This window comes from Corvus kubaryi, unplaced genomic scaffold (assembly GCF_017639235.1).
Source record: "Corvus kubaryi isolate FWS band 111438036 unplaced genomic scaffold, C.kubaryi_AGA036_p1.0 78, whole genome shotgun sequence".
Classification (NCBI taxonomy): domain Eukaryota; kingdom Metazoa; phylum Chordata; class Aves; order Passeriformes; family Corvidae; genus Corvus; species Corvus kubaryi.
Window position 1 is genome coordinate 5,497,564 of NW_024582065.1, and position 138,150 is coordinate 5,635,713.

At 54.2% G+C, this 138,150-nt stretch overlaps 2 protein-coding genes and 2 long non-coding RNA genes across 14 annotated transcripts; 2 read left to right on the top strand and 2 right to left on the bottom strand.

Moving 5' to 3' along the window:
* Positions 1–27,306: 27,306 nt before the first annotated feature.
* On the bottom strand, positions 27,307–32,917 carry LOC121676068. The gene is made up of 2 exons (XR_006020356.1): positions 32,830–32,917; positions 27,307–30,240 (listed from the first exon to the last, which is right to left on the bottom strand). It is a non-coding gene; the product is annotated as an uncharacterized LOC121676068 (long non-coding RNA).
* A 110-nt stretch (positions 32,918–33,027) lies between these two features.
* LOC121676067 lies at positions 33,028–117,913 on the top strand. 7 transcript variants are annotated; one of them, XR_006020353.1, is made up of 8 exons: positions 33,028–33,113; positions 38,032–38,162; positions 38,276–38,450; positions 95,335–95,554; positions 97,424–97,475; positions 99,660–100,496; positions 111,785–114,186; positions 117,737–117,913. It is a non-coding gene; the product is annotated as an uncharacterized LOC121676067 (long non-coding RNA). The 7 variants fall into 7 exon arrangements; XR_006020350.1 differs by having other exon boundaries at positions 117,740–117,913; XR_006020352.1 differs by lacking the exon at positions 117,737–117,913 and having other exon boundaries at positions 99,660–100,013; positions 100,373–100,496; positions 111,785–114,375.
* Positions 117,914–126,322: 8,409 nt separating this feature from the next.
* Positions 126,323–129,710, top strand: NTMT1 (N-terminal Xaa-Pro-Lys N-methyltransferase 1). Of its 4 annotated transcripts, none has more exons than XM_042052009.1 (5): positions 126,323–126,399; positions 127,421–127,480; positions 128,246–128,448; positions 128,668–128,920; positions 129,320–129,710. In XM_042052009.1, exons 3-5 carry the CDS (start codon positions 128,287–128,289, stop codon positions 129,574–129,576), a joined length of 672 nt encoding a protein of 223 aa, XP_041907943.1. In that variant the 5' UTR covers positions 126,323–126,399; positions 127,421–127,480; positions 128,246–128,286; the 3' UTR covers positions 129,577–129,710. The 4 variants fall into 4 exon arrangements, with proteins under 4 accessions (XP_041907943.1, XP_041907941.1, XP_041907944.1 ...); XM_042052010.1 differs by lacking the exon at positions 126,323–126,399 and adding an exon at positions 126,461–126,481; XM_042052008.1 differs by lacking the exon at positions 126,323–126,399 and adding an exon at positions 126,536–126,558.
* A 731-nt stretch (positions 129,711–130,441) lies between these two features.
* On the bottom strand, positions 130,442–135,773 carry ASB6 (ankyrin repeat and SOCS box containing 6). 2 transcript variants are annotated; one of them, XM_042052005.1, is made up of 7 exons: positions 135,711–135,773; positions 134,579–134,784; positions 133,948–134,129; positions 133,469–133,575; positions 133,089–133,197; positions 132,518–132,604; positions 130,442–132,339 (listed from the first exon to the last, which is right to left on the bottom strand). In XM_042052005.1, the coding sequence occupies exons 2-7, from the start codon at positions 134,689–134,691 to the stop codon at positions 131,660–131,662; spliced, it is 1,278 nt and encodes a 425-aa protein (XP_041907939.1). In that variant the 5' UTR covers positions 134,692–134,784; positions 135,711–135,773; the 3' UTR covers positions 130,442–131,659. The 2 variants fall into 2 exon arrangements, with proteins under 2 accessions (XP_041907939.1, XP_041907940.1); XM_042052006.1 differs by having other exon boundaries at positions 134,579–134,814; positions 135,711–135,758.
* Positions 135,774–138,150: the final 2,377 nt, after the last annotated feature.

The following is a 138,150-nucleotide window of genomic DNA, read 5'->3' on the forward strand; positions in this document are numbered from 1 at the left end:
CACTGAACGCCCGCCCGCCCGGCCCCCGCCTTTTATACCGCTGCGCCGGCCCCTGGGCCCCGCCCCCCGGGGCCGGCGCCACCAATGGAAAGGCGGCGGGCGGCTTGACGGGCGGACGGCGCCGCCAATAGGAGCGAGGCGGGCCCCTCGTGCCGTTCAAATGGTGTCAGGCGCGACGCGGCCCGTGAGGGCGGCGGGGGCTCGGCCGAGCCGGGCGGGGGCACCGGGGGCACCGGGAGTCCTGTCCGAGCGGCGGCGGGGCCGGGGCGCAGCCTCCCTGCGCCGCTCTCCTCGCACAGGTGAGCGAGGGGCGGTGCCGGCGCCGGTGGGCGGTCCCGAGCAGCCGCGGGGGCGGGGGCGCGTCACGCCCCGCCCCGTCCCGCCCTGTGACACCCCCGGGCACGGCGTATTCTCAGCAGGACCCTTGGTGGTCCCGGCACTCTCTGTGGATTTCATCTCAGGCGGTGCGGGGGGAATGCCCCGCTCCGCTTTGGGCTGTCCTAGTCCCGGGAGTTCCCGGTTCGGTGCTGGCGGCATGCCAGCACTGCCGGCTCCCCCCGCGCCCCGACAGCCCTCGGCACGGACACCCCTTGTCTTGCCTGGAGAGCTCCGGCCATCACCCCGCGTTTGGAGGGGAGTCAGGGCTTTCCCCCGATGTGGGGGCAGGACCGTGTATCAGTCACTTCTCACAAAGTGCCCCAATCACACCTGGTTTTCCCCCAAAGTGAAAGCAGGACCGCGCTCGGGTTAATTATGGGCTAATTAGGGCCTCCCGTCCCGCCTCGGGACACACAGCAGTGTTGGCTTTGCAGGGCAGCGCGGCCCCTGCTCTTCCTCACAGAAGGGTGTGAGGGGAGGGGTCTGGGTTGGTCCCTATGGGGTTAGGGACTACAGGGGCTCGGGGGTGGGTTTAGGGGATGCAGAGACTCAGGGGTGTCCCCACATTTTTTGCTTAAAAGCCACAGTCACCCAGTCACCCAACCACCGCGCCTGGGGAGCAGCAGCACCCGCGGAAGCTGGTGACACTGTAGAGCAGCAGCCCTTGTTCACCAGGTAAGAGCTGGGGAGCTCAGGGCAGAAGGCTGCAGGGAGAAGGGGCTGTGAGCTGCCAGGAAGGGGCTGCAGTGCTGGGGCAATGGGAGCTGCTTCTGAAACGGCATCTTCTGTAGAAAGCAGAAGGTAGGGAAGAGATGAGGGGGTTTCCCCACTGACTGCAGAGGGCCTCCAGGCTAGGTGCCTGCCTTGGGGTCACCCTGGCATGCATACCTTAGCAGCAGCTATGGGCAGCCTCATGCCTGTGTGTTGTGGGGAGCCCACTGGAAAGAAAGCCCCTGAAGCCCTTGCTCCTGCTGTGCAGCCCAAATGCCAAACCACAGGGGCAGTGACACAAGGTGATCACTGGGGTCATCAGCTCACTGCGAAAAACCTGGGCTCTATGGGGGGTTTTGAGGGGGATGCTTGGAGGCTTTTCTTGTTTCCTGGCCTGGCTGTATTCTGCTGGGCCAGCTTGACCATGTTCTCCACTCAAGGGAATGGGAGCAGGCCCAGCATCACCGAGGATTTTGTTCCTGTGGAAGGGTGGTTGGGGCAGCAGCTGGGCTGGGGCAGCTCATTTCTCCCTGAGGAGCAGCTGGCTAAGTCCTGCATGCTCATGGAACAACCTTCTCCACAATCTGCCTTCAGCCACGCAAACTGGGGTGAACGACACTCTGTGCATTCCCGAGCTCTGGTAGGATGCTCTTGTTCCTTGTTCATAATGCAAAAAGTGATCATTAACACCCTCCAAAGGGATGGCTGTAGCTCAAGGCAGTGGGTACAGGCAGCATTGGAGATGGGGGGGTTATGCTGTGTCCGTCCTCTCCTCCACCAGTCTCTCTCACTTGCAGTTCTCCCTGGCTGCAAGTTGGCTTTTCCAGGGCTGTGGCTGCACAGCAGCTGGGGTTCCAGGAGGTGATAACTGGAGCTGGTCTGTGCAGATACTATGGGGTGCAGCAGGGCTGGGGTTTGGGCACATTGCATAGAGCAGTGCTGAGCTTTGGGTGCTTTGGTGGCTTGAGCCAGATCTTGCTGCTGCTCAGTGAGATCAAAGGCTCTGCCATCATGGGCTGTTGGGGTTGGTGCTTGTGGACTGAGCCCCAGCTGCAGCTCTGCAGCATTTTCTCTGTCCTCATGGGCACTGGGGAACCAGGGCAGCGAGCGCTGCTGCTGCCGCCAACCTGTGCCACATCCTCCACCCAGCGCAGGCAGTGATTTCTTCTCCTGCTCAGCTGGCGTTTGCTGCTCTCTGGCCCATCTCCAGCTGTAGAACTCCAGCCTAGGTGGTCCAGGCTAAGAGCTTGAATTGCCCATTGGCTGACTGTGATGGGGTGGCTTGGGCAGTGTGGATGGTGCCAGGCACAAAGCATTGCCCTGGCAGACACACTCTGCCTCGAGCTCCTGCTCACCTTCCTGCCTACAACTCAAGCATGGGCTCAGGACACTGCCCAGCGCTGGCCCTCTGCTTTTTAATCATCGAGTGGCCCTGCTGGCCTTGAGTTGGGGATTTCAGTGAAGGGTCAGATAGATTTTGCAGAACTCTGCTTGCAGCAGTGCTGGCTTTAGGGAGGTGCAGAGGGTGGTGTATCCTCAGGGCTGGTCGGGCATCGTGGGGCAGGCCTGGATGCAGGAGCTGCTGCTGTCTCTGGCTGTCAGAGAAGTGCCCTCTGCTGTAACTGCCTGAGAAGCTTCGTGGCACCAGGAAAACCCGAGAGCACAGCAGGAGCCTCTAGGAGATGAAGATGGAATTAAAACTTTAATCTTATTTAGACTCTGGGTAATTAATATAAAGGCTATAAAACGTGGGCCTGATCCTTGTGCTGACTGCCGGACACCGTGCTGCGGCCGACGGGGCCGTGGCAGCTGCAGGCTGGCTCTCCTCCCTGGCTGGCTCTCCTGGCAGGTGCCAATGTTTTGTTTGCAGACACGGTGGCTTTAATCCTGGAGCTGGGATGGGCTGTGCACTGCGAGAGCCACACTGCTTCAGTTTGGCCTGTGAACTCCAAAATCTCCCAGAGACAGGAATCTGGCTGATACCTGTTTTGGCACATGATTGCAAGTTCTGCTTTTCTAAAGAGGATAATGAGTTCTGTCCATTTTCTGGCTCTGCAGCAGCAAGGTGGGGCAGGATGGGTTTGGTGCTTGCCTTTCTCAGGAAAACCTGTGTGTCCTGTCTAGCATCCCTATTCCCTGGTGTTGGGGTTTGGGTGCCCTTTCCATGGGCAAGGGCCCTAAGAACCTTACTGCTGTAGCGGACAGTTCATGTAAAACCATCTTGGTTAAATGTAATTCCAGCTTTTACCTGGCTGGTTTTTATATGGTGAGAATCATTATTTCCCCAAAGAAGAAGAGGATGGGCCCAGGATTTGCTCTCTGAAGGGCTAAGCTACACATTTCCTGGTGTAGATGATGCTGGTCCTGGGGACTGCCTGTGATGTGGGCACTGTGGGGCTGCTCCTGGGCTGGGGATGGTGCAGCAGTACCACACCTGGTCCAGCCCTGCTGATGTCCTGGTGCCAGGGCCGGTTTCGCAGCCATCGATCCTGCAGTGGGCTCCAGCAGCAAAACCTGGCGGTCCGCTGCTCTCAGCTGCAGAGTAAACAAGCTGGCAAGAGAAACCATTTTGCTTCAGCTAGTAGGAGAAACCCTTTTTAGGTAGCACTTCCAACTGGCAATGCTCTCCTTCATTAACCCCCTCCTTCCCTTTCCAATGAAACGTGAATTTGCAGCGATTGGAGATCAGGCGCTTGCCAGTGCAGCTTTGCCACCCAGAGCAACGAACACAGACGTGAATTTACTGCTTGATCTCATAATTTCAGTGCAATTAGACTGGCTGCTATAAAGCAATTTCCCCTTGAGCCTCGGAGTCCTGGGCCTGGGTACTGCCCAGCTTTTCTCAGACAGGGAAAGGGAGGCCTTTGGGTATTGGCTGAAACACAAGGTTTTTTGGGTGCACCTGGAACTTGACTCCCTGGAGACGCGTCTATGAGCTGGAGCTGCGGGTGCCTGGCATGTCTGAAAAGGAGCCTGCTTTTCAGGCTTACTTATTACAAGTCAGGCACCCAAAGCTAGTGGGAAAACAAGCCAGAACAAGGTTTTCAGGCTGAGCTCTTGGAGCAGGGCTGGCCTCTGCCACCTTCTCCTCTGTGCTGGGCAGGCTTAATGTTGCCTGGCTCCCCAAGATGCTCCCCATCTTGGGGGGACTTGTAGGGCAGACCCACAGGTTCTGCTGCAGCGTGTGGGGAATGGGCCATGTCGGCTCTCAAAGCCAGCAGCCCTTGGAGAAGCGTAACCACCTGTATTGATTGAGCGGGCTGTGGGTAGGGCTGTCACCTTGCTGTTGTAGCTGTTAGCTCTTTCTCACAGCTTTGGTATCATAATCAAATACTTTGTATAAAATCCTGGAGAAAAAGGGCTAGAAACCATACTGAAAAAGCATCCATATAGTTATTTTTTCTCCATGCTCTTAGGCAGGGAGCTGTATAATGCCTCCCAAGCACGACAGTGGCACTGGGCATGGATGGCATGCTCAGTATTTTGATTTGGTCTCCTCCTACCTAAATTCACCAACTCATTTCCTGTGTTCCTGGTACCCTGGGAACTGCTGTGCAGGGTATGGGTGCTTCCATAAGCTTCCCTGCCATTGGTTCATTGCCTCTTACTGCTGGGTGGCCAAGCACCTGTGCCCGACATGGTGCTTACAAACTCTTCCTGGTGCCTTCTGTGCTCCTACCATAGTGTTGGGAGGTCCCTTGGATGGGAATTGTATGATTCTTCTTTTGACTTATCCTGGAAGGGTGGAATTGAGGAGGTGATTGCTACCAGCTGATCCTCTCCACAATGGGCTCTGCTTATCCTGCTGCAAGGGGGCAAATGCTGGCTGTGTTGGCCAGCTGGTGTTGTGACCCAAAAGAGAAGGGGGTTTCTGTCTGTGCTGATGTGTTTTAGCCCATTGATGTCTTGCTGTGCCCACAGGTCAATCGGCAGTAGCAGATCTGTTCCTTGCTAGAGCTGAGGAGGGGAATGAGCTGCTGATGGTGTAAGCAGAGCTGTGGGTGTTCATGGAGAGGCTGCAGTGTCCTGGTTGGTCTTGGTGTGAGTTGCGTGGCTCACCTCATGCCCAGAGCTGCTTGTGTGATGCTCTGCATTGTAAAGCTCCTGGCACAGGCACTTCCCCATGTCTCTAACAAATCTGTCCAGCTGTGCTGATTGCTGTTGGTGCCTTGTCTGCTTATTTCTGGCATTTGAAGGCCATTGATTTCCTGCAAAACCACTGCAGAATGCTACAGCTGCTCAGGGCAAGCTGAGGAGCTGCCCTTTTTGGAAGAGGGGGTGAAGTTGGGGTCCACTCCTTCCAGTGAGCATTTCACACCTTGGACTGGGTGGTCCCCTGGGCCCTGCCAGCCAAGGAGCTCATTAAACCTCCCTGACAGACACAGCGCTCACCCTTCTTCTGGGGCCATGTGGGATCCTGGGAGTTCCTCTGACACTGTGGGGGAGAAAACAAGTCTGTGCTGGGGGACTCCCTTGACAGCTGGTGGTTCTCTGCAGCTGCTGTGGGGTCTCGCTGCTGTTGCCCCAAAGCATCACTTTTAGGAGCCGTGAGGTGCCCTGGGCAACCAGTGCTGTTTGCTGGGATGTGGTATCTGATAGAGACCTTATTTTAATTGCTAGGTCAGTTATCCTGCAGTCTTTATTTGTGTAGCCAAGGGTTGATCCCTGGACTTGGTCTGACCCCGAGTTACAGCTGTAAATGTGGCTGTGCTGGAGCAGAGTCCTTACCCAAACTGGGAAGTCTGTCTCCAACACCAGCATGAATGAGGGATGTTACCTGCAAATCCTGTTCCCGTCTGTCCTAGGTGGAGCAGGACAGGACTTGCTGGGGACTGAGTGGGATTTGTAATCGTGCTCCCTGCTGGCGATGGGAGCAGCAGGAGAAGGCTGGGCATCAGCTGCTATAGGGTTCTGGGAGGGGTGGAGACCAGGCACCTGTGATCTAGGGTTAATCCTGCCTCTGTTTCCCCTTCCATCTCCCCTGTCCAGTGGTTTCTAGATATTCATCAGAGCAGGGCAGAGCCCATCTTATCGCACAGGCAGTGTCTGGTGCGGGGGACCCTTGGATGTTGGGCATTGCTCATCTCCAGTGACACCACCTGCCCAGGGCTTGGGGTGCCAGGTGACGCTTGGCATTGATGGCAACCAAACCAAACTCTGCTCCCTGTTCTTGCCAAATCTGTAGGGAGGGCAGCTGGGGTAAAAACTGTAGTAAAGTTGGAGCTGTGGCTTGCCTGGGGAATGAACGCTGGGGTAGTGAATGGGAGTTTGGCCCCGGGCACGGTGGGGTCCCAGTGGGGAACTTCTTCCCCGCTAAAGTGACTCCAGGAGTGCTGCCAGCGGGCACGGGGCTCCGAAGGGGTTAATGGCTGCTCGTCTGTCATGGAACCTGCAGCCTTTCCCGAGCAGAGCCCCTCCGGCCGGGAGCAGCGTGGCCTTACGGTGCCCTGCGGATGGACGGACAGACGGCGGCAGAACTACAATCCCCGGCAGGGAGCAAACCCCCGGGGTGTGCCGGGACTGGTAGTCCGGGGGCTGGCGTGGGGGGTCCCCGCTGCCACTCGTGGCTGGGGCGCGGGGACCCGGAGGGAATGTGCCGGCTCGGGGAGGAGCCAGCGTGTTCACCCACTTTGTTGTTATATACCTTAAAGGAGCAGTGGCTGTGCCCGAGCGAGCTCCCTAGCGGAGCCGCGCAACCCGGGCTGTGGGCTTTTTAAAGATAAAAATCACTCGCGTGGCCTCCCTTATTAACGACATCTCCCGCTCTCAGTAACTCCTTCGGCGCCTGGGCATCGCCAGCCGGCGCGGTGCTGGGCCCGCCCGCCGCGGGGCTGCTGCGCTGCGCTGGACCGCTCTGGTCCTGCATCCCCGCCAGAGCATCCTCCTGCCAGCACTCTCTGTCTGGGAGCCCGGAGCTGTCGGGGTGTGGGTGCCGAACCCCCCAGCGCTCTTCATACCACGGAAAATCTGTTTCCTTGCAGGGAAGACGTCCCTGCTCATGGTCGCCGTAGATAAAGAGCTCTGGAGAGAAGTGTGGAGTAGCGACAACGTGGGCAGCGCGGCAGATTTCTCATGCCACTGTGGCACAGCCGTGACCTGGAGATTTCTTCCTCCCTCCGGCATAATTCAGTCTAGCACCCGGTGCCTCCAGCTAAACACCCTGGCCCGGCCCTGGCATGTGCCCAGCAGACACCCACATCAAAGCCACCGCGGCTTGCCTGGCTCCTTGCCAGCAGCTACCTCTAGACAGCTTGTGCAAACCTGGAGGCAGATGACTGCGGAGCATCCAGCCCTCAGCAGCTCCCGTCTGCTGTGGGGCAGCCGGAGCTGGCTTGGGTGTGTGGTGGGAGCCACAGCTGGGTGGGCGACCCTGTACGGGGATTGTGATCGGGGTGCCTGTGAAACATTTGTCCCAGCGAAGCTGGGCAGCTGCAGGCTGGCACTGGCTGCTTTCAACTGCTTTGTCCCTGCTTCCCTGTGCTGGTGGTCATTGCCTCCATGCCCCTCTGAGCCTCGGCAGAGGGGGATGAAATCTCTGTGGCAGGTGAATGTGCTGGAGAGGGGCTGGTGGAGCGCAGTACGGGAACCTTGCTGACTGGAAAAGCAGGAATAACCACCCAAACGCAACTGGGGTGTGTGTGTGTGGGGGCTGTGGTGCTGCAGGGAGCTGGCAGCTGAGCTGGCTGATGCTGGGTGACGCTCTGGGGCAGATGGCCCAGGCCTGCCTTTGCTTCCTAGGGTCACACACTGTGGTTCACCCATGGGTTATCACCAGCATGAAGGCAAGGGGAGGGCTTGGGTGGCAGAGATGAACCCAGTGCTCTTGGCTGAGCCTTTTGCTCCTGGGCTTTTGGGTGCAGCTCAGCCTCCTCACAGCCTGGATGTTTGCCTGCTGAGGGGCTGTACATGATCCTTTTTCCTTCATGGGTGTGGGTGTTGGAGAGAGCATTAGGAACACGTGCTCCTGCCTGGAACTGGGCTCTGACTGGTCCATGCTATGAGTTCAGGATGGTGTCCAAAATGCTTCCAGCCTGATGCCTGGTCTGGCGTGGCTGGCAGTGGGCAGAGCTGCTGGTCTTGTTCAGTTTTGCAGTTATCTGGGTGAAATTCATACCCAGAGCAGAGGAACTCTTCCCTGGGGTGCAGAAAGTACCTGGGGCCTGAGTGACATGGTGGGAGCAGAAGGGCTGAAGCTCATCAGAGCTTGTATCTGGAGAGACCTGCTGTGCCTGGCCCTGGCTGCCCTGTGTGCAGGGACTCATGTGGTTGGGTGCTGGAGCACAACCCATGCAGCTGTGACCTCTTGGACACATCGAGGGCAGCAGAAAGACCCTTCTGGGCTACAGCAGAGTCTGTATCACATCCTTTTCTGTGCAAAAGGAAACAGTGGAGTGGGACAGGCTGCCTGTGGGGAGTCCTGGCTGCTGCATCCCACAAGGAACCTGGGCTGCAGGGAGCCCATGATGTTACTGTGCTGTGGATGCAGCCAGCCTGCTGCCTCGGATGCTGAGACAAGCAGACTAAGGGGTCCTGCCCTGGCTGTGGCCAGTTCACAGCAGTCTGTGTAAGCACCACTACTACCTTTATAGTGAACTGTGAACAGTGAGGATCCTGTGGGATGCAGGGAAGATGTTAGGGGCTCAGTCTAACATGCTGTGCTGTGCCTGGCTGCTCTCCAGTCTGTTCAGGGGCTACGTGAGGTGGTGGGTGCTGTATACTGGGCTGTACCTTGGTCTGGTCACTCACTCCCTGTACTCCCTGTGCTCCTTGCTGCTGCAATGCTGACCAGTTGTTGTCTTGCAAACAGCTCCTGTACATGTGTGTGCTGTGCCTGGCCCAGCGGGGACCTGCCTCCAAGACTGTGTGAACACTGATACAGCATTTGGGGGGGAATCATGGGCTCCACAGAGACCTGGTGAAGCTCTCTGGTGGAGAAGGGCACAGGAAAGCTCTCCTACAGGCTTGTCTTAGCTCTGTTGCTTATTCCTTTTCGCTTTTCATCCCTTGCCTGCCATTTGGGAGCCTCGTACCAGCAGCCTCACAGCTGCCTAACACATTGTGAGGGTTGTGTTGCAGCAGGTGCCTCTAAGGAGCCCTGCACTGAGGCTGCTGAGGTGTGCACCCCTCCACACACCCCAGGCTGATTGCTTCTGACACAGTCCTGCTCAGACTAAGGTGGAGCCCGGACCCTTCCTGTCTGATGTTGGAACAGAAGCCCCAAAGGATGAAATGCAGCTGCTGGAGGAGGCAGCAGGGACGGTGGGTTGGGGGTCTTGAAGGTGAAGCTGTTTGCAAACAGCTCCTGGGTGCAGTGGCCCTTTTTACAGTGTGACTTTCCCGTGTGCACAGGCATCCCCAAGGCTGAGGGGAACTTTGACTCTGGCAAGGGTAGAAATGAAACATGGATAGCATTGCTAGGCTAGCGTTGCTAGAGGAATTAAGAACCAAGCAACTGCATCCATAGGAACCTCAGTTCTTCCCTTATCCCCTTGCACATCGAAGTTAATTGCATTTCCAACTGACACATCAAGCTGTCCTGCCACGGTCGTCTGCGGCAAAGTCAGCACATCGTGGTTGCTCTGGGATATAAACCTCACCTCTGGTGTCTCGCTCTCTTGGGGGATAACGTCTTTCCCAGGGCTGTTTTTGCTATGGTCAGATCTTAGGAGCCCAGGGCTCAAGCTGAGTTGTCTTGTCAGGTCTTTACGGGTATCTCTTGAAGGTGAGACTTGTCAGGCTTAAGCAATGGATGAAATTTTTTTAATGGGTGTTCAGCAGCCACTGTGGAGATGCTTAAGGGCATAAATTTTTTAAGAGCATAATGGATGTTAAGCTCTCAAAAATAAATCCTAAGTCTCTCTAGCCTGTGTTTCCTAAGGTATCGGCGGCTAGCTTAAAATGAGAGAGCAAGTGAAATGAGATAAAAGGCTTTTAGATGGTGCAGATCACCAGTGTGGAGCTTCTGGTTTCTTCGTGTGTCTGAGTTAGCACTTTGGGATGCTGAGGGCCAGGACAGAGAAGTCTTAATCCCTGGTGAGTGCTTTGGGGACTCAGACTGGAGAGCAGAGTTAAAGGGTTTTCCCCACACCAGAAGATTGGTAGGGCAGGGTGGGCAATGCTGAGTGCTGAAACCTCTGGCCCAGAAGACTTACTGATGACAACCAGAGAGTCTGGTCCAAAACTTCATGGAGGTTCTCTTATGAAGCAGAGCCAACAAAGTCTGGGTGTGGGAGATGGGCTGGTACCTTCCTTCTTCTAGCAATGGGCAGGAAGACCTGGACAGTGCAGGTCTGTGCAAACAATTCCAGGGAGATGACAATGAAGCTGTGAGGTGCCAGGGCTTCCTCTTCCACCCTGCACAGATGAGCTTTTCCCATGGAAGTGACGGCCCTGTGCAGGGGTTTCCCCCAGTCCTTGTTGCACCAGGAGCTGGGACAACAGGAAGGAGATGTGCCCTGCTGGCTGGTGCAGTGCCCCAGGGCTGGGAAATGGGGAGGAACTGGCTTCATCCTTCCCCAGCCACTGCTACCCCCAGGCTGGGAAGCAGAGCCATTCCTTCTCTCTCTACAGCCACAGCAATGGGAAGGAGGTGGAAAAATCCCGTGCTGGCACGGGCAACACTGCCGAGGGTGCCAGGAAGCAACAGCCCAAAACTTGTTTGATGTTGTTTTCTTCTCCCACCATTAGAGAAGGGAGAAGCTCCTGCAGCTCCAGGAGCATGGAGCTCGTGCTTGTCTCTTCCTGCCCAGTGGGGCTGGCTCAGGAAAAGTGGGAGCAGCCCTGATCCCGTGCACAACCCTGGGAGGTGGCGTGAATGTGAATGCTGGCATCCTGCAGCGCTGCACCCTTGTGTTGTTCATGCCAGCTTCCCTCCCAAATCTGGTTGGAAGCACTCCTGCATTCCCTGTGAGGTCACCTCTGCTGTGGCTCTGCTCACTGAGGTCAGCTTGTACCTGGTGAGGGCTTGGCCCCATTTTATAGAGCTTTTCCATGAGGTGTACCCTGGGAATGCCCTCCCCTGGGCTGTGGTGACAGTGCTTGGAGATGTTACCTGCTACTTTTCTAGTTCAGCCTAACCCTGTTCCTCAGTTCTGGTAGTGATTGGTGTGTAATAATGGGAATAAGAAAAACATGTATTTCTGATGTGGACTGGGTCTGCTCAAAGGGCTGTTGTTTATGAAGTCTGACTGCCTTCCTTCATCCCAAAAGCACCTCTGGACTCTCTGTCCCATCACAGCTAAGCCAAGGGACAAAAGGCTCTATCTTCCCCTCTTCCCTGACAGCTGTGAGGGTCAGGGCTCTTGCTGCTCCTCAAAAACAAAAGGTGTGTCTGCACCAAGAGCCTCTGGCAGGAGGCTGGCATGCCTCCTTGCTCTGTTTTGCACATTCAGATTTTCTTTCCTGCTTCTCCAGTCCTCTCCAAGCACCACTCATCCCTGCTCGGTCTGGGAGAGCATTTCTGGGTGATTGCTGCTAGAGCGATTGGAGGTGGGAGAACACCCTCCCACCCAGCACGAGTTTGCAAGCTCTCTGAGCTCCCAGCTGCTCTGGCTGCTGCTGCTGCCTCTTGGGGGAGGACAGAAGGGACAGAGCAGGGGGTCTCTTCTCCTCGGTACAGCTGCACTGGGGCTCTCTGCGGCTCCCAGGAACAAGGCATGGCAGCTCTTCCCCAGGTGGAGGATGGGACCCTGGGGGTATTGACCGTCTGCTGCTTTGCTGCCCCAAAAAAGCCTGAAGGCTGTTTTGTGCTGCTGCTCTGCTGTTATGCATTGAATTGCACCAAACCCCATGCTACCCTCTGTTATCCCAGAAGATGGATGCAGATGACTCCCCTCCTGACATGTGCCTGATCTGTGCGCGCTTGGCTCTCCTCTCTTCCTGGGCAGCTGGCAGGTTATTTTTGGTTCTGGGGCGGCCCAGATCTGGTTTCTGCTGGGGTGAGTCCCTGCCCAGCACACCTCTTGCATCCCCCGGGCTTGTGGGAGGTGAGGAGCACTGTCTTCTCTTGCCCACATGTCAGCTGGAGTCAGCAGGGATGCTCCAGTACTCCCCTGCTGAAGGGCTGGTCTGGCATCTCTGTGGAATGGCTGAGAGAAGGGGACATTGGCCTGATCTACAGGGACTCACCTGGATATGGCAGCCCAGGAAACCTGATCTGTGGGCCTCTTTGGGAGGAGAGGGATGGGCAGGAGCAGCTGGTGCTGTCGCAGGGCTTGGAAATCCAAGCCAACACCTCGTCACGTGCATCTCTCTTGGCTCACAGGCTGGAGGAACAGCAGCCCCCTTCCCTCAGCTCCTGGCCTCCTGCCAGTGTCCTGCAGGGAAAGCCCCTTTAGAAGGGCATTGGGGGTGCTGAAGGGTTTGCTGGGGACAGCCCCGGGGAGATGCTAGGGACCTCCTGCCTTGTCTCTCCTTGGAAAGGCCTCGCAGTGAGAAATATGGATACTGCCATGTAGCTACCTCACTTGCAAAGCTGTTCCTTTTCTCAAGCCCCCCGAAACTTCAGCACTTTCGTAAAATCAAGGTTTGTCCCAGCAATCCTGGAGCAGGGGTTTATTCCACTGCAACAGGGTGCTGCTCAAAGCATCCTCTCCACATCTGCATGGTGGGACTTTTGGAGGTCCCTGCTTACCTGGAGGGGGACAGAGGGCAAATGCAATCAAAGAAATGGTTTTCACATGTTAGACATAGGTTGAATATTTGCTGGGCACCGTGGGCTGTGTGGGAAAGTGAGGCTGCTTATTTCTCTGTGCCCAGGCTGGTGGGGCTGAGCCACCTTGCTGGAGGTGAACATCTTGGTGGAACTGAGCCTACAGGAGGTATTTTGAGAGCAGGTATCCACAGTGGATGTATGTCCCCAACTGCATTACTGTCACTGTGTTCAGAAATCATTATTCAAGGCTTTTAGTAGGCTGCTGTCCTGTTTATTCCAGTATTTGGTTCTGTGTTCTGTATGGGAGAGCCTGTGTGCCTGGCAGGGGAGGTGGATAAGAGCCCCTTCCCAGGCAGTGCTGGCTCATGGCTAAGGACACTGCATCCAAACAATGCTGAGGAGAGCGGGACTAAAATCATGGTGCATGTACTTGTAAGGTGGTGGCTGGCAGAGGTGGGTTGCCAGGGATTCTGCAGGTCAACCTGGGTGTCAGAGCTGCCCTGATGTATCCTGGGCATCAGGGGAGGCTGCAGCACTCCCTGTCCAGTGCTTTCCATCCTCAATGGCACAGCTTTTTCTCACTGAAGACTGTGCCCTTTCCTCTGGGGAGGGAGCATCAACACATCCTCCCACGCTCCTGCTCACCCCCTTTCAACAAAATGCTGCTCTGATGTTTCTCTCTGCTCCTGGCAGGGAGTGAAGCTGTTTGCAGTCCCTGACTGGGGCTCGTGGTGTAGGCACACAGGTCTGGGCTCTTGTGCTCGGAGCATCCTCCTTTTCTGCTCTGTGTGGGGTTTCAGACTCACCTCTCGGGACCAGCCTGGCTCCTAATTCTGCAAGGCTGGCTCCTGCCAGCTCTTCTGTGGGAGAGCTCATCTCCCCATGCAGCCTGAGGGTCTCATGCCACCAAAAACAGAACCAAATCAACTGTGAATAGGCTTTAACTTACTATTCAGGAATACAATAGAAAATCAAAGAGATGCTACATCTCCTTCGACTGTCTGTGTGCCTGGTTTCCTTTGTTGCAGGTGACTGAAGGAAAGAAAATAGGTTTGTTATGAAAGCACGAGGTCCAAACTGCCCTGCTCTGGCAATCTGGAAACCAGGAGAGGTGGAGGTGCTGGCTTGTGTGGACCAGGGCTGCTGTGGGTGGGAGTAACACAAGGCTGAGGCTGGTGGCTCTGTTGCCCCAAGTTGGCTCTGCAGGGTGCAAAGAGCACCTGAGCTTTGCACAGCACAGCAGGTTTGGTGTGGGGGACTTTGTCCAGCCTTCATCCCTTCATCCAAGCCCTTGCAGAGGACAAGCTGCCTCCTTGTGCCTCCTTCTTTTCGGCTATACAACATGGAGCCCATCTTCTGCCCCTGTGCTGCTGGTCTGTGATCTGTTTCTTCCTTGGTCTGGCCACTCCGTTGGTGGGCACAGCCTTTGGCAAAAATCAACCAGACCAAGAGTGGAATTCAAATGCACGAAGCAAAATATTTGGTGTGAGGAATCCTAGGGCTGTTCCGGGACACCGAGATGTCTCACGGGATGTGTGGTAGGGCCACAAAGCTGCTGTCAGGGGTGTGGTGCTGAGCAGGGAGAAGGTAAGGGGTTCTCTCTCCTTCCTACAGAGATGAATTCCAAGAACTCTGCTTTCAGGGTGGGCTTTTTGGCAGAGGGCTGAATCCCAGCCCTGAGACCCCCGTGAGCAGCGCTCCACGTCCAAACCCTCCTCTCATTTCTGCCTTAGCTGGTGCACAAGCCATGGACAGCAAAGCAGACGTCCCCTGCTGCACCGTGCTCGGGAGGGGAGGCAGCAGCCTGGTCGCATCCTTTGCGAGTGCCGGACTCCTCGGGCCGCACGAGAGCTCCTGCCAGCCCCGGGTGTGGGTGCGGGCAGCAGGCTGTGGTTAGGCAGCGCATTGGACCTGAATGCGATGTGAACTCAGGCTTCCCTTTTGAAGTTTGACACCCGGGATTTTCCCCACCCACCAGGAGGACTGAAGACAAAAAGGAGTAGAAAAGAAAAAGGGGGTGGAGGAGGGAAACCCTCTTTAAACTGCTGGTGAGGGCATGTCAAAGAGGCTGAAGCTGAAGGGGCTGTGGGGGAGGGCTTGGTGAGTGTCTATCTGGCTGGCCAGCTCTGACTCACCAACATGTGCAGGTACAGCCCTGCAGCAGCCAGGTTTTGGGTTGAACCTCGCTTACCCGGCGATACCGAGAGGGCTTTGCAGAGGGAAGCAGAGAAAGGGAAGAGCTATTGCAATTTGCCGGTGTGTGATGGCCCTGAATTGTGTCCCCTCGCTTGGCCCTTGCAGTCATCCCCCCTTCCCAGCTGCATCCCAGCCTCGGAGGAATCAAGAAGGGTCCATCCAAACCTGGGAGAATCAAGAGCGTTGGGATCTGGCCCCACTGATGTAAAGGTTGCAGGATTAGGCTGCCTTAAACAACAAAGGCCTTGCTCCGCCTGTCAGACAGATACCCCAGGGGCAGACTGGAAGGGTGTGGAGTGGAGGCTCCTCTTTGCAGAGGTAGGATGGGAATGTTTTCTGGTCCTACCTGTCTGGTTTAACACTCCCAGCTGGGGCTTGGATGATCCAAAAGGGAGCTTGATCTGAGATGCAAGGCTACGACTTATTATTATTTAAAACTTCTAAAGCTTGAAGCTGCAAAGCTGTGACCTGGGCCCAGATTCACCTGATAGACTCAATCTGCCAGGGATGGAGTAGTGGACAAAGGTTGGATATGATGCCTGTTTGTGGAGGGTTGTGTTCATTTGGTGCAGCTCCAAATGAGACCTGCAAAAGCAGCATCAGGATCCCACCCCATCCCTCATCTCCACCCAGCTGTATGCCTCAGCTTTTGGTTTGAAGTCAAAGCTTTAGGAGGTTGAATGTGGCTGCCTTTGGCATTCCCAAACCCAAGCTTGTCTCACGTGGTGTGTGGTCATCTCTCTGGAGAGAAATGGATGTTTTGTGAATCTGAGTGTGACCAGATGGGTCCTGGAGGATCTGCTGGACCTCACTGGGGCCCTGAGCAGTGCCTGCACCTGTGTGAAGTGACACTTGGTCCAGCTTGTACTTCAGCACCATGAAAAGAGACAAGTAAAATTCTGGTCCCCAACACCATACTTTACCTCATCCTGAGGTGGGAGGGGAAGGTGCTCTTGCCAGACCTGCTTTCACCAGGAATGACCCCATGCCAGCAGCAAGTGGAAGAGGGGGCTTATGACCACATGATGTGAGATGTCCCAGTGGGAGCTTGCAGCGGCTCAGAATAGCCATCCTTTCTGTGACTGCCCCATAAGGTTAAGCTCAGAGAAGTTTCATGGGAAATACCTGCAGCTCCTAGAGCTGCAAGGAGCTGCTGATGTATTCTATGTCTCAGGAGGACAAGTAGCTGGGGCATTGCCTGTGACAATGGTGTCAGGACCATGCCAAGCTTTGTAGAAGGTCTCTACTTGATGAGGTGAGCCCCCCCATCCATGGCAGGAGGAGAAGGGCTTTGTAGTCTTGAGGCAGCTGGGGCTTGACTGTACTGTCACCCCAAAAGCCTGGGTCCCATCTTCTTCCCTTCTTCCTGGCCCATGCCCTCTTGTTGGAGACTCTGGGGCTTAGCCTTATGATTTTAGCCCACCAAATGTCATGGTCCACTTCTCCTCTGGGAGCTTGGAACCTGCTGCACAACAGAACAACCGCCTGGCTCTGCCTGAAGGTGTCCTGCCCTTGGCACCATAGCCATGCCAGATGCCAAAGTCTGGAGAGCAGCACTGAAATCACTATTTCAGCTGGAGCCACTTGCTCCTACCCTCATGGGAGGGATGCCGTGTACCAGTTGCTGGCTGCAAGAGCTGTGTGAGCACAGCCAAAGGAGAGAGCTGCCGGGATGCCTGCTAGAGGGGAACAGCAATTCCCCTCTCTCAGTTCTGGGGCTGTGAACCACACAGTGAGGGAGGGAGGTGGCCATTCTACCAACAGGTTAAAATAAATGTGCCAGGATCCAGCTGCCTTCTGTAGCTGGGGTAGGGGAGGGAGGAAGCTGTTTGTGCAGTTGTTCATAAAAATCAAATGTGAAAGGAGTGGGAATGCTGCGGCACAGCAGAGGGCATCTTAGAGGGGAACCTGTGTGCCACCTGCATGAGGTCCATCAGCCTCCTCCTGGTTCAGATGCTGAGCTCAGCACTGCTGAGACACAGGGAGTGGTGTCCCTTGAAACCCCCTCCCTCTCCCCACACAGTGTGGCTGACGGTTTGCAGCAAACCCGAAAAATGCCTCGTCCTAGAACTGTGCCTTCTGCCAACTTCTCTTATCAGACCCTGTGCGTTTGCCTAAAGCCAGTTGCTGTGGGGCTGGGGAACAGCCTGCTCTTACACTGCTCTCTCGCCTGCAGCCTGTTTGCATTCATGATTGCATCCGTGCATTAAAGTGCTTTGAGCTCCTCGTTACCAAAGTGCAGAGTCTGAGTTTTAACGAGCCACCCGTGGGAGCTGGGACTGGGAGAGACGAGCCGCCGTCCTGCTGAACCGCGGCAGAGCTTGACAACAGGCACCGCTGCCTGGAAACGGTGGGCAAAGGCTTTATTGACCACTGGAGGTCACTTTTTCAATAATGCAGTACAATCCAACTTTATTTTGTCAGTACCTTTCACGCAGGCTGCTTCCGAGCTGCTCAGCAGATCCAGTGCAAAGGCAGGGAGAGGAAAGACTTCTGGAGCTGGGGAGGTGGAGGCTGCTCAGCAGCGCGGGGTGCAGAAAAGGCTCTCGTGCCTCAGCGAAGAGCCAGAGGAGGAGGAGGAGAACTGAAAGTGAAGCAGCCTGAATGCTGCTTCCCTGAGCTGTAGGTGCACCTTCAGGCTCTTCATAAGTGAAGGAGTGTGTTTGGTGCTGGGCGGCTGGAGGAGGGGTGGGCGTTGCAGGAGGGTGCCGGGGGGGTGGCAGGTCGGTGCAGGTGGGGCTGGGTGCTGTGCAGGGAAGGTCATCCAGCATTTCTCAGCCCAAGACAGGCAGTTGTTGGGAAATGAAGGCCCTACAGCAGCGTGGTCAGGAATCCAGCTTGCTGCAGCTGTTTGGTCTCCTAGAGTGAAGGAGCTTCAAAAACCCTGTTATTTCAGCTTACAAAAGAGGCTGGACGTGGGCAGGCTCAGGCCAGTTCTGAGCCAGAAATTGTGCCTGAATCATGTTCCTTTGCTCCCTGCGTGGTGCTGAGCTGTTCCTGGGAGGGGATTGTGATGTCTTTCCTGCACTGGCTGCTCCAGGCATCAAGGAGACATTCCTGTCCAGGCTGAAACCCCACAAGGGCTTGGAGCAGGCACCTGCTCCCAGCCCTGAATGCTGTCCTTGGACAGGAAGAGCTGTGGGGGACTGTGAGAGACTGCCTTTGGTCACCCCAAAATCCCATGCAGGATTGAGAAAGGCCATCCTGGGACTCTGTGAAGCTGGCAGCTGCTGCTTTTGTGAAAGCACTGGGAGGGTCCCTATGCTGGGGGGAGCAGAGTCCATGAGCATGGAAAGGGATGGAGACTGGAGGTGGAAAACCCAGCCAAAAGCCTTTGCTAAGGAGTCATGTTTCTTTTAGCCATGTAGAAAGTTGGTTGGGAAGCTGATTGTGCCAGATCTGCCATGTGGGAACCACTTTTCCCTGCTGCTCTTTGGTGTTCAGGCTCACCCAGGACCAGGAGTGGGCCTGGAGGGTCTTTATGTCCAGGCTGCAAACCCCTAGAACAGGTAACAGGATTGCCTCTTGTGATGATGTTTGTTCAATTTGCCACCCCCCAACTCTTTTTTCTGGACTAGCTGGATTAGAAGGTGATGCTTCCATTATCACCAAAATGAGCACATCTGGAGATTTCAGCTAACTTGATGTTACCGTTTCTCTATGAGGGCTGGGAGAGGAGTAACTATTTTTCACATCTGTTTCTTCTACAGTTCAGGTAGGAAGGGGCTGGGTTTGCATGGAAATGTCAGCGTTGCACTTGGAGACCCTGGGTCTGGGCTGGGAATCGCTGCTGTCGCTCTCCCTAAGTTGCTCCAGGACCTGGACACATGCGAGAACTGTGAGCATTTAAGCACCACAGCAGATGGGACTCAAGACACATCAGAGCAAATATTTAAAGATCTATTTTTATAAAGCCACTTTTTGGCCTATAAACCACCCTCCCCACAGCTCCCAGTGCCCATTGCTGTGAACTCCACTGTTTGCTGCTCCTGCTGCTCAGCCCCGCTGCCAACTGGCAGGGCCCAGAAACGTGCTGTCTTGGTTTAGCACTGGATTTTTCTCCTTTCCCCCAAACCCAGGATTTTATTTTGTTTGTTTGTTTTATTTATGGAAGGGATTTTCCTGCTCTTGGCAGAGTGGAACGGGAAGTGATTGCTCTAACGAGGGAGGGTGTATCCTGCTTGCTGCCCAGCCCCATCCCTCTCTCCTTGTTCATGCAACAATTTTTACTGTCTTGGCTGTTGCTGGAACAGCACATGGTGAATCTCTTGTGCTGGAGGCAAGCACACTCCTTCCCTGAGCTGTTTCCCAGCCCCTGTTCTAGGACATTTTAGAAGATGGGGACAGGGTAATGTTGTTGGAGGGGAGCTCTGAGTCTCCCTTTTCTACCCTGTTACCACCTTTTGGGGTTTCTGGGATCAGACAGACTCCAAGGCTCAGTGACATGTAGCCATATACTGGTGGATGTCTTCCTGCTGCCTCAAATTTGTTTTGCGAAACACTGAACTGAGGAACATGTCTCCAGGGGGTGGCATGGCTGGGACCTTGTGTCCCCTTTTGCTCTGGAATATATCAGGGACAGGTGCCAGGTTCCCAGAAATGATCCCTGACTTGTTTACACAGTGTGGAGCACTTTCCAGTTTGCTCTTCCCTTTGCTGCTTTGTCTTTTAGCCTGGGCCCTGAGGAGCCAAGAACTGATGTGGCTGCTAACACAGGCAGCTCTGCTTCTGAATGAGCAAAAGAAAAATAAATAGCATCTCAAATTGCAGCTTGTGTGCAACAGGCCAGATTCCTGCTCTCTTTCCAGCCCTGCGACTTGGGGTAGTTACTTCTGACTTGCTTCTGCTGTGAAAGTAAGATGGTAACTGAGCCCAGGGACATTTTGGGATAGAACCAATTTAATCTCCCGGTGCTTCCATTTCTGCCTTGTGTTAAAAGCTGCTCAAACTCTCCTAGGAGAGCTGCTAACATAACTCGCTGTTGTCTCTGCAGTGCTTGGAGATCCTCAGATGTGAGTGGTTAATGGTTGGACTTGATGATCTTACAGGTCTTTTCCAACCTAAATGATTGTATGATTCTATGGTTACAGAAGCTTTTAATAGCACTTAACTCCTCTGGAACGAAGTCCAAAGCAAGGGGAAATTCACAGCTGATAAGAAAAGCCATGTTGGTGCACTGGGTTAAACCCAGCATTGTGCACTCTAATTATGCAGTGGTGGCCTGGGCTTCTGGAGTAACCGGGGAAGACGGGATGGTTGTGCTTGGCTGGAGGGAGCCAGGGCTTGATTTAGTGCCTGTTGAGATCAAGGGCCTTTGATTTCAATGGGTATTGAATCAGGCACTGCAATATCAAACAGGCAAATCAGATAATAACTTCAGATTGTCTGACATAGATTTGTGTCCCTGAGTTTGGGCAGGCAGAGTAAATTGGGCAGCCAGCTGGACAAGGCTGTGAGCCATGGGCTGACAGCTCGTCCCTAATGAATGGGATGTCCAGTAATGGACTGGTGGCAAAGATGGCCTGGTAGCTGGGATGGGATATTGGTCAGGCACTGTCCCTCCAGGCCAGAGATCCAGCACAGACCTGTGCCCCTCTCCCACCTAACTCCTGGGTGGGAGTTATTGCAGGGCTGGTGTGCAGGATAATGGCTACAGAAGCTAAAGAAGGAGAGAAATTTGGGGTGATCTTGCATTGTTAAGCCCCCATTTCCAGGCTTCTGCATGTTCCCTGCAAGAAAGGATTTCTTTTTTTTTGCAGCCCTTGGTATATCAAGCAGGCAGCTGGAATTGTTTCTGGTCTAAGTGGGGAGATTGGGCACCGGAAGAGGCAGAATGTAATGGGATGGTGATGCTTGTGGTGGGTTGACCCTGTCTGGATGCCAGGTGCCCACCAAAGCCACTCTGTCACTCCCATCCTGAGCTGGATAGGGTGGAGAAAATACAACTTAAGGCTCATGGGGTGAGATAAGGTCAGGGAGAGATCACTCACCAGTTACTGTCGTGGGTAAAACAGACTCAATTTTGGAAAATTAGTTTAATTTATCACCAATCAAATCAGAGTAGGATAATGAGAAATAAAAACTAAATCTTATAACACTTTCCCCCCACCCCTCCCTTTTTCCTGGGCTTAACTTCACTCCCAAATTATTCACCTCTTCCTCCCCAGCAGTGCAGGGGGACAGGGAAAGGGGACTGCAGTCAGTGCATCACATGCTGTCTCTGTCTCTGCTTCCTCCTCAGAGGGAGAACTTCTTACGCTCTTCTCCTGCTCAGATGTGGGGTCTTCCCACAGGAGACAGTCCTCCATGAACTGCTCCAAAGTGAGTCCTCCCTGTGGGCTGCAGTTCTTAATGAACTGCTGCAGTGTGGGTCCCTTCCATGGGGTCACAAGTCCTGCCATCAAATCTGTTCTCTCATAGGCTCCTCTCTCCATGGACCTGCAGCTCCTGCCATGAGCCTGCTCCAGCATGGACTTCCCATGGGGTCACAGCCTCCTTCAGGCATCTCCCTGCTCTGGCATGGAGCTCTCCATGCGCTGCAGGTGGATCTCTGAACCCCTGTGGACCTTTATGAGCTGCAGAGGCACAGCTGCCTCACCATGGTCTGTACCACAGGCTGCAGGGGAATCTCTGCTCTGGTGTCTGGAGTGTCTCCTCCTGCTCCTTCACTGACCCTGGGGTCTGCAGAGCTGTTTCTCTCCCATATTCTCATTCTTCTTTTTGGCAGCAGTTGCTCTGGGTTTTTGTTGGATTTTTTTCCCCCATTTCTTAAGTATGTTATCCCAGTGGTGCTGCGTTGTGGGCCTGTCTAGGAGCCGTCTGGCACTGGCTTTGTTGGAGATAGGTGAAACTTCCAGCAGCTTCTCAGAGAAGCCACCCCTCACCATGCAAACCCAATACAGTGCTCCTCAGGGATGTTAAATCTCCAGGATGCTGGTTTGTGGGGTGGTTGTCCTGACACTTGAGCTTTTTCATGCTGAATCTGCCTATGCTGGTAGGAAACCTGTTCTGTAGCATGGGTACGATTCCTTTCCCAAGATGCCCAGGGAATTGTGCCCTGCCCTTGAAGGAACGTGAGATGTTTGCAACTTCCCTGGTCTCTCATTTGCTGCACCTGTGGCTCGTTCACTGGGGTTCTTGGTTGTTTTTCACTTGGTAGCTCCTGGAGAGGTGTGTGGTGGGGAACAGGATGGGGTGAGGTACTCTGGGTGTGGGGTATGTATCTACAGTGATTGTAGCATCATCTCTACTACCAGTGCACAGTTGCTTTGCTGGGAGAGGGGTGGCTGCTGCAATGTGGCCGGCTCAGAAACAGCCCCTCCAGCAGTCTCCTGAAGCCTGGGGTCTCACCTCGCTTCTGGCCTTGTAGATGAAAGCCTTTGGATGTGCTGCTTTGCAGGCGTTGGAGCCTGCGAAGCCCAATCCCTCTGGCTTTGTCTAGCAGCTGGGTTTTAAATCACAAAGTCTAATTCTGAAGCCTGTTCTGTTTTGTTTCCCTGCGGTTGGGGAAAAAAAACCTGTAGTATCCCACTCTGTGTGTGTTACGTGATGTCAAAGCCGAGTTTGAGCCCCAGCCCATCCCACCATTGCTCTCTGTGGATGCAGGAATGTTATCTCTGAGGTCTGCACCTGCCTTGATAGACTTGGCTGGAAGTGGGTCAGTAGGTTTAAAAGTTCTGGGAAGATATGTTGTGATCGTATCAGCATCGTGCCATAAAAGAAACAGACTTGAAGTCAAATTCAAGGCAACAACGAAAACTTGGAGAGGAACGGAGAGAAGAGGCAGTGCATCAGCAGATGCAGAAATCCCTCTGGGTCATATCAAGTGTTTTGCCAGTGTTAAATGCTGAGTAAAATACAGTGTCTGAGAGATCAGATCACTGGGTATTCCCTCCGGATGGGGAGATCCTGGGTTGAATATCTCTTTGGTGAATCATCTTCTGGAGCTGTCGGAGCAGAGATCTGGCATGGGGTTATCGCTGGGTCCAACTGGCTGCTGGAGGTGACGTTGCTTCCAGGCTATTTGGGCAATCCTACTTGAAGAAGACACATAAATAGCATCATCCTGCTCTCTGCTACTAAAGCTCTGTTTCCTGAATGCTTGGATTCAGCAACAGCAAATGAAACCCTTCTGGAATGGCCTGAGAGGGCGTTTACAGGGGAAGGGGCAACCAGAGGAGTTTTGGCAGGAGCATGCTCTGCTGCCTTTGTCTCCAGCAGGGCTTGGGGAAGGAAAGCCCACAAAACTACTTTAACAGAAGCATCTCAGGAATTTGCAAGACCCATTGAAGGGCTCTTCCAGGTCTTCAGCAGCATCTGGCTGTTTTGCTAGATCTTCCTCTGTGAGCCGAGAGGTGGGCAGCCAAAAACATATGAGATCAATACAGAGGAAAGAAGCAATTGCTAAATGACCTTCGTGAAAGATTCTGAAGGGCCTGTGTGGCACAAGGAGGTATCAGGCCAATGTGAGAGAAATCCTACAAAGAAAGTCTGTGAAAGAGATGGTCCAGTTGGATTTTTTTACTTGGCTTTTTCCTTTAATCCCTCACTGTGACTCTTACAAAGTGGGGTTTGGATGTGAAAAGACTGTCTTGTGTTGCATGAAGAACATGGTGGGAGGGAGAGGACTGCAGCCTTCATGGTGCCGTGGTGATGGGTTGTCTTCTCCAAGTCTGTTCTGGGGACATGCTGTGAGGAAGTTTACTACTGCCCTTCTCCCTTGTTTTGGGGAGCCATGTGTCAGCTGTAGCTAATCTTGGGGACTGCTTGTCTACATTCTTCATTTGGGATCCTTTGAGGCAGTCCACATGGACGGCACGAGAGTTGCAGATACTCCATTTGAAAAGCTGTAGAATTACTGGGAGAGGGAATGGATTTAAATTGTATCTCCTGCAATAAATCAGCACAGGCTGGACCTCCCTGCCCCGCTGGGGGCATGTGTTTGAAGGAGAATCCCGACCTCCCTTTGCTTTACTGGTCCCTGCTCAGATCTGCCCAGCCTTGCACCAGGACAGCTGCTCTTTAAACACCAGGAGCGTTGTCTGAAGCAGTCAGCAATGCTGGGCTCGCCTGTGCTGGGCTGCTCTGCGACTTCACTGCTCCGAGTACAGACAGCAAGCTGTTCCTGCGCGTGGGCTACCGGCGCTGCCAGGAAAGCTATTCTCATTCAGGAGAGAGAAATGAGCTGTGCAAAAAGAAGGCACGTCTTGTATCGATAGGCATCGCCTGCCAGTTCAACCAGTACGTGGTGGTACTGCTGCATGGAGCTGGCTCGGGAGGTTTGATGGGGATGTGTTGGATGCAGGCGACCCTTTGGGCTGTGCTGGTATCGATAAGGGATCCTCCTGGCTCCTGTGGTTAAACTGATATGGCTGGCCCTGGGTGGGATTCTGCAGGATTCCTTGCAACAGGGACAGAGTGATAGACTATGATGTGACACAGTAGAGGACACAGTCCCTTGTGTGTTATGTGGGTGTTAAAAGCAATGTCCCACTGCTGCTCCCAAGGCATTTTCACTCCTTCTGGCCCAGAAAGAACATGGGTGCAGAAATGCCTGGGGCTGCTTTTTGGGCTTCTGTAGTCTCTTTAACATTTTGTCTTGGGTAGTGTTTGAAGCTTGCTGAGGATGCTGCCCTTACACTGCACAAGGAAGGGTTTTATTTCAGCCCTATGCTTGCATCTTTCAGGAGGAAACTGCTGGGAGTTTTAAAAGAAATGTTGACACAATCCTTTCTTTTGGAAAATTTCAGCTTCTGGTGGAGGTGTCTGTGTGTCAAACGGAGTCCTCAAAGGTCTGGGTGGAGGGTGCCAGAGCCACTCCACGCTGTAGCCTGAGGGCTCTGATTTTGGGCAGTGCCAGGCTGTCAGGGTGCTGAGCTCCGGGGAGGCTCTGTGGGTGCTGGTATCTCCTGCAGATCTGGGATCTGCTCAAGTGTGTCAGCCCCAGCGCCAGCCCCTGCTTGGGTCTGCTCTTGGCTGCTCTGATGATTTGTGTGTGTGTGCCTGCCCTGTGATCCCTTGGCCTGTTTTGGAGATGGGAGCTGCCTGTGGGATTGCTTTTGCTTTTGCCCCCAGTTTGGCATGGGGGAGTAAGACAAGGGGAGCTGGCCAGGGAACCAGGGAGATTTCAAGCCATGCCGCTGGGTGGGAGAGGAAAGCTTGACTTCTATGAGTCTCATTACATCACATTCCCCTCTTCTGCCAAAAGAGCCCCCAAAATCCCTGCAAGGAAATGGGACACGTCTCACCCTATAAGCTCCCCATGAGAGCCTTTGAGAGGGTAGAGACCCCAACTCATCTCTGCCTTGCCAGGACACAACTCCCTCTCCCTCCCTTTTCTGGGGGACTGTGGGGCTCCTCAGCCAGGCGCTGGCACCCCCCTGGCCATGGTGGAGGCCCCTGGCCCGCCACGGGCCCTGTGCTCTGCCGGATGTCAGGGAGCCAGACGGGCTGCCCCGGCCATCGCAGCTGAGCTCCCAGCCCTGAACAATGGGGCCATTGAGGGGCTGGAGCTGGGGGTGAGGCCCGGCCAGCCCGGCTGTGGGCTGCGGACAGGGAGGACAGCTGAGCCTGCTTGTTCCACCCCAGCCGAGTTATAGCCCAAAATAGGCACCTGGTGGCCATTCAGAGGCTGGGCCTCTTTGTCTGGAGGCCACGGCTTGTTTGCATGTGGGGATTTTGTGGAGTATTTATGGCTGGGAGAGGGGGAAGGAAGGAGGGAGCCTAGCAGTTGTGTGACCTTATTTTTATTTGTTTTTTGGTGTTAAGAAGGCAGGGCTGCTGGTATTTTTGTCCCCACCTCACATCTTCCTGTAGGTGCTTATGCTTCCTTGCAAGCCAGGCACCCCTGTCCTGGTGCAGGAGCAAGATGGTCGTGGCTGCCATGATGGCTAGGCTATGGGAACAAGGGGCAGAGAGGAGAAAAGCTCCATGGTGAGGTTGTGGTGTTCCCAAAAGCCATTGGCTGTGGTCAGCGAGAGGGATGAGATGTTGTCAACATCTGGTGAAGCCACTGCCCTCTCCCCATTTTATGTGTTTTCCATCTCCATATGTCATCCTGGTTGCTAGTCCTGGGTTCCTGTGTGGCTGCCACAGCCATCTCCTGCCCCATGGGGTGCATGTGGGTGTCTGCAGACATCACTTCCCCATCCTTCTTCACCAGACCCCCTCTGGTCTGCTTTCGTGAGACTGAAACGGATTCTGTCTGGCTCTGATAGACACTGAGCATCTGCTGTGCCCAGTGACTCCGAAAATCGCGCTTCTTTGTAGCCATGCATGGATTTAAGGACTCGACGTGAGGTGTCTGAAGGGGTGGTTGTGGCTCGAGCCCACTTTGAGTTGTGCTGCTGAAAGTAGGGGTTATATCTGCGTTGGGAAGGGTGTAAAATTAATGCAATGTTTGGATCAGCTCATTAACTAACTGTGCTGGTCCAAATCTTGCCCTTGGAGGCATGTGTGTTGCTGCCAGAGCCATCAACATAAAACCTCTCTGCAGCACAGCCGGGGATAGGATTTGGCCTGTTTATATTCACAGTGCAAAAAGGACCGAAGGATTAATGACTGATTACTTCTCAGGCCAGCGGGAGCCCCGGGTACCCATCCAGTCTGCACATAAAATGCAGGGCAGACCAAGACAAAGCTTTGCAACAGAATCCTCCCAATTACCTCACCGATCTCCCCGCGCGCCATAAAATGCACCGTCAGCTCTGCAGCCGGCTCTCAGCCCAGGGACCAAACTCCTCCCGACACTGCTCCGAGCCGCTCTGTGAGGTTTCAGGGAGAAAAGCCTCATCCCCCCTCAGCCTCGCCCCTCTCCCTGACCTGGGCATCATTTGGAGGTGGTTTGGTGGAGCCTTGGCTGGTCCCTACCTGTCTGTGCATGTGTCTGAGCATCCTATCGGCCCCCCCAGCGGAGCCTGCGCGTTGGATGCAGTTTCTATGGTTACTGCAGCTCCCGGGCCCGGGCAGAGCAGTTGGATGCTGGAGCTGGCAGGAGCGACGTCTCCCCCTGGATCAGCCAGAAACTTGACAGGGAGTGTGCAGGAGCGACAGAGAGGAGGAGAGAGGGAACCCAGGAAAAAACCCTGTGCCTGCTGGGTACAGGGGTTGCCCCCAACAGGCTGTCCTCCGAACAGGCTTGAACACAGAGAGGGGGAGGAAAAACAATAAAAGGGATGATGAGAAAATTGCAGTTCTGGTGCGCACATGAAGGTGACATTTGTTGTAGCATCTCTAACCATCGATTCGGGAATCTAAACACATGGAAGTTTTAACTGCTGCCAGAGCCTGACTATTCTACCCATATTTGTTTTCTCCCAGCCCTTCTTTCCTTTTATTTAATTCTTTAAGTGTTTTTATCTTGATATTTTCCTCCCTACACACACAGGTTTCCTCCCTGTGCCTATATATTCCTCTCCTGTTGGTTAGGCTAAAAGTTCAAGGTGTGTTTAGCCCTCACCACACGTGGTGTTGATGGCACCTGGGAATAATTGGGAGCTTTTTGGCAGCCTTGCTGCTGTGGCCACCCTGGTGTCCTGCTGATGGATGTGAGCACTGGTGTGCAAGGATGCAAACCTGGTTGTGTGTTTACATCTGCAATCAGGGACTCCCCCTGCCCCATCATTTCATCTAACCTGCCCCAAATACTCATGGTGCCCATCAAATTGGGTTCAACCTCATAGGCTGCACTTGCAAAGCCCTTTCTTTCTGGCTTGGCCACTTCAGCTCCTCGGAACTGCTGTCAGACAGGGCAGTGCCTCTGAAACGCGTGTGCTGTAATAGACATCTCCATCCCTGCTCTTATGGGCAGGGTGTGGGGACAGGAATGAAAATAATTAAGCCAAAGGCTTGGGCAATGAAGGGCTCTCGCCCTGACCTGCTTGGGAGGTAACTGGGAGCACAGGTCTCCCTGTGCTTCCCAGGTGAGGAAGGCTGCTTGCCCAGGGAGCTCTCGGTGAGCCCTGAGCCAGTCAGACTGGCTCTCCCGTCTCCCCGGGGCAGCTGCGAGCACTGCAGCTCTGTCAGGCGAGGGGTTGCAATGGGTTATGGCTGTCCCTGACTCAGAGAGGAAAGGACAGGCAGGCAGGGGAAGGATTTGCAGAGTTCTGGCTGTTTCCAAGTCTGGCAAGCTGAAAAAAAAATCCCTGTAATGCCAGGAAACCGCTCCCTGCGCTGTGCACCAGGGTGTCTCCTGGGTGGAGAAAGGATGGAACATGAGCTGAGTGGCTCTCCTGGATTTGCACTGGGGACTCCTGCTGTCCCAAAAAAACACTGTCTGGTCCTGCCCACCTTGTGAGTGGGGCCAGTGGCTCCTCGGACTGCAGGGGTGGCAAGTCTCCTCCTCATGCAGGACCAGTCCAGCTCCTTGCAGAGGGGAAAGGCAGCAGTGTCTGGGGAGATGTTACATGATTTCTCCTGAACTGTGGCCTAGTTTTAAGGGAGCCACTGCCCTCAAAACCGTCTGTCCCTTTCCCCTTACCTGCTCCATGCATTCACATTACAACTCACGTTCCTGACCTACGCTGGGGCTCCTCGCTGGGCTGACACCTGATTCACACAGGCAGAATATTCTGGACTGATTGACTGGGCAGATTCCTAGGTCCCAGGCAGGGCTGGGGATGCTTCTTCAGTGGGGTGGTTGTAGTTGGAAAGGCTCCTTCCTCTTTGTCTTGCAGCTGGATAAAGACCAACATCAAATATCCTGAGCCTTTCTCTCTGAGGCTGTGCAAAGCCTGGGCTGGATGCAGAACGGGTCAGCTCCAACTTGGGTGTTTCCACAGGGGCAACACCATGGGTGTTCCCAAGGGGACGTAAGAGTGTCTGCAGCAGCACTGGTTGCTTTGCTGATATAGGACCTACCCATGCTCTCTTGCTTCTCTTGGGTCCTTTGGGAGGTGCTGAAGCAGAGCAAGAAGCAGAAATTTATCCCAGACCTGTAGCTCAGCCTCCCTGTCCTGACTTTGCTGGATGGTTTCTGCAGCTCTGGCAGCCAGCACGTTCCTGCCAGCAATTCCCAGGCTGCTGCCACCACCGAAGATGTCGGTGGGAGGCAGAGAACAGGGTGTCTGCAGGCCCCCAGCTCTTTGAATCACCTGCTCAGCCCTTTGGTTGCTGGGACATGCAGCTGCTTAAGCTGTGTTTACCCTTCCCCAATCCCTTTTCTCCCCTTTCCCCAGGCAGACTGAAGCCAGACAAGAAAGGGCAGATGCATCTCCCCCTCGACAAGTCTCTGCAGGTGAGCCAGGAGCTGCTTGGCACGCACACCTGAGCCACCTGGCCCTCCTGCCGTGTTAACCATTTTGTGCAGGCAGGCAGGAGCGGCGCTGCAGCGGGGCTGGGCAGCTCGCCAGGGAATGCGTGGGAGCAGGGGCTGGGGGATGCTTCAGGGAGAGGGAATGGCCCCACTGAGGATCATCTTCCTGCGGCTGCAGGCGTCGAGTCAGGCCACTCCCAGTCTGGATCAGTGGCTCGCGGTGGCCTGTGGAAATGGAACATCAGGCCCATAGTTTTCATATTTTCCCTCCTCCTGCCTTGCCCCTTGCAGATGGGAGCCCCTGGAGAACCAGGTCTGTCTGGGAGCAGGGGATAGAAGGCACAGCTGGGCAGTGAGCAAGGTGTTTTGCACCACTGGAGCTGGGTGAGACGGGCAAAGTCCACTCCTGGCCCAGCACGTTGGATGGCTTGTGTCTCCTCAGCTGAGCTGGACCCAGACTGGTCCCTGTAAGAGGTGTGTCCTGGCATGACGTCGAAACTGGACTCCCTGCAGGGCATCATGTTCCCTGAATGGGATCACACCTGCAATGCTGTCCATGTGCTTTCCTTGGGTTTCAGCGCACCTGCCTGGGTGGCAGTGGAACAGTATCTTGGAACTGGATGTGGGTATCCATCTTCAGGAAAGCAGCCTAGAAAGTAGCCTGGTTTTCTGAAAGAACAAAAGCTTTACTGAAAGTAAGACTTTCCCTCCAATCTATTTTCCTTGTCATGAAGGAGCCATGGTGACTTCTGTTGAAGGAAACGAAACCCAGTTTTAGTTCCATGTTCTGAGAAAGGTTTGAAATACAATGGAGACTGTCTCTGTATTGGTTTTCAGCCCAGGCACAGGGCAAAAGTTCTTGATTGGTTTATGTTTCAAACCTCTCTCGCCCCACTTGTCTGCCTGGAGTTCCAAACCTCAAAGTGCCCAGCTCCAAGGGAGTATTTTTCACATGGGCTCATTTGGGTTAAATTCAAGGCTGTTTTTTTCTGCTTCAGGCAAATGTCATTGTGATCCTTTTGGTGTCACTTTGCTGTTCCCAAGTAGGTTCCTGGAGAAACGGTAGGAAGCTGAACATGTACATACATCTCCGAAGCACTCGGGTATTTCCAAGTGATGCAACCTCAGATTCCTTCCCCACCTCCCCCCATTCCCCTTTGCCTCAAAGCCCTTTTTTAGCCTCAGAGATCAGCTTGGGTTTGGGTTTTTTTTCTACTGTTTTAGATTTCTTGAGGCAGAGCCTTGCCTGGGGGGTGGAGGTAGGCAGCCCAGAGTAAGGGTGGTGCAGGCAGGATGGTTAGGGAAATGCTGACCCTTTGGGGAGACCTTGTTCCAGCCTGTAAGCCCATCTGTGACTCTGGCCTGACTGTGAAATCCTCCCATGGCCAGGACACATCATCAGATGAGAAATAACATCAGCTATTTGCATGCAAGTTAAACCCATGGATCAGGCTGAGGAACGTGCTGTTTTGTGTGCAAGACCTGTTGTTTTTCTACCAGGAGAACTTTTTCATGTGTTAAAACAACAATTTAAGTTATTTGCTGTTTAGATGCTCTGTAAAACCATGGATTTTGGCCATTGGTGGCCATTGCTTGCTGGAAGATCCCAGGTTTCTACCAGGCCAACACCTCTAATTGTGTGTGTCAGTGTGACAGTGCTATGTGACTTCTCTCAGCCCGGTGTGGGAATGCTCTGGTGTGGGGTTTTGCTTGCTGAGGCTTTCACACAGACTGTTCTCCCTAAAACCTGCCCTGTCGCTGACTGTGTGCCAATGAACCAGCCCGGGGAGGGACTGTTCCAGTTTCACTCATCCTCCAGACCTGTAGCCGGCTGGCAGCAATGTCAAACATGACTTGTCCCTGTAGACAAAGTCATGCTCGACATCACTGTAATTAATCCGATTCCTCGAGGTCGTGGCTCGAACATAACCTAATTGTCTTGGGGAGGCAACACCCTCTGGATTCTGCAATGTCTTGTCTCAGGTGTAGGTACTGTGTGAAACCTGGGAAGCAGCTGAGCTCAGAGGGGTCTCCCGATCCTGAATTTTCCCCCCAGTGCTGGGGACTCCAAGTGAGGGGTTGGGAACTGCAGTGGAGCTATGGTTTCATGTGAGGACCTGCCTTTCTGCTGCCCAACTGCCTATGCAGCTCAGTCTCCCTAGGAAAGAAAAATAGAGTGAAAACTTGCTTGCTGCTGGGAAAAGAGGCAAGCAGGAAGTTTATGTTCTTTGCTGGGATGTGGGACTGGAATGGTGAGCTCAGAGAGGGGAAGGAGAGATGCTTTCCCATCTACAAAAATCTTAAAAAAAAAAAATCCTGCCCACCTAGTGCATAGAACAAACCCTTGTGAAATAACATGTCAGAAATTTCCAGCAGGGCTTAGGCTTTCCAAACTGTCTTCTGGAATAACCAGTGATGGTGTCTCTAGCCCTTGTGTGGGCTTAGGGGACCCAGGTTTCCCCCAGTTGATGCTCCATGGGGGACTGACATGGTTTGTTTGCCTTGAAGGCTCCATCCTCCCCAGGACAGACCTGGGTGGATATTCCCTTGGGTCCTGCTGTTCCCCACAAAAGCTCTTGTTTTCATTGTGCTGTAACAAGGCAGCTGGGGTTGTGTTCCCACCAGCTCTGCCCTGCGAACGGACACACGTGGCGGAAGAGATGGGGAACTCCAGTGCCTTGGTTCTCTATTTCCTCTGCTTGGGTTTTATTTCCTGAGCAGCTACAGTTCATTGCACGGGCAATATCCTCCACTTGAGCCTTTGCACTGATTTTGTACGTGAGGGTAGGGCCCCAATTGCAGTTTGTCCTGCTGCCACACTCCTAAAACCCTCCGGGGAAGGAGTTTGGGCTCCCTATTTGCAGGGAACAAGAGTCCCAGTGGCGAGGCTGGGATGTGAAACAAGCCGAGTGTTTTGTTTTGTAGCTCCGTACATGGCAGCGTGGCTAAACGCGGAGGCAGATTTCAAGGCACGGTCGTTTAACTACACTGGGAACGTCTGATTCCAGGCATGCTTATTTCACAGATTTTAGTTGCACATTTCCTGGGCAACAGTTTTGCAAATGTAATTCTGCAGGTAGGCTTTGGGGGCTGAGGGCGGTGGGTGCAGCTGGGCAAGCGCTCACTAGCGAAGGAACACGAAAGCCTCTTCCCCCTGTGCCTTGTGGGTTTGGTGTTGTTTTGTTTTCCCTCTTCAAATGACGAGCTGGAAAACATCTGAGACCAATACTGGGGTAGAGTGGGAGGAAGGGAAGATTCTAAAGCCCTGGTCAAGATAATGGGAGCAGTTTCCTTTATGGATTATGAATTTGCTTTCATAGTTTGGCTCTAGTTTGTTTGCAGGGAACATGGTTTGGCTCCCACTGTCTTCAGCAAAGCTGGACCAAAGTGGCCTCAGTGCAAGACAGACTCAGAATTTGGCTTTATCTTTTAAGGGGCCCATTCTGTTGCATGTTAGTGGGTCAAATTTTGGAGCTCTGACTCAGGCTGAACTTTCAGTGGCTTTTGCACCTGGAGATTTAAATATCTGTCTGCAGGGGAGGTGAACACCAAACGGCATCCCTAGCTGCAACTCCTTGAGACGTTACCTCCCCCTTCATCCCCTCCAGCTGTTTATTATTTCCCTCCTGCTGCTGCTTACCACCTCCACGGTGTGTCAGAAGAACGGGACGTGAATGCTCCCACTTCAGCCGCTTCAGCACAAAGTCTGGCAGCAGCTTCCTTCCAGCTGCTGGGGAAAGGGGGTTTAGGGAGAGCTGCCAGCCTTTGCCCAGGAGCCTCGGAGGAGAGTGCGAGAGCTGTTCCACCGGCGCTGCGCCGGCAGCGGGAGCCTCCGGCACAAGGGAGCAGATGAACAAGCTGCCGGGGGTGGCAGCGGTGGTGATAACATCTGGACCCACCCGAGGAGAGCACTCTCCCGATGCTGTAAGTGTAGGGCTGCGACCTTTCGCTGCTGAGCTGCCTCTGCTCCCACTGAGTTCAGCAAGAGTTCGGGGTCCTCAGCCTCTCGCAGGTGCGGGGTCGTGCAAGCCGCCGGCATTGGGTTTGATAGGAGCCACACCTGAGGTAGCGCGCTGGGACCGCTGCCTGCCGGGCTGGGCGAGTCCCTTTGGGATGGCTCCTGCCAAGTTCGCAGGTACAGCCTATTTCAGTGCAAGAGGGAGTCCACTGGAGCCAGCAGTTGAGCTGCAAAGCTCTTCCTGGGATGAGGAGTGGCTAACGAGCCACAAATAACCTTTAAAAGAGAGTTGCTGTAGAAGCCAGAGAGTCCCAGGGGAGCTGGAGCCTCCCCCCACCTCCCTTTGCTGGCTGGCGGGGGCTGCAAGCAAAGCACCCCCATCGCTCCGTGCAGGGAGACAGCCCCGTCGCCTTGCCGCAGCCGGGGAGGCATCGCTGCTCTGCCAGCTCCCTCTTCCCTTCCTTTCATCTTTTTTTCCTCCTCCCGTGGCCCCTGGGGTCCACCCCCCCCACCCCAGCCTCGATCCGATTTGAAAATCTCAAGGCAAATCCTGCTAAATAGGGAGATTTTGCCCGGCTGAGTCCCTGCCCTCCCTGGTCTCTCGCTCCCTTTGCCGTTTCTGGCCTGCTGGGTTTTGTGTTTCAGTTGTTATAAATAAAGCTCCAGGCACTGATTTGGGTATACAATGACACCTTGTGTTATTAGACAGCACAGGACAGACTTTGCAAGGGGAGCCTGCTCGCCCGCCCTCCCTCTCCTCCGCTGCCTGCGGTCTGCGGGCAGCCTCGTGCAGGCTCGGGGGTGGCTGCCAGCAGGTGCTTCTGCCTCCAAGCTGCTGCCTAAAATCACAGCCCCCAGACAGAAAACCCACCCCAGAGGACCTCGCCCCCTGCTTGGACTGGGCTGGGTTTAAATAGAGGTGGCGGTGGGAATTTTTGCACTTAAAGAAGGGAGGAAGAGGATGATGGGAAAAGTCTGGACTCTCCCTGTTTTGTGCAAAAAGTGAGTGGAAAGTGTTGGCAGGGGTGAAGTCAGGGATGTCATTGTCACTCAGCCCTGCTGGGAGTGACCTCAGCTTACCCTCAATCACCCAATGCTGTGGAGCTCGGCAGGATTTCATCCGGCAGCTGTGTCACCTGGATCCTTCCCTGCCTGGCCACTGTGTGCCTGGCAGAGGTGGGATCTGAGCATCCTTTCCCCTCACATGGCCACTCTGCCTTCTCAGCCCACGGGAAGGGTTTTGTCTGGTGGAAGACACCTCATACCAGCCACCCTCTCATCCCTTTTGCCCCCTGGGGATGAGCGCTGGCTGGAGTGGGGGAAACTGAGGCAGATGTTGAGCCACATGTGCCTGGTTTTGGCTCTTGGCGTTTCCTCCCTCACTTCAACACTGAGATTTGGGGACAGAACCCTGGGGCAGCTTTTTTGAGTTATCTCCTGTGTTTCACTGGTTGTCTCTCTGCAGGGAACTGGAGTCAGTCTCTGAGAGTCCAAGCTGTGGAGAATTTGAAGCAGCAATTTAAAGGCAGGAAAATAAAAGTGCAGCCTGCAGAGGGAGGGTGGCCTCTCATTGGGGCTGAGTTGAGTTATCCAGATTATTTTAATTCTTTCAAAGACCTTTGGAAGTGGGGTTTTTGGGCACTTTGCTAAGTGGTCCTGGGTATTACAATTTTACTGACAGTTTAAGGCATTATTTGAATTGTGTTTGAGAAGTCAATGAAAATATCAAATACCAAAATTCCCCCTTGGAAATTGTTTCTGTGCTTTTTGGTATTAGTTGTTTGGTTTTTTATTTCCCTTCTTTCCTGTCACCTGTGGATTTGGGCTGTGAGGATGGGGTACCCCAAAACCTCTTTCGAGCTGAATGAAGCATGCTTCACACCTGCTGGCTGTGTCACCATGGCCAGAAAAGCAGGCTGGGCTTGCTGTTTGCAAATTGTCTATCCAAATTCCTCCTGAGGAACAACATGCAATGGACTTGGTGTCTGGATAACTGCTGGTCTCCCCTCTGCCCCTCCCTCCCCACCTCCCATGAAAGGAAGAACATGTAGCACATGGGGTTTTGTTTTTGTGGTCTTGTGTTCACTTGGACTGCGGAGATGCAGACTTAAGAAGAAAGTACTAAGTACCCTCTTTTCATGGTTTGTGATGCCCATGTTGCTTTATAAGGTAAATAACCCAAACCATCCAATAAAATTCCAACACTGTGCATCAATAGAGTAATGGAGATATTTAACGTATGCAGTAAAGCTGCTATTCCAGAGCCCTAGGCCTGCTTTAGTAGCTATAACAGGAGTGAATAAGATCTTTTCCTGCTTTTATTTATACACATATAATATCAAATATTACTGAGTTGTTGCTTGTTAATGTTAGCCAAAGGGGTTAAGAGAAATAAAAAGGGATTTTGCAACCATATCAGGGGAGAAAGAGCAAAAGTACGCCCATTAATAAATGAGGGAGCTGAATCCAGCAATGATATTGAAGTGACTAAGTTACTGAGCTGCTTTTAAAATCAGTCTCTGGTAAAATCAGTGGAGACAATTAGGAGACCTTGTCAGATACAATCATGGGCTCCCAAATAGAAGAGCAGCCCATGAGGAAATAGAGAGGCCATGAGGAATAGGGGAATGAAGCCAGCAGCTGTTGAAGTCAGAGGAAAGGCTCATGTTGAGTCCATGTAGCTGTCACTGGGATGTTGTGCTGGCAGGTCAGAGATGTCCTTGCTGCAGGATGGGAGCTTGTGTCTCACCTGGGACACAGGAGAAATGTGGGATGGGGTGGGAAAGCCTGGGGCAAGGGAGGTTGAGGTAGAAAAATAGGCTGAGCTGGGCAATTTCCATCTGTCCACATGGTAGAAAGAGCAGGGCTGGCATGGGGGGAGAAGTGCTGTTTCACACTCCCAGCAATGCTCCCGAAGTTAAAATTTTTCTCCTGTGTTGCCTGAGCTGTTGGAGGTGGCAGGATTGTGGGAAGAAGCATGGCATGGCCCATGGGAGTGCTTACTGGGGGTCAGAGCAGCCCAAAGGAACTTAATGGACACAATATTCCAGTTCTGCCCAGTGTCTCCGCGCGTCTCACTGGAGATACACAGCCATGGAATGAAAGCTGCAGGGAGTTCCTGTAAATGAAAGATGTAGGTGAGCAGAGGTAGCTGAATGGTGGGAGCACCCAGCATCATCCAAGGGTCACATTCTCCACTGTGGGAATTTTCTCAGGATGGTCCATGTCACTGTTTACATCCCCCTCCCACATCATCTTGAATGTTTTCATTAGATGCACAAAGTGAAGTCAAAGAGGAAAGAACTACAGAGAAAGCCTGGGAAGATTTTCTGTAAGAGGGCAGAAATAACCATGCCACAAGGAAAATGCCAAGTGGATGTAATTGCAACAGAGATCCAGAGGAAAAGAGCTTCTTGCAGGACAGCTGAAGAACTGGAAGTCTTGGAATAAATGTCACCACAGGAATGGAGAGCACTGGTCTAACTGGTGTTGTTGGGGACCCATCTCCTGAGCCAGCTGTGGTCACAGAAAGGCTAAAACCTTCTGTTGTGTGCGTCTTGTGTAAGGGCAAGATCTCCCATTTGATATTTTTGGGGCAACAGATGCTGAGGCCACGTGTCAGACAGCCCTGGAGACATTACCCTGGTTCCTTCTCTCTTGCTTGTGCTCACAGCACTTTTCCAGTGCTCAAGTCTGGGCACTACAATGACAGTCAAGTGTAAACCCACTGGGAAGAGATTTGGAGTAAAGCACTGCAATGACTTGGAGCCTGATGAATAAGTGCAGGAGGAAAGACTATAAGAGTTAAAGCCTTGGATTGTGCTGGTTACTTTGCAGAGATGTCCAGGATGCAAGAGACCAACTGCAGCCTTGAGTGCAGTCTTTGGTGAAATGATGCATGGCAGAGACTGTTGCTGTTCTCTAGAAAGGAAGGGTGTAAATGCAAAGAAAGGGATTTGGAGGTATCCAGCCTTTAAAATTTCAAGTGAAGGTGGGAGCAGTAGGACTGAATCACACAAAGGAAAATGGTGACTGAATAACAGTTAAAAATCCCAGCAAACGAGCCAGCAGCAGGAGAGTGACTCTCCAATGACAGGCTGGCAGTGCCAGGTTTGAGTTGTTTTAAACACAATTATGCGAAGATCACAGATTAAAGGTGTTTTGCAGGAATATGGTAAAGGGGTAGGTTTGCTTCAGCCTTTTTCTCTTTGCTTGCCCTGAATTCCTTTGGCTAAACTTGTTGTTTTTAGAGGAATTGGTTCTTGCGGAGCTCAGCCAGGGCTTGCAGCTGTGCAGAGGGTGGGAAAGCTCCCTTGGAGTTCCCCAACTCCTCCTTGATGCGAGGCAGGCTGGCTGGCTGGTTGGTTTATTTATTTTGGTGCAGAAGGATAGGATTTTGGGATCTGAGTTTGATTCCTAGCTTGTGGGCTGTTAAGTGAATAACAAAATCTCTGTTCCTTGCCTATCATTCTGCAATGGGGATAAGGACCTTTCCCTCCCCACTCCCTGCTTTGTGATCTCTGTCACTTGCTGGGATGGCTCCTGACCTCCTGGTTGTGTGTTAGGTTGACCTTCATCTTAGGAGCTGTGGGAGGGGAAAACTGGGACAGTGTAGCCCAGATCTCTCTAAAATCCCTGTTCCTACTAACTGCCCCAAAATACCTGTTGAAAATGTTTGAAGAATGTTGGATAAGCATCTTCCCAGAGTTGTATGCTTTATTTGTTACAAAATTTGAAGGAGGGGAACTACTGATGAGGTTTGAAGAGATTCCCTTGGAAATGTAAAACCATGTAGGGATAATTTCTTGATTATTATTTTTTAATGACGTTGGGACTAGGAGGATCCTTGGAAGAGTAACAAGACAACCAATCCTTTCTCTGCAGGTAGGAGACACAATTCTGATTCCCGTGTGGCTGAGGTAGCCAATGCAGGGATGAGCACTGGAGAAGTATCCATAGTGTTGGGGAGATGCATCAGCTCCAGCTCTACTGGCTTTTACTGGAGTCTCATGCAGGTTGGCCCTTCCTTCTACTTAATCCCATCCCTGCTCCTCTTTCCTCTTTCACTTCAGCTATTTAATCTAGAAAAATTCCTAATACATTTTTAATGTGCCTTCCCTGCATGCAGGTTTTCTTTCTCTTGTCTGTGCAGACGCTTTTCACCCACTTAATGTCCCCGAGCTGCACCCTGTGGTCCACAGTCAAGGCTGGGCACAGTGGGTTTGCCCTGTGTGCTGGAGTGCCAACTGCCAGTGCTTTCCTCATGTCACTTCTGAGGCTCAGTGACTTTCTTCCCCCTTCATGTGAGTAACGTTTCTATTAATCTGTTCTGGTTTAAATCTATAATATGCATTTGTGAGAGAGAGGGTGGGAGAGAGGCATGCAGACCTCACCCTAAAAGCCTAATCCATCCCCATTCCTAGACTCCTTCCAAAAGGAAAGGCAAGAAAGAACCACCTGATCCCCTTTTCTTCCAAGTCTCATGATTTACAATCGCCCTTTTGGGCCACTCTTTGGTGGGGGGCTGCCCCATAGAGTTAAAATTCTGGAGGACACTGATTTCTAGTGGTTTGCACACCTTGCCTCCTCCCCAGAGCCACAGGAGCCACTCATGAAGGAGAACAGCACATTGGCCTCAGTGCCACCAGATGCATTTAGTCTCATGTGTGCCCATTTTAGGGGCTGGCAATTCAACTGAGCCTTGTCTTTGTGTGGGTGACCTGCCTCCAGTGCCTGCCCTTCTGGCACTGCCTCCTTTCTGGGTGGCCCCAAGGGGTGGCTAACGGGGGAAGTCACTTACTTCTGCGAGATGATAAATCCTGCACTTGCAGAGCCACAGGCACATGGGCTGAATTTCGCCAGATTTGACCCCTTTTCTCTCGGTTGGATGTGTGTGACCTGGAGATGTCCCCAAGAAAAAATGTCCAGCTCCCCTGAAAAGGATCGTTTATATCTCACTTCAGTTTCCTATTTAAACACCCCTTGCTGCTGGAGGTGACAAATTCCCTGGGTGACCCCAAAGGAGGTGGCTGCCCACTGTCACCGTGGTGGGGACCCGTGCAGGACACCCAGCAGGAGCCCACTGCCTGCCCAGCCTGCAGTCCCGTGCTGCTCCCTGCTCCAGCCCGGCTGAGCCGGGAGCTGGCTGGTGAGCCAGGGAAAAAAGAGGCTGCAGCAAAAGATGGAACAAACAGAATTTTTTTTTGCATCTAGAGGGGGAAGCACAGAGCTAAAAATAAAACGGGAAGATCAGTATCTGTCAGGCTGACGGCGGATTGGCTCTGTGGAAATGCATGTAATTACCAGGCTGTAGGTAGACATTTGCATGGAGCGAATAGCAAGCTACTGAGACAAGGTTACGCTTTAACCTTTAAGTCCTGAATCTGCTGGAAAACTAAGACAGAACTGCAGGAAATTAACTTAAATTAATGGAGTTGCTGTGAGTGAGCCACATGTTATTTCGATGTGTGTCACTTCACGGCACAGAGTGTCTTGCTGCCCCTGTGCCCTGCCTCCTGGAGGAGGGAGATGCTTTGGAAGGAAGTTTGGCGTGTGTGGATCTCCTTCCTTTCTTGGGGATTCAACTTGACTGGGGAGAGGAGCTGTGGCTTTTCGTGGTCCATATTCCTCCTTTCTTAGCATCCTTTGAGTTGCCAGTCTCCAAAGGCATTGAAGGAATTTGGGCAAAGGGACCCCCATCCTGGGGGATGCTGCGCTGTTGGGTGGTGGGTGTGGGTGCAATCCAGGTGTGCTGCTCCATGGAGGGCCAAGGAGGGGATGTGGTTGGGGGATGGATGTTTTGTTGAGTGTCTAGAGCTTGAGCTCTGCATGCAGAACTCTGCAGGCACCATTTAGTGCTGAAATTGAACAGACACAGCAAAGATGGTTCCTTTGTGCATCAGAACTGCTCCGGTGAAAAACACACAGAGGAACAAAACCATACCAAAACAAAACTGTGTGCTCCCACTCTGGGCTCCTGTCGATGTTCCTGATGCTCCTGGCTTATGTGCTGCCTGCTTCCCCCTCTTGCTGCTGCCCATCACCCACTGGTCAGGCAGCACTGTGTGATGGGAAGAGAGGGCCTCCGCACCAGGAGGGGAGATGGAGATGCCACAGGCACATTTCTCATTCCCAGCTGGCACAACCAGTAGAGCTGCTGCTGCTGCTGTGGGCTGCAGGTATGAGCAGCTTAGTCCAGCTGAGGATGGAGGGGAAGGGGGCTGGAAAACACAAGGCTTTGAAGCCTGCGGTGACATTTTGCTCTCTGTTGTCACCATGCTGCCTTGAACCGTGGGTGTAGTTTGGAGAATCCAAATTTTTCCAGCCTCTTTGCTAGCCATGTTGGCCAGGCAATGCTTGTTTCCAAAATTACTGCCTTTTTCCCTCCTTGCCAAAATTACTTGCCCTTCCCTCTATCCAGCTTGGGGACAATCTCGTCCACTGTACTGAAGTCATGGCTTGGCTCAAGCTGGCTGTGCTTCCGTGCCATGCAGCAGAAGCTGAAAGTAGAAAAAGTGTGGTGGGACCAGGTGATGCAGAGCATGACCACTCACCTCCCCAGAAGGCTGGGCCACCAGGAGCTCAAGCTGCTCCGTTGGCTGCTCATCAGCTTCTGAATCCAATTTAAGGCTCTGGCCCTAATCTTCAAAGCAACTAATGGAGTAAGTGCCAATGGCATCAAAGGATGAATTTTGTTCTGTCAGCAGTACAGAGGCTCCTCTGAGGCAGTCCAGAGCATGAAGACTGGGATGAAACCTAGGAGAGCAATCGCAGCTGGCCAGGATGTGGCAAAGGTGGACAGTGGTCAGGGCTTCTGGCCCAGATTCTGAGATTTTGAAGTTGGGTCTTTGCTCTGTGTGACACTGGACCCAATTTCAGGTGCCTGAACACCATGAAATCCTCAAACCTGGTGCTTTGAGGAGTTTATGTAGAGGGAAGCTGGGGCTTTGTCTCTCTGCCTCTAGTGACCCATCTGCGAAAGACAAATAAATGCTGCCTTGTTTCTTGGGGCAGTCAGAGGACAAGCACCTTGGAGACTGTGAGACCTGAGAATTGGTGACATCCTAGGATGTACTTTAGGCATGAGAGGGAGCAGAGTCTGGGCAAACCTACAGCATGCTTATCATTAGGGAACAACTCATCCTCTTTTGCTCTTTCATCAAACGAAGGGACCTTCATCTCCTCAGCCAGGCATTAGACCCAGCAGGTACCTGGCCCCCAAAGGCAGCACTGCTGGAGACTGCACAAAGCCTGAAGGATGCTGTAACATGAGATGTGGAAGGTACTTGCATGCTCCAGCAGTGACCTGGGATGAAGCTCCCAGGCTTCCTGCCTGGCTTTGGGGAGGTGGAGGATCAAATTATGGTGATCAAGGTCCAAGGTTTGGCTCTCCATGTGTTGAGTCCCTTTCTTGCTGACAAAAAAAAGAGTTAAAATAGTCATTACATTAGCTCAGGGGATGATTTGCTTTATGATTTCTCCACAATGAGAGTGTGGTGTAAAAGGGACATGAGGTTCAGTTCTCCCATTGTGCTTAGTTCTGAAATCCAGCTGCTTCCTGCCTCCCTGGATCTGTGTTTGAGGAGTGTAGACTGAGGCAGCTTCACACATAGACGATATCATTGTCTTGAAGTTGTCCTGGAGTCAGATCTTGGAAAACTTTCCCTTCCCAAAGAACACCAACCTCTTTGGAAATCTTGCTTTGATGGTTTCTTCCCCACCTTTTTGGAAATTCCCCTCCTGGATGCCTTTCTGTTTGAACTCATTGCTTTTTTCCAGCCCTTCTGCCAGTGGTGTTTTTAACTCAGGGTGCAGCCTAGGGAAAAAAAAATTGAACACCCTGTTTTAACTACAGGCTTCTCCTTCCTGCAACATAGACAGACCTTAAAGAAAGCCAGCTGTGCCCAAAATTCAGGCTGTTGTTTTTCCGGCTCTGTCAGTTGGCCTGATAAAAGCTATGGCCTCTCCCTTCTCCCTCTCCCTGACTGCCTTTGATCCATGCTCTTCTTTTTTTTGGATGTTGGTTCCTCATCAGTAAGCAGCAAGCAAGAGCCCTCTCTCGTTACAGCAGCACAAGGCAGAATTTAAGGCAGTTGGATCTTTTGCAGGAGGAGAAGGGAAGTCTGAAGCAGTTGTTGGAGAGGGAGGTGCTGACAGTGGGGATGACCACCAGCTTTCCATCAGGCCTTTGTTGAGCATGCATGAGGAAAGGTTTGTCCCTGTCACTTGTTCCTCTGTTGTAACAGGCTGCTTGTTCCCACAGGCTTTACCGTCATTTTGTCACCTCCTTCCTGGGTTCCTGCTTTTGTCGATTGTTTGTGAAATCCTGAGGGGATTGAATTGTCCCTGGAGCCCCACATTGCCCCAGGGCATGGGGGGACAGAGGAGGAGGCTCCTGCTCTGCTCTGCCTGTGGCTGCTCACACACAGAGGGATGTACCGCTCATGATGCAGCTCTGGAAACACCACCTTCCACGGCGTGCTGGTTCGAGGTGAATTCCAGTCAAATGCCACATTGTAAACTCGATGTGGGTAAGCCCTGTGGTGTGGTGTGCCCATATCTACCTGAAACTAGGTTTAAATTAGTCTTGGTAGTAGGGCATAAAGGACTTGGTGTGTCGGATAAGACAAGGTCTGCCAAGCTCTGTCTCTCTTGGAATGAGTACGTGCTCTACCCATCATTAGATGTACCCATCATTAGATCAAGCTAGCTACCAGAATGAAATACCAGTGCTTTAAACCCACACCTTGGTGAGCCTGGGAAAGATGGAGTGCTGTGGAAGCACAGCTGACTTGGTCTGAAGCACCAAGAGCTCGGTCCAGTCTCGTGTTGGGCATCCTTTGACGCAATGATACATTTTTGTTTTTGTGGAAACGAACCAAAAGAATAAGGGGAAGTGCTTACAAGCTCATTTTTAATGAAGATCCTGACATGCAGACTGATCCTTTGTCCAGATACGAATGTATTTATGCTGGTGGCACCTTGCCATTCATACAGTGACTTACCACTTTGCAATGTGATAGCAGTGTATACAAGGGAGGCTGGAGTACAAAAGATTGAGAGATCTGGGTTTGGCCTTTCCTTCCCCTGTTCTTTGTGGGGTTACACTGGCTGATACCAGCTGGGGAGAGGGTGCTTTTATTTTTCCTTAACTTGATTTAGAGGAACACTAAACTCCAGTATTTGGTGTTGGTTTTACATCCCTTGTACTGTTGTGTTAGGGGTGCCTGGTGTGATAAAACCCTGAGCTTCAGTGCAGTTGAGAAGCTGGAAAGAAGGTGAAAATCCCAGCTTTCATCTTTTGTCACAAGTAGTATCTGAAGGAATTTGTACTATTTTTACTGTTTGTTTTTGTTTCTCCCCTCCCCTTTTAACTATGCACCTTAGCATTTTCTGTGGGCCCTGTCACTGGGACAGCTCCATTTGGACTTTGAAACAGATGACTCAGCGTCATGGTTGTTTAGAATAGTTTTAAGTTATTTTTGCTTTCCAGCCCCATTTTCTATCATCATGCTGCAATTACTGAAGTTCCAGCTCTGCAGGGGAACACTTGCTTCTTTTAAACAAATGGTTTCCTTTGGAATTAAAAAACTTCATTTATGGCAACATTTCTGTGGGCCTTTGATTATTAATCTATCATAAAGGGTCTAATTCTATTTTATTAAAAATATGAAATCTTAATTTTAGCAAACCTAAATTTGGAAGCAACTTTTGAACCGAGGCAGTTCCTTTAAAATGGACTTTGGGGTGTGTGTTTCTTTTTAAAAGGTAAATCTGCCTTCCGCTGGTGCTGTGATATGTGGTTAATCCTGTTGGGCCTGATCTAATGGGACTGGTGCTGGAGGGAGCCAAGCAGGGCTGAGTATCTGTGTGGGAGATCCAATCTCCACTGGGAGGGCAGCCTGGACTGGGGCTGGCTGACACCCCCTGCCCCTGAGCCTCTGTTCTCTCTGCCTGCCAAAGCCGCGGGCTCAGCCCTGGGTTTCAGTGATCCTACCTGTGCTGGGAAGGGCTTTGTCTGGTTTTTCCACTTAATCCAATTAAAAAAAAAAAAGTGTTTGCTGTCCTGTTGGATCCATAAATGGGACTTTTAAGCTGTTGCAACTGTCTGGAGACTTCTCAGACCAAGCTGATTTCCAAGAGTGGTAGCACAGGCATTTTTAGTCCATTCACATGGGTCGATGTAACACCTGGTTACTGTTTTTTCAGAGGTGAGGTGTGCTGGTACCAGCTCTGGAGGTGCTGTGCCACCTCCTCCTGCCCTGGCTCTCAGGGACCGACAGTGCCTTGTGTGGGAGAGCAGAGGCCAGATCTCTTCAAGAGATCAGGAGATCAAGAGGAACCAGGCTGAGAAAGGGGCTGGGGGGAGGCAGGACTGCTGGGCTTCCTCTGGGCACTCAAGGTTGTTGCTGGCTCTTGATGGGTGCAAGCACCCATGAGCCAAGTCCTGCCTCTGAGTCATGGGGAATTCATGCTGATGGACCTGGCAGCCAAACCTCACCCCAAAAGATTTCTCCTCTGCTGGTGTTGATGAGAAACCCTCCTTGGCACCATGATTCTAAATGGTGTGAATGAAGGACTCAACATTTCCCTTCTCTGGGGTGCAGAATGAGCCTTGCCAGGCTGTGGCTGTCCCGGGGTCCCCCACAGGACCCTGCTGAGACCATCATCCAGGACATGGGGCTGTGAATGGCAGGGGACATCCAGCTGTGCGGTGCCTGGGGCTGTGCTGGCTGCTGGGAGCTCCGATGGCTTTTGGCCAGGGCTGAGGATGGTCCCCTGCCTCTCCATCAGGCCATGGGAAGGGGAAGAGGAGGACTGCATTCCCAGGGATTTTTTAGGGTTTTGCTGGGATTTTTTTTTTTAGGGAGGGAGTGGTGCTGCATTCAGATGCTTGGTCTTAGAGTGGATTCCTCTCTCCCACTGCCTCTGGACTCTTGAGAAGCCTCTTGGCTACGGCAGGGAAGGGGTTAAGGCTTCCTCGCTGGCCTGGGAGCTGCTGCTGGCTGCCTGTTGCCCTTCCGGGGCTGCCGGGCTGAGGTTTGCTGGTATGTGTGCAATGCGGTGCTGGCCGGCCAAGAGCAGCCAGCCCTCGCCCCAGCGCTGCGAAATTCCCGGCACAGCCTCCCCTGGCTCGCTCCTTCAGTGCTGAGTGATGGGGCTGGGGATCAGGGTCCTGCTGGGAGAGCAAAGCCAGGGGCTGAAGGATTCCAGTCGGAAAAGAGTCGAGCTGCAAGGCAGCAGCCTGGGCTCCACCGAGACGCTCTTGCACAGGGGAGAGTCCCTGGATACGTCTTTGTGCTGGTCCAAGGTTTTGTAGCTTGTCTGTGCTCATGTCTTCGCCTTCACGATGCCACGGGCGGGGGATGGGAGGGTGGCAAAGTGCTTTGGCTGATCCCGTGGGATTACACCTGATGGGGAGCTGAGTTTCGAGCAAGCTGTTGCTTCCTGGGGCAGGGGAGAGGGTTTAGTGCAGACACAGGAGCTGGAAAACTGCAGCAACAGCAGTAGTATTCAAGCTGAAACATAGTGAGAAGTCTTGGAGGGAGATGCAGACTTTGAGGGAGATGCAGATTGCCTGGAGTTCTCTCTGCAACAAAAATTTATGTCCCTTATATAACTGGGGAAAAGCAAACAAAGAAACTTGTCTCCAAGTGGGAACGTGGTGTCACTGGGAGAAATCCCACAGCAAGAGCGAGGCCTCCGCTTTGCTCTCAGGGCTGTTAACTCTTTGGCAGAAGGACAGTGCTTTTAGAGCTGACTTTCTAGATAAATCTCTTGGATATTCCTGAAGAACTCTGCATGAGTTGCCCGATTTAAGCAAATGGCAGGAATGATTTTTCGCTCTGGTGCTTTTTGGGGTTCAGTGGGGCTTCTTCTGCCCAGGGCAGGGATTGCTGCTGGCTTTGCCGTGCTCCCCCCACATTCTCCCACCATCCAAAATGTTTGCTGTTGCTGAAGGACTGTGCTTTGACTTTGATCTTCTACAGCACCGCCATTGACATTGGCAGGAGCAGTCCTGCAGACCAAGGCTGTTATATGGTGCTAATTTTGTAGTCTCAGATAACAGAGCCTCTCTAAAAATGTCATTTGGGGCCATTTGCAGGGTGAGTTTGACATCGCTGACTACTGCTGGGATGCGTGTCCTGCAGGAGGACCTGGTACATGTGGGAGGTGGCACACTCAGTGTCACTGGGGAAGTTCGTGGACAAGTTTTTCAGCAAAACAATTTCCATTTCTCTACCGTCTCTTAAACTTTTCCAAACTGGCAAATAAAGCCCTTGGTTGCTTGAGGCTCTCAGGCCAATGCCAAAATAAGATCAGTCAAAAAAGGAATAAAAGGGGGGGCGTGATTTTGGGTTATGGTTACACCATAACTTTCCTATTAACTCAAATTAAGTTAAAAAGGAAATAGATTTAACCAAGGGAGGTGTTTCAGATGCCAGTGGCAATAGACTTGATTGTGGTTTTTTTCTTTCTCTGCACAGGCAATTATCAAATTAATCGCCTTTGATATGAGCTTAATATTGACACAATCACTAATATATTTATACTTGTCCAGTGACAGCTATTCAATAAGTTGTTTTTCTGTTGTTTTGTCAAATGCCACTTTCTTTTGCCTTCATGTTTCTCTGGCAAGGCAGGGGGACAGTTTCTGGGTGGAAATCCCCGAGTTCCCTCTGTGAGATTCTCACCCACTGCCCTTTCACAGGGGCACTGCTATTGCAAAAAAATTCAATCCGAATATAATTAACAGCCCCAAATGTTTCCAAATTGTGACTTGCTGTTGGGAGGAGAGCTGGTGTTGTGCAGGGAGCTGTAGAAACCCCCGTGTACAGATGAACCAGCCCGCCCCAGATTGTTTGTGCCTGTAAATCCCCGGCAGCTGAGGCGGAGGGGTGGAACTGTGCAGCACACCAGCAAGTCAACAGCTCAGCTGGTGCACATTGCCACTGTAGTCTTACTTTGTTTTTCTCTTTTTTCCCTCTTTCTTTAAGGGAATAGGGCCTCTGTGATCCAGCCTGTGCATGTGTGCATACGTGTCTCTCCTTTTCTCTCTCTCCATTTGTTCCCGCCTCCCCCTGTTTTTTACCCAGCAACGAGTTCCAATTACATTTGGCTGAAGGAAAGAGCTCTTGTGTGGCTCCCACAAGCCTTGTGAAAATGGGTGGGTGGGTAAAGAGAGAGTTGAGCACTCGATAGCTGCATGGGAACTCAACCCTTAAGAGACACCAAAGAATCCACTTTGGAAAGGCTACTGGGAAGCCTGTTTTGTTTGCCTTCCCACCCCAGGACTGCCTGGTTTAGAGGAGCTGGAGGGTGGTAGGAAGCAGAAGACAACTGAGCACTGCCTTGCTATCCTGGGCTCGCTAGACTTGGCAAAAGGGATATTTATGGAGGTTGGTGGGGAAGATCTGGCAGCATGTTCCCCTGCATGTCCTTTGGGCTGTAGGTGCAAAGGCAGGTGAGGGTGAGTCAGCCACGAAGAAGCAGGTGGTTAGATTAGATCTGGCCATAGCACGGGATAGCTGGACAGGGGAGGAGAAGGCAGGCTCCAGACAGCATTTCCCACAGGAGCAGAGGGGCCAAACCCTGCAGGACAGTGAGGCTCGGTGGGCAGGTATGTCCAGTTGTTTGTCTGCGGCCTTGGGATCTTCAGGGAGGGACAGCTGAGCCTTGCAAGCTCCTGGTTTCCCAGAATGGACCCTTGCAGGGAGAAGCTGAGAGAATGTGATGCAAAGCTGCAGCTGCTGATACATCCTAGCGTGCCTCGCTGCAGAACACTTACACTTTGTGGGCTTGGACCATGCCAGGGTGTCCACACTGGATCCCCTCCTTGCCATTCCTGGTCCTGGACCTCCACTCTCCATGTGCACCTAGTGGGTTTTAGTGCTGTGGCTGGGAAGTGAAACCTGACACAAGTAAATACCTTGACAGCCTGTTTTCAGCTGGCAGGGAATGTAAATTATCTCATTTGAACAAGGCTAATGCAGAATCAAGCCATTGGTCCCAAATATCCCTTATAAGTGCAGATGAGAAATATTCATGGCATCTTCACTCCCAGAATATTGCTTTTATCTTTGTGGTTCCTTGAGTGGCAATATAAAAGTTACTGATTTTGCACTTTTTATGCATCTGAACCTGAAGACTTTGAAATCAGTAGGTTTGCCTGCGTGATTTGCCTCGTTAGATCCATATCCTTGCAGACACTTCGGAATGATCTACTATGTAAGCTCCACTGTACTTACTTGTTGTCTTGGGTGTAACATCTTATCTTGGGAACATCCTTAACCAGGGCATTGGGACAAGTGAAGGTGAGGTTGGGTTGGGTCATTCCAGGGCAAGGTAGAACCTGACTATGGGAGAAGCTTGTGTGTGCAGTGCTGTTGTTGCAACTCCTGTGGGTCAGTCAAGCAGCAGTGGTAGGGTGCAAGTGAAGATCCATGGAGCCAGAAAAGAGACACTCAGAAACTTTGAACTAGAGCCATTTTGGGGAGTCATGCCCTCCAGGTTGACCTTGGCCTGGAGCTTGGCCTTGCTTTCTGGAATTCCCCATAACTGGGATCATCCTGAGCTAAACAGGGACGTTCACTCAACACTCACTGCTCAGTCAGGGAAGGTACTGGGATGCAGAGGATGGGCTACTTCAGCACATCCAGGCACCACTTACTTCTTCCACGGAGCCCAGCTCAGGCTGTTTCAGGGATGTTTCTGTGCTGCCCTCACCTGAGAGCTTGATTGATGTCAGAATATCTTGCTTCAACTCAAGCACAAGCATGGCTGGGGTTGGGGGTCTCACCAGCTCTCCTCCTATTGGTGATGATGGGAAGAGGACCAAAGGTACCAGTCTGCCTGGCTGGAACCACGGCAGGGGCAGCAGCTGGACATCTCTGGGATCTCACCCTCCTTCACGGCAGCCTTTGCACGGCCGCGAAGGTCAGACTGTCCCAAAACCTTGACAGTGTTTGCGGGCGGGCGTCTCCGGGCTTTGCTTTCCTCTCCTCTCCGTAACAGGTTTTTCCCTTTAAGAACGCAGAAGATTGATTCCCTTGCAGGGCGCATCGCCGAGCCGAGCCATGTCCAAATGGTTTGCACGTCTGCATTTTTTACTGCTCTCGTTTAATATGTATGCAAATGCAGTCTCTCCTGTCCTCACTCTCTGTGTGGGTTTGCACAGTCAGGAGCACATTCCCATTACTGCTGCCCATCTCCTGCTCTGCTCGGCATTCGAGGAGACTGCCTTTGAAACGCTGATAGATGGAGGTGCAAGGGGAAAAGAGAGAAATGACGGATTTTTGTAATTTCTTTGCTGGGGAGGGTGGAGGAGTTGGGAAACCAGAGAAAGGAGGTTTAAATATATGCAAAATTGTTTATTGGGAGAAAGGGGGGGCGGGCTCCAACTCTGAGAGTCAGGAAGCGTATTTCGTATGCCGTTCCATTTTCAAAGGATTTTAGCTGGAGGTTAGGGAAAAAAAATCTAAGCACTGGCAATAATCTTGTGATAGCGGAAATATTCAGCTTTTCTCCTGATAAATAGACACATGTCATAACTGAATCAGTGTTTCAGGCCTGGAAAGCGATGTTGGGTTGTTTGTTTTTTTTATTTTAATAAATAAGGAGCAAGATGTCCAGGGTAGTTCCCTACAAGGGAGGTAGTGTATGGCCGCTGCTACTTTCTTTTCCTTCCTATTTTAATAGCTGTATTTTTCCAAAGCACTTCAAAACCAGCACCTGTGGACCCTGGACACTTGTATACCAAGAGCTGCATTTTTATAAGTGAAACAGGAAACTGTGCTCCAGCTAAGGCCAAAATGTGGGAAGCACCTTTAGAAACGTGGCCAGAAGTAGGGGAGCTTTTCCTGTCCCCAGTGATGGTAGTTTTTTTTAATTAGGCTGTTTGAAGTTGCAGATCTCCAGTTTTGCATCTGCTTGGAGGTAACTGTGAAGGCTGAGGAAGTCCTTGCTCTTGGTGTGGGAAGCAGAGGATGACACATCCCTTCATTTCCCAGATGACTCTGGAGGGGAAATGGATGCTCATGCTGCTTCCCACCTCCTGCAGTGAAACTTTAAATCTGGTCAAAGAGCCAGATTTTCAGGTGTATTTTAGGCGCTTCGAGTCGTTCACTGTTTTAATCTTTAAACACAAAACACCTTTCAAACCTGGCTAGTCTTGGAGCCCATTATGGAGTGCCAAAGCCTGACCAAGCTGCCGTGGCTGGTTGGGGATGGAGGGTGCAGAGCAGGAAGGCTGCCCCAGAGCTGGGGGCCACATACCCCAGGGCAGGGGTAGCCGTGGGCAGACTCCTGCTGCCCGTGCCCTCCACATGCCTGGCTCTCTCCATGGAGCATGGATAATTAGGTTGAAGCCAGATCTTTTCCAACCTCTTCCAGGAGTTCATAGACAAAGTTACTTTTGTTTCTAGGAGCCAAAGGGCTTTGCATGCTGGGAAACCCCCTCTGCTGTGGTAGGACTTGTCAGATCTGTTGACTTTTGCATCTCCAAGTTGTGTAAGAGTGTTCTGTGTCTCTTTGTGCTGGATGTTGTGAAACTCCTTTCAATGGGGTAGCATGGAAAAGTCCCTCCATGGGGAAACCACAGCAGTGCACTGACCCTGTGCTGGAGCTTTGGTTTGTGGAACTCAGATCTTGTCTTTGCTTTTGGCACAGAGTTAGAGGGACCAAGGGGCGCCCTGGTGTTCAGAGGTGCTCAGCTCCTGTGGTGGTGTGCAAGAGTGGGTTTTCTTCATGCAGTAGGCATGGGAATTCTTGCTGTTTGGAGATGAGCTCCACAAGCTGCCTGCTCCTGCCTTTACCTCCCCGAGAATCTGAGAAAAGCCTGCCTTTGGCAAAGTTGAGACACGCCGTAGCTGCCAGCCCAGGTGGGATCACAGCCTTCCCTGCTCACTGGGTCCACAGCCCCCATTCAGGGCTGTCTCTGATGCAAACGGCTGTTCTTTCTGCTTCTTTTCTTTCCATCACATTTGGGAGGTTTATCCTGTCCCTTATCAACAGCCACGCTGTTGTAGGGCACGAGCACAGCTCCTGCCCTGCTGCTCCTGGCTGTCCCTCAGTTCCTCTTCCAGCGTGGTTGCTGTGAAGTGTCTTGTGCTGCCGTGTCCTCACTCTGGTGGGTTTGTGCTTGTGATCACAGGCTAGAAACTTTCCCTATTACTGTCGCTTTTTGAACAGTGCCTTTTTATTGGCGAGTAGATTCGTGGAGCCTTTCTACTTCCTTCATCTGTAAATTGTCCTCTACATAACGAAGGAACCATTCTGACTATGTTTTGATGTGTGTGTCGCCCAACAGATGTCTGGGTGGTTAAAGTGCCCCCTGAGTACAAATATCCTGTGTTTGTGAGCTCTTTGATAGCTGGTTCAGGAATCTTTTTGTTCTTTCTTTCTCTCCTCCAGTCCTGGGGGTCTGTAGCAGATGCCTGCCGAAGTCTCTCCTTTGTTTTCTGCTCCTGATATCTGTGCCCACAGTGTTATTCCTCTACCCTGTCCCTTATCAAATTAGATTATCTCCTTCTTGTAAGTACTTTTGACACGTGCAGCCGTGCAAAGGCATGATAAGCACATTGGAACACACTGTTGTGTGTCCATTGTTCATGTCTCTTGTCCTGTTTGCATCTTAGGACCAAGCTGGCACATTACCTGCCATTCATACTGGTACCATCAAAAATAAGTCGAGCTGGCTTCTCTCCTGCCTGCAGCCAAGTCCTAACACCCCTTTTGGGCACTGCCACATCACCCTGCATGGGAATCCCAGGCCCATTTTGTCCAGGTGTGTCCTAACTTTTCCTCCCTGCTGTCTCCAACATCTCCCTTTGTGTTCTGGGCTTGGCTGGTGGCACTGAAGATCCTTCAGGGTGTTACAGGCTTCTCCTTGCCCATTCCTTGGCTCCCTGCCTTTCCACTGGCTTTCCTCGTTTCTACGTGTGATCCAGAAAAACCTCTTTGTTATTCTGTCCTTCCTCCCCATCACAAACTCGTGTTTCTGTTCCATCTTTCATGAAAAGGTCTAAGACTGAAGGTGAAATGTGATAACAGCCTTCAAAAATATGTCAGTGGCTGCTGCAAACAGGATAGGAATAAACGATTCTCCATGTCCTACAGTGGGTAGGACAAGAAATTATGGGCTTAAACTATAGCGCAAGGGAGATTTAGGTTTCATATTCAGATATGCTGGGGGTGTAGCACCAGAGGAGGCTGCTGGGGAGTCACTGGAGGGGCAGGGGAGATGAGCAGCTGTCAGGAGAGGCTGGGAGTCAAGGGATATGGGGTGATCCAGAAGATAATTTTTCATCCTCTTCAGGCCTCTGACCTCCCCTTCCATATGCTGGAAGCCTCCAGCTAGGGAAGGGGCTTTTTGTGGCTTGCTCAGCCAGGCTCATGCCTTTCTCTATCCTTGTTTTTTGTCTCTGTTACAGCAGTTCTGGCAAATGCAATTGCAGCGAGCCTGGAAGTAGTCAGGGCAAGGCTCTCCTCCCCAGACCTTTCCTTGGTGCTTGGTGGCTCTTTCAAACCCCATACACTGGTGGAGGCAATGGCAGCTGCCATCAGAGCACTGGGACATGCAAAACTGATCAAAACAAACCAAAACTGATCAAACCAGAAGGGTCAAGGGGACAGGCTCAGAGGTGCTGCTCTTGATGGGAAGCCACTGCTAGCTTTGCAGAGGGATGCGTTGGGCACGTGTCAGTGCACAGGTGGAGATGGGAAGGTACCGACGGCTCCTGGAAGCACTGTCTCAGCTGGCGGTGTGGGGTTCCCTTTGGCTCAGCTCTTGGGCTGGCTGTGAGAGTGTGGGCAGGAGGGATGGCAGCTGTACCACTGCCTGCAGGTATGTGCCCACCCTCGGTGGGGCACCAGGACATGCAGGAAGCTGGGGATTTGGGGCAGTCAGGGAAGCAGGACACCTTGCAGAGCTCTCCATCCTCACCTCCTCAGCAGGATGCTGCAGGGCATCAGCCAAACTGCTGTCTTTGCCAAAACAAAAATTAGGGAGCCCAAAACTCACATCCATCCAAAACAAGCGCATGAGCAGCCATGTTGTTTCTGACACTTCTGGCTGGGAGGTCGTTGAGTCCCCTGGGCACCTTCAGCCGCCTGCTCCCAGCACCCACCTCTCTTCACCCTTCCCCATCTGGCACTGCCATGATTGTGTCGGGGTCCAGCCGCATCTGTGCCGTCCCTGCTTCTCTCCCCAAACCTCCCTGCCTCCTCTCCCTGGGGTGCTGGAGGGGTCCAGGGTCCTGGTCAGCCATGACCCCCTTCACTCACCCTGCAGCATCATCCCCTTTCACAGCTCCCTACCATGAGAGGCAGGCAGAGAGAAACAGGCAGATGAATAATTTATTATAACAATGCAAAATAGGGTTTTAAAACTCTACCCATATAAATATTTATTTTTGACTCGTTAGCACCACAGCCGCCTCCGTGCCCCCCAACCCTTCCCCTTCTCCTTTCAGAAGACCCCCCAGCCTTTGGGCTATCGTGGCTGATTCTCCTGGGTCATCTGTCTGTCTATCTGTCCGTCTATCCTGCCCTCGCTTTTCACATGATCTGAGCCCGGATGCCAAATGCTTCCCGGGAAAGAAGTAAAAACCCAACTCTTTCTTGCGTACGCGCACACAAAAAACAACAAGGGGAGGGGGGAGACGGAGCAGCACACACAGGCACACGCACAAAACCCTTTGAAGCCTGCGCAGGGTGAGGGTTGTTTCTGTGGTAACGGCGCGGGGATTGGCGGCGGTCGGCGAGGGCCTCCATCCCGCCGTGGTGCCGAGTGATTAATGAGCCGTTGCTGGGCTGTACGGGAGCGCCTGGGCCGGGCTGGGCACCGCGGGGCTGCTCCAGCGCTGCTGGACTTTGGACACTTCTTCGTCCTCCTCTGCTCACCCCCAGGCACACTTGCTTCAGCAGCACCCCACATCTCCTTGGTGTGGGCTCTTGTGGGATATCAGCCCTTCGAGGGATGGGGCAGCCCGGCTTGGGACACCCCTTGGTCCCCTGCCCTGGTGGTTCCAGACCATTCTTGGGGCTGTGGCCTTCATCCTGACACCAGGCCTTGCTCCTCTGCACTGTTGTTGGTCCTAGGGCGGGTCCAGCATCTCTTGTGGTGCAGAGATGGACCAGAGCCACGGGGGTACATGGTGGGATCAACAGGGCCATGAGGCAGTCCAATCTGGTGGGTGCAGGTGAGCCCACACTGTTTTGGGGAGTGTCACTCACAGCCTCACCTCAACACCTGCCCTTGGCCTCATTGCTGCCTGCAGCTGCCTATCTTCCCTCCCACCCCCATAGCTGAAAGGTGGCTTATGGCTAAGCAGTGACAAGAGCTGTGCTCTCCCTATCCCATGGCCAGCCTTGTTTTGTGGCACTACCCAATGATCCAGGTGTCACTGGGGTGCTTTTACCATCTCCCAGCAAGAGCTGCAGTTCCCAGAGAACCTTACACCACCGTGTGCTTTGAAACTCACCTCGTTTTGCTTTCCATTTTGAAAAGGGAAAGGAGAAACAGGCATCATTCGCATCTCTTGGGTGAACAATAATAATGAGTGAGTTTCAAATCTCTTTCCCCCAAAATAGCCAAACCAGAACACGCACAGCCTTCCCGAGCCGCTGTCTGAAACAGATGTGCTGCCAGTGAGCAGCTATTTATAATGTGCAGCATTCCCTTTTCAGCCACAGCGACTCCAGCCCTCGGCTCTCGCGCTCGGCAGCTCCTTTTGAAGCCTGGAGCTCTAATCCGGGGACTGTTCCTGGTGCTGCTAAAAATCTCCTCGTAAACCCGCCGGGATGCCAGTGAGCTGGAGCCCTGCCTGCTCTCTGCCTCTAAAGGGGGTTTATCATCCCCAGAGGCTGTGGGCTGAGACAGTCCCAACCAGGATGGAATAGCACTGGGATCTTGTTGGGCGCTGTGTCCCAGACATCCTCACAGCTGCAGGCTCTGCAGAGCACTGATCCCCCTCTGCCTCAGGGCTGGGGGCTGAAACACTTTCCCAATCCCTAATTTGAGAGGACAGAGGACAAGGAAGGGTCAGGACAGTGTTGCTGTGGGGGGAGACGCTGGTATGGGTTTGAACAGGTCCTCAATGAAGGAGAAGCATGGCATGATGGCCTGGAGGGATGCAGACAGTGTGGGATGAGGAAAACTGGGGATCCAGTTAAAGTGAGATTCGAGGGGGGTTGCCAGCACTGGCACCCACACTTACAGTGGGTGTTTGCTGGCCTAGGGCTCCTGCAGCACCACTGGAGCTGTGGCACAGCTGTGGGATGGGCACCTCGGGCTACCCACACCCCCAGGGACAGCGGGGGGCTCACAGGACCCTGTCCCAGGAGGGGCTGCAGCCCACGGTGCCGCCTCGGCCCCTCGCACAGGTATGAATAAGTGTGCTGGTATGTCGGGGCTGAGGGCTCGGCTCAGCACGAGCATGTGGAAGCTGTTTACTGCCAGGGCTGCTGCAGGCCCTGCTCTGCCTCCCCCAACCAGCCGGGCCGGTGTGGCCGCTCTGCGTGGGGCCAGTGGGGCCCCAGCCCCGGGTGGGGGCGGGACTGCTGGGAGACAGGGCTGGCTGGGCTGAGGGCTTTGCTTTTATCACATCCCCTGTTTTCTGTTTGCTTCTCTCCCGAGCAGGGTGTTTGGAGGCACGGAGATCACTCGATCCAAATCCTAGGCTTTGGGGACAGCTTGAAACCTTGTCTTTCCTTCCTGGATAGCCTGGAGTTGTGTCCCCAGCCTGTCACAGCATGGGCAGCTGGGAGCTGGATGATCTGCAAGGAGCTCTTTGGAAAGGGAGATCCTGGAAAGCACTAGTGGCCTAAAATGTGCTGCTCTGGCTTTGCTCACTTGCTGTTTTGCAGGTGCCAGGGGATGGGGATCTTCATCAGTGAGCAGAGACCACCCACGACCCCCAAACTCTGTCCTTTGACCTCCAAATCCTATCTTGAGGGAGAATATTAGCTTGTCCTCCTGCCTGGTAAGCTCACACCAGGTCAGCGTTGAGAAGAACGTGGAGGGTTCAAAATGGCCCAGTGAGTTGTCTCTAGCATAGGATGGAATTTTGGGAAGGAGCAGAGGGTGGGCTGCCTTGGCAGGGCTCTGTCACCTTGGCTCTGGCAGTGTGATGGATCAGCTCAGCCCAGTGGGGACACAGAATCAGGTTCCCATGAGGACGGCGTCCCTGGCTGAGACAGGAGCCTACCTTGTTTCCAGTGGTAACAGACAAACCTTTGCTCCTGAAAGAGGGACTGTAACACAGCCCATGGCAGTGAAGCCTCTTAAAAGCTGGTCTCATTGCAGTTGTGTTAATTATTAATAGGATATGGGGAAGAAAACACTGGAAAACCCCAACGTGTTTGAGGCAAGCTGCTACTTCATCTGTGTCCAGTGGTGTGGGCCTGGCTTTCCCCTGACCCAAGGGGAGATTTATGGGTGTCTTTTCCAGTGACTGGTGTTGGCAAGTGTGAATGAAGGGGCTTGACCACCTCTCTGAAAACCACAGCACACCTAAACTGAGGAGCTAAATGGGTTGTGCAGGTCTTAGCTTGGTCTTTAGCAAAGATTTCCCCCCCAAGGGATAAAGTCCTTTTTTGGCAGCATCTCTTCCCAGCAAGATGCTGGAATTGCAGGATTTGCTGGTACAGTGGCACTAGGGATCCTGTCCCAGCCCGGGGCACCCTGCAGAGCTGTGTGGGCAGGATGGGACCCAAAGATGGTGCTTGAACCCACAGGGTGAGTCAGAGCTAGGGGATCTCAGCAGGCATTTTTAAGGAAAAACAAGGTAACAGGGAATTTTCACCCAAAAGGCTTGTGGACTTCTTCTGACTGTGGGTACCAGGGCTGTCTCCATATGGGGAACTGGGAGGTGTTTCCATGGAAACCAGCAATGTTGCTGCAGGGGGGACCCCATGGCACAGATTTGGGCCCTTCATCAATGCTGCAGGAGCAGTGCTTGGCATGGGGAGGCACCAGCCTGATGGAGGCTCTTGGCACAGTGATGCCCTGCCTCCACGGTGTGCAGCTGGGAGAAGCTTTGCATTGCCCGTGGTCCTCCATGTGGGGAGGAGATCCCAAACCTCAGGTGCAGGTGATAGCCATAGGTGCTGCCAGCCACCTGCCTTCCCAGCACCCCTTCCAGCAGCCCCTGCTTCCCACAGTACCCTCCTCTCTCCCCTCTCCCTTCTCTTCCTTTCCATTCCTCATTCCCTTTCTCTCCCTTTCTTCCCCTTGCTCCACCCCCTTCCAGACTCCTCTGCGGGGCATTGATTTTTCCATCCATCAGCGAAACGCTTGAGGAAAATGAAAGAGCATCTTCTTGATCGATCAGGAGAACTCTTCAGCCTGGGGTCAGGAAGGGTTTGAATCAGCTGCTCCCCTGGCATATAATTACCCCCTCTCTCCCAAGCTGGGGCTTTTCACACACCTGCAGGAGCAGCCACCCCACTGCGGGGCCAGAGCATCGCTCCGGAGAACATGTCCATGGGTGTATCCATGCTGGGAGAAAGTGCCTGTGGATGCATTGGGTTTTGGAGCTGCCAGAGCTCAGTGCTGGGCCATGTCTGTGCGCTGACACTCGCTCTGTGCCGAGCAGGGTGTGTCAAGTGGGTGTGAGCGGGCGCTGCTCCCACGCTGGAATCAACTGCTCCACGTTGAGCTAATTCTGTGTGGAGCTTGGTGAGGGTGGGGAGCTCTGAGGCTGCAAGTTTAGAGAAGCTGAAGGAGAACTAAATCTCATAGGAACCGGGTGCCCGACTCCCATCTCTGTTTTGAACACCACATTTGCAGGGAGCATCGTCTGGGGTGTGCTGCACATATGGACCGCGTTGGTAGCAGCCTAGAGATGCCTGTGGAAATGCCAGAGTTTGCCATCTGGTACTACACTGGCCTCTGAGGTCCCACTGCTCGATGCCCTCCCCCAGAGAGCCAGCAAATAGTTGAGGGAGCTTCTCATTCTGCTTTGGGGTGGCTGCATGCAAATGTTGACTTCTTCATGGCAACCGGTGTGAGTCATGCTGGGAGCCAGAGGGGGATGTCAGCGCCTGTAGCTCTCCTTCTCTCTGCTTGTGGACTGTTGCCTACTTGCACGGAGGTGTTGGCACAGCCTTTCTGCAGCTCTTGCTGGAGCTCCATGTCTGCTCAGTGGGATGCGCTCGCTGCTTTGCGTGTGAGAGGTTCCCAGTGCTCATGTGCACGCTGGTGGGGTTCAGCGGTTGAAGCCTGTCATGCGTGGGGGCTGTTGTCTTGTGTCTTGTGACTCAGCAGGGAAAATTTATCCTTTGGATTTGTCCAAAGGAAAGACCTTCTGAGCTTGCATTCCCATCAGCATGGAGGGATGCCAATCCCAGAGCTAACACCACACATTCCAGCACATCCCAGAACTGATAGGTTCAGTATTGCCTGGCTCCACTCACCCCTAGGCTCCCCACTCACATATTCCCCTTATTTTTCATAGGTATTGGTCAACCCATTTCCTGAGCTAGATGCAGGGGTTTCAGACCTAGGGATGAACAACACATGCACGTTGCAGCTTGATGGACTAGAGCTGGGACACAGCATCTTCCTGTGGCGAGTTGTGCATCTCCATCTAGTATGTCTCACTGGGCAGATACAGCATGAAATCATTGTCTCGAGGGTGATGAGGAACAGTAAGAGAGCAAGGGGGAAATGCATTGAGTGGGGTTGTTGCCCCCTGTCGTGCTGCTTTCACCTGGAAGCTGAGAGCTGTTTAATTCTCCTTGTGTTTCCATGCTGGTCTGGGAAATGAGTACGCATGGAAAGAGATGAGGACAGAAAAGCGGTGTGAGAAACCAAAGCTGAAAGCTCCTGCTCGCACTGCAGCCAGTTCTGACCAGCCAGACCAGAGCTCCACTGGAGAAGGACAATGCAAAAGCTTTGGCTTTCTCCCTCCAAACCAGCAGGCATGAGGCTGCTCCGGCATGGATGCGTTGCACGTGTGCTGATAGCAGTGAGCTGAGTGCTGACACTGCTGTAGAGGGGCTGTAGGTAAGGCTGAACTGGTTTATCTGCACCGCAGATAATGTCTTCTGCTGAAAGCAGCTGAAACAGCTGCATCCTGGCTTCGTGACAGTTTATTTTACAACATGTAATGAGAGTTTGTCCCATGTCCCTGGTAAAACCTTGACATAAAGCCCCCTCTGGTCAGGGTCTTTTCCCTGGTGGGAGTTGGCATCAGTCAGATAGTTGAGGGAACTTTGCTTAACCTGTGAGTGTTGCATCCTAACATAAATGTGGATCTAACCCAATTTTCTTGAATCTGCATTGCTCCACTGATAGCAAGGGAGAAAGGCTGATTTATGCAAGTGGGTATGGGATCTTCCTGTTATTCCTTGCAGAGGGCTTTGATGAGCTGTCACCAGGTACTATCTCTGCTGGGTTCAGTGCAGATAATAGGGATGGGGGAACTCATAGCATCTCTCCATTGCTCTGCTGACCATCTTGCTGACAACCCTTGGTCATATTCCTTGGTCTTCCTGCTGTCTCCTTGCTCCCAGGTCTGTAAAATGAAGATAAAATACAATCTGACTTGCTGGGGAACTTGCAGCCCAATTAAGAAGTGCACGCTAATTAAAGTGAGCTCCTCCATTCCTGTTGATATCCCATAGCCATCAGTGGGGCGCTGGAAAGCTCTGGGATGTGGGAGTGTGAGGTTGCAACAGAGACAAAACAATACACTCTCAGACTGCTGAACAGAAAGTGGATCCATGTGTTAATCTGGGAAAAGGAGCGTGAAAATAGCTGCAAATCCTTCACAACTTTGTTGTAATTTCTCCCAGATAGGATACAGCCTGCTCCACACTCCAGCCTCCTTGGCTCCCAGGTCATTACTTAGCTGAACCTGAGGCTGATGCAAGAGGAAACCCTGTCCCATCGCTGGGCTTCATGTGGGACTGCTGGAAATTTAGGGGGAAAGGGTTAATGATTGTGTTGTTTGGGGGTGGCTGGGGTCCCAATGGCTTGAGGATTAGCCAGGTCTGCTCCATGGTGTGTCTGGGGCAGGTTCTTGGCCAGCTCAGCCTGGCTGCCAGAGGAGCCGGGAGGACGCCCAGGCAGGTAGAGCTGAGTGATACCTCTGACAGCAGCACGCTCACATCGGGTGGGTGACCGTGGGGTGCAGAAATCTGGCCCCTCCCAGCTGCCCAGCTGCCTTTCTGCTAATGCTCATCTAATTAAACAGCAGCCTGGAGTGGCTGAAACCAGGGCAGCGGGAGAGCTGAGGTTTGCATTCAATAGGTTCCTGTCTCCAGCTCAGGAACCAGAAGAAAAACCCATTTCATATTGTCAGATCAATACACAGGTGGTGTTCCCCCCTCCTTTTCCCTTCACCTTCTCCAGCTCTCCTTTCCCCTACCCGGGCCAGGGAAGCTTTTTAAAATTAGAGCTGGGCTGGGATTGCTAGCCGGTGATTTTTGCACCTCATCCCCCATCCTGGATGCCGTGCATACCACACGTGCAGGACAGCTGAGAGGTGCCAGGAGTGGTGATTGCTGGGACCGTGATCTCAGCAGGTATCTGGGAAAGTGAGTCTTGGCTTCAAACCAGAGCATGGTCCCTCCTTCAGGGAGGATTTTCAGTCAATAAGGTCTCCAAAGAGCCATTGTCTCTTTGCTGAGACAATCAGCACAGCTCCAGGACTGCGAATGTGAGTAGGATTTGACCAGCAACTTTTGTCCTGCTTGCTCAGGTACAGGCGAGGGTTAACAAGAAGCGACATTTTATTTTGCTGCATCTTTGGCTTTCTGGAAGGAGATGCTCTTCCTGGTGCTTCTGCTGTTGTAAATGCATTCTTCTTCCCAAGGTGTCTTCTGAAAATGAGCTCCAGCATGTTGTCAGTGGTGGAGAGATGATTATGGAGAAGCAGCTGTCCATCCCCTCCTGCCAGCTCCCGGCGAGGCAACAGGAGGGGGTGACGGCTCCTCTGGGTGCTTGCTGCTGGCAGCAGATTTTGCAGCGCCTGATCCAGGCTCTGGTGTAAATAGGCAGCTTCAGGCTGTGGCCTTTTCCACCTCATCTCAGTGCACTGGGGCAAGAAACCATCATGCAGTGCCCAGCTCTGTGCAACCTCCAACCATGGTGGTTTTTTCACAGTGAGAAAGTTGTACAAATCTTCCCCAAACGTCATCCTGCTCAGGCAGCCTGCAAGGGGTCGGCTTCAGCTCCTGTATTGTTTCTCTCTGCAGGAGAGAAATTACTGTCCTAATTCTTCATGCAAAAATGAGGGATTGGAAACAGGCTGAAGGGGAGAGGAGTTGGATGGGTGCCCCAGAGACCTCACCATCTCAGAGGACGGCGGCCCTGTCTGAGGTTACCATCTCTCTGTCCCTTCCCTGGTCCCTCTGTCATTAATGCTGAGCTGGATTTATTGGGTTTATTATCCGTGCTCCTGCACCAGGATTCAAACACTGCCCGGCAGCGTCTGAGCCATGCTGGATCACAAACCATCTCAGGATGCTCCAGCCAAGAGGGAAGTGAGCTCCACACCTGCTAGCAGGGGAGGGCTGTTGCAGCCAGATGCAAGCTCTTCCCCGGTATCTCCCCCTCTTCCCCTTGCCCTAGCCTCAGGCCAAGCAGGAAAAATCCTTCAGCAGACCCCAGCTGGGGCTGCTGGCTGCCGGCTTTCCATGGCAACGGTCCATCAGGGGGTCGGAGTCGACAGCAAAAAATGCTGCCCCCCTCCTTCCCCCGCCTGGGCTGCCGGTCGCTATTTTGATTGCATTCCTGGGAAGCTGGGCTGCAGATGTGGTCGCCTTATCTTGGGAAGGTCTGAGTCAGTTTTTCCCTGTGTGACAGAGCAGGCAGCTAGAGCTGGAGGGAGGAATAAATAACTCCTGAGGTATGCCAGGGACGTCTGTCCCTGGGGACAGGGTGCTGGGCCAGGAGCCTTCCACCAGCCTGATCCTGGACTCACGGTGCCCGTGTGTCACAGCACATACATAGGGGACAAGGGAGATGTCTCCTTTGAGCAACCTTCATACATCCTTGACATCTCCACCAAGGGAAAAAGGGGTTGGCCCAGGAGCAGTTGTGCTGTGGGCTGGATCCTGCCCCCAGGAAGACCTGAGGAACCCATCCATAGGGGGTTCACCCCAGAGCACGTGTCCATGATGCATGTGCTTGCCTGTCCTCGACACTCCCTGGTGTGTCAGTTCAGGAGCTGATTCTCTGCAGCTGTACACGGGGTGACTGAGAGCAGGATCCAGCCCCATGGACCAGACACACTGACGGTCCCCCAGCCCCTGGTCTGCATCCAGGGGCTATGAGGGTGCAAGTGCCTGGCTTTGGCGTGAAGGAGGTGGGACAGTCACTCTGGATCCTCTGTTGCTGCTCTGAAAGGGGAGCTGCTTTCTTCCCTTCCTCAGGGAGACGATGTCCTCTGATTGCTTTTCTGCTGAAGAAGCTCACTCCTGGATGCTTCACCATGGAGATGTGGTGTCTCTGTTCCCAGCAAAGCTGTTGATGCAGCCCTGGTGATCAGTGCAGGTTTCAAGCTGTAAGCTGAGCTCCTTCTGTAAAGCAAAGACCTGAGGATCAGCCTGCTCAGAGCTGAGGGAGGGTTTTGTGTGAGGTGCTGTTGTCTATCCAAAGCATTAACCCCTCCAGGGGTCATGCACTGAATAATTATCAGTCCAACGTAAGAAAAAACAAACCTACATTAAGTGTTAAACACATTACAAGTTTTTCTTCTGTTGGTGAGGTCCTCAACGTGGGTTTTCCAGCATTTCCCCAAAGTCTGGCAGCTCAGGGAGCAAATCTGCCTTGTTTTCATTTTTATTTTCCTTTCTGCAAGTGAGAATGGGGTTTGTCACGCAGCCCCTGACTCCAGGAGCTGGCGGTTAAAGGCTTTCAGGAAGAGTGGCAGGCAAAGAAGACCCTTCAGTGATGGAGGGTGGGAAATGTAGAGCCTGGGGGATGACAGGACACTGGGGGCTGGCTGGTGGTGGTGGTGGCCACCCTGCTGCAGTGGGACCTGGGGCAGCAGCACCAGGTTTGGCTCGTGTGGGACTGGCTGGACACCATGGGATGTCCCAGTGCCATCGGTAGTGGGGTCCAAGCTGGCTTTCAGTCCCTCATCTTGGAGCAGAAACCGGGAGCCAGGGCTCGGGAGAGGGTTTCTATAGCAACAGCTGCCACTCACTCCCCATCTTGGATGTAAATTAGTTAGGATTTTATTAGTGTGCAGAATTTCAAGAGGCCAGAGCTGGCAAAGAGGCCTGATGAATTTGGGACAGGAGTGTTCAAGGGGAGCATCTTTAGGAGTTTGGGCCAAGGCAGGGTTTGGGGTTTCTGAATTGCAGGAATGCCTGGTTCTTCACCCCAGGGACAGCAGCCACATCTGAAATGGCTCTGGGATTTCCACACCTCAGGCAGGAGGCTGGATGTGGAGCACCTGCTGTCAGGCCCTGAGCTGGGCAGCTCTGTGTCTCCAGGTGGAATTTCAACACCTCTTTACCTCCGTTTTGCAAAGACGTTCCTCAAAAGGGCTTAAAGTGTGAGACCATCTCAAGTGACCACAGCTGGTGCAGCTGTGTCAGGAGGGTTTTCAATTAACAGCTTGTTGATGAAGCTGCCTGATGAGTCAGCAGGAGGGTTGGTGGGTATCAGTGACCTTCTGGGCCAATGAGGTGATGAACAGGGGCTTTTTGAGAGTCATGGGTGGGGCTGCAGTCTTTGTTAGTGGGTCTTTGTGTCTGACTTCTCTGGGCCATGGGGCTTCTTGTTAGTGGGATCATGGCTGGTTCATGGATATCTCCATGGATATCTGGAACTTTGCTGTTTGGAAAAGTACTCCTGGTTGTCAGTGCTGCTCTGTTGGGAACTATCCTTTGTATGCTCAAATATAAGCAAATAAGGAGTGTGATTGTAATGCCAGTTGTTGCCCCCAGATCAGAAATCTGCAATAAAACTTGTGTGAAAAATTCTTATTTCTATGTGCTTTCCCTTTCCTGTGTGGTTAGGAGCTGTATTTTCAGAACTCATATTTTCAAGTCTTTGCCTCTAACCATGAGGGCTGAGGATTTTCCTGTTTAATGAAAGAAGAGGTTTGGTTTTTCCTTTTTAAAATTTCGTTCTATAACTTCATGGCTCTGGGAGCAGGGGCTTTCTGGAAGTCAAAAGGTTGTGCAACACCTTGTGATGGTGCTGTGATATTTGCCAGCACCGGGTTATAGCTGGATGGTGATGTGTAAGGTTTATACATCTAGTGTAGAGATAATATGAATGTGCAGCAAAAAAAGAGGGCTGGAAGCACCCTTGAAATACTAGAAGTGTGGGGCTGGGCTGGCTGGCTGGCAAGTGTCTACTTGATTTGGAAGTGGGATGGGGGGAAAAGCCAGATTTTTTTGTTTTGGGAGTTTGTCATGCTGCAAAATGACTTATGGAGGAGTGGCTGATGCTCAGCTTGGATGGGTTGTGCTGGGATCAGAAAGGGAGTTTTCCTGCCCCATCCTGTGAGACTGGGGCTGGTTGCAGACAGACCCAGCTGCAGTCAGTGCTTGGGGGGACTCTCTTGGCCTCATCCATAAATCCTGACATTATAATTACTGTAACAACCTGCTCTTCTCTTCCTGCATGGCGTTCATTCCCTGGCCTTAGGTAACACTTTTTTTCTTGTGGATTTGCTCCCTCCTTCACCTCCCCCTTTTTAATTCCTCAACACACTGTGGAAACATCAATTAAATAATCTAAATAATAGTTATTGTTCAAGAACCAATTTGTTATCATGGCTTGCACTGGTATGGTGAAAACAACCCGTCCAGAAATTTGGGTTATTGGAGCGGGGACTTCCCTGGGTGTGTGCCCCAGTACAGGGCATGGTCGGTGCTGTTGGGTTTAGCAGGACTCTCTGCCCTGCCCAAGGTGCTTCCTGCTGGAAAGGGTAGCCCCTAAGGCAGAGCTTGCTTCCAAAATAAATTGGCCTTTTGTAGGGGACCAGGTCCTAAGCATGATGGAAATGCCAAATGTGCTGATAATGCAACTTGAAACAGATCCACAGAGACTTTGCACTGGTGTCTTGAATGTGACTATGAGTAGAAAAGGAATTGGCTGATGTGTGGGGTAATTGGGCTGTGAACTCTGCAGGTGTGTCAGCACTGCAGGAGGTGCAATACTGGGCTGGGATAGGGGTGCTGATCAATGCTCCCCCCTGACTTTGGGGAGGATTTGATTCCTATGAGGAAGTCAGCACAGACTGTGTTAGCCAGGGCAGCAGGGTTCTGGAGCTCCGGGATCAAGTTTGGGCTCCAGGTCTTGGGGTGAAGTGATGCTGAGATAGTCGTGTCTGTCCCACTCACAGGACCGAGCAGAGCATGCACAGAACATGAGAGAAGAATTCTGTCCTTGAGCTGAGGGAGACCATCTGAGTTCCCACTGTCCTGATGGTTTCCAAATTAGACCAAGCCCTTCCTGGGCAGCAGTGCAGGGGCCTTTGGGCAGGTGGCTGCTCCTCTGGATGTGATGGGGACCACACAAACCTGCAGGGAGCAGGATGACTGCTCCATGCCTGGTGTTAGTCAGCACTTTGGAGGATGGTTGTCCCCAGGAGCAGTGGACTTTGCATTTGCAGGGGGGGATGTAACAGCCTGGGGACACCCAGATGCCTTCCCCAGGTTTGGGTGGGGGCCCTGAGCCAGCCCCTGTTCAGAGAACTGACCTTGGCTGAAGGCAGCTAATGAGGTGCAAACCCTTGAGCTGTCCTTCAGCTCCGTCGAAGAAAAGAGACTTTAAGTGCATGCTTGAATTTAAGTGCATGGTAAAGTATGTTCCTGTTCCTGGACCTCAGATAGGGCAAAGATGGCTGGATAAATCCGGAGCTAGTGTGACAACACAGCCACGAGCTCATTCCCGTCTCACACAAGGCCGACTTTGGGGATTAGCACTGGGCTGCTTGTTTTGCAGCCCCAGAGCTGGGGCTCTGGAGCTGTCCCGCCTCTTTGTCATCTCCTGAAGCCTCGCTGCATCCTCCTTCTCATCACAGGCTCCATCCTTCCCTCTCTCGGGCGTCAGGCCCTCTCCCCAAGGCTGCTCCATCCCTCCACTGCCATTGCTCTGCCTGCAGAGGAGAAAGCGCGTGGCCCAGATATTTTACTTCACATCAGCACAAACCCGACCCAGATCTTTCTCCGATATGGCTCAGCCAGGCACTGCGTGAGCAGAGCCAGCCCTGCAGCTGGGTGGTGGGGGAGACCCCCAGGGTGCCCCTGCCCCTCTCTGGGGTTGCAATTCCCCCTCTGTGGCCGTGCATCTGGCTGCTCTGGGCTGGCCGGGAAGCTGGAGCCTGCGATCAGCTCAGAAGGCAGCAACAGCAGCCTCTGCTTTTCCACACGTCGGTATTTTTAGCTCTGCTGTGCATTAGCGTGCAGGAGCTCAAACTGCGAATCCTGGCTGAGGTTTTATCTGTTGTGACAGCCCTTAGGGCTGTAGTCAGACACTCTCTCGCTTGCTCGCTCCCTCTCTCCTTTTTTTTCTTTTTCCTTTTTTTTTTTTTTTTTTTTTTTAAGTTTGCAGCTTGAATCTGCTCTCTCCCTACGGAGACACTGTGCAGCTGTCAAGACAAGGGACCAAGGGTGGGAAAGAGGGTCCAAAGTGTGGTTTGAGCCCCTTTACAAGGGAGCTCTATTCAGCTCCTTTCTGTATTTTTCCATTCCTCCTTGCTGCCGCTGTCAGAGCTGGAGCGGTTGGAGCTGATGCTGCAGGATTAGGGACTGGCTCGCCCCTGCTGCCCTGCCTCAAAGGGTCCCCAAAAAGCTGTGCTGGGTGACAGCTACACAACTACTGGGGACAGCAAAGCAGAGAGCAAAGGCCAGCTCAGTCCAGCGTGCTGGGGTTTGGCAGATCTAATGCTCTGTCTGCTGCTGCTTTTTCCATCTCCCTTTTCCAAACAGCACAAATATTGCTCCTTTTGGGGCTGCTTTGGGCTTTTGGCACCCCAGAGCATGGGGGGGAAATCAAAGTCCCTTGTGAGGGACTTGCTTCAACACAGAAGGTTTTTACTGTGCGTGAGATCACAGACAGTGAGTCTGATCTCCCCCAAGAGAACAAGACCCATGAATTCACCCTCCACCCTGGCTCCATACAAGCACCCAGCACTTTGGTTTGGTTTCTTTAAGGAGGGTTTTCTTTATTGCTTCTTCTCTTCCTGGACACCTTCCCCCCCACACCCCCAGGACATTTTCTATCCCCCAGAGAGCTGCATAAATTTAAAGCCTCTTTTTGCCACCCTAGTACATCTGAAAAATCAGCTGGAAGTGTGGTGGCAGAAAAGGCAGCATTGGTGATGCCCTTTGGAAGGGTGAGGAACCAAAGTGCTGGACAGATTTTGGCTTTCCAGCCCTCTCAGCGACCTGCCATGCCAGGCTCTGCCCACGTAGGCATGGGCTCAAAGGGAACAGAAGTTGTCTGAAGATCTGGTGCGCCTGGAATTTGTCCAAGGTCATGGGGGAAGTCGGGGATAGAGCCGGGAATGGGATCTGGCTTCCTGTTCCATGTGTCCAACCTTCCTCTCTAACCTTTAGCACATGCCTGCCTCACATCATTCTGGCTGGACCTTCCTGCACACAGGTCTTGGGATGTTCATGCCAACTCTGATGCTCCTTGGAAGAGAGCACAGACCCTATGCAGGGAGGGTTGGTTCATCCTGCTTTTCCTTCTTGGGAAGGGCTTCTTTAGGGTGCTTAACCAGAGAGTGTTGGGGAAATCTGTATTTAGGTAGTAAATAGTGATTTGGCATTTTTAAGGCTTTTAGTGCCTGAGGAGATTGCAGCAGCACTGCAGTGGTCCCAAGGTGGGCCAGGGCTGTGTGTCCCCAGGAGCTTGGTGTACATGGATGCTGAGGGGGCTGGAGGGAAGCAGAGAAGGGAGAGATGTTTGTGATGGGTCACAGCTCCTTTACACAAGTCTGAACACACCACATTTCCTGGAGTCGCATTGTTTACAAGTGCAGCAGGTTCAGCATTTGGCAGCTCCCACGTCTTCATCCAAGATGGTGCTGGCAAAGACTAAAAGGCTGCAGTGATGGGTCAGAGGGTTCCAGGAGCACTGGGGGCTAGCCTTGTCATCTAGTTACCTGGGTACAAATCCAATGGGGAGCCTAGGATATCTCCCTGGGTCCGCCTGCTTCATTTGCATTGATGAGGAGTGGAGGGACATCCCGAAGTTTGTCTGGCAAGTCCACAAATGGGGCAGCTTTTCTAATTAACTGTCCCTCCACTGTGATTGCTCTGTTCTCCTCCCCAGTTCCTCCTTCTCTTGCTGGCAGCAGCCAATGCCGTGAACCAAAGAGACAAACTGCACAGTGCTGCCAGCTCAACCTGCAGCAGGGATTGCTGGAAATATCTGGTGCCTTTGCCCTTTTGCAGGGAGCACCCAGGGATGAGGATTTTGCAGCTCTGTGGTGCAGAGCAGGGTGTGCAGGGCTTTGCTCCAGCAGCATTTTCTTTGTGCAGGTTGTTTGTGCCGTGGGTGTCCTTGGGAGCAGCCAGAGCATGGCAGGTACCTTTGCACAGAGCTTTGGCATCTCCCAAACAGCCCCTGAGCAGCTCTGTGAGGTTGGGTTGTCAACTTCTCCTTCTCTCCCCCAGCCTCCCGGGGAAACCCCACTGATGGCTGCAGGGGACAGATGCAGGTACTCTGCTTCACTGAAAACCCAGTAGAGCCCAGGAGCTTGGGTTTGGAGCTGCTTCACCTTCTCTGTGCTCTTCCTCTTGCCGAGGGAAGCTGCTAACAGCAGCTGGAGCTGTTTCCTGGTGTGCACAGGGTCCTCTTCATTGCAGTGTGGGGCCAGGAACTTTTCCTTCTTTCCTTTTTCCAGGGGCTGTGACACTTGAGTAGCTAGATGAGGTCTAGAGGAATTTAAACATTGCTGCTTTTATTTCTGAATGTTAAGCTGGGAGATTAAGGACTATTTTTTCTGGGGGGGGAGGCGGGGGTGGGTGGAGTGGAGTGGGGATGGGGATAGAGGAAGTTAGTACTTTAGGAGCTTTCAAACTTTAAAAACACCTTGTGGCACCCATGTTAATGCATCTTCTTGCATTAATAGTGTCCTTACACAATTCCAAACACCCTAAGAATTGGTCTCTAAACTGCTGGCTGATGTCCTTGTGGATCAAAGACTCAAGGGATGATGGCTGCCATGGGGCACTTCCCTCCTTGAGCCAGCTGAGCTGTTCCCCTGCTATCAGACCAGTCCCTTGGGCACACCAGCTCTCCCTGCCCTGTGTCCTGGAAGGGGCTGGGTATAGGCAGGTCTGTGTGGGGGCTCCGGGTGCTCATGGTGCTGTAAATCAGACTCTTCCCTGCTGCCTGATATCCTGAGCTTCCCAGGCTGCAAGCAGTTCCTCTGCTTATCCCCAAACCCACCCACTTTTTCCTTATCCCACTCCTTTGCCTCCTTGCTCCAGAGCTGTCTCGGGCTCTCGGCACGGCCGATGCTTCAGTGCTGCCAGGAGTTTGATCTCCAACTGCTTCCCAGCCCCCTCGCGCATGTGGGCACCGGGAGGAGCTGAGAAAGTGGGGAAGAGATGAACAGCAGGAGAAGAATTCTTAAGGGAGGGGATGGGGGAAGGATGAGGAAAGCAAGGAGGGGGGAGAAAAAGTGAGAACAGGGAGGAGGGATGAAGGATGCTGCCTTGTCCTTGGATTTATATTGGTTGAGTTGCACTGGATTAGCTAAAAGTGGTGCAGAGCTGCCTTCCCCTCCCTTTTTCTCCCGGCACACACTCCTGTTTGGAGCTGAATGCCTTAATTCACTTCAGCTTCAACCTGCTCCTAATTGACTTAAACCACATGGAAAGAAACTCTGCTTCCCCAGCAAGTGGCTGCAAAATTGCACCTTCAGTGAAGTCAGTGTGATTCTGCATTTAAAGAAACCCGGAGTCTGGCACGGATGTGTGCAGGGATATTGGTGCCAGGGGGCTGTGCTGAGCCATCCGGAGCCCCACTGGGCTGCTCCTCTCTGGAGGGGTTTTGGTCTCACTCTGAGCAGGTTGGGATGTGGGGGTGATGGGGGCTTTGAGTCATGGGGATTTGGCTGTTAGAAGAATTGCTGTTTCTTCTCATTCCTCTCTCCTCTATCCCTCTTCTCCTGCTGCAGATGTCTGCTATAAAAAAGAAGAAGGGAGAAAAAAAACCCACCCTCCCCAAATGTCATGGTAATGCTCACTGGAGGGCTGTTTCTGCTGCACATCTGATATGTATGACAGGGTCAGATTAACCGAGCCTCTGATTTCCAACCACAGCTATTCTGAAGGCACCAAAACTGATGCAAAACACCCCAAAGGGACTCCTCTGTGCTGAAGAGGAGCTGGCCAGGCAGGATGAGCTCATGGTGCTCTGGGGATGTGCCAGCCCAGTGCTCGGCAGGACCAAATGCTAGGCAAGAAAGCGGAGAGCGTGCTTTGGGGATGAATCTGGTCTCCTCAAACTCAGGCTTTCAGGGAGGCAGAGATTTTCCTTTGTATTTAAGGTTGGGGATTTCAAAGACAGAAGGGGAGCAGTGATGGTAACTACAAGAAGGTGTCTGATGTCAGGGGATGTTCTGAAAACCCCTCTTCCTTGTCTAGGGCTCCTGTTACACCTGGACATGCTCTCTGAATGGAGGGCAGGAAAGCCTTTTTATTCCTTCCTCCTATTCCCTCCTCTTCCGACCTCTCTGCATCCTCTGTCACCAGTTTTGGCTTTGCTATATTTCTCTCCCCCTTTAATTCTAAACCCGAGGAGTTACCCAAGGTTCTGGCTCAGGTGTTTTTTTAATGAGACATTTAGCCGTTTCGAGCCCTAGGAAACAGGGCTGGAAGTGACCTCTGGAGACTGATGTATCCTGGTGGCAGGAGTTATATCCAGACAGTGTTTAACTTTTTCCCGGCAGTGAGAGTCCAGCACCCTACACAGGACTTCTTCCCGGGTTTCCCTGGGTGATGTCCATGTCCCAGGGCAGCAGTGTTTCTATGGGATGGATGGCTGCCAAAAACCTCAACACCTGCTCCTTGCAATGGTAGCTGTTTGGAATCACTGGGGCTGGAGATGCTAAAGGGGAAAATGTTTCCCAGGGCAGGATAGGGAAAGTGAGAGGTGTGGGGGACCCCCTTGGCACAGGGCTCTGCTCCCAAAGCCTGTGCTGTGCCTCACTGGGTGGGTACCATCGACCCTCCCCGGGACTGGGGGGGCTGTGCAGGGGCGTCCTGCCAGTACAAGGGGCACCTTATGAGCACCCCTTGAGGGTCTCTGGTTGCCACTTGCTGAGAGTCTCCCTGGGATGGGGCTCGAGCAGGAAATCAAGATGAGAAGAAGGGGCGGAAAAAACCCCCCAAAAATCCCCACGGAGCGGGAAGCAGAGTCGGGAGCAGAGCCGCTCAGCTGATGGGGTTGCCATGGCGACGCGGCGGTGAGGAAAAGGAAAAGGCAGAAAATAGCCCGATGCTGGGCTGAGACCTGCGGGAGCCTGGCCCGGCAGCCCCCTCCATCCCCGGCCCTATTTCTGTCCTCCTTCCTTTCTCTTTTTGCTTTCCTCCTCTCATACGGTTTGATTTTCTCCGGCCAGAAACATCCCTCTGCGAGGAGCCATCAAGGGGCTGACTGGGGGGTTCTTTCTCTGCAGTGCTGGGGTAGTGGGCTGAAGGGAAAGCGTGAAGGATCCTCTTCTCTAGGGCTGGATGTGGTCAGGTCTATTCTCTTTGGGGCGAAAGGTTTGGAGGCAGCTAAGTCACACACAGAGGACCAAAATGGGTCCAGGGTTAGGGCTATGGTGTTGGTGGAGGATCTGGGATGGAACCTGGAGAGCCCAGGGTCTAGCACAGGTTTGGTGGAAATACACTTAAGCCAAGTTTTGTTTCCCAGATCATGTGTGGGTCAGGCTGGGTCGTCTGTTGTCTCCTGACAGGTGATGCCCAGTTTTAAGGATGGACAGAGGTTTTGTTTCATGTGCTGGATTGTTTTCCTCTCTGGGAAACTGGTGCTTCATAATCACAGCGAGTCATTTCCTCTCTGTGAGTCAGGCTGGGGCCTCTTGCATGGTATATATTGCATCTAACCATTGAACCCAAGCTCACTGAAAAGGAACAGAAACCCAGACTGGGTATCAGAAGAGAAAGTGTCGTTGTGCCAAGCCCTGGAGGATTTGCCCCACAAAATGGAGCCACCCACCTGGGGTCTTTGTTTTAGCACACATACTTTAAAGTTAAGGTTGCAGAGTCTGGTGGCCATGAGGAGATCTTGCTTTTCAGTAAAAAAAGTAAAGGTAATGTTTCTGCCTCCTGGGGCCAAAGCAAAAAGCAATAAAGGTAAATGTGACCTCATAAAGCATCAAAAAGCAGAAGATACACCACAACCACCCAACTGAGCACTCTTTGGACTCAAACTCTTATAGACCCTCCTCATAATTTTGTTTGGGGCTTGGCAATGACAGATAAATGCCTGAAGCTGGCAGTGCAGCAGATGAGGAACTCATCCTGCTTCTTCTTCCTCCTTCTCCCTCCACCTCTCTCTTTTTGTGCCTCTGCAGCAGATGCCTGGGTGTGAGCACTGTGCACGGAGCTGTGAGTGCAGATGCACTCTGTGCACCACTGGTGTGTTTGTGTTGCTATCCCCATGGAAAGAACCTATTGCAGTTTCTCCCACTTCTCCCTGCCTTTGTGCCTGTACCACATCGCTCTGTGGTCTCTGATAACTTGTGCTGATGCTGATGCAGATGGCCCAGCTAATGGGGCTCGAGCAGTAAATCTCTGTTACTGGGACCAGTTTTGCCATCCCTCGCTGTGGCCCTGACCTTCATCTCGCCCAGGCTCTTGTCCCTGGGAGGCCAGAGTGGAACAGGAATTCCTCCTGATGTCAGTGATGTTCCTGGCACAAAGGAAAGTGTTGGGTCCTTCTGGCCTCGTCAGCTGTTGTTTTGGAGGCTGGCTCCTCTTGCAAGGTTTGTTCCTCCCTTCCCTGTAATTCCCAGGGGCGTTTTGCAGACACCCCAGCTCTTCCTCCCAAAGGAGGTGTGTGAACAGCTTTATCTGGAGATCTCACACCTCTGTGTGAACCACCCCCTATAAACTGTCCCTGCACTCCCTTTTCCCTAAGGACAGGGGCAGGAAGCATGCATGGAGAGGTTTCCAGGTATTGGGGTTTTTAGTGGGAACACATCACACTGAGGAAGCAGAAAGCTGCCTGGAACTGAAAAATGGCCTCAGAACTGTGGCAAATGGTGCAGGATCAACCCTTTCTGTTGACTTCCCCGCCACAGCCTGAATGAATTTGAACATGTGTATTTCTCTGTGCAGTCTAAATATTAAGCATAGCTTGACTAAGAGTTCACTTAAACCAGGGATGGACAAATATCTGAAGGTCATAAACACACAGCTGAGTAATTATTTAGAGTGGTCTAAGGGACATAACTATGGGTAATGGGATGAATGGAGGAAAGGAAAATGCAGTGCAGTTGTCAGAAAATTCTCCTCAGGTCCCTGCTTAGTGCTGCAGAGGGAAACATGTAGGTCCTTGATAAACCTGGAGGGCTGATTTATGGATTGATACATGAAATGATGGCAGAATCCCCAAGGAGAAGCGGTGAATGGCCCACCTCCTGAGACTCTGCAAACTCAGCTTTGCAAATCTGGTAGATGAGGGGCCGTGGAGCACCAGGGCAGGAGAGGAGCTGTTTCACTGACAGATATTGTTGGCTGATGATCAAATGACTAGAAAATGCCCACGAATAAGTTAAGGCTGAAAGTGAGGAACTGGTTTCTGGTGAAGGAGGGGATGAGACTCTGGGCCAGCCCTGCTGGAGCAGGTGAAAAAGCTGGTGGGGCTGGAGATGGAGGCGTTCACATGTGGGGCAGAGCCGATTTTGCAACCCAGCTGCTCACAGGTGACGAACGTGGCAGCCTCCAGGCAGTCCTAAATTCCTGTGTGATGCACTCTCTGAGGCCAGGTCCATCCTCATGTCTCCACTGTTATGCTGCCAATAATAATCAGAGCTCAGGGAGAGCAGCAATCTTCTTTGGCAAACATCTAGACATTCCCCAGTGCATCTGGAGAGCTTCTTCTAACTTCAGTGGATGATGCATCTTGTAACACTAAGGGCTTATGTTTGTATCTTGTGAAAATATACCTCAAAAAATTGCTGGAATTGGTTTGAGGGATGTGCTGAGTTACCTTTGTAATGTTTCTACCTCAGCATCAGTTGTCTTGGAGATGCCTGCATCCTCTACCAGGGTGAGATGGGTACAAGGATCAAAAGGGGCTCTTCTCATCTATTCTTCCTTTCTTCAAAAAGTAACTACAAGAAAAATTAAAACATGGTGCTGTTATCAGAAAGCCCTTTGCACAGCTGAGTTTGGTGTTTCCAGAGGATCCTCCCTTTCCTGGTACGTCCCACTCCTAAGGCAGGATGAGAGTTTGCTCTCCTGGGACTTTCTCCTCTCCACATGGATGGTTGAAAGATGTCTTGAAAGGACCTGGGGAGATCAAGGGCTGTGAGCGTGAGGAGCAAGACCAGGGGCTGACATGGTCCTTTTTGGTGTCGAGTTCCACATATTGTCCCTCAAGTAGGTGTGAGGAAGAATGGAGGGTGGGGCTGCTTGTGTTCCCATACCCTGCCCCATGGGAGTACAAACAGCGTGGGACAGACTGTGAGGAGTGAGGGACTTTGGGGTCTGCTTTGTGAGGGTTTTGGTGTGCCCTGAGCATCCACAGTGTTGCCTTCCTGGGGCTGTTGGTTCCTGGCTCCTGATGCTGGCAGGTGCTGGGCTGGGAGCGCGGCCATGCTCCATCTTCCTCAATCCCGGCATGGCATTAACCATCTCCTCCTGCACTGGTTTGTGCCACTTTACTGCTTCCTGCTCCCCAGCAATATTTTACATCTTGCCCAGTAATGCTTGGTTTCCTTAATAGTGTCTCATGTGGGATTTTATCAAAGGCTTTAGGACAATCCCAATAAATTATATCTTCTGATTTCCCTTTATCCATTGTTTTGTTCATTCCATCAGAAATCCTCTCCCAGAGAGGACGTGCAGGCTTTGCCTTTAGAAGCTAGCCGGGCTTGTTCCATTTCTATCATAGCCATTTCATGTTTCAATTAATTTTGAAACATTGAATTATTGTTCTCAGTAGGCCTTGGAAAGAACAATCTGAGGAACAACCCTGGCTTGTGCTGCACCTTGGATCTGCACATAGCAGTCATAGTTCCTGGTCAAGATGCTTTTGGTGGGATGTTTGCAGAAGTGGTGCTCATGTTGAGACACCATCCCCACTTCCAGCAGCTGGGATTTTCCCAGCAGCAAAGGGATGCATCTGAAATAATCTGCACTCCAAAAAAGCCCAGCTCGCCTCGGAGCACAAATGCAGGAGGCTGCTCGTCCCCTGCGATGTCAGCTGAGCACTAACTCGCTCCGGCTTTGTCCTCGAAGCCCAAAGAGTGGGAGTTTGCCGCCAGGCTGGCTGCGGCTGTAAGGAGCAGGGAGGAGGCAGCGGAACTGGCCCGCCAAGGGTTAATAATTTCCATTGCAATTGTGTCATCTCTTTGGGGACCTCTCGCTCATTTCGCGAGCGGGCGCTGAAAGCCGAGGCACAGGGGCTCGTTCTTATTCAGCTGCACGCAGCTTCAGAAGCACCGGACGGCCGCGCAGCTGGGCTCGGCCACCTCGGCCTTGCAGATGGATGGAGAGAAAGGATTTGTGTGCCTGCGTGTGCTTTGCTTGCGTGCGCGTGTGTGTGTGTGTGTGTCTGAAACCTAATTGTCTGCTGTCTAATCCGTCAGCCGGGGGGACAGCTTGCACAAGCCCCTTCCAGGCAGGCTGATAAATGCAGCGCTGCCAGGCCCCTCTGCGAGGCAGTTCGGTTTAATTGGGATTGCTACGTGCACGGACTTGGCGTGCGTGGAAGGGATGCTGCGCGCAGGGAAGTGCGTGGCCAGGCTCCCAAGGGGTGGCCCCTGTGTCCAGCCGGGCTCCCGGTGGGATCCTGGGAAATGGTGGTTAGTGAAGAGATGTGAGTGCAGCCCAGTGCTGGATGGGTGAGGTTAAGGGTGGCTCCGTGTCCTGTTAAACCAGTGACAGTAACAGTGGCACTGTGTGGTCCTGCTCCTATGGACTTTGTACCTTGGGGCAATTCAGTACCCCCAAGGCTGGGCTGTAGATACACCCAGCTGATGAGATCTGGAGATCACGCAGAGTGTGACACAGAACCCATGGACATGAGTGTGCTGGCTTGGCGGTGCCGCCTGCCATCTTCAGCACAGCATAAGGAGCTGTGCAGAGCTGTCCCCTGCTCCAGCTGTCCCCTGTCTGTCCCCCCAATGACCGGCACCTATGAATCTCTTGAGCATCTCCCAGCCCTGAGCACATGGCAGCTCAGGGACTCCCCAAGCTGAAGTGGCATTTCATCTTTAATGCCCCTCAATGGATTTCCCATGAATTTGTCTAGTTGATTTTTGTAAACGCGTAAGTTTTAATCATCCCCAGAGAGCTGTGGCAAGGACTTCACTGCTTAACCATGCACCATGTGGGGAACCGTCTCCTCTTGTTTCTTTTGAACCTGCTGCCTCTTAATGTTATTGGATATCTCCTAATTCTTTTATTGGGAGATGCAGCGAGCAATCAATCTTGGTTCACCCTCTTGAGGCCACAAGTGTGCCTCTCTCGCTGCTGCTTTTCCAGGCTGAGATCTTCCTCCTTTGGACTAATTTTTTTTTTAATCATCCTGCTCCAGATCTTTTTCCAGCTCTGCTGGTGATGTCAGGAGTCCGCATGTGGCGACATTCTCATCCGTTGTGTAATTAAAGGTGATGTCATGATTACAGCAGATGGTATTTGCATCAGCTTTGGTTGCTTAGTGCATGTTGATGTCCGGGGATCCTTGTGTCCTGCACAGTCATGAGAACTTCTCAGAGGCTGCTGATACAAAGCCTGAGGGTATTACAATAATATTTAGCCTTTGAGTTCCCTGTCTGAAAGAGGCAGGCCCAGGTATTATTTATCAGGAATCACTCACTGTGCTTTGCAAAAGCACAGGAGAGACATGTCCATGTTGTTTTATCCCCCAGATGCAGTCACCTCCAGATTGGTGATACCCACCAACTCTTCCATCGTAAATGTACACCAAGTTTCATGACAGGTGATTTGAAGGCATCATGCTTGCAGGTGAGGGATTAGAGAATGCCAGATTGGCCACTTGTGTAGGCACCTCCCTCATGGCTGAAAAATAAGTGTTGTGCTGCTTTATCCCAGACCCCAGTGGGGTCCCAGACTTGCTGCAGGGTTTGGAAGCCAAGAGGCAGGAGCAGGGTGCCCAAGTCTAGGGTTGCCCTGGCCCAGACTGGGTCATGGTGTGGCACCTCCACCCCGTTCATCCTGTGCTCCCCTGCCCGTGGCTGCCCCTGGCCTGACGTGTGACCAGTTACCAATGGACCCCCACCCAGTTCCCTGCCCTCCTGCTGCTCTCTGCTTCCCCATCCCTCCTCCTCCCTCTCCCTTTCTCCCTTTGCCCTCTCTTTGCTTCTCTTTCTTTCCACACCTGCTCCTCTCCTTCCCTCCCCTTTTCTCTTTCCTCCTCCTCCCCTCGCTTCTCTCTCTATCCTCTTATCTCATCCCCTTGTTTTTCTCCTCTCTGCCTGTCCAGCTGATTTACATGCACGCTGCATTGAAGCAGCTCAGCTGGATCTAATGCCTCCTGCCGTGAGGAGCGGAGCCGTCTCAGGACTCGGTGCGGAGCTTCCCTGGGCAAGGTCTGGGAGGTCCTGCGTGCACCCCACCACCTTGGCCCATGCTTTGGCCCCTTTCTGCATCACACTTTGTTCTTCATCCCCTCTCTTTCCTTTCTACATCCTTCAGCTGATGCTGCTGCCCTTGCTGGTGTCATCTCCATTTCTCATGCCAGGTCCCCAGCCCGTGTGCCCACTCCATCCTTGCTCCTGGGTGGGTGCATGAGGACGGACCAAAGGCTGGCAGCCAGCCTGGGGGATGGTTTGCTGTGACTGGTGCCATTCCTGTGGCCTTGGCACCAGTGTTGACCTGAAAACCTGATGCTGAATATTCCCAGGTGGAGCCCATGGGTCCCCCCTTCCTCCACCTGAGTTCTGATGTGGGAGCCTGGGGCATCTCTCCTGTGCCCTCATGGCCCTTGCTGCTCATGGAGCTGGGATCGATGTGCCTGTGTTATTCCCTGGCTCTAATCACTCCCGTTTCCATTCTGCTGATTTGCATTTCCGTGAGAGGAAGATGCCCTGATTAAAATCCCCTCAGAAGAGCTTTATTGCAATGGCTCCTGCCTCTCTAATTGGAAAGTGGTCTTAACCTTTCAAGCAAGTGGCTGGGACACTCCCTGACTGCCAGAAACTCCATGAAGGGTCTTGCTTGTCCTGAATTCCAGGGGAGTGGGAGATTTGGAGGATCCATCTCTGCCTCTGAGGTGGGGTAGGGACCCCTCAGCCCAAGGAGGACTCATCCCATCCCTCTGATACCAGGGATGGGACCATTCCTAGCACAGCGGGTTGTCTAAACAGGAGTCAAGGAAAGGGACTGTAGCAGGTGGATGTGCTGGGATGTCCAAAACCAGTGAGCACCCAGCCAGCCCTGTGCAAGCAGCTTGATGCTTCCCAGGTCGCACCCACGTGCCAGTGAAGGGCCCGTTGAGGAGAATGTTCATGTGGTGTCAATAGAGCTGTTCCCATTTACCTTCCTGTGGCTGGGAGGCAGGATCTGACCTGGCAGCTGGGATTCTACAGCTCTTCCTCCCCGGGGAGTCCCAGGCCCACCACTAACCCGCACTGGCAGCTTGAAAGCCTGCCTTGCACTTATCTGCTTTCTGATCTTCAAAGGCTCTGAATGCCCAAGGAAATCAGACCTCGTGCCTTTTCTTCCCATGCAGTCCCCAGATCCAGACTCTCCTGCAATTTATTATCCCTGACAGGTGCCACTCCCTTCCTGGCTGAGCATGGAGAGGTAGCATCACTCTGCCGCTCTTCCTCAGGTACCAGAGCTGGCCACCCTGGCCATGATGTGAAGCTGCTGCTCCTCGCATGCTCCCCATCCTATGAAGCTCAAGGCAGGGCCAGGGAAATGTGCTGGCATTGGCACTGCCAGCTTCATCCTGGCTTCCCAGTGATGTGCCCTCTGGCTGAGGCTGGCAGCCGCCTGCTCCAGGCAGGTCCTGGGGTCTCCTGCCAGCAGGTCGTGCTGCTCCATCCCTCCAGCCAGGGTTGGCCATCCCCACAGTGCCAGCTACAGAGCCTGTTTTGCCTGTGCCCGTGGTTATTTTATTAAGACCCTGACTTGCCTCCCTGGTGTTTTTACCTCCCCTTCCCCAGTCCCTCTCCTTCTGAGGTTATGGAAAAGATTTTGGGTTTATTTTTAATTATTTTTTAATTTTGGTATTTAAGCTGGTTTAGCGGCTGCAGCAGTGAGTGTTCCTGATAAACAGCCCGGGAGATCCAGAGAATAATCTCTCTGCTTGGTGACGGCACAGGCGCCTATCGCAGCTGCTGGCAGCACGCTGAAAAGCTGTCCTCATCTGCTGCCTGCTCTATCAGCCCAGGGAGGGAGAAATTGCCTCCATCCTTAATCACAGAATTTGAAATCCCAGCTAGTCTGCACCTTTTATTCTTTAGGTTCACAGTGTTTTGCAGTGTGGACAGGGGGAGAAATATGTAGCTCTTAGATGGAAGCAGGAGTTGGGGAAGGGACTGGGAAGAGGTGGGTGAGCAGCAGCTCTTTTCCCTTTGCCAGGTATCTCCTGGACTTGCCACCCCATGATGCTTTCCTGGAAACTCTCTCTTCAGGGAGGTGGGTTAAGGCTGTATTTTTAATAGAGTCACAGAACACTCATGGGCTGTTGTGTACTCTGAGGGATTGTGTAACACCACTGTGGTTGGACAGAGTGCGTGCACTGACAGCCACATGTTCTGGAGCCCCAGTGCCAGGGCAGCTTACTGAGAGGTGTCAGGGAAATATGGTAAAAAGGGCAGATGGAAGGATAAAAAAACACAAGGAAGAGCTGAGATGTGTTGTTATTTCCTCACCAATGAGAAAGATGCTCAAACTTGTCCCTGTGTCATAGACCAGGTCAAGTAAAGCAATTGGGTTTGTGGCATAGGAAGGGCCCAGGTTTATGGACATTGTCCAGCCTGGTGCAGGATGCAAGGTCCTCAGCCACACAGGTAATGAGCCCCGCCTACAGAATGTGTGATGCTAAAGCCATAATATCTGTCAGGGGGTGGTTCTGGGGTGCAGGAGCACACCTCAGTACCCCACAGCGAGTGCAGAGCAGTGAGGGGATGGAAGGTGCCTCTACTCCATGCTCAGTGCCACTGAATGACAGTGTGGCACCCGTGGGCTGTCACTGCTAACAGTTGCTCAACCCAACAGTGGGAACACAAGCACCCGCCATGCCAGAGACTGGCGCCGCAGTGGCTGGAGATTGCCTTTAATGAGACAGATAAAGCAAAATGAAAAGCAAATTAAGATGCGGGGCTGTGGGAGCTGTCTTGAATGCAGCGCTGTGACTTTCCTGGGGGGAAGCTGAGGTTGCAAATGATGGTGGAGGCACTGCAGAGGCAATTGTAGGAGATGGCCATCTTGGATGGGTTCAAACCAGGGAGCCCTTAAATCCTTTCCATTGCCTTTTGCAGGTATCGTCCTTCTCCAGAACCCACTGTGAGATATGACCTTTGGTCTCAAAGTGCATGAATAGTGGTGTCTCAGCTCCCCTGTCCTTCTCCCATCTCCAGTGGCTGGAGTGGGTTTGGGAAGCCCTGCAGTTGCAGGGGACGGCTTTTCACCCATGTCCCAAAGATGCTGATGGAGATCACTGGCTCTCTGCAGCAGGGCTGCTGTGGTCCAGGGCTGTCTGGGATGTTGGCAGTCCATCCTAAACTTTCCATTGAGCTCAGAGCATCTGGGCTATTTCTGTAAAAATCCTGTGCTGGGTCAGGAGGCAGGAAAGGGGCTTTTGCTGCAGCTAGGTCTGTTCTTAAGCAGAGAGTGTTTAACACAAAAACCCCTCCTGTTTCTCAGCAAAAAAACACTCAGGCGTTGACTATCAACGTGAGCAGCATTGCTCAGGCAAATGGTGTTTACACCCCGAAGCCTTCAGACTTTCTAGATTTTACCTGCTTCTCTGCAGAAACCCCTTGAGAAAATGTTACCGAACAAGGCAATACTTGGGTGGATAAATTGCCTGGAACAAACGAGCTGGAATTTGTACGATCCCATTCTTCATGTAAGAAAGATGTCACTCCTTAAGCAGTCCCTGGGGAAAGTGCCCACCCTGGGGAGTGTCACCCTGGGCTGCCTGTGTTGGCCATCCCCTGATTTGGACCGAGCTGCCTGGGTTTCCATGCACTGCAGTGCTTTTTGCCATCCCTTCCCGGGAATCATGAGTGGAATCACAAACAGGAGCAAAGCAAGTTCTCATTTCCCTCCACCCCCCTCCCCACCCCAGTTGCTGAAGTGGGGTGTCGAGAGGGAGGTTTGGTGCTGCATTTTGCTGGTTCTGTGGGAGCTGATCCCACGGCCAGAGGCATTTGGGGACACATCCCCTCTGGTCGTCATTGCTTGTCCCTCTCGTGGTGCAGCTATTTCTGCCTCAACTTCCCAGGAAGCCGCCTCCAACGCTCCCCGGTCTAAAACCACGCTGGTTTAGAGAGCCAATTTCATCCCTGCTTCCATGTCTCATTTGCATATATTTGCATAGCACACAGGTTTATGGGAGGGGAGGAGGCGCTGGAGAGGCACATCCTTTATTCCTCTTTTTTTCTTTTTTCTTCTCCCCTTTCAGCAGAATTGTATTTATTTATTTAAACCCAGTGCTGCTGCTCCGAGGGGCTCACTCCCAGCTGGGTCCCACGGGTGACTCGGTGGTGGGGACCTAATGCAAACTGGGAGTAAACTTCCTGAATTTTCACTCACTATAGGTGATTGTGTGGGGCTGGCCCTTGCCCTTCTTCCTACAGCATCTTCTCTAGTGGACTCTGGTGCTGCCTGGCCTGGGAAGGGGGTAAAGATTTCCTCTTCCCAGCTCCCAACTTGTGATGGCCTTGTGGAAGGGAAAAAACACCTCAGTTTCCCCCAGGGTTTGCTGGATTTTCCCTCCCCTGAGTGTCCCTCTCTAGGTTTTGGTGCTTCCCTGACACTCCTGAAGGGCTGTTCCATCTCAGATCCAATAGAATTTGACACTTCTCTTGGGAAACAGCAAATCCTTTCCCTTGGGATGGGTTTCATGAACCCCAGAAATGGCCCTTCCAATCCTGAAAAAGGTACCTCATTTCCTCCTGCTGTAGCCCCGCCCCCCCTCACCTCAGGATGCTGGGAGTGTGGGCAGCTGGGATAATACATGCTCAGGGGGATGTGGTGACCCCAAAATAGCTCCATCCCTATGAGCAACCCGGTACTGGGCAAACGAGCTGGTGCATCTTGGTGTTTTGGTTCTCATTTGCTGGTGGATCCAGAGAGATTTGGGAACTGTGGGATCATCCTGATCAGTCACAACACTGCTGGGATACAGCTAATATTGCTTGTCATAAAAAAATTTAAATGAGTGGACCCAACCAGCTCCTCTGCCTGTTCCTCTGTCCTCCTTGGCCTTGGGCACATCCCTTTGCGTCTCTGCCACACTGTCCTTTGCTCTAAGATGGGTGAGATCAAAGAACTCCTTTCCAGCCTACTGAGGGAGAAGGGCAGCATCAGCAGGACATTATCATGTTGGGGTCTTGGTCTGCCACTAGCAGGGCTGTGCAGACACTGGGCTCCCTTCAGCTGGATTTCTTCCTCCCCCAGGGCATGAGGAGAAGGAGAGACCAGGCTGTGTGCGTGGATGGGGACAACAGCACACAGCAGGTGAGAGTGGCCATTGGCACATAGGGTGAGGGGAGTTAAGTTCCTGGAGCAGTGAGATGCAGGGCATTGGGATGTTGTGAACCAGCCCCAGGCACGTGGAGCCTTCTGGAACATCTCGCACTTGGCCGGGGTTTAATTTTTTATGCGAAATCCTGTTTGCAGCGAGCGCAGTGTTGCGGTTCCCGGTATTGCAGAGTGCGGAGGCGAACTGCTGAGCTGCCGGCTGTGCTGAGAGCCGGCTCTAGCTGGGCAAGGGGGAGAGCTGGCTGGCTGTGACCAGCATGGCCCAGCACGGCTCGGCTCTGCCACCCCTGTGCACCACAGAGACACCCGGGCAGGGTGGTGTGGCCGGTGGGGGCTTGGCTGTCACCGGCCACAGCTGGGGTATGCGAGATCTGGGCTGGCAGCACAGCAGGGCTTGGCACAGCTCCATGCTGGAAAACATCTCCTTTAAGACCTGGACTCAGAAAAATCTAGAGCATCCCCGGAGTGAGGGCCACGAAGCCCCCAGCCTGGACAGGCAGAGGGCTCAGGACACAGCCCGCTCTTGGCTCCAGTGCCCTCTCGCTCCCAAAGCTTTCCAAGTTGCCCGGCTCAGAGGCTGTTTGTCTTCAGCTTGACGGTTCCTCCGCCTCCCCCGCCTGTCTACTCTGCTTCCTCATTCTCGGTGTTGGGTTGAGCAAGAGCAGAGCGGAGCCTCCTCGGGATCAGGGTGAGGCCGGGGGGGCCTCCAGTTCCAAGTTCCTTTTTTGTTGTTGTTGGGGTTTTTTTCTCTCTATTTTTTTTCCCTTCTTCTTTGCTCTGCACACAAAGCTGGGCTATGATGAAACTCCAGCTCTGCCTTGCTCACAGCATTCATGCACGGCACATGCTGAAAATAATTGTCCTTGGTGGAGCTCTGCAAACTGCAGAGCAATTTAACTGAAAAGAGGTGGAAAGGAGTTTTATTTCTACATGGTGTTTGAGGCTCAGTGCAGCCCCTCACAAGGAGGATCACAGGCAGGCGTGGGCTCAGGCTGGATCTGCAAGCCCTGTGACCGTGGCCATGTAGTGCCAAGCCTGAATTAACGTCTCTTGCCATTCAGCAGCACTTTGTACACTGAGCTTGACATAGCTTTGGTCTTCTCAGCCTCAAGCTGTGGCTGCCTGCAATGCCCCATGTAGTGCAAGCACTGCAGTGGGCTCAATATCAACCCTACTGTTGGTTTCTCCAAGTTTGGGATCAGATGCTACAGTGGGAATTTCTGTAGGTGCCAAGCCATGCTGAAAAGGGAAACATGTTGGGTGCTCCCTGCGTGTAGAGTGTTCCGCACAACCTGGCCTCTCCTTTACGTGCCTTAAGCCACAGGTGATTTTTTGAGTCTTGCTTTACATTTTTAGGTGTTCAAACTAGCTGTGAAATGCCTGCTTGGAATGTCTTGTTCATTGCATTATTTTGATGGGCAGAGGGAAGCGTAAGCTGAAAGAGGAGGATTGGCTCCAGGACCTTTTGGAGGTGTTTGGAGCAAGGATTTTGGCTGATCTGCTTTAAGGAAAGGGCCCATCATTAGTGCAGAAAGACAGGGAAGGATGTCGAAGCCCCAGCCACCATAAAACCTCTTTGAATGAGATTTTGTCCTGCCCAATGAGAGCTCCCTGTCCTGAGCCTTCAGCACGTGCCAGCAGGATTTGTGTGTGGAGAGTGTGTGCTCAGCACCATTCAGGATATAACTCATTCTTTGGTTTGTTCATTAGTCATATCACGTCCCCCTTCTCCAGCTCACACAACGGAACTGCAGTTTGTCAGGATGTGTTGTGGAATTTCTGTCCACAAAACTAATTTGTCTTCAAACTTCCCTTTCTTTCCAAATGGCCAACCCATTTTCCTGTGACACTGCTCTTGGTCACTGTTGTTGTTCATCTCAGCTGGCTTAGCACTTTGCAGTTGGTCAAGGTCAGATGTGACTGTTTTCTGATCCCATTGGGATAAAGACCAAATCCTTTTGCTGTGAAAACTTGGGGCACAACCATCAACCCCTTGGCGAGGAGGACCTTGCCACTGCTTTTTTGGTTTCACCAGCTTCTGTTCTCTAAGTACCAGCTGGCGTGAGGAACAATGCACAACCTCTAAACTGTTTTCACCTACCAACTCAGGAAGATGTGACCTCACATGTGCTTCTCGGAGCTCTGCAGAAAGAGGCTTTTGCATTATTTACTCTGTTTTGGAGCTGGAGCCAGACCTGACTCTGGGCTTGTTCAGCTCAAGGCAGTAGAGGTGGGAGTGAAGCCCTCCCAGTAACACCATCAGAGCCACTGGAGCTGGGCTCAGGTTTCTTCCCTGGCTGGTTCTCCTGGCTCAGCAGAGTCCGGCCCTGTTCCCTCCTGGTGTAACGCTGACACGGGAGATTTTAGCTCAGCTCAGCCCTGGTGTATCTTCCCCAACCACCACCCACCAGTCAGGCTTTGTGCTTGGAGTGCTCCATCCCAGCTGACCTGGGGCCAACCAGCCCTTTGCAGGCACTCAGTAGTGAGGCAGAGCCAAATTCTTGACTTCTGGCCCTTCAGCAGTGGCCAGGGTCGGTGTGGGGTGGGGAGGAGGAGGAGGAGAAGGGCTGCAATGTCAGCCCCGGTTGGAGTCCCCCCACCCCCGCGCCCAGGGAAGAGATCCCAGTGAGGTTCTTTGCCCGCTGGCAGACAACTTTGCCCCCATCCATCCACCCTTTCTCAAGCACAGAGCCGGGAGTGGGGGATCCATTCAACACCTGCTTTCCTTTCCCCCTCCTGCCGCCCTCATCTCCCCAGTTCCCCCCCAAAAAATCTTGCATCATCTAAAAAAACCCCACATTCTCTCTGGCTGCTTTTTCTTGCTAACCTCCGCTCGCTTTGCCTCTCCTCCCCTCCCTCCCTCCTCTCCATCTCCCTCCCTCCCTCTCTCTGGGGGGAAAAAAGGTCATTGCGCAAATGATTAGTCAGAGCTCAGTTGCTGTAGCAACCGGCTGCTGGAACTGGGACAGGCGTGCAGCGAGGACAACGGAGAGGTCGAGCATCAGCCGGGCTGGGGGAGCCCAGCCTTTGTATGTGCGCCCGGGAGCCGCGGAGCCCCCAGCTCCACGCCACGCGTGGGGCCCTTCCACCGCCAGCCCCGAGCGCTCCCTCGGCTGCGGCGCTTTCTCCTGCCGGCATCTCGATGCCACCGTGGAGTCGGTGCTGCCTTGGCGTTTCTCCGGTGTCTCTTGGCGTGGTGGCACCGTCCCTCGCCGGGAGGGAGGGTTCTGCCCTCGGTGGAGCGGCCACGGAGAGGGGCACGTCGTGGGTTCCTCCCAGGGAACGCATGCCGCTGAGGTTCAGGGCTCCTTGTCCTCTTGCAACATCCCACACATGAAATATGAAGCCAAGTTCCTCCTGATCCTTCACGAGGAACCAGGCGTTAACTGTGTCCTGCCCAATTCCAGTTCCAGAGTGCTGCAGTCCCTCTGCCTTCAGTCCCCAAGCAGCTTCAGACAGAGGCTTTTCCAAATCTTCCTTCTTTCCTCCCTGCTCTAAACTTAAGGACAGCAGCCTGGCATGCAGCATCCATGGGCTGCTTGGCCTTGGAGTACAGAGCAAGGGCTCTTCTGGGAACGCTGGGGCCACATGTGCGGTGGTTTTCGTCACTGTGGTCATGATCTCCCAGTGGTGTTTTGCCAAGGCTGCTGGGGACCCTGCAGTGCTGGCTCAGCCTGTCCCAGCCAAGCCCCAGCCTGGATGATGGGGCCGAGGATGGTCAGCAGCAGAGCCAGTGGCAGCACAGGCACAGAACCCTCCAGCTGCCTGGTGGGATCCTGTGCTGCACTGCAGAACTGGGGAGGATGGAGAAGGGACCCCATCTCCGTCCTTTCCCTGGGCACTGCAGCACCTCAGCTCTCTGCTGCAGCCCCCAAAGTGCTGCTGCATGGGGCCTTCAGGGGACCTCCATGAGTGAATAGGGACCTGTTCCTGTCACCAGCTCCCTGCTGTGGAGAAAATATCGCTTCTAAATTGTGTGGGGTGAGAGAGCCTTGCCACTGGATTGTCTCCATCCCTCCATCCCTACTGTTCCCCTTGTACACCAGTCCTTCAGGGGCTGAAGACCAGTTTATTTTCCAGTGTGTGCTGTCTGGGTCTTTGAGTAAGCTGCTCCTTGCTCTTTGTGTGTTGAGCAGTGATTTGGGGTCTTGCTTCCATCTGGGATGTGTGCGGAGTGTGAATGGGCTTGCAGGGGGCTTTGAGACCCCCACAGGAAAGTGCTGGGGAGGAGTGATGCAGTGGGCCAGCTGGAAGTTGGTGCAAGTGCTGCTGGGGAGGGGATGTAAAACCTCTGCTTTGGACTCTGGGCAGGATTTTGGGAATGTCTTTGGTCTCTTGCTCAAGGTTGAGCTCTGTGCATCCATCTAGAAAGCTGTGGGCTGGCGTCCTCAAGCCTAGGAAATTATTTTAGTCTGACTTTGTGGGAAACAGCAGGAAAGGGCTATTTATGCAGAAAATGGCTTCCAATAAACACGCTTCCTTTGGGAGTGGAGAGAAATTGCTGAGATGTGCTGGAAGTCTTTTCACTTTCCCGGGACTGTCCTTAGTGCCAAGAGCGAGCCAGCCACGCGGCACGGCCACGCCGGTGCTCGGCGACGTTCACTGCCCTGCTTCGAGCCCCTGTCCCCAGCTCTCCATCACCCTGCGGCTGGAGAGGGGCTTTCAAGGGCACCTCTCGCTCTGCCTTGTCCGCTGATGCTCCTCTTGGTCCTCTGAATGGTCCTCCAAACCTCTTGAGATTTCCCTTGGATCCCAGCATTTCCTTCTTTCCTCCATTTCTTTGGAGCTGTGTGATTGCAGGGCACTGGCAGGGGGGTTGCTGGTTTAAGGGCTTCTTACCTCATGGTTGCAGAGATGAGCTTAGCAGAGTGATGTCAGAGTGGCCTACAGGCTCGAAAGCCAACAGGGAAATAAAAGCAAGGCAACCAGTCCTGTTTCTTTTTCCTTTCTTCTTCTTCTTCTTTGTTTGTTTCCTTGCAAATCTCATTACTTTAAAGGCTCTTCCCTGATTTTACCAGTGTCTGGAAATCTTCAGGAGCTCAAAATGCTTGGGGTTTGCCATGCTATTTTGCTATTTTTCAGTCTTTTTTTGCCTTTGGAGGTGGTGAGTAAATCCTGCATATTCAGCCCAGCTCACTAATATTTCAGATTATTGAAAATAACAGAAGAAAGGAAGAGTGAATGAATCTGAAGCCTTCAGGAGAGGGCCAAAAATCCCTGTGACTCACTCAAACACTATTTCTGAGCTTGAAAACACGAAATGGTGCCTGTTTCTTGCTGCCCATTGCAATGGGCCAGGAGATCATAACCACCCAGAACTTGGTTTAGGTTACAGGGCTGCCAGGTTCACATTTTCTTCTACAGATTTTGTCTCTCAAATCCCTGCTCTTTCCTTAAGGACCCCCAACATCCAGGCTAGAGATAGTAGTGCCACTGTTTGAAGGCGTCAATCCTATCCTGAGCATCCATGAGCTGGAAGAAGAGTGGAGAAAGCACTGAGGGTTTTTCCCTTTATGGATGATATCCAAGTAAGACTTCAAGTAATGAGCACTGTCTGTGATGATTTGGAGCACATCCATGACTGTATGAGAGCTTTCTGCACGGACAGGACATAAGACGGGAGAGCTTGAGAGCATTCTAGTGACAGAGGTGATGCAACCCAAGGAGATGGGGAAGCTTTAAAGCCATTTGGCAAAGCAGGTGTTTGCAATTTCACCCACAGCCCTGCAGCACCGCTCTTCATTGGGAACCACCTGCAGAGCAGGATGTGATCCCTGGCCACAAAGAATCCCTGAAGTGGGGTGGGATGTGACCAGGCTGGCTGAGCCTTTCCCGGCAGGAGCAGCTGGGAAAAGGGAGCACAGGGGAGAAGGTGTGCAGCCCTTCCCTCAGCTCTCTCGTCTCAGTGAGTGTGTGCTCCTCCAAAGATATGTACTTGTGAGCATTTGTCAGTGATTGCCATCGAAGGAGGCAAAAATCTATAACCTGGGGTCAGGCCTTTCTTCCAGGCTCTCATGTCATGAGATTCCCTCCACCTCCTCCCTGAAACTGCAGGGAGCAGCCCCTCTGCGCTGTGTCTCATCTCGCTGACACGGCTTGGCTGTAGCCCGTGTCCGGGAGGTCGCCGGCAGATGTCGGCTGTCGCTGGAAAATAGCTGGAGTGGTGTCCTGGGGACGCCACGGCTCCAGGCAGCTCGAAGTGACCCCATCACTGCAGCTGCCCTGATGGGTGAGTTCCACGTGCTGCCAGTGCTGCCAGCCCAGGCTCTGCCGCAGCGGGGTGGGTGATGCTCCTCGCTGGGGTCTGTCAAGGGAAATCCACCACGGAGTTAATGTGTGCTCTGCTTCCAGCCCTCCTTTGTTAAGGGGTTTGGCCCAGTGCCACGCGGGGAGCGCGGCAAGCAGTGCTGGGGGCCAGCAGGGACAGCTTTTGTTCAACATTGTGGCTCCTCCATGGAAAGGACGGTTGGCCAAAATGGGGCGCGTGCAAGCGCGGCAGTCGCTCCGCCTGGGGAGGAGCCCAGCTGCTCTCTCTTCGGCATTGAATTCCCTCGGGCTTTGTGGGAGCACGAGGAAGCTGTTCACTCCCAAACCCCGCTGGGGATTTCACTCATGCTGTGGCAGAGTGCTGCTCCCCGTGTCAGCTGAGTGGGTGCTTGGGTGTCCCATCCATAACGCCTGGGAGAGATCCCTCGATTCAGTGGCATTGGGGAAGTGGGTGGCTGTGACATGAGACAGCTCCTCTGCCCGTCCTGGGTCAGGGCCAGGTCCTGCTCAGCTTTGGTTAAGCCCAGCACGGCTAGCAGACTGCCGGATTTGGCCATCTCCATCTGCTGGAAACACTCCCTGTTTTGCCCAGCCTTTGTTTCCTCCCAGCTCCTCGTTATTTTTCATGGCGTTTTCCCTTCTGGCTCTTGTGCTGCTCGAGGCTGTTGGTGCAAGCTCAGCATTTGGGCTCGTGCTTCTTCAGCTGAACATGGATCTGTGTGAGCTGGGTTATTTCTTGTGTCCCCCAGCACAAGTGGTCCCAAAGAGCGAGGCTCAGCCCCACCTTGGCTCTTTAATAGCATCGGGGAACAGCACGTCCACGTGAACCCAAGCCCCAAAACGGCCCATAGGGAATGACGCAGCAAAGGTGAAATTTCAAAGGGAGACGGGAAGTGCACGGCAAGAGCAGGGGAAACAGAGGAGAGAATAGCCGGAGCTGACCTCAGCGGGGAGGGGAGCCCGGCTGCACGCATGGAAGGGAAATGGGAAAAGGATACAGCTGGGGCCGGCCGTGACACCCGTGTGCTTTGCCCCAGCAGCGTCCCGCTTCCCGCTTTTCCCCCAGGATGGGCTGGGGCAATGGGCCAGGTCAGGGCTAGCCCCCAGCACACCAGGGCTCCTGGAGGCATCCGTCGGGGATTGCCTCAAATGCACCCATTGGGGCAGCTCTGGAGCTCGGCCACCGGCAACCAGGGATGCTCTCGGGCATCCTCATCCCCGTGTGCCAGGAGCTGGCAGCCAGGAAACAGCCCTGATCTGGTGACCGTCAGCTCTGGCTTGCTGCGGACCCGCCCCGGCTCCCTGGGTGCGCTCGGAGGCGGCGCGGGGCAGATCTCGTCCTTCCAACCTTCCCCGGCACGTACCGGGAGCCGGCGGTGTCACCGCGATCAGGGCCGCCTGTCGAGAAGCGGCACAAGCCGTCCCAGGGTAGCTGCTGCTGTCCCTTCCAGCGCTCTCGGTTTTGCCCAGGGACGGATGACTTTTTTGTTTTTTGTTTTTTTTTTTTTTTTAACATGTGGAATTTTATTTTTAGCTGGAAAAAAACCCCCAGCCTTTAAAAAACAAACACACACAAAGTTTTTGTGAAAAATACTCAACATAATGGGATTTTTTTCTTCTTCACAAAACTGACTGTGACATTTCTAAATGAAGGGTTCCTCCTGTCCTTCTGCTCTTCCCCCCTCAATCTTCAGTGAAATTTCTACTTTCCCTAGGTCCCTGTTTTTCTCCTCAGGATATGCTCTTTCAGGGGGAGGAACAGCAACTATAAAGACTGTTTTTTCTGGATTTTTTTTCCTCCCATAATATTAGAAAATGTATTAAACCATCCCTTTTGAACCTGTTACAATGGAATGAAATTAATTTTGCCTTTTTCCCTCTTCTTCCAACTAGTTCTCATCTGTCCTTAGTCTTTAGTGTGGGAGAACTGGAATAATAAATGGCAGAAAGCAGATCCTACTCTTTCTTTACTCAAGGGAAAGATTTTTCCATCCCAGTTGAACTCTTCCTTTGGGGCTGGAGGGCACCCAAAAGCCAACATCTGGAGGGGTTCATGCTCCTGACCTTCTTTTCCCTCCAGTGGAGGGATGTTCAGAAGGCTCTGGGGCTTCGTGGGGCTGTGGGAGGGCTGGGATTGTCCCAGGGGTTGAGCTGTGAGAACTTGGGAGCTGGACAGCAGAAACCTCAGGTCCTGGGTTCTGTTCTAGGCTCTCCAGTAGTGTTTCCCAGGTGACCTTGGGGAAGTCACTTTGTTGCTCTTCACATTCATTCTCTACCTTGAGAAGAGCACTTTCTTTGCACCTGTGGGCTTAGGCAGGCAGCTGATGCCTTTTAATCACTGAGTTGCACAGGGATTTGATCAGCCCCCATTGACTTAGTTGGAGCAGAGGACAGTAGTTTTCCTTCCAGGCTCGAAGTACATTGGCTGCTTTTCAAGGGTAGCTACTGGTTTCTCAGACCTGAAGGCACTGGAGGTGGGGATACTTCTATCCTTAGACAACACAGTTCTCTGCACCTTCTTGGCACCCAGGAACATCCAAACCAGCATCTGCATTGCAGAACTTTATCCTCTCTGGTGATCTGAGGGTCTTACCTGACCCAGCCCAGGAGGCTTCACACGGCTTGGCTGGGATATGGGGACATGGACCAGAACTCTTGGGCCTTAGAAGGAAACACTTGAGACCAAAACCGGCTGAGGTCGCACCTTCCACTGCGAAAGTCTGGGCTCAGCAGGCCTAATTCAGCTACCCAAATTAAAGTCATGTCACAGAGATCCTGTCAGAGTGGATGGTGCTCCTCTGCCTCGAATACACAGCCCATCACTTGGAAGGGGACCTGACAAGGAGGTCTCAGGGTTGGACTGGTGCTTGTGTACACGGGAGCCTCTTTTCCCAAACTCAGGGGAATGTATCAGGCTCATAGGCAGTGGTTGCTGCAGCCCATGTGGAAGCCTTGGAACCCCTGGAGCAGGGAAGGGGAGCAGAGCAAACATGCTTTGTCCAGGCTCTTTATTTTGTGCTGGGGTAAGGGGTTTTTTTCATTTCAGACATGCGATGAGTGTGTTACTCAGTCATGACTCGAGAACTTGTGAGCAATAAAGTCATCCTGAAGTCTGCCAAAAAAAATCTTCTTAGCACACCCACCTCATCACACGTTCCCACTGTAGCTACTTTGGTGCGATCTGCTGCAGAAAGGCGGCTACCTCGCGGGGAGGCTGCGGTAGCCATCTGCGAGCTTGCGGCAGTGGCCCATGGATGAACCCGTGCCCATTGGCACAGTGCCATGGGTGTCACCTGCCTGGTGACTGGGACCCTTTTCAAGCATCATCACAAAGATGGTGGGCTGGAATTTGCTCCAAAAATCCAAGAGAAAACAGAGCTGGAAGGGGCCACACAGATTGGTGTAATTTTCCTTCTGCAGTGAGGGCTGGGTTTTGGGTTTGGAATGTTGGTTTTGACCTTTTGGGGTCAAGACTGACCTAAGACCTCCATGAGGAGAAGAGCCCTGGTCATATTTCTCTTTCTGCCCTGCGCCAAACCGGCTCCAGCAGGGTTGGCTGGGTGTGAGGATGGCTTGAGGCTCCAGAGCCTTGCACCAGCCACCGCTGCAGTCTGGGAGTGGTGATGAGCAGAGTGGTGCATCCTCCAGACTTCAGGAGAGGAGGCATGCACTGGCAAACCAGGCGAGTGCTGTTTGAAGTGCCTGAGAAAATGCATATTGATGCTAAAATTTGCATTTTTGGGGGCTGACTGGTCCCTTGGATAATGAGTCAGGGTCCAGGGTCCCCCTGTGTGAACCCTCACCCTCAGGCTGGCCACTCTGCCTGTGAGGTAGTGCAGCCCTCCACTCGGGCACCAGTGGCTCTGGAACTGGGATGCTCCTGGAGCTGGATATCACGGCTTGCTGTGAGGGGAAGCCCTGCTCTCCTGAGGGCAGGATGGGGCAGGGATAGGAACAACCCCATGTCCGTGGGGTGGGATGCAAGGGATGGTCTTGGAGACATCCCAGCACCAGTGGGGAGGTGGGACCACGCAGAACCCCCTCACCTGAACTACCAGGGTAAAAACTGCCTCTTCCATGGCCTCCTCTCCCCACCCCTTCTCTGCACCGAGGCTCTAAATAATTGATAACACTGATAAATAATAGATCTTGTATTTGCTCCTTCGCTGTCTCTGGCAGGGCGTGTGTGCTCGCAGCCTGGCGCTGCTGCATTAGGGTTACAGGGATGGGGAGCGCGGCTGTTGGGCCAGGGTAGGGAGCTCTGCAGCGGGGAGAGCATTCCGGGGAGATAAAGGGCTGGTTTGATGTGTGTTCATGTGGCGGGGCTGTTTTGCCTTGCATGCCTTTCTCTTTTGCTTTATTTTTTTCCTGGAGTGAAGCCTGGCGCCAGCAGTCTGGAACCAGCCTGACAAGCTTTTGAGTTATGGAAAGGGGGAGGAAGGGGGGAGGAGAGAGAAAGAGGGAGCGAGAGAGGCAGGGAGGAGGAGGGAGAAGGCAGAGGGAGGCAGCTGGGATGTGGATTATTAGGGGAGAACAAGAATACACACAAGAGGCTGGTGGGGTGAGGGCTGGGGGCTACCGGGACTTGCGGGGAGGGGACGGAGCTGGCTTCGAGCAAACCTTTCAAAGGAGAATGATTTTTTTTTTTTTTTTTTTTTTCCATGGAGGGGAGAGGGGGAATTGAGTCATTTTGGGCATGAAACGCAAACCTCGCCGCGTCAAGGAACAAGGAAGTTTTTTAAAGCGCCAATTAAAGGGCTTGGAGAGGTCCGGGGCTTTTAAACAGCCTTGGGAAGGGGGGGGGTCCTGGCCGGCGTTCAGGCTGCCGTCCCATCAGGACATTCCTTTCTGCTGAACGCTGCTGCTCCCGGCCTCCTTCTCCTCCTTTTCCAAGCTGCCGTCGAATCCTTTCCAACTCCCGCGTCCGAACCCGGGGAACTTTGCTCCGTTTCATCTCTCGCCGCCTGCCTCCCCCCGGCCCCGGCCTGTGCTCGGCGCTTTGATCACTGAGCTGCCTGCACAGAGAGCCCCGAACCCCCGCACTCAGCACGCCCGGGACGCAGGCGCCAGCAGCCCCTCCAGGGGCTGGCATGGCCAAAAATTCCCCCCCTGCTTTGGTGGAGACCCCCATCTGCCATCACGTCCCTGCTCAGGGAAGGCAGCTGCTTCAGCGAATTGGTGGCTGCCATGCTGGGGGAGGAGGGCTCGGTGCCCAGCGACAGGGACCTGGCCCCGCAGAATGGCAGAGGGTGAACTTGCCCCACAGGGGCTGCGAGGGCGTGGGTTGGGCAGCGTGTTTGGAAAGGTCCCGTCGGACTGCCCGCACCTGGGAAAGCCACGTGGTGCCCATGAGGGCTCCTCCTGTGCTACTTCGGGGGGTTCACGGCACTGGCAGCAGTGTAGCCAGAGTCTGGAGCAAATTCACTGGAACGGGGATGGCAGGCAGAGGCTGGAGCAGCTGCATGGCATGTTTTCCACTCTGAGACCCCCTCATCACCTCCCGTGGATGTCCGGCAGCACAGGAGAGAACATAGCCTTGCTGCTGCAGCCCACCTCTTGGAGTGGGAAGAGAGCCGTAGCACACCAGGGAGTGTCGTGCCTGTGCTCCGGGGCAAATCCAGAGTGCTGGCTAGGGAACGGGGATTTGGAGCCGCTTTGCAGGGGCTTTGTCTGGTTTGGTTTCAGTGCAGCCTATTTAACTCCAACAACTGGTGAAGGCTGGGGAGAAAGGAGCTCTTTGTTACAGGCTGAACAGCCCCAGGTCTTTAACTCAGCTTGTGGGAAGAGCTCTGAGAAGTTGAGATAGCCCAGGGACAGGCTGATTTTGGGATGGGCAGATTTTATATCACTCACACCTCTAAACTGAAGAATGAGAGTGAGGATTTGAATACCCAGCTCCCAAAAAAAGCCCAGCACAAGCCCTGCAAAGCACCACCACCATCTGCCAAGTCTTTGTCTTTGCAGAGGAGGTGGAAGGGGGAACACCCAGTTTTCTGAAATCTCCATTACAGGTTGCCTCTGAGCTGCAGCTCTTCATAAAAAATACTTCTTTCTCTGGGTTTCCAGGAAGCAAAATGTTGCCCTCCGCTGTTTGCAGTGTAGCTGGAACAGAGAACTCGCTGCATCCGAGCCCGTCCGGCGCTTTACTCCAGTGTCACATCCGTGGCAGTGGTCAGGGGATTTGAAGAGAGACAACTCCCACCCAGCTCATAGATGCTGCAAAAACCTGCAAAAGGTCCCGTCATCCTCCATGAGCCACCAGGATTGACAACCTCCCACTCTCAGGGTGAGCTGCTCCTGCCCTGGCACCTCGGCACAGGACTGAGACGCGGGGGTTGGCCATGGGTTCGGCTGGGTTGTCTTCAGACTGTGGTGGGTCCAACCAACACCAATCTCCTCACACATCGTGTTTCACAAGAAAACAATGCAAAGCAGCTCAGTTGTACATCCTTGGTCCAAGTTCCTCATTTTCCCCTTCTCTTATTCCTTGGTGACTCTTCAAGCTCCTTCTGGTAACTTTGGAACTAAGCTGGCAAAATTGTCCTCCAGCTCCTCCTTGCTGGAGATACAACACAGATGGATTCATGCTTGTGGTCTTTTATAGCTTCAACAGCTGAGTGTTGGGAGTCTTAAACCAGTAAATGGAGGGAGTGACTACTATTTTTGTAGATGTGGAAACTGAGGCATAGGCTACTTACCCAGGTGAAAAGAAGTCAGATTTTAGGGCCAGGGGACATAATTTCACTCGGAAACCTTTGCTGCATCAGCTTCCCTGGCATCTACTCAGATGTTTCCATGAGGGAGGAGACACTTCCTCCCTTCTTCTTGCCCAGAAAGGATCAGAAGTCAGGGACAGAGCTGATAACATGGCACCGTGGCCTGTCCCCAACCCATGACCTCCCTGCTTGCACAAGGGGCAGCAGGCGGAAATAAAACACAATTCGGGACTGACAGAGCTGGGGAAGAGCAAGATGAGTCTTGGTGGGGAGACCATCCTCACCTTTCATATTCTAATGCCTTGCCTTTTCCTGATTTGTGAGTTCTTGGGAGTCCTGCTGGGAATTCACTCGAACGGAGGCACACGCCGCCGTCCCTCGGTAAATTACACAGAGATATAATGAAGGAGGAGAAATCAGTTACTCTGTGACTGTGGCTCCCCAGGGGACCTTAATTCAAATATTTGTGGAGCTGAGCAAGTGGGGCGTTGGGGAGCTGCCGAGTTGGAGTGTCTCTCAACAGGTTGCTTGCAGGTGGTTGGTGATGGGGAGGCAGCACTCTGGGATACAGGATTCATCCTCAAAGAGGCTTCAGGTTCTTGACAGTGCTTTGGGTGTCCTTAGGGTTAAGGTTAGGGTCAGATGGAAGAGGAAGGTACTGAAGGAAGGTGGGACTATGGTCTGGCTGCAGCTGCCTGAAAAACCTGCAACTGGTGGCTGTTGGGATGGGGCAGCCCCATGTGTCCTTTGCCAATGGCTTTGAACAGTGTGGGTGATGGGGGCACCTGCCCATCACCTGTGGCTGGGCTCTGCATCATCTCATGGGGAGGGACTGGGACAGTGACCCGAGAGGGGAGAGGGAGGAGCAGGGTTTGCAAAGCCAGGACAGTTCTCTGCCGCCCACATGGCCTCTGTTTTCAGTACTGGAGGTAGAAAGGGTTAAATGCTGCATGACAGCAAGGAGAGGGCAAACCCCACATTGCTCAATTTAGGAATGAGAAATCGATTTACCTCCAGCTCCATTCCCTTTGTGTACCCTCAGCCCCGGCTTTCTGCCCTCTCTCCTCCCAGGGCACGCCAGCGCCTTGGACCTGAGAAGACAAGTGGGATCCAATTTGCCCAGCCAGCAACCTGCACCAGCAACTGGGCCACAGCTGGGGGGACACCCCCTTGCTGGATGCATGCAAGATCCCTTAGATCCCACTTCACCTTGATGGCCAAGGCTGTGGCTCCATCAAGGACACAGCGGCCCTGTGGCTGTGCCATGGTGCTCTCACCTGCTGCAGCAGTGGGTGATTTTGCGTGAGCATGGAGAGCTGGGGTGCAGGGTGAACTGGGGTGCAGGGTGCTCAGTCCCCAAAGAGAGGTGGTGGTGTGGGGGCTGAGGGTAGCTGTGTTAAGCCGGTGCCATTCTGCACAGCCCCATTCTTCTCTTGCAGGTCCTACAGAATCACCCCAGCCCTCAGAAGTGATGCTGCTACCAGGAGTTGCGTGAGTTCGAGCACACTCAGACACACTCCCCCATGCCCGCTCCTTGCACGCCTGCTCACACGTGCGCCAGCTCTCCCTCGTGTGCCGGCATCATGCCCCCATTGGGGGCAGTTTTGCCTCCGGCTGCCGGGGTTGCCGAGCGTGGCAGGGGCAATCCCACACCCACCCGCATTCCCAGCCCCGCCACCAGCCGGCACAGGCGGCCTCCCCACGCCGCGGCCCCTTGCACGCTCAGCGCCTTCGGGGCTGCGCGCACACGCGTGCGGATCTGCAGCACGCCAACTGTTGGGAAGGGGAAGGGAAAAAAAAACCCCACCGACTCAGCCGAGAGAGGTGGGGGGGGAAAGAGAGAGAAAGAGAGAGAGAATGACAGACTGCAATCCCCCTTGAGTGCCTAGCCTCATGAATATTAATAAGGTGGTAATTAAAATGCAGGGACACAGCAGGACGGATGCAGGCACTGCCTTCGGAGCGCTGGGAACGGGGGGAGCGCGTCTTTCCAGGCAGGTTTTGATTCCGTTCTCTGATGAAAAGAAGAAAACGGAGCCTTCAACTTTAATCAGTTTAGAGTTTTTTTGACACGACATATCTTTAATTGCTGATATTTCTGCTCTTCTCAAACCCGGCTCCACCGACTCCAGTCTAAGCAGAGATAACGAACCACGCTGAAGTGCCGTGGATTCGTGCTGTATTTACGCCTCGACTTGTTTGCTACTTTCCTGGGGTTTCACCTCTCTGCCTGGGGTTGGAATGCACAGCCCTGCTGCCGCTCGCCTCTGCAGTCAGGTGTGAGGGTGGAAATACAGCCTGGCACCTCTGTCTAACACCCCCTCCCAACTGGCCCCACTGCATCCTTAGGGAAAACTGCTTTTTTTTGGGGGTAGTAAATCTCTCTTCTTGGGGACATGGCTGTGTGGTGATCTTGGAATTGGATGTGATGCCACCTGGTCTGGGTGGCGGGGTTGGAGGTTGGGGCATGGGTGGTGGCAAGGAGAAGGATGGGTAGGGTTGGGTTGGGTTGGGTTGGGTTGGGTTGGGTTGGAAATCAAGTCTCCTGAGAAGAGACTCTGTTCCCCTCTCCAGAGGAGGTTCTTTCAGCCTAAGAGTAGAGGTGGCTGTTGGGTTGCTGAGTTATTGTTCAGGAGGCTTAAAGGGACTCAAGGCTGGGTGAGGGTCCTGTGAAGGATGCACAGGGCAGGCTCCGAGGTCTGTGAGGAGGGAGAACCAAAGTGTTCGTCTTTCGTGGAGAAGGGAGTTACTGCAATGGGTCTGGTTCATTGATGGAGAGCCACGTTGCTGGAAAAATGAATGGAAAGTCTTGCTTGGTGCCCAAATGGAATGTCTTGGGTGTGGGAATTGGACCATGCCAACCCAGAACGAGGATTTAGTAGGCAATTTCTGGTAACATGGAAAAGAAAAGAAATACCCCATCCCAGTGCAAGTAATTGTTTTAGGTAAAGCCAGAATGTTTGGTTTAGCCTGAAAGGTTTTTGTTTTGTTCTGTTTTGTTTGGGGTTTGCCTAATTTACTTAGATTTCTTCTTTTACATTGAGATAATTTTTTAAATTGAAAAAAAATAGTTTTTTTTTTTTTAATGAAGAAGTCAAGAAGACGCTTTTAGAAAATGCCCAAATACAACAGATCATCAGGTGACTGATAGGAGAAGGTGGTTTGACATCTTCAAAGCCATCTCCTCTGCCCAGCACCGGTATTTCTTTTTTTCACTCCAAACAATTTTTCAATTTCACCCTGAGTTTCAGGATGATTCAGCCTTTTCGAATCTTCCAGTTGTTTGTGAATTTTCTATTCCCTCAAAACCAAACAAAGAAAATCCCCTTCAGCTCCTAGAAAGTTGACAGTGACCCAGAGAGTAGAGCACAGTGCAAGTCCCCTCACAGCCTCCCAGCTGGTGCCTCCCTGCCAGGGTTGGAGCTGGCCATGCAAAGACAATGGGGACACTCCTGGATCATGGGTGGAAGATAAAGGTTTTGCCCCACCTTGGAAACACTGTGTTACCCAGAGAGTGACTCCGTGTTTTAGGGAGTTGCTGTGATGTGTTGGTTTAGTCCTGCATCCTCCTGAGTCCAGAGGTCTGTCCCAGGAGGATGTCCTGGCCTCCAGGCTTAACTGTACTCCTGCACTGCCGGTTCTCCATCCCAAGCTTTGGAATTTTCTCTCCCCTAGGAGCATGTCCTTGTGCCCTACTTGTGGGAGAGATGGAAAAGGAGAGCTGCAACGTCTTGGACCCCTTGAGATTTTGTTGCCCGCTGTTGGAGCTGTTTGTGCAATAGGGTCTTTTCCATGGTGTCTTTCTGTAAGAATGTGGGATGACCTTATCTACCAGGGTGTTGGGTGTCCTGGGCTCTGCCCCATGGCAGGCTGACATCTCCCTGTTGTCCTGCCCCATAGCAAGGAAGCAGATGAAGCAGAAGGAGATTTGGGCTTTTCTGGGTTCAACAGCTGGATCTATCCCCTTTTTGCTGTTTTTCCTCATCTGAAGCAAATAATTGAAGGGAAGGCTGGTGAGCCTGGATGCAGGTAGGGGTTGGGAATTGAGCTGAACTCCTTGGCTGGAAGGGCAGGTCATTTTGCAGGAATGCCAGCTAAGTTGGCTTTCCTTAGCCATGCTGGAGCTATGAAATGTGAGGATGAGATGGAGACCCCGTCAGGGGTCATGGCACACATAGGAGACAGGCTGGTGAGGGACTAGGAGATGGGAGCTACAGGGAGGACAGCACCCATGGAAGGGGCCACCTTGGGATCAGCTGGCCTCAGCTTGAGGGGCTGGTGGATAAACAAAGCTTTGGGTGTTTAGTAGGGGGGAAAATATTTTTCCTGTATTGTTTTTTTCTTCTCTGCTTCTCCTCCTTCATCCTCTCCTTTCTTCTTTCCTGCAGTGCTACAACAGCTGGTTTGAGGCAGGACAAGAGGAAAGTCTAGCCAGTGTCTGAGCTCCCCTTCGCCCCAAACCTCCCACTGCTGCCATCCAGTCTGCGCTGAAAAAACCTTGGGAAATATCAGGTGTGCCCTGCAGATGGGGTGAGGGGGCTGGGGCACTCTGGTGACAGGGACAGCCCCAGGTAGAACGGACAGCCCTGGGCAACAGCCTCGGGCAGCTTGGGAGGGCAAAAGCCTGTGGTGGATGGAGGGAGAAGATATCACTGTGCTGTTAACAGAGGATTTAGGTGGTGAAACACAAATGGGACCTGGTGACTTGTGTGGGGAGCAGAGGTTGGGCTTGGGCTCAGCTATGAGGAGCATGAGAGGGAGGGTACAGGATGGGCCCCAGGTACCAATTCCTGATGACACCCCTGCGGCAGTCCCAGTCACCCCCGAGTCACATCCTGCTTGTGCTGGCTCATGTCTCATCCTGCTGCCTGCAATTTCTCTATCCCTTTCACTCCTGCCAGCGTTTCCTGGCTGCTGAGGTTGCTGCAGGGCTTGTGGGGAAGGCAGGGCTGGAGGGAGCTCCCAAGGCACCAGGAAATTTGGAATGGGAGTGGTTTTACTCACCTAGGGATGGTCAGAGCCTGGTCCTGCTCCGGCTCCTGGCTGTGTCCTGCCATCACTTCTTTCACGCCCCGACTGCCGGCTCTGTGGGGCCACAGGGGCTCTGGCCGCACAACTCCTGGTGCAGAGTGAGGGCTCACAGGTCCCCCACACACCCATCCTGCTGCCTCCAGCTCCAGCTGGCAGCTAAGTTAGGAGTGAACTGGATGCTTATTTCCCTCCTGTCTCCTGCCCTGAGCCCTGCACCGGGCTATGGCTCTGCAGGGACGTTTGGGAGAGCAGAGCCGCGGCTGCAGATCGTGCTCCTGTGGGGCTGTTGGTGAGGACCCAGCCTGGCTCCACAGTCCCAGGCTGAGCCACACTTGGGTCCTGCAGAGAAAACAAGCACTGAACTCCATCCTACCCTATTTTACATCAGAACTGCCATTTAAGGGAGGATTTGGAGAGAAGACATCTTCTTATTTCAGATCCCTTTTGCAGTGCTGGACCTCGCTCTACAGAGCATCCCAGCAGCTAAAGGGTGATCCTGTGCTCGACGGGTCCCTGCCTTGTGCCCAGTGCCCTCTCCTTCTCCCCAGCCCCATCTCCAGAGGGGCTGTAATTCCAGCTCCATCTCCGGAGGGGCTGTACTTCCAGCTCTGCCGGCAGCAGGCTCCGGGAAGGGCAGTGTCCTCCTCCAGGACGGTTTGTGCCCTGGCCCTGGAGCAGCCAGGCTGAGCCAGCCAGCGCGGGGGGTGAGCAGCGGCCGAGCCGGTGCCTCGTGGCTCTGCTCAGCGCTGGGGTGCTGAGCTTAGGATTTCTGGCCTTGGAGTCCTTCTGCATTGGCCAGGAGATTTCAAGGGGAGTTTTTGGCCGAGCAGGGAGATGCTGCAATATACCAGCAAGCTGGAGCCTCGGAGAGGCAGGAGAGGGTCAGCTCTGTCACAGACCCTCTGGGATAACCTTGGTCAAGGCTTTGTGCTTTGCTTGTCCTGCTGTAAAGCAGCACCGTGTCTCCCACTCCTGTGCTGGGAAATCTGCTTGTGCTCAGAGCCTGGCTGGCAAGGAGGGAGAGTGGAGGGGGTCTGCGCAAACACTCGCGTTTTAGCACCCGGGTTTAGCCTCGGAGGAGCTTTCTCCCTGCGTGGTTTTTACCCAGGTGTGACCCTGCCTTTGCGCCGGCTTCCTACCCCCTGTGCTGAAGGAGAAGCTGAGTCCCGGCAGTCGGCAGAGGGCTGGCAGCTCCTGCCAGAGCTGCACTGCAGCAGGGCTGAGCCATGGATCCCTGAACCCGGGGGTCACTCCCTGCAGACCTCACAGCTGTGGGGCTGGAGCTGCTGGTCCCACTGTTACCCCTGAGCAGCATCGTGTGGGATCGCAGCTGCCACCCTCACGCAGCGTGGAGGCCTGTGGTGGGCTGCAGGCAGGGATGTGGGTGCCTAGGGAGCACCTGTGGCTAGATGAGGGGCTCCCACAGGTCGAGCCACGGGGACCACGGCACTGGGGTTCTGCATTTTGTTTATAGGAAGTCAGGACACCCCCGATGGAGCCCACGAGGGTTATTGCACGCGTGTAGGTTTGGGGCTGGGACCACCACTCTCCATGGGGTGCTAGCACCGTGCATCCCTTGTCCTCCATCATCCTCTGGGCAGCATCCAAGGGAGCACGGCCGGGCAGGGACCCAGACCAGGGGTCCCGGGTGAGGGAGGGAGGTCTGGGCTCTCCACTCCTTCCCTCCAGGCCACGCAATGGTTAAATTCCTTTCCAGCTGAGCTGGCAAGCAGAGCCCAAGCATATTAGTCAGATCCCTGTAGGGGGTGGGGAGGAGGAAGGAGAGAGCAGCGAGGAGGGGCCGGAGCGAGCCGAGCCGAGCTATTCTCCGGGGCGCGAGTGCAGGGAGGCAGGCGCAGCAGGGCTGCTGCTTCCCAGAAACTTGATTATTTTTAACCCAGGAAGAAGAAAGGAAGGAAGCGGGGGGGGGGGAGGGGGGGTGGCGAGAAGGAAGAGGAGGAGGAGGGGGTAAATCTGGAGGAACTGGAAAACAGGCAGTTGGCATTTGCAGACATTTTTGGAGAGGGGAGGGATGAAGAACGGGAAGGCGAGCGAGGGTCGTGGTGTGGCACAGGGGTGCCAGGGCTGCCCATGTGCCTCCCCGCACGGCCCTGGCGCCGTGCTCAGGACAGGACAGGACAGGACAGGATGCAGAGCCGTGCCAAGTCCAGCTGATGGTGTCCCTGCTGCGGCCAAAGAACTCAGGCTGCCCTGTGCCTTCGCCTCCGGCCTCTGCCGGCACATGGCGGTGCCCGGGGCCGTCCTGGGGAGCAGGATGCGGCCGGTTCCCCTCCCAGCCAGCCGCTCCCACACAGCACAGCACGTACACCGGCGGTTGTGGCTTCCCGGATCCCTCCTCTCCCTGCTGCTGGGAACTGTGGCCATTTCAGAGAGCTGGGGACATGCCGGGGACCCTGTGGGACCCTTACTCTGGACACATGTTGGTGGCTTCATGGGCTGCTGGTGGGACCCCGCTCTCTCTGCAGGGCTGGGTCTTGTAGGGGTTCTGTGAGGAGCTGGGGCTCCCCAGATTGCTCTGCAAGGCTCAGGCTGCCGAGGGAGGGACACTGGAGGTGTCATGGAGGAGAAGGCAAGGTCTTTTTCCTCGCATTGCCTCCCTAGGCTTCAGTGGAAGTCTGGTATCAGAGACCTGCAGAAAGGCCTCGGTGGCAGCCCGGTGGCAGTTCCAGGGTGCATTTCATGGCTGTGTCTACTCCTGGGGCAGTACTTCTGAAGCCCTGCAGTTTCCAGGTCTTTGGGAGAACACGACCCCAAGCCCACAAGTCAGTCACAGGCCTGGGCTCCTCGTGGTCCAGCTCTGGGTCAGGATGGGCTGGCCAAAAGCTCCTTGTGAAGGTCAAACAAAGCCCGAGCTCACAAGCGGAAGACCTGCCCCTGCTCGTATCACATATTTGTTTCACTGCAGCATCCACACGTGTTGGAAGCTCAGTGTCCTCCACAGCTGGAGCACTACCAGCCCTGATTGTGGTGCTTTGCTGGAGCTGGACACCCCATCCCTGAGATACAGAAGCCCATGAGGGAGCACAGCTTTGGGAGCGGAAGGCACTGCTGCGATGGGACGTGGGCAATGGGCAGAGCTGGCGCTCCCCTCTGTGACCTTTGCCCAGGGTACCCTGCACTGGGAGGTGGCATCATCTCCACAGACAAGCCATGGCCAGCCAAGGGAGCAAGGGGACGAGTCTCTCCCCAGGCAAGTTTTGCCATCCTGGCCTTTTGTGGCACTTGTGCTGTCGTCTCCTCTGATCTGCCACAGTGGCCAGATCCTGAACGAGACTGATTTTATCCGCAAAGCAACATCAGTGCCCTGTACCCATGGGAGAAAAAGTCCTTGATTTAGCAGACATGACCAGATCTGGCCAGAAAATGGATATTGTTCCTCAAAGGCAGAGAGGGACAAGGACAAACAGCTGAGTTGAGCCAATTTGGGGTCAGGCATTGCTCAAAGAGCATGCTGGCAGAGCATACTGACTGCTGGGGTTTGCTACAAAAATGCCTTCTGACAGAGGTGTCCCTGCACCGAGGGGCCTAGGTGGGGCTCACCAAGGGTATTTGCCATGGTTTAGACCCCAGGGCAAAGTCACCCCATCCCAGCTGAGCAAGCTGAAGTTGGGGAGCTTGCCTGTTGCCAGGCTGGATTGCTAGCGAGGAAATCATGTCCAACCTGCTGAGTATTCCCTGGCGCCTCCTTTCCAGGCATTAAAAGTGCTAATTAAACCAGAGCTGTGCTCCAGTATCTGGAGGGATCGGCTGCCTTTCCCAGCAGACGGGCCACGAGCCTCTGCAGGGACGGTCCCCGGTGCCATCCTGCAATGGAGAAGGTCGCTTGGCTGTGCTGCTCTGTGCTCCCAAATCTTGAAGATGGGTGGTGCAGCCCTGGAGCTGGGGACGCTTCCAAAGGAGCTCATCTGCAGGGCAGCTCCATAGACAGCTGAGTGGGATCATGACCGCCCAAACCCATCGAAGTGATTGAGACAGGGCACTCAAATTCTCCTTCTCACCTCTTCTCCTCTGAGGTATTCGGAGCTGGCTGTCACCACAGAGCTGGGGGGGCACATGGCGGGTGTTTCCAGTGGGAGGCAGGAATTCCTGACTCACAGCCAGTTCTGGGTGTTAATTCCCTCCTGGGAGTCCCAGCCACATCCCAGACCTGCAGAGAGCACAAAAGCCCCTCAGAGGGCAAAGGGCTCAAGAGGGGAAAGGGTAACTCCTCTCGTGGTGGGGAGGCAGGATGGAGGAGAGGACAGGAGGGATGATTTTTATTCCTGTGAATTTGCACAAGTGACCTCCCATGATTTCCTGAGACTCAAGGGAGCTGAGGAGCTGCAGGAGCAGCGTACATTGGCGTGCCTAGCTCTAGAATTCACATCCCCACTGCTTGGAGGAGGTGTGTGCATCCCCTGGACTCTGGGGTGAGGCCGAGGTGTCCATCTGACTGTCTGCTGTTGGCCTGGGGAGCAACTCCACGGGCGCTCACGGCCGAATGCTGCCTGCTGGGGAACTGCCCCTCCACTGGGACACCCCAACCTCCCCAGGGGGCCCTTTCCCCCGGCCCTGCCCGCTGTGCCCTCAGCCCCATAACCTGGGCTGGCAGGGAGAGTTGAACCCAGCAGCTGCACCCCAAAACCAGCCAAAGACCCAGGGCCGGGTCAGGAATTCCTTGCCCCCGTGGCCTCCTCCACAGCCACTGCTCTGGGGGCACCTGGGGCTGGGGCTTGCGGGGGGTGCAGGCGATGGAGGACCCTCCGAAGAGTCCCTTGTGCTGGAGGGAGCTCAGCTCACCACCGGCAGGGTATTTTTTTTCTCCCTCGCTCTTTGTTAAGCTCCCTTTCAGCTGAAATGGCAATGCCTGGGTGTTCTGAGCTGACAATAATTGCTGCAGTCTAGACACTGTCTGGTATGAGGCACGGGGAATCAAAGAGGCCCCTTCTCTCACTGCGACTTTCACACATGCTCCCTCGCTCCGGCTCCTTCCTTCTCCCTCTCCCATGTTCCCTTGGTCTTTGCCTTCTTTTTTTTCCCCCCTTGTTCCCCTCTATCTGCCTCTCGCCGAGATGGAGGAGAAGCGTCAGCATCTTCCCCCCCACGCTCTCCCTCTCTGCCGTCTGTTCCTCTCTCCCGCTCCCCCTCTCCCTCGCTCCTTCTCTCATCTGTCTCCTCTCTCCTTCCTCCACTCTTACCTTTATGCTATTCCCTTCCTCCCAAAGTTAGCAGAGAAGCAGGAGCGGGGGGCTGGCAGTGCTGGGGGTTTAACTCTTTCCTCACCCTCTCATAGGTTCTCCTCCCCATCCCAGCCCCTTGCTGGGGTCCAGGGTGTCTTGGCTGTTTTGGGGTGCTGGGATCCTCTCTGGGGCTGTGGCGTCGGTCCTGCAAGGGGTTGAGGAGGTGCTGTCAGGGCTGGTCTGGGCAAAGGGGGCTGGACCTGGATCCAAGGGGATCACCTTTGCTCTCTTCTTGCCTTCCCCACACCACAGGTGTCTCTGGCCGCAAGGGAGCCCATCCATGGGGACACAGGTTGTTCCTTCAAGTGCTCTAGTGAGCCAAAAAGGTTTTTTTCCACCCACTGCAGACCTCAGCAGAGCTCGCTGTGCTGCTGGAAGGGGAGATTGATCCCAGCTCACACATGGCTCGCAGTAATGCTCCTGCTTCAGGCTGAGCTCAGCTGCCCCAGCACTGCCCCACGCCTGCTGTGGGCTCCGGCCGGGCCAGGTCCCTCTGGCATTTCCATGGGATTCCATGTGGTCAGTTCCAGTCATGCTCAGGAATTAGGCTTTTCTGCTATAATGTATTAACAGATCATTTCCAGCTCAACCCTGGACTTCTATTAACCTCTGATCCCTGTGCAAAAGACCCGTTTTCTAGAAAGCCCAACAAACCCTCTCAACTTTTAGTTCATGTGAGATCTTACTTCAGAGAATGGACCATAACTGGGGAAACTGAGGCAAGAGACAGTGAGCACATTGGGTCAGTCTGCTGAGGTCAAGTCTGCCAAGGGGCCACACAATCACCTTCTTTGGGACCCAAATTTGTCCATCCATGGACACGAGTGAGCAGCTCTCCTGCGACCTCCAGCATCTCACCTCCAGCCGTGCTGCTGCTTACCACGGAAAAGTCACATTAGGAAAGTATGTGATGTATTTTTAACTGTCTATAATGCAATTTAACAGCTGGAAGGGAGGAAGAACGCCAGCCCCATGCAATCCGCCAGCTCTCTGCTGTCCACAAGCGAGGGCTCTGTGGACTCAAGGGTTTTTGGTACGGCTGGGGACCTTGTTTGGGAAAAGGGCAGGAAACAACCTCATCCTCGAGATGGGCTCTGACTCATGAAAGGCAGCGAGTGCAGGATGGAGGTGAGAGCACTCAGCAGCTCCCAGTGTGACACGCTTGTCCCCAAAAGCCACCTGGCTGAGTGCTGTGGCCAGATTTGATTCCCCAAAGAGCTCAGTCTCTTGGCCGTGCTTTGGCATTGGGATTCTTCGCATGCTCTGGCAACGGGGCCTGCAGTGGAGGTTTCTGGGATCCCCTCTGCCCTGGAGGCATTTATCATGGGATATTTTTCCCCTGCCATTCACAGTCCCAGGCTCCTGCCATGCTCCCAGGGCTGGATTTGCTGTGGAGGTGGGTGCTGCCAGGCTGCACCATCCCCCTCCTCCCCCAGGATGGGAGGTGTGCGTGCCCCCCATGCTGCTCTCCCAGCCAGTCCCCAACACCTCCTTCTCTGTGGGGAGGGAGCCCAGCAGGGCTGTGGTGTGAGCAGGATGCTGTGCCCAGGGGTCTGATGCATCACCTCCTTCCTTCCTTCCTTCCCTGCCTGCATCCCACAGGAGCCTCTGTCTCCAGTGCACCGAGATCCTGCCAGTGAGGGGTAGAAGGGCCTATATTTGTGTTCCTCCATGCCAGCCAGGTAGAAGTGCTCCTGCGCTGTCAGTAATGGGGCTGAGCCCTAATGGGGATCCTCTGTGGTGTGGCTTACCACAGTAGGGCTTATCTGGGGTGTTTGGGTTGGTTTGCTGCCTCCAAGCAGCTGAGTTTGTTGCCGTCACTGGTGTTACTCCCCTCTGCTTCTCCTTGGAGGACTTCTCCCCGCAGTGGTCCCCAATACTTAGAGGAAGACAGTGAGACCCATCTTCAGCCCTACCCCAGGCGACACCCCCAGGGCAAGGCCCCTGTGTGGTGCTGATTTTCCCCAGGGCAGCTCTTGGGGGCTGGAAGCTGCTGGCAGCTGGTTCCTCTATTCAGGCCTTTGCACACATACTGAAAAAATGAGCCCTGGGACGGCCCAGTGGGGAGGGGGCTCAGTGAGGGGGGCTCTGGTGAGCACTGGGAGGATGTAGGACCCAGGGATGCTCAGAGCTGCTGCTGTTTGCTCACCTTTATGTGGGAGCTGTTGTGAACTCAGATGGAGCCTCCTTGGGCTGGGGCAGCATCACTGGGCTTAGGAAGGGCTGAGAGAGGGAGAGCAAGCAGAAACACAGGCACAGGGAAGGAAACGAATGGCTGAAGGTCATCCCCAGGCCAGTGGCAGAACCAGGAATAAATTCCAGGTGTGCTGAACTGGTGCTTGGGTTGTATTCGTGCATGCGGTTGCATTAACACTGCTGTCCCTGAGCGGGGGCCAGTACTAGAAATAGTTTCCCAGAGCCACTGGTGCCCTCCAGGCCACAGTGCAGGCTGCGGGGTTGGGAGAAGGAGAGGTCTGCATGTTTGGGGTCCCTTTTCCCCCTGGAGTGTCTTCCAAGCCTCGATCTGTGGATGGGGAATGCTGTTGGATGCCGGCTGATAAGGCAAAGTGGTTAAAAACACTGCCTTTATTTGGAAGCTTATCTCCAAATCCTAATGAAAACACAGAGGGAAGCCGGGGACAGCGGAGGGGGAGGACTCACACCCCAGCGTGGTGGGGACCCAGCTGGGCCATGCTGAGCAGGGGCACCAGTTTGGGGATTTAAAAGCTTTGGGGCAAAACCCAAGGAGCCAGAGCTTGACCATGGGTCCCACACCCAAGGAGAGGGTGCCTGCAGGGGCAGCTGCAGCCCTGCTCCGAGTGCCCCGAATCTGGGATTCCTCCAGAGTTGTTTTTTTTAATTAGGGGCTCAATGAGGAAGAAAAAGCTTGAAACCAAGGAAACAAGGGAGACAGAAAGGAAAATGTCGGCTCCTGCAAGACAGAGTGAGCTGGCTCTAGCACCCTGGGGTGAGGGTGGGTGCTGCCCCTGCTGCCCTGACCCCTCCTCTGTGGCTGTGGGGCAGAAAGGTGACCAGGTTGAGATGCAATGAAGAAATGAGAAGGTGAAAGGAAGTCTTGTGCAGGGAGGGATGAACGGCTTTGCCCTGGAGGGTGCTGAGCTGCTCAGGAGAAGTTGTTTTGGTGCAAGAGGGACGATGGAGGAGGTGCAGAGTTTTTTAGGGTATGCTGTAGAGCAGACAGCAGCTATGGTGGGCTCAGCAATCTGAGCTGGACTTTCCAGACACCAAAATAATATTCCCAGACCAAAAGTTATAGGGTAGAAGGGCTGGGAAAGCTGGGGATAAGAGATGTGCGTGTGTGTGTGGATGTAGCCGTGGCTGTGCCAAGCCCCATAAATCACAGCAGTGCGGACTGAGCCTCCAGCGGAGGAAATTCTTCCTTGCCAGATTCGAACATTTCCCCTCAACAGCCTCAGCTTTCCCCACCAAGCAGCAGAGACGAGAGATCCTGATGATGGCAAGCGCAAAGCCTTTCTGGGGAGCATCCCGAAGGAGGAGTTCACTGCCCCACAGCCCACGGCGATGGGGGTGCTGGGCAGAGCCCTGCTTTGCCCCGCCTTGGGGCTGATCCGGAGCGGCGCTGGGGCTCTGGGGGTGCTCACCACCACCGCCCCATCCCGTGCTCTCGTTCCCCCATCCACGGCCGGCCGGGCCCAGCTTTGCTGTGCTGGGGGAGAGTAAGTTGATATTTTCCTGCGCGTCCCCAGAGGGTTTTTTCCATTACACAGGCAGAGCGGAGCGGAGCGGAGCTGCCTGCTCGCCCGCTCGCCCGGCTCCCCCGCCTGCAACCTCTGGCACCGCTTTTCCAGCGGCACATTGTGCAAATGTAACCTTTCAGCGAGCCACTCCTACGGCAGGAAGCCGGGGGGCTCCGCTCCTGCCAGGAACGCAGCCGGCGCGGAGCTGGAAGGCAGCCCGTTAATCAGAGCCGGCTGACAGCGAAGCGCACAGCCTGGGCAACAGATTTCTGCTCCCTCTCCCTCGTTCGCGCTGCCTCGCCTTCCCGCTCCCGCTCGCTGCCGCTCGGCTACACGGTCTGCCCTGCCATCCCGCCTGCCTCCCCATCCTCATCGCCATCCTCATCCTCATCCCCATCCTCATCCCCCGCTTCCTTCCCTTCCTCATCCTCCGCTTCCTCAGGGTGCCAGCTGGGCTCCTGCTCCCAAGCGCTCGCTTTCCCTCCCCGTGCCGAGCAAGAGCTGCCCGTGCCTCTTGGCATGAAACCCTTTGGGATGCAGGTGGGGACCCCTCCCAGCAACCACTGTGAGGAGGGGACTGGCTGTGACAGCAGCAGCCAGGCCGGGGCGAAGCACACACCGGAACATCGTGCCCATTGCCAGCCGGCAGCACCATGCTCAGGGATGCTGTGCTGGAGGGTGGGACCCCTGTGTGGCTACAGTGCTCCCCAGGACCTTGTACAGGGTCCCCCCAGTGACCCACCCAGCCAGGGGCTCCCTGTGACACCCCAGTCAGGGCTGTGCCCCAGGGGCTGGGTCACAGTCATCTTTCTCTGTCTTTGAGGCAGACCCTTGCCCACCTCCTGCCTGCACCAAAGAAATGTGAGGTTTATCTCCCGTGTGGGGAGCAAATACACTGGGGGGGCTCTGCCCTGCACCCACACACCAGGACATCCACACCAGCACTGGCAGCCGCTGCCTCTCAGGAGGGTTTATCCCTGGCTCGTTTCCCCTGACTTGTGGCAGCACTGTGGGTTCAGTGTGATATCTCAGATGTGCAGGGCCAGGGGCCTCTCCCTGGGAAAAGGGGCTGGCTGGGTGGGAGCCAGGCTGTCCCATCCAACCCCCATGGGCTGTGTCCCCACTGGGGAGGGCTGGGGTGGGATGAGGTGGCTGCACTGGCCAAGGCAATGGCTGGTGGGACCAGCTTGGGTAGTGTTCCCCAGGTACCAAACACATCTTCACACCCAGGTAAAGTCCAGCAAGGAGGAAAAGGCAGAAGAAATCCCATCATGACGCCTGCAACAGGCTCCCTTTGGTGCAGGAGGAATGTTGGGCACCCTTGCTTTGGGCTTGCCAGGAGCAAAAGGGCACCAAAAATGGTTGCATCCAGCCCTGTTCTTCCCCAGTCCCTCCTGCCCCTTCAAGACCAAGCACTGAGTGTTTTTCTCCCCCAGTGATGTTCTGTTGGAAGCACCAGGGATTCTTCCAGGCAGGGACTGCTGCACAGTGCTGTGACTTTAGGGGCAAGATTCATCCCCCTCCTGATTGCATAAAAAAACCATTAAAAAACCCCATTGCTTTGGTCTAAGCAGTATGTGGATTCTGGGCTCACAGGCATGGCCGAGCAGAAATGCAGGGGGCATTTTTATCTGCTCCTGGAAATGTCTTTGCTTTGCTGAGGATGAAGGGTTTGGTTTTTGGAGCTGTTGAGCCTGGCATGGGCTGAGCTGTGGGTTCAAGGGCTCTTCCAACTGCCCTCAGCCTCATCCCTAGCCCAGCCCATGGGACCGGCCCCCTGCATTTATTTTTCATTTCTGATTTCTTCCAGCATTTGAAACACAAAATGTGCTGCATTGTAGCATCTGCTTTTGTGGTATTTCCAGCCCAGATGGAAGCAGGAGGCACTCAAAATTCAGAGATGGAAAAAAAAAAAGGATCTGGTGAGATTTTGTCTTCCTGCCAAACTCACCAAACCCAGGATGCTGGGAGAACCCTGCTGTGGACGCAACATCCCAGGCCCTCAACTCTTCCATCCGTTTCTGGTTGTCTGCTCTTTGCTCATCCCAAACCATCCTCTCGTTCTCAAATCACTTTCAGGACGCTGCACAAAGCCTGACCCTGCTGTTGGAGCTGTGGATGGGCGGCTAATACAGTCGCTGAATTTATTTCACCTTTTCCTCTGGTTGAGAATTGTCCGGGAGCAGATGGCGATTTTCTCAAGTGTATCCGTTATTCGAAGTCACTCACTGAGACAGCGATGGCTCAAACAAATCCCAGGCCCCCTGCAAAGCCATCATTTGGTCTTTCCATCTGCCCAGCCGCCACTGTCGGCGTGGGCTCGGCTTCCGCCAGCGCGCCGGAGGGAAGCGAGGAGCCAGGAGAGCCGGTGGATGTGGTCAGCCCCGTTGTCTGCACCTCTCTCCCACTTCATCTCTGTGGAATGCTAAGCTCTGGAGGGTGGCAGGAGCGACTGGGATCCACATTCCACCTTTACTGGGGTTTGGGAGGTTTGGGGCTGCGCTGTCTCGCTCGCATGGTGCCTTCCTGTGTAGTGACAGGGTGAGGGTAACTCACTGGGACAATGCCCAGTTGCAAACCGGGAAGCTGCTTCTCAGGAGAGGATGCCAGAGGGCGTTTCTGCTGCACCTCCCTGCGTGGCCCCGCAGGAAATGTGTGTTTTTAAGGTGGTGAAACACCGAAACAGCCCCAGGAAACCTGAGGCCTCATGTGTGCGGTGTCCCTGCGGCACAGGCTGGTGTCGCAGCCAGGGCTGAAGGTGCTGAGGGTTTGTCTCTGCAGGAGTGTGCCCATCTTTGGGTGATGGATATGGAAAGGGGACCTGCAAAAGCAGCCTGAGGATGACTGTAGGTGGCCAGAGCCCTCCCTGTGTTGGTGGCACCTTGTTGGAGAAGCCTGGGCAGGTCTGCGAGGAATGGGTTTTGACTGGTGGCTTCTGCCAACCTCCTCCAATACCTCCAAGGAGACCTGTGTGCCCAGGGCTCTGCTCTGGGCTTTGGTAGATTGGGAAGGGGCCAGGTGCAGGCTGTGATCCATCCCCCGGATAACCCCCACCCCCAAAACCCAATAGGGTTATTGTGAAAATGAAGAGAACCGGGGAGAAACACATGAGTTCTCAAGCTCACTCTCAGCCCAGCAGTCAGTCCCTGGAGCTGGGGCTCCAACTTCCCCACCCAGAGAGGGGCTGAGCCAGAGAAATGCTCCCGCAGCGATCTGCTCCCTCCTCCTGGCTGCACTGCCCTTCTTTTTTTCCCCCCCACATCTTCTTTCTTATTTCCTCCCCAGCAGAGACGCAGAGGTGGCCGGAGGGGACTTGGTGTCCTCTCGAGGGGATACCAGGGCCATGCAGAGGGCACTGGGGGGGCTGTGAAGGGTTTTCAAAGGGTGAAACACTTTGAAATGCAGTTTCCTCTCCCCTCTTCACCTCCCCCCGGGCTAAACAAATACCCCCCGGCCGGGAGATGCCTCCCGCATCCCACAGGCTTTTGTTCCCAGGCTTTTGTCTAGGGCTGGGAAAGGGGCCAGGATCCCTCAGCCTCCCCAGGGACACACATGCAGACAGGGTCTTGCCTGCTTGGGATGCTGAGAGGGAGGCAGGAGGTGAGAGCTGCCTGTGCCCGCTGCCCAGAGCTTGGGGACATCCCATGAGCCATCTTGGTGTCCCTTAGTGGCTTCCAGCCGCTGTCCCCCTTGCTTGTCACATCACTGGCGCTTTCTGCCCATCCCTGGGAGCTACTCATGGGACAGATCCTGGTCCATCCTGCCCCCACTGTGTCTCCTCTTGGCATCCTGCCACCAGTGCAGCCTGCAGGCTCTGTGTACGGCCAGTGCCACCAGCTCATGTCCTCTCTGTGGACATCCCCAGATGCCAATTGACACCCATCACCCATGGGACCCTCCAGGCAGAGGGTCACCGGCTGCATCCCTATCACAGGAACTCTACAGAAGCCCAAGCAAAAATTATGTGGGTTTTACAGTGACCTCTGGCCCTCAGGAACTCATCACCAGGCTTTTCATTTACATCCCAAAAGCCACCTTAATTACACCGCGGGGAGGGATCACTTCCGGCATTTGCTTTTTGGGGCAAAAGGTTGATGGGAAAAAATCCTGTGAACAGTCAGACATCCCTGAAGAGACTGAGGAGACTGGAGAGCCAGCCTCAAGCCTGTCCCTGCCAGTGACAAGAAACACCTTGACGAACTCAAAGCAAAGGTGAGACTCCAAACAAACCCTCTGGAAACCAAACCCTCTGGAAACCAAACCCTCTGGGAGCCAACCCCCATCTTTTCCCCGGGGCAAAGTGTTTCTCTGGTGACTACGTTTGGAAGAAAACAGGATTGTTTGAAATCTCCCCTGTTGTTCCTGCCTCCCGCCAGGAATTACAAAAAGAAAATAAATACCCGATTTTTGTTATTGAAACTTTGAAAGTTCCCCTGGGAAGAGCAGACCCCGTTTGCCCCAGCGCCACAGTCCCTTCATGTCCCTGTCCCTGCGGGGCCAGGCAGCCGCCGCTGGTCCAGCCTCTCCGGCCAGCTGCAGCCAGGGATGTGCAGAGCCTTTCCAGACAACAAAAGCTCTCTGGCTGCCTGATTTCCCTCTGCCTTATCTCCCTCCGCGATAGCCAGGTTATCGGGAAATGGAAAAGGGCTCAGGACAGCCTGACCCCAATCCCTGGGGGCCAGGAGATGGTGGCGGGGGGGGGGGCCGGGGGGGGCGGGCAAAGCTCTGCGTAGGCGGGGGGCTGTCAGCGCTCAGGGGTCCCATCCTGCGTGGGGCAGAGCCCTTTTTCTCCCACTGACATCTTCCTTGTGTGCAGTGGGGTGAGCAAAACCTCCTTGGGGAGCAGCTTTGGAGCCTGGGTGAGCACGGAGACCTCCGGTCCCCGCCTGGACACCCACCCGGGGGCAGCGGCGGGAGGCTGAGCCCCGGCGGGGTGGGCGGAGGAGCTGCGGGGCTGGACGGTGGGAGAGCAGCCCCGGCACCGCGCTTGTCACCCAGACAAGAGATCAATAACTAATTTCACTGCAGCAGCAGCGCCAGGTTTTTTCCAATAATTGTGAGCCGGCGGTGGGGAATGAGGCTCTCAGCACCGCTCCACACCAGCCTGCACCCGATCAATCGCCACACCGCTGGGGCAGCAGGAAAACTCATTTTTCTCCTTTTCTTCCCTCTCTTTCCTTCTCTCCTTCCTTATCCCAATCCATTCCCTCCTCCTGCTGTGGCGCTGCCTGAGCTGAGGGCTGTGTCCCCACGCTGGGTGGGATGTGGACTTGGGCTTTCCCAAGCCGGCCCCACGGTGGTGGGGACAACAGCTGAGCCTCCTCTGCTGCCTCAACAGCCCGGAACACTTTGATCCCTGTCACCCATGGGCCGGTCCCAGCAGCTCGGGTGAAGGTGGCAGAGCAGAGATTGCTCCTCTTCTTGGTGGGATCAGGGGCTCCCAAGGGTGCCTTGGCTACTGCATTATGTCTTTTGGTGGCCTGTTGGTGCTTTTGTGTGGTCCAAATGTGACTCTTACTTTTTATGGCCTTTTTTTCCTTGGGTTTTCATTCCCTGAGCGATTGGTCTGCTCCAGGTCAAGGATCCTACTGAGTTTCTCCTGTAATTATCCTTTATCCCTTCTGCTTCTGCAACTCTGCAGTGCCTCAGTTTCCCTCTTCGTATCTATAATAGAGGGGGCTGAGAACACCCCTTCCTGCTCCTTCCTGTGCCATTACGAGCCACCATGTCCAAGGCAGAAGGTGTTGCTGGTTTCCAGCTCACAGGGTAGTGCTTGGTTTTGGGGTTCCCAGAACCATGGAGTCCCATGATCCCTGCACCTGTGAGGCGGCAGAGAGGGATACTGCGTGCTCAGTATCTCCCTGGGATTGAGAGATGCTCCAAGGTGGAGTCTGGAGGCACCTTTGGATCTCTGCAGCGCCTCCAGTGGGTTGTGTATGAGGTGCTTGGGCAGGGCAGGGAGGAAGGCTCAGCTGTGCGTTTGTCACTGAAGCACCTTCCAAGCCCATCCACACCCTGTACACCCCGTGAAGGTGGCAGCAGTGCAGCCCCTTGTTCTTCTCCCTTATTTAAGAGCCCTCTCCCTGGTTCCCCAGGACCATCCCCATGAATTAAAGACTGCCTTTGCTGCAGAGCACTGAGAGCTGCCTGCATAATTTCAAAGTTTTATGACTTGCCTTGAAGGCTCCTATTGATTGGGGTCCTCTCCGGCTGATGGAGCTTTTAGACTGGGCAAGCAAGGCTGGAAGCTCAGCCTGCCCAGCTTAGCTAAACCACAGCTTAAAACCTCTATGGCATGAGCACCAGGCCACTGCTGCTGCCGGGAGAGTCTCCATGTACACATCCACACCGGAGCTGTTTGCACTTTGAGGTGCTTTTTGGCTTCTCAGTCTCAGCCCAAGAACTGAGACTCCCCATGGGCTGTGCCACTTCCCACATGGGGTTTAACCTGCGGAATTATTTTCCTGGGTGGGTTTGAGGTGGCTTTAGGAGTTGGAGTGAGGGCATTTTGAAGGGTTTCTGTCCTGCTGAGGCTCCAGGCACCACTCACTTTCATGGGGCAGAGGGATGCTCATGGGATTTGGAGTTTATGTGCAACACCCACTGCTGGGTGCAAGCAACAGCTTCCCAGTGAGTCATGCGGTGCTGGCACAGACACACACGTGGTCCAGCAAGGAAACCAGGAGCATCTCTCCACAGCTGCCATCTGCCCCGTGGCTTGGCTTTGGAGAGGAATTGGTATCACCTTCACTTTCAAGCTCTCCCGGCTACTGCTGGAGGCTGTGGAGCTTTAAGGGCCACGGCACAGCCAGGGAGGGCCACTGACCATCCTTTGTGCTGGGAGGTGGGTGCACCCCCACCAGCCCGAGCATCCCCACACCTCCCACGCCACCACTCTCTCTGGGTACCATGCACAACTGAGGGCTTTGCCCACTCCACCCCTTGTACAGAGCTGGGACTGGTGGCCAGGAACCCCCTTCCCAGTGGCTGTTTGACCTCAGAGAATGCGCAGGAGTTGGTGGTGAGTGTGGCCAAGCTGTGACTCTGCAGCCACAGAATTGGCTACTTCCACCCTCTCCCAATTTCTGTGCCCTTGGGGGCCCCCTGCTCTCACTCCCTTTTCCCCCCCACCCCCAGGGGGGCCAGTGTGTGTCTAGGCTGGGCTGGAGTTTGGGACAGCAGGAGGGAGGTGGTGGGAGACCCCATGGCTCCTTTAAGAAACCCACTACCGGCTCCAGAAACCAGCTCAAGGTCACAGCGGGAACCTGCGGACTTGGCAGCAGCCAGCAAGGGAGGAGGGATGAAGGGAGGGAGGGAAGCAGCCCGAGATCAAAATGAAGTCACAGCCAGGGAGAGGGGCTGGCTGGCGGTGCAGCGCAGGCAGGAGGGAAGGTGGGGTGCAGCTGAGCAGGACGTGCAGGGGAGTCCCACCCATGGGTGTCCCCCTGGGGATTGCTGCAGCCCCAACCCCAGCACAGAGCTTTGAAGCTTCCCTGTGCCCCCCAGCTCAGAGCCCTGTGCCCTCCACAGCTCCAGCCAATGTGCCCACGGTGGTTCCAGCCAAGGAAAGTCCCTTTGAGCCCGGGGAGCCACCCTGGGAATGCTGGAGTCACTTCCCTCCCATGGGACTTCCTGGGCTCCACAGGAGGTTTTCCAGCTCCAAGAGGAGCAGAGCAGGAGGAAGCTGCTGGCTAGGAGGGTTGGATCCTGCAGCTCATGGCATGTTCCACTCCCAAACTTTTACCTTATTTTCTTTTTAAAGCAGCAGCTCCCGGAGTCCTGTGATCGCTGCTGAGTCTCTGCCTTCATTTTGGGCCAGGAGGACCTTTGGAGCCACCCTCACCAGAGACCAGAGTGGACAAAACCAAGTCTTTAAAGGCTCAAACCCCGGGAAGTTAATACAAATTAATTAAAAAATCAGAACATTTCATTTTTTTAACCTTTGGTATTGAAATGAACCTCACAATTCTGGGTGCTCCAACTTGCCCTCTGGGCAAGTAAAGCTGGGTGAGGTGAAGGCACCAGGGATGAAGATGAATGCTGTTGGAGGGGGGATGCTCACAGCAGGATTAGCACATCCCTTCACAGAGTTAGGACCTGATGGCTGAACCCATTGGGGAGTCTGGGGGTACAGGCAGGAGCTCAGGCAGACCCGACCCCAGCTGAGGGTGAGCTGTGGCTCTGAAGCTGCTCATTCTGGGGTTGGTTCAGCGATGCCCAATTTTCATTTTCATCAGCAGAATTAATCTGTGGAGTTATTTTCCCTTCCTCCCCCTCCCCTTCCTCTCCTCCCTGCTTTATTCAAAGAATTTGATCATTTCTCCCAGGAGCTCGGCACCATTAACATTCACTCCCAACGCGTGTGAGCTGCGCTGCATCCCCAAGTGCTGCTCCTGCTGCCAGCCCTGGTACCCAACCAGGCTTGGGGGAAACCTGGTCATCAACTTCTCCTTCCAACAGTCCGGGCCGGGGAGCCCCTCCACTCCCTAAATCCACATCTGCTATCCCCCAGATCCACACCTGGCTGCCACGGCACAGCAAAGGATGATGGCATCCTGAACTCCAGCTTTGCTCTGCTGGAGCCTGGCCTTCTCCAGCAAATTAAAGCCAAGGGGCTCTGGGAAGAGCATCCAAGGCAGAGGAACGGGCAAGTGTTACAAGGTTTGGTGGTTTCGGTCAAGCAGATTGGTGACCTGGGATTTTCCTGGAGCTGCGTAAATTTGCACGCTTGTTTTTCATTAATAAGGATTAACTAACAAATTCCTGTTGTTATTATTGCTATTATTAGTGTTATTATCACTAATGTTATTAAATATTGCGGGCCAGGCTGCCTTCCCCAGCATCGAGCAGCTGTGGTTGGCACAGCCTCGTCCATCCAGCACTGTGCCTTGGCTCCGAGTGCTCCACAGGTCTGTGTGCTGGAGATCAATATGTAATCTTTAGAATCTATGTGGGAAGGTGTTTGGTCTGAGAATTTGCTTTCTTTGCTCAGTTGAGGTCTGAAGGGGGCCCAAGAGCTTGGGAAATTGGGAACAGAGGAAACATGGAGCCTGGTAGGTTTAATGGTTGGGTGGAGTGTGGTGGGGAGCACCATTACCTGTGCCCAAACCCAGCCAGGTTTCACCCCGGGGTTCCCCAAAAGCTTTTTTGACCCCCATTTCAGGCCCTTTTTTCCTCCACAGGTGCCCCAGCAGCAGCACAAACCCACACGTGCAGTCACTTGCTTTGCATCCGAAGGGATGCTGATGGGCAGTACCAGTCCCAGGCAGGAAAAAGGGACTTTTGCAGCAGCTGCTGCCTGTTGGATGCTGTTGAAGGCAGCAGTGGCAGCACCTGCCTGTGTGCAGGCACTGCGCCCACCTCTGCCCACCTCGATGAACCATTTCCTTCCTGAACAAGAGCCCTCCCAGGATGTCCTGCCTGGGAAATTAAATCAGCTCTGAACGGGAAGTGCAACCAAGCCGGCCCAGCCCAGGAAGAAAAAGGGCAGCAAAAGAAAAACAAATTCAGAAGCTGGAATGGAAAAAAAAGAAGTTAAATGCTGTGTGCACTGCTGTCCCTGTCACTCCCTCCACACACAAAACCATGGTCGGGAAGGCTGGTTTGTCCCACCAAGGTGGTGCAGAAAGGGGCGATTTTTCCTTTAGCAGGATTCCTGCTTCAACACAGTCCTTTTCTTCCAGTTCTGGCTCTGGAGAAGGGAGCAGCTGGGTGTTGAGCCCGCCACAGCCCAGCCGTGCTGCCGGGCGAGGGCAAAGAGGCGTTAGCTGAGGCAGGGAGCCGAGCGCTTTATTTTTAGTCTTGGTTTAACAAGTATTAATTAATAAGAGTGCGAATGCTAATGCCGAGATGACACAAACTGCGTTGCCTGAAATGAATGTTTGGGGCTTGTCTGTGCCAGGATTTACAGCCGGGTGGGTTCACAGGGGCGAAATCATTGCTCAAACTGCAAGGATAAGCTGAGCCGGCTTCTTCCCACCGAGAGCGGCATCGGCCGTGCCGCAATGGGATGTGCCGGGGGCTCCGGGGCCTCGCCGGGGGCTCGGGGCTGGGCTCGGGGCTGGCTCCGCAGCAGCGCCTTGTGGTGCCACACCAGCTCATCTCCCAGGAAGTTTTGCAAAGTGTGGATTATTTTAGTCTCTGCCCATCGGAGGTGTAGGGTCATGCCTTGCAGAAGGATTCTTTCACCTAGTGAAGACTTGAATCTTCGGAGAAAAAGATTCTCTTTCCCCTGGTCAAGTCCCTCTGTCCTGCTCATTCCCTGCCCACATCTTCTTGCTCTGAGAGCTGGGCTTGGCTGGAGGGTTGGGAGGAGGCTCAGGAGAATTAGGAGGTGAAAAAGTATCCCATGGCAGTAAGACTTGAAGAGTTTTACACATCAGCACCAGCATTCTGTCTGGGTTTGTTGGCATCACAGAAATTATGAACTTGAAGCTCCATCAGAGCTAAGGCTGTTTTTAGGATGTTTTTAGGTTTCCAGTGAGGTGCTGTGAGACAGGGTGATGGTGGTGTGGGGTCCTGTGGGTCATCCAGCGACTTAAACCTCTCCAGTGGGCTTCTTGAATCTTTGCAGAGAGGGAAGAGCTCAGTCAGGCCAGATCCAGGCCAGGTTTTCCTCCTTCTTTCTCCTCTCAACTGCAGGCAGGAGGGAGCTGCTACCTGCCTGACACAGCTGCTGCTGCTGCTTTCGAAGCCCTGCCGCCTCCAGCAAGCCCTGCTCACCTGGGATGACGGGATGGCAGAGAGCGGGAGGCCGAGGAGCGTGGCCAGTGCAAGCCGGGCACGTGCCATGCACTGGGAGCCAGGGACACTGCTCGGTGTCCACACTGCATCCTCCCTCTGCATCCTCTCACTGCATCCTCCCTCTGCATCCTCCTGCTGCATCCTCCCAGGGCACACCTCATCCTCCTCAGAGCGCTTCCTGCATCCCCCAGCTCCTGAGCTGGGGCAGAGACAGGAGCTGGCAGGACTCATGGGGGAACTGGGTCCCATGCTGGGGGTCTCCCTGTCACCTGAGGGGGCTCAGCTGCCATTTTGGGAAAGCCAGGAAGGGCTGAGTTGTTTTTCTTCAATGGGCTGGAAGGATATAGCACAAAGAGTGTGCAGGGAGGTGTCACTCCCCAGGGTGATGTGGTGGTTCAGGGTGAGGGGGGCAGAGGGTGGGATTGTGGGGTGCCACACTGGGGCTCACCAGTGCCAGAAAACTCCTGGTCTGGGGGTTGGGGTGGTAGACTGGAGCCACTGGGTCACTGGAGCAGGGTGCTTGGATGCAATGGTTAGAAATTAAAGCAATTTATCCCTGCCTCATCCAAGCCAGCAGACAGCCCTGCACTGGGGTTGGGGGGTGAGGATGCTCTGGAGTGGCCCCTCACAGCCCCTCACCACCCCACAGGGACCCAACGAGGGCACTGGGGACCACACAAGAAATCCCCGCCCATGGCCTCACCAAACTCACCCACCTCCCCTTTGGGCTGGGTGGTGCCATGGCTGGGTTTTCCAGGGAGGGATGCACAGGCAGGATTGCGTGGCTGTGGCCAAGGGCTGGCTCCCCAAACAGCGCTGCCACGCTGCTCTTCAGCAGCTCTGTTCTATCATCGAATTTTAATTTAGTTAGTTGAGTTCTTTAAACAGTGTGCACTTGCTAAGTGCTTTGCATATTTTATACTCATGAGTAACATTTATCAAACAGAAAGTACAATTAATCAAAGAGGGGAGCGTTTGTAACTTGGAGCAGTTTGTATTCTCTCTCTTTCCCTCCCTGCTGTGCCTTTCCTCTGTGTCTCCCTCCTCTTCCTCTTCACTGCCCTGCACTGGCCAGGGAGCCAGGGCAGCTTCAGAGTGATCTACACATGTACACACACATATGTACTCCCTCTCTCTCCCTCTTTCCCCTCACCGAAACATGTACACCATACAAACACATAAAAATATGTTTTATATATGTATGTATGTGTGAAAATATATATATATATATCTTTGTGTGCCTATATATTTGCATATACCTATATCTGTCAATCTGGTACACAAATACATGTGTATATATGTATGGTGTATATGGTATGCTGTATATATAATATATATAGGCATAAACAGTCCATTTACACTATATATGTGTATATATCCACATATATACACAGTTATATTCACAATATTATACACACATTGCATAGTATTTATATATAATATATTCACTATACCCATTATCTACTAGCTGGTATATAGCATGCAGTTTATTGTCTATCACACCTATTATACTACGTATAATAAATGCATTTTTTATATTTTGGGCTGTTGGGAGGGTCAGCAATGTTGGTGGTGGTGCTGCAGACTCCTAATGAGAGCCAGCAGCTGAGGGAGTGAGGTGGGATGGACGGTCCCAGCCCCGAGCCATGCTGGGTGGACACCCGGCCAGCAGAAGTGCCCGACCAGCTCCAGACTGTTTGAGGACAGCAACCAGTAGCTGGTGACAGGGACATGGGAAGCCCTGACAAGGGCAGGAGTGTGCTTGCAGCCTCCCAGCCCATGTCCCCTCTCCTCGCTGGGTGCTTGGGATGAGGTGCAGACCAGGGGCTGCTTCTGGGACAAACAGCAAAGGGACAATGACCTCTGTCCCCAAGACATCTGTGTTTAAGGGTAGAATCACCCAAACCATGTCAGCTTTTGGCTACAAAGGCCCCAGGGTGCCACAGGTGAAGCCCCTGCTGGTACCTGGAGAGGGGCTGGCACCAGTGCTGGAAGATGAGAGGTGACGGAGCATGGCTGGCACGAAGGGATCCGTGTCTCTGTCGTGTCTCTGAGCGCCTTGGTGGCTCTTGGCAGAGCATGGAGAAACCCTGACCTAATTAATTCTGACTTCTCAAGCCTTGGCCATGGCACAGCAGAGGTGGCTGAAGGAGCTGAGCAAACATGGACATGGGGACAGGTTCGGCCAGGGTTCAACCCTGCTGCTGAGGCAGAGCAGAGGAGATGGGAACATCCCATGTGGTTCCCAGGAAAGTACCTCAGGGCTTCTCCCATGGCCTTGGAGGTTTCAGTGCTCTATTAATTGCCATTAATGGCAGCACACGGGCCAGGAGGTGCCCACCTGGGCCCGGGTTAAACGGCACCAAGGGTAGGGCTGTGCCGGCGCTGCAGGACCTGCCTTGCAAATCACCTGCAACAACATGTGCCATCCTGGTCACCTCTTCTCAAAAATGATAGTGCAAAATTAATTAGAATTAATTAATCAGAAAAGGGTAATAAGGGTGATTAAGCACCTGGGGAAAAGAAAAAAAAATATTCCTGAAGAGCAATCGCAGCACCATGATTGCCTTGGAAGGTGGTGAGTGAGTGGGAGCAGGAGGGAGGGTGTGCAGGGAAACAAATGGGCTGGAGAGAGGGGTCTGGGGGGTGTTTTCTGTCTCGTTGCACAAGGAATTACTGAGTGACAAGATTGAAACCCGTCAGAGGAAAAGCATTTCCCAGCAGCAGTGACCACGGGGAGGCAGCTGAGCCCAGGAGGGCACGGGAGGCTCTGCAGCGTGGCTGGAGCTGTGGCTGCTGCTGCTGCCTCATTTGTAGATTTGGCTTTGCACAAACTGGCCCCAAGGTTGGACCTGTCTCCAGCAGAGAGTGGGACTCGACAGCGAGTCCTCAATGCTGGGACCCTAACCCTCAGCTGAGCTCAGGAACATGGTGAGCTCAAGGACACTCAGTTCAGTTTTCCTTTTAATTTTCAGCCACACTCTCTTACCTTAATGAAATTAATAATAATATAAAATCAAAAGGAACATTTGCAAACAAGATCTGTCCCTGAGTTAAGGCAACTGCTGCAGGTTTCCTTGTAATCTGAGGGGCCAAAGCAGAGCCCCAGCCCCTGGAAGGGATGGGAGCACCGTTCCCTTCCTGCCATCATGAAGGGTTTTGGCAACAGGGGAGGATGGAGGAGGTGGCTGGGGCTTAATGGAAAGAGTCTTCAGGAGCCCCAGTGCAGCTCAGTGAAATGAAGGATAAAAGTGTCTTTTGTTGGGGAAGCAGAGGGAGCAAATACTGCAGGCACCATGGAAAATAGGTGGCATGGATGGGATGCAGGTGCCCATTGCCTGCTTGAAAACACAGGTGACAACTGGAGCGATGCAATGGCTGCTGGCAGCTTTGGTGAGGGGAAAACTGGTGGGTTTGGGTCATTCAGGTGCCTGTGCATGGGGACACTCACCCCCAGGCACCTCCCAAACACCCCTCCTGCCTGTGAGCAGCGAGGTGCCACCACCCTGTGCTCAGTGTCCTCTCCCTGGTGACAAAGAGCCTTGCTTCTTTAAAATCTGAAAAACAAAGTGGGGTGCAAGCAGTGCTTTTTGTGCATAGAGATGCTCTGACTGTGTCCCCTGCTCTGCAGTTGACTAAACACACACTCCTTGTCTCAGCCCCCAGCTCAGGTCGCTGCTGTCCCCAGCACACTCAGGTCCTTTCACAAGGACTCAGGGGACCTGGGGGCCCAAAAGCTGTCCCAGGGTGATGGCTGCTTGCCCAAATGTGAGGACTCCCCTTCTGCATATGTCCCATGGAAGGATGGCAAGGGGCTCTGTCCTGGAAGCCACATCCTGGTTTACCATGGATTTCTGGATGGCTATGGTGTGAGCAGCTCTGTTTTGGGGACAGCAAGACCTTGCTTGGGCCATTAGGATATTTTGGGATAGGTGGGTGCTGGGAACGGGCCCTTCTCCCCCTGTGCCCATGCAGCATTGCCCCTGTTGCCACTGCCTTCTGATAGCGTTCAGTGATTTCATGCAGATTTTGTCCCTACAGGTTTCGTGAAACTCAGTTTCTGGGGAAAGTGAGGGAAGGAATCAGCCCATATTAGACACCAGAGAATCCACGCCAGCCTCCATTCCCCACAGACACGACTGTAGCCAACCCAGCTTTGTCACTGTCCCCACAGCAATCCTCTTCCGAAGGGCTTGGGCACCCCCAGGTCCCATTAACCCTGTCCTGCTGGGGTGAGGGTATCGCGGGGTGGGATGAGACCCCAAAAGGGGATGGTCTCAGCTGCACTGGGGAGGGGGACACGGCTGTGATGAGCCCGTCGGGCCTCAGCTCCCCATGCTGGCTCGGCAGGACCAGGCAGGGAGGGCACGGGAGGGCTGGGGACACTGGGAGCACTGGGATCAGTGCCCGCACTGGGCACTGGGTGGGCACGTGAAGGGGCATACGAGGGGCCAGTGCTGGGGGATGTCAGTCGGTACCGGGTCTGTCAGTGCCGGCGTCTGCCGGTACCAGGTTCTATCGGTACCGGGCTCTGTCGGTGCCGGGTTCTATCAGTACGAGGTTCTGTTGGTACCGGGTTCTATCAGTACCAGGTTCTGTCGGTACCGGCTCTGTCGGTGCCGGGTTCTATCAGTACCGGGTTCTGTCGGTACCAGGCTCTGTCGCTCCCGGGTTCTGTCGCTGCCGGGTTCTATCAGTACCGGGCTCTATCAGTACCGGGTTCTGTCGGTGCCGGGTTCTGTCGGTACCGGGCTCTATCAGTACCGGGTTCTGTCGGTGCCGGGTTCTGTCGGTGCCGGGTTCTGTCGGTACCGGGCTCTATCAGTACCGGGTTCTGTCGGTGCCGGGCTCTGTCGGTACCGGGTTCTGTCGGTACCGGGCTCTATCAGTACCGGGTTCTGTCGGTGCCGGGCTCTGCCGGTGCCGGGTTCTGTCGGTACCGGGCTCTATCAGTACCGGGTTCTGTCGGTGCCGGGCTCTGCCGGTGCCGGGTTCTGTCGGTACCGGGTTCTATCGGTGCCGGGCTCTGTCGGTACCGGGCTCTGTCGGTGCCGGGCACGAGCGGGCCCCGCTCCCCTCAGGACGCTCCGAAGTTCCCGCGGCGGCGGCGGCGCAACGGCGGGACAACAGCGCCCCCTGGCGCCCGCACTTGGACACGGCGGGAGGGGATGGGACGGGACCGGGACAAGGAACGGACGCAAGGACAACGGCGGGACAGGACCGGGGCCGGGGCCGGGGGCAGGAGCAGGAGCTGGGACGGCGACACGCGGGTAGCCCGGCCAGGACACTCCCGCGGCTGCTTGTTCTGGCGACCCCAAGTCCTGCCACGCCGGTGCCACCCGGCCGGGCTCCCCTGCCAGCCTGCCCCTCAAGAACCGCGCGGTACCTCTTGGGTTGCTCGGCCTGTCCCAGTCCGCCCCAATCCATCCCAGTCCGTTCTAGTCCGTCCCAGTCCGTCCCAATCCATCCCGGTCCGCCCCGGTCCGCCCCAGTCCATCCCAGTCCGCCCCACCGCTGACCACCCCCGACCCCCGTCCCGGAGCGCCCCCGCGCGGGCAGCAGTGGGACAGCGGGGCAGGGCCCGTCCCGTGACGTCACCGTGACGTCACCGCCACGCCGCCGTCCGGTTGGTCCCCGCGGCCGCCCGTCCCGTGCTGGGGCAGCGCGCGGCCGCGGCCGGAGGTAACGGGGGGGCCCGGGGGTCGCGGCCGCGGCCCGAGGGAGCGGCGGGAGCGGCGGCACCGGGCACCCCCCGGCACTACCGGCACGTCCCCCCCCCGCGGGCCGCGGGGGGGGGGGGGGGGGGGAGGGGCCGGAGGAGCTGCCCGGGCCGGATCCGGGGTAGGGCTGCACCCGGCGGCCCGCGGGGTCCACAGCACCGCGGGCCTGGAGCGCGGGGGAGGGCTCATCCCCGATGGGCGGGAGGCGAAAGGGCCCGGTTGGGCCTTGCACCGGGGACCGCCCCCTCGCACCGCATAGGGCTGGTGTAACACCCCTCGGGCCCGGGACGGGACCCCCGTGCCCCCCATGGCGGCACAGCCACAGCCCCCCTCCCCTCGGCCTGGGGACCCCCCGCCCGCGCACCCGCACCCCCTTCCCCTGCCGCTCCCCGGCCTGCGATCGCCCTCGGGCTCGGGCAGAGGGCCCCACACTGAGGTGACCCCCCCACGCCGTGTGACCTTTTCCCCACGGCTGCGGGGTGCGTGGGGCGAGTCCCGGCCTTCACCTGCCCGCACCTCCACGGGCACCGGCCGCGTGTCAGGGGCTCCCGGGGCAGCAGGAAGGGTTCGGCTCCAGGTTTAGGTTCGGGTTAAGGGAGGTGGGTAGAGCCATCTTCTGGGTGCTGGGTGCTCTCCACCTGTGCTGGTAGCCTGTGACCCTGAAAAATGAGTCACCAGGGTCTCACCAATCCAAACCCAGGGCCAAGGAATGCGGACACTGCCGGGAGGGTGAGCCTGGGTCCCAGCTTGTGAGATCAGACAGGAGCACTGCTGAAAGTGGAGGCAGAACCCTCCGTGCACTGGCTACACTCATGGCTCAGCTTTTGAGCTAAGGGGCATCAGCAGCAGCTGTCCCCCAGTCTCCCCAGGAGCATGTCTGTGGGGCTGGGGTGGCTCTTACCTGTGGTTTCCTCAGGCCACGGTCACGCTTACAGGGCTGGAGGGGTGATTTGGCACTTAAATTGCATCTTCTCTGCTCCTAGATCACAGCGCAGACCGGCTCCTGGCACCACTGAGCCAAACTGGATTTCCACCGGTGACCTGTAAGTTGAGATGCCACGTCCCCCTTTCCTATCCCCAGGCTGTTCAAGGCCACATGGGGCCACCAAACCTGTCTAAGCTGCTATAGAAAAGGTTTTGTGTCTAATGGGATATTTGCCAGCAAATTCAAGCCACGAACACTATATATTTCTTTATTTGTAAAGGTGTTTGAAGTCCTTGAATTTACCCTTTGGCCACCTTAAATCTAGTTTCTAATCCCCAGTGCAGTTAATCAAATCCACAGTGGTTTGAATTATGAGATGCCTGGGGGGGATTTATAGCTTGTATTGCTGATTATACCTTGACTTTATTATATTGCAAATATCTAACTTATGGTCACGGCTGAGATTTACAATCCTCAGGTAGGTGCTCAGGATAATTTTTAGCAACTCCAGATGTAATTGGAGGTGACTGATGGGGTTGTCGCCACACATAAACATGTAATCTGTAAAATGTTAAGACAGGGAAAGGAGAGGCAGAAGAGGTGAAAAGGGTGGGTCAGCCTTAAAAAAGAATCATCTAATTGGGTGTATTGCTGAGCAGGGCTCTGCCATGCCTGTTCTGGCTGAGGCATCTGCCCAGGGAGGGATTTTGGGTTTGTTGGTCTCCAGAAAATACCAGGATTTAGATCTTTGTTCCTTCTTGCTCTCAGCTGAATGTTTTTGGAGTTTGCAGTAGCCCTGGGGAGGGGGAAGGGGTGATAAACAGATGTGGGGTACTGGCAGAGCTGACTCATTCCTCCCTGGTTTGGGGTTCTCCCATCCCAGGGGAGCAGCGAGTCCCGTGTGGGCGCGTGCCCTTGGCCAGCATGACCAGCGAGGTGGTGGAGAACGAGTTTGAGTTTTACTCCAAGGCGGAGAAGTACTGGAAGGATGTGCCCGCCACGGTGGATGGCATGTTGGGGGGCTATGGCCACATCTCCAGCATCGACATCAACAGCTCCAGGAAGTTCCTGCAGAGGTTTCTGCGGGTAGGTGGCACAGTTTGTTGTGCTCCTAAAACCCCACCCTTCTAGTGTGGAGCTGGGCTCTTCCCTCTGACTTGCTCCATGGGATCCTCTGTTACATGCTAGGAGACCTTTGCCCTGCAATGGATTCCCTATATCCCAGTCCTGCCTTGTGTGGTTGTCCTGTTTGTCCTCTGTGGGTACCTCACAGTGGGATTCAGCCCCTCACGGTCGTTGTTGCAGGATGGCCCCAACCGGACGGGGACAACCCGTGCTCTGGACTGCGGGGCTGGCATTGGCCGGATCACCAAGCGGCTGCTGCTGCCCCTCTTCAAGACAGTGGACATGGTGGATGTGACAGAGGACTTCCTCACCAAGGCCAAGAGCTACCTGGGTGAGGAGGGCAGGCGGGTGCGCAACTACTTCTGCTGTGGCCTCCAGGACTTCAGCCCCGAGCCAAACTCCTATGATGTCATCTGGATCCAGTGGGTCATCGGTGAGGGTCACTCCACTTGCGGGGTCTTTCCAGCCTGTCCCCTTCCCTTGAGGGGCAGGTGCCCTACGCACTGGGGAGAGCAGCTTGAGGTCTTCATGAAGGATGAGCATCACAGCATGGGTGGGGGCCTGGGGTGGGCAGCTGCCCCCCATCCCATGGAGGGGCACTGTACTTTTTCCCCCAAGGGTCTTTTCCGCCAAGCCCTCAGAGGCCAGAGCGGAGGTGTGGGTTGGATGGAGCTGAGTAGTGAGACACAAGTTGGATGCCCTCAAGCTAAAGCTTTCCCTGCAAATGGCTCAAGTATTTGGCTACTTGCATCAGGAGGGATCCTAAATGCAGCTTCTGGGTTTCCTTGCCTTGGTCACTCTGTGCCCTCTAACCACTGCTCTGCCCCTCCAGGACATCTCACTGACAACCACCTCTCCGACTTCCTGAAGCGCTGCCGTGCCGGCCTGCGGCCCAATGGCATCGTGGTCATCAAGGACAACATGGCTCAGGAGGGTGTGATCATGGACGATGTGGACAGCAGCGTCTGCCGGGACCTGGACGTGGTCCGTAAGATCATCCGCAGAGCTGGGCTGCACCTCCTGGCCGAGGAGCGCCAGGAGAACTTCCCTGATGAGATCTACCACGTCTACACCTTTGCCATGAGATGAGGGCAGCGGGAGAAGGTCTCTCCCGTGTCGTGACTCCCCTTCCAGGGGCTGGTGACAAGGACGGGACTTTGTCTTCCAAGTTGCTGCTGTTTGTGAAAAGAGGTGTTTGCCAAATACATTTTCCTGCTGTTGCACTTCTGCACGTGGGCTTTTTCGGATGCATGTTGGCTCTGTGCCACCCTCGGGGGCTCTGGACAGGACCAAGAGGGTCTCCCATGCACGAGGTATCTATGGGCAGCAGCAGGTTGCTGACTGCAGTGCACAGGGCTCCTGTGAGTGTGGGGCTCATGAACAGGAGCTTGGGGCACTTTTGGGATGATCTGGGCTCCATTCTTTGCTTGGGTGTTAGACCCCTTCCTGCTGATCAGCAGTGAGCTGGGCAAGGTAAAGGGGAGGAACCTCTGCTGTTTCCCTGTGCTGGAGTGGGGAGGCAACTCCAGGTTCTGGGGCTTTGAGGGCCTTTAAACCCCTGAGCAGGTTTCCTACATGGGCATTGTCTTAAGTGTGTTACCCTGAGTCCCCCACATCCTCCTCCAGACAAAGCCTTGCAGCCCTGGGAGTGCACTGGTGTGGTCTGAGCTGCTCCCAGACCCCTCCAGCCCGTCACCTCCAGCTCTGTCACTGTGACACTGCAGCTGCTCCCCCAGCACTCCACACCATCACCTGGCTTTGAACACTCCCATCTCCTCTTCAGCCATATTCCTTTATTTACCTAAGTCTGGCCACTGGCCCAAGGTGGCCAACGCTGGCACAGCAGCATGCCAGGGGTGAGCCCAGGTGCAGAGTCTGCTGCAGCTCGACCCTCCAGCCATCCCCCCATCCCTGTCCTCCACCCCACCTCTCCTGCAGGAAAAACAAGCCCCTGTTGTTATTTTAAAAGGCCTCATTTAATTGTTCAGTTCCCATTCCAGACATCAGGGCAGAATTTTATCACATTACTGGGTTTTTTTAAACACCAGTTCATCAGGATGCACAGCTCCAGTTCCATGGAGCAGGAGAGGGTCAAACTCAGTGCTGGCAGGAGGGCAATGGCACTGCAGCCAAATCCCAGATCCACCTGATACAAACTGTCTTTAATCAGAACAGATTTTTTCCCTCTTTTCATCTCCTGCATCTGTCCCCCATGACAAACAAAATACAAACCAACAAAACTGTGTGGGGCTCAGCTCTGTGGCCAGTCTTTGGCACGTCATGAGGAAGCAGGTGCCTGGAAAGGGGAGCCAGGCAGCTGTGGCAAGGCTGGAACACGAGCCCTCCAGGTGCAGCAAGTTCTTGTTCCTGGGAAGGAGGCACTGGAGAACAAGATCCTGGGAGCAGTCACCAAGGGAAAGAGCCAAGAACTGGGGAGGGAGGCACAAGGCACTCAGCTGCTGGCTGCCCATTCCTCATCCTTGCACAGGGAGCACACCACAAAGTTAGGAAACATCTGTCTGTGTGTTTTGGAGCCCAGCAGCTCTGAGATGTCCTTGGTGGATGGTCCTCCGTGCCAGGATGGGGTGCAGAAACTCAGGGTGTGGAGCAGTCAGGCACTGCTGCCAGCCCCGCTTCCCTTCACTCCCATCCCCGGTTTCAGAAGTCCGCACTGAGCAAGGAAGGCATCCACACCCACAGGATGATGCTGGACCTGCCTCCACCACCAGGACCAGAGGCAGAAATGCCAGAACACCTCTTCCTTCTCCCAGCACCCCAAGGCATCTCTCAACTCCACTGGACACCTAAGGCACTGCATCACCCACCCATGGCAGGGGCTGGGAGAGAGGGGACAGGCTGCCTGTCCAGTCACAGCCCCAACCCACTGATCCTGACCCCAGGCCTTTGCTTAATCTCCCCCCAAATCAGCCCCAGTATCCAGCTCCCCCATGCCCAGGAGTTCTGCCTGCCTCCCCATGGTGTGCCCCAGAGCAATGAGACCTGCACAAACACGTGTGACTTTGTGCCCAAAAAAACATCCCCCAGAATGCCACAGAGAAGGACTCCATGGGCAGCACCTCTTCCTGCAGAGAAAACTGTCCCAGAGCAGAGATATGGTGGCTGTAGGCACAGCAGGACTGTGGAGGGAGCAGACAGAGAGGCACTGTCAGGCTCAGAGGTCTTCGTGCCCAGCAGCAGTGTGGTCAATGAGGAGGTACCACTTCAGCCGGTCTGGGAGAGGCAGAGCCTTGATTTTGTCATCCACTGGCCATGGTTTCAGGCGCTGCCGGATGAACACCCTGCAGAGGTGTTTCAGTGCCTGTGGCGAGCGCTCCAGCTGCTTCAGAGAGCGGAACAGAGTCTGGACCTTCTCCCCATGGGACCTACAGCTGCTGGTGTTGACCTCAAAATTGCTGGGCAGCTGGATGGCTTGTGAACTGGCCATCATGAGCTCCAGCAGAGTCTGACCCTTCTGGATGAGGTCTGTGGAATAGGTTTCATCGTCTAAGCGACTGAGGTGCCAGCAGAGGTGCTCAAAGGTGATGTGGAAGCCGGACCAGCACGAGGGACCATGGAGGGAGCAGTTGTAGGCAGCACCTGATTCCAGCAAGAACCGCAGCAGTGGGAAGTAGTCATTGAAGCTTTTTAAGCAGAAGTGTGTGAGGGACTCTGAGGCTGGGCACTCGCTGGGGTTGGCACCATGGGCCAGCAGCAGCTGCGTGACACGAAAGCAGAAGCGTTCGATGTCCTCAGCCTCCTCGTCGGTGCGGCTGTAGGGCATCTCTCCCAGCAGGTAGATGACATAGGTGAAGACGGTGTCACCATCTTTGGTGGCGGCCCTGACGTCTGCGCCTGCAGGAGGGGACAGAGAACGTAACTGACACTGTAGAGCATGGGGCCAGGCCAGCACCAACTCCAGCGCCCCTGGGCTTTACTCTGATCCAGTGGGAACATAAAGGAGTCAGGAGGGCAGTGCCTGGTCCTGCACAAAGAATCAGCCAGCCCAGAAAGGGGAGAAGGTTTTCCTTACCTCCTTCCAGCAGAAGACGGATGCTATCAGTGTTGTGGATCTGGCCACTGTCACTGCTGGCCAGGGCATGCAGCAGTGCTGTCTTCCCTGCAGTGGAGCAGTCAGTCAGTCACAGGACAACAGGGTGACACGCCAAAAGGCAGGAAGGAAAACAATCCACCCCACCCACAGCCAAACACAGGGAGTAGCAACACTTCTGGCAGAGCCTTCCACTGTTCCCATGATGGTGCCCAGCCCTGGGGACAGTCACAGGCCACACATGCAAGACTAATGGTAGCCTCAGTGCGTACATGTGCCACAGTGGAGTGAGTTTTAGAATAAGTGGGCACCACAGGACTACAGAGGCACAGCCCCATCCCACCTCCCCTGGACTGCACAGAGCTGGGTTCAGCCCTTTTCACACAGCCAGCACACCAGGAGAGAATACCAAGCACAGGGAGGTTCTGCCAGCCTGCTCCCAACTCCCAAACCCGTCCATAAGCAGGGAGCAAGTGCAGCAGCGAATGGCCCCAGCCCCTGTGCCCCACCCCAGCCCACCCTCAGCTGGGGGAGCTGGGCAGGGCACACAGACCGTTCTTGTCAGCAGCGTTGACGCTGGCCCCCAGCTGCAGCAGCCGCCGCAGGCACGGCAACCGCTCAGGCTCCTCGCTGGCCAGATCCAGGGGACTGCTCTCATGGATCTGCAAAACAGTTAAAAACCACTGGTAAATATTGAAGACTGGGAGTGTGTCCAGGGAGTTGCTGTTGGGTTTTATCTTGGCCAAAGGCAACTTGACCTTCTGCCACAGCATCAGAGCACTAGGGACAGCGGGCACAGGGATGTGCCAAGGGGAACGAGCACATGGTGAGGCTCAGGAGGAGGGAAGCAGGAGGGCTGTCCCCACACCCCAGACCAGTGGGTTGGGGCTTGGGGGGGCTCAGCCTGGCTGTGCCCAGGCAGCAAAGCCGTACCCGGTCTCTGCGGTTGATGTCGGCGCCGTGGTGCACCAGGAGCTCCACCACATCCGGCTGGTTGCGGAGCACCGCGATGTGCAGGGGGGTGTAGTAGGTGACTGGGTCTGAGAACAAGAACAGTCAGAGAGAACAAAGGACCTCCCCAAAATAGCCCCGGCACCTGCCAAGAGTGGAAGGGGACAGCTGGGGAGGGCCCTGGGAGCACAGCGATGCCTGTGAAAACACGGCTGTCACACGCACCCTGGGTCCTGCTGTTCCAATGACTCTATCCTGCCAAAAGCCCCCAAGTCCCTGGCGTCCCTCAGTCCATCCTTGCGGCTGGGTCTCCACAAGGCACATCCACACTACTCCAGCAAGGAGCAGGAGTGGTCTGAGCTGGTAGCACCTCCTCTTTCTGCTCCAGCTATCTCCACTGCCCAGGGCAGCTTCTCATCTGCTGGTTCCTCCTGGCCCAGCCCCCTTCCCACCAGCCTCACCTTCAAAGCTGAGGTCAGCACCGAATTCCAGGAGGATTTCTGCAGCAGGGACGAGCCCCAGCTCGGTGACCTTCAGCAGGGCATAGCTCACACCTTCCTGATAAAATGGGGAGTGGGTCTCCCTCTCCAGGACTCTTCTCACAGCTGAGAGCTGGCTCCTGTCACCGTCCAGGCAGGCAGGGCTTGAGACACACAAAAACCCTCCAGTTACTCAGTGAACACAGCTCAGGTGTGCAAGGGTCAAAGCGGCACCAGGGAAGAAGGAAAAATCCCTGCTCTCCCCAGGGAGAAAGATCCCTGGTCTCCCCTCTGGTCCTGTACCCACTGGGTCTCCAACCTGCTGCTTGTGGGGTTACACAGCAGCTTCAGGGCCTCAGCTGAGCCCCAGCTTAGGCTTTATTGCCAGGAGTCAGGCAGAAAGGGCTGTTCCTGGGGAGCACCCATAGCTCCTGTGTTTGCCTTGCTCCACCTCCACATTCCCAAAGAACAGCAGCAAAAGGAGGTTCTGTGGGATGAGCTGCTCCCCAGGACTGGGGGCTGTCCCAAACCAACACTGTCCAACTTCAGCCACATCCCTGAGCTCCAGCTATCCCCCAAAAACACCCCAGGGTGTTGGGCCCCCTGTCGTTACCTCTCCAGGGAGCTCTGCCTTTCCGTGTTGGGCATGGCCAGCAGCCCCAGGAGCTCATCCACCAGGGGCTGGTACTCCAGGACGATCCTGCGGAAGCCGTGCAGGAAAGGCATCGTGCTCTGCCCGTGCCCAGCCCGCCGGGGGCCTCCAGCACGGCACCACTGTCCTCCCGCAGCCAGGCCCCCTCTCCAAGGGGCTCTTCTCTCCTTTCCAAACAAACAAGGCCTTCAGCAGATCTGAACAGAGAAGAAAACACAGCGTCCCCCCTCCTTATATAAAAGGCAGCCCGGCCCAGCGCAGGGATCTCCTCCCACACACCAATTTGGTGTCTCCAAATTATCTCCTGCACTCAGAGCTGCAAGCTGCCGTTATCTGGGCACAGCATCCAGGCGGAGCCCAGGCTGGGGACAAAGCCCTGGTGCAGAGGCTCTGCCACGACCCCCCGCAGGCTGGGGGTGCTCTGAGCGCCCCGGGGTGTCTGCAACCAGCAAAGCCCGGCCTGGTTTTTGTGGGAGAGGGGGCTGGAGCCACCCCAGGGATCACCAACTCCCCAGCGCACTGGGTGCAACCCCAGGAAGCCCCTAAATCTCCCCGCACCCCACGGGGAGGCAAGGCCAGGAGCCCCCAGACCCCAGCAGGATGAACAACAGGACCCTGCCTACACGAAAGTTCTGTAAAACATACATTTTCATTTCCTTATCATTCTTTACTTAAGTTCAATAGTCAAATAAGCTAATAAAAAATAAAAGTAATTTGTTTCTTTGTTTGTTTTACAATACTTCGCAGCCGGAATATTTATGTTATTATTAGCGCGTACGTGTAAACAAATAAATAAATGAATATGGGTATGCAGCACTCCTGACAGGTTGAGTGGGCTGCATACATATATTTTTAGATCTATTAAACACACTCATCACTCCTTCCTCTGAAGAGGTAGATCAGACTACAGCGGGGAAAAAAAAAAACCCCAAACGAGTCTATAAACCCCAGTTCGTTTTCACAAAAAAACGCTCCAAAATTCCAGTGCAACGCCCGCCACCGGCCCCGAACTCGCCGAGCAGCACGGGGAGGGAAGGGCGGCCCGAGCACCGCCTTCCCCTCACGGATCACCCCCGGCCCTGCCGCCCCTCACCTGCCTGGGCACCGGAACCGCAACCGCAACCGGAACCGGAACCGGAACCGGAACCCGCCGGGAGCGCCGGGGCGGGGCCCGCATGGGGGGGCGTGGTCTAGTGTGGGTGTGGTCACTCGGAGGCGTGGCCTGTTCGGTGGGCGTGGCCTCGGTGGGGCGTGGCCGCAGCGGCGCGCAGCCGGCAGGGGGCAGCACGCGGCCGCGCGCGGGGCGGGGGCGGGGGGAACTCCCCCGGCACCCCCCCTCTGTCCCCTCCCCCTCTGTCCCCCTCTGTCCCCTCCCCCGGTGTCCCCTCCCCCGGTGTCCCCCTCTGTCCCCTCTGTCCCCCGGTGTCCCCTCCCCCGCTGTCCCCTCCCCGGGTGTCCCCTCTCCCACGGGTGTCCCGCCCCGAGTATCCCCTTGCCCGTTGTCCTCCCCCCTCCTAGCGATCCCCCCTGCCTCGAATGTCCCCCTCCCCATGTGTCCCCCCACTATGGGTGTCCTCCATCCCTGGGTGTCCCTTCCCCTGGATAACCCCCGCCCGGGTGTCCCTTCCCCCGGATGTTCCCCATCCCTGGCTGTCCCCCTTTTCCCCGGGTGTCCCCCCCGCTCTGGAGGACCCACCCAGGCCGGGCTGGGTTTGCTGGGAGGTGGCACCCGGTGGCTGCTGCCTCCCCGGGGCTGGGGATAACTCTGGTACTGCTGCCCACAGCGCCTGGGCCCTCCCCTGCTGCAAGAGCTACCAGGGGAAACATTATCCCAGGATTTATTGGCACTATTATCATAATCATCATTATTTTTATTATTATTCTGGTGGAATCTGCCAGCGCGGGGAGCTTTGGAGAACGGCAATAACTGAAGCCGCCTTGGGTTTCCTATTTACGTATTTATTTTATTCCGGTGGAGCGCTTCCAGATTCCAGCAGGCAGCCGTGGCCCCGGGGCAGAGGGGGCGAGGAGGCCGCGCCGGCTGGGCATTTTTCTGACATGCTGTCACGGTCCCCCATGTTTCCCACCCTTCCCTTCCCCACACAAAGTGGGGTGCCTGGGTGGGGGACCCCAGTGCCTGCAGACCCTGGACCCCGAGCCCACCTTCAGGGCAGGGCAGGGCAGGGCAGGGTCCTTTGCAGGGTGGCTGCTGGCCCCCGTGCCACCGGGACTTGGTGCTGTGCAGTGGCACCTCTACAGGCAGCTGGCCTGGACCCCCCTTTGCAGCCCAGCAGCCCCCCCTGGGTCGGGTTTGGGAGGTGTCATCCCCGAGTTTTCCTGAATAGGGGTGGAAATAACCCCATCCAACCCTGGGCAGGGAGCAGAGGGCGAAAGCAGCAAGGAAGAGTGGGGGACGGTGGGGATTTGTCCCTCTGCACCAGAGGGTGCTTCAAGCCTCTGTGAGCTGGCTTCAAACCAGAGCAGCGCCGCTGAGGGGACCCCACTTGGGGCGGGCTGGGCAGCTGAGACCCTCATTCCAGACCCAGTGCCTCCTGTGCCACTGGGTAAAGCTGGACCCTGGGCCCACTGCGTTCCCAGTAAAGCCCAAACTCTCCAAAGTCCAGGAAAACCCTGGACCCTCCACAATTACAGTGGCAGCACCAGACACAAACCCCATCCCTGTCTGTGTGGCACTGGTGGGGACCGTGCAGGGTCCAGCCTCCATCAGACACCATTTTGGGGAGAAATCACAGCTGCATTCCTGCTGTTGGCTGGGAAAGGAGGGCTGGCAAGGCAGGGTCACCCCATTGCCGCCTCTGACCCCAGCCGTGCTGTCCCTGGGGATGAGAGGGGACACTGGGATGCCCCAAAGGGCCTTGCCAGCCCAAATGTGCCTTCAGGAGCCCCACAGAGGCTTTGCCTCCATGCTGGTAACCCCCGCTTGAAAGGAGGCTTTGGAGATGCGGTGTGGGACCAAACCTGGCTCCAAACCAGCCCTGGGAGGTGGCAAACCAGGAAAGCCATGGGCTGAACCCTTCCCTCGCCACCAGCACGGCGAGTCCACGCACATGGGAGTCCTTCCCTGGAGTGTCCCTGCCGTGACCACGCCACAGGACACAGACCCTCAGGGAGGTGCCTCCCCATCCCCACATCTCCTGGGAGCAGAAATTTTGCAAACAGGGCCATTGCTGGCCCCATGGGTGGATGGGGCGTTTGAGTGCCTGGCTGAAATAACAGCGCCAGGCTCTGCCCCTTTCCTCCCCATGGCCTTGGCGGGGCGGACTCGGAAGAATGCGAGTTGGCCATCCATCAGGGAGACACAGCAACAGCCAGCCGAAGAAAGAGGGGCATTTTAGGAGGAAAGCCAGGGAAATTTGATCATTAAGAAATCCTCCTGGCTGTCTGGGGGAATTTAATTAAATTGCTGGAAAGGGCTGTAAGCACATCTGGATCCAATATGTGCAGCTTTGATTTTTTTCTTTCTTTCTTTCTTTCTTTTTTTTTTTTTTTTTTTTTTAGTTCACTCTTTTCCC

What these genes read in the sequence shown, in the direction of transcription:
- NTMT1 (XM_042052009.1), top strand. Translation starts at nt 128,287, where the DNA reads ATGACCAGCGAGGTGGTGGAGAACGAGTTTGAGTTTTACTCCAAGGCG. An exon ending in TCCTGCAGAGGTTTCTGCGG is followed by an intron (nt 128,449 to 128,667) that starts GTAGGTGGCACA and finishes TCGTTGTTGCAG; the next exon opens with GATGGCCCCAACCGGACGGG. An exon ending in CTGGATCCAGTGGGTCATCG is followed by an intron (nt 128,921 to 129,319) that starts GTGAGGGTCACT and finishes CTGCCCCTCCAG; the next exon opens with GACATCTCACTGACAACCAC.
- ASB6 (XM_042052005.1), bottom strand. Translation starts at nt 134,691, where the DNA reads ATGCCTTTCCTGCACGGCTTCCGCAGGATCGTCCTGGAGTACCAGCCC. An exon ending in TGCTGACCTCAGCTTTGAAG is followed by an intron (nt 133,576 to 133,947) that starts GTGAGGCTGGTG and finishes TCTTGTTCTCAG; the next exon opens with ACCCAGTCACCTACTACACC. An exon ending in CCGTCTTCTGCTGGAAGGAG is followed by an intron (nt 132,340 to 132,517) that starts GTAAGGAAAACC and finishes CCCCTCCTGCAG; the next exon opens with GCGCAGACGTCAGGGCCGCC.